The 144179-nt window shown below is 43.7% G+C and overlaps 2 protein-coding genes across 7 annotated transcripts; both read left to right on the top strand.

Moving 5' to 3' along the window:
• The first annotated feature begins 15166 nt into the window (after positions 1-15166).
• Positions 15167-34899, top strand: LOC311150842 (transferrin receptor protein 1-like). Of its 6 annotated transcripts, none has more exons than XM_084188393.1 (19): positions 15213-15302; positions 19662-19704; positions 21770-21819; positions 22061-22295; positions 23282-23465; positions 23746-23971; positions 24310-24432; positions 24700-24798; positions 25215-25354; positions 25533-25678; positions 26046-26165; positions 28065-28150; positions 28231-28294; positions 28558-28625; positions 28731-28795; positions 28977-29064; positions 30510-30737; positions 31050-31208; positions 31534-34899. In XM_084188393.1, the coding sequence occupies exons 3-19, from the start codon at positions 21787-21789 to the stop codon at positions 31774-31776; spliced, it is 2307 nt and encodes a 768-aa protein (XP_084044519.1). In that variant the 5' UTR covers positions 15213-15302; positions 19662-19704; positions 21770-21786; the 3' UTR covers positions 31777-34899. The 6 variants fall into 6 exon arrangements, with proteins under 6 accessions (XP_084044516.1, XP_084044520.1, XP_084044521.1 ...); XM_084188391.1 differs by having other exon boundaries at positions 21763-21819; XM_084188390.1 differs by lacking the exon at positions 19662-19704 and having other exon boundaries at positions 15167-15302; positions 21763-21819.
• Positions 34900-57303: 22404 nt separating this feature from the next.
• Positions 57304-140829, top strand: LOC311150840 (activated CDC42 kinase 1-like). Its single transcript, XM_084188388.1, has 15 exons — positions 57304-59180; positions 107835-108012; positions 116330-116400; positions 120704-120952; positions 122036-122188; positions 122987-123270; positions 123681-123807; positions 123949-124095; positions 124678-124772; positions 125615-125809; positions 126560-126651; positions 129317-130833; positions 136827-136922; positions 137441-137568; positions 138151-140829. Exons 1-15 carry the CDS (start codon positions 58992-58994, stop codon positions 138155-138157), a joined length of 3528 nt encoding a protein of 1175 aa, XP_084044514.1. The 5' UTR covers positions 57304-58991; the 3' UTR covers positions 138158-140829.
• The last annotated feature ends 3350 nt before the right edge of the window (positions 140830-144179 follow it).

Raw genomic sequence — 144179 nt, 5'->3', positions numbered from 1 at the left:
TTCTTTTGTGAGTTGATTTCACCAAAATATTGTATTGTTCAGCATTTCGTGTAGTTTACAGATATTGGGAGAGTTAGTTGTGTAAGTGCGCCCTCTAGAGTGTTGGTTTGGTTATATGCGGAGGGGTCTCATGCTTTTCTCAGTCTGCATTGTACTCGACTGAGAGAGGTATGTGTTCACTTCGGCGTGATATAAACTTGATATACCTGTTAAAACTAAAACGTTTCAGTGCACATAGTAACTTGTATGTATATTATATGATGAGTGTACGTACATTTAATCAAGCTGTGTCGTGAATTTAGCTGTTTTTGAGAGTTTGAGAAATTGCTAACTTAGCTAACCTCGTGTTTTGTTTAGCTGTAAGTTAGCAATCGTCATTCTATCCTCTTGTGTTGAAGCCCACGTTGTTCTTTTTATGTTAGGCGGATTCTGGTCGAGGGTAGAGTTTTGAACATTTTCTCTCCTTGATGTTGAACAGGTATGTATTCCCTATATCAGGTAAAAAATATGTGTTCATTTAAAATGTTTTCATGTATTGATTAGTGTTTAATGGCACTGAAAAGCTCAAATGTGAAGGATTACATGTTGCTTCGTGCATATTACTGTATGTATTACCTATTTGAAAGATGGTTTATGTCATGTTGCACAGTATTAATGTAAAGGCTAAAAGCTCAGAGTTTTTGGCAGAGATAACATGCAATATGACACATACATAAGATATACACCAGATGCGATGTTTATTTTCCAATTATGTTGTATTTTATTCCTTGGATTTTTGAATGTGATTATATGCAGTCTGCATTGTACTCGACTGAGAGAGGCGGATTCTGGTCGAGGGTAGAGTTTTGAACATTTTCTCTCCTTGATGTTGAACAGATTGAGAGAGTTGTACACAATAAAGTGCCTTCAAGTACGCCAGTGTCTTGTCTTCAGTGCACCGGAACACAACGCAGTAGTCGGCAACGAGCAGACCGCGCCGGCTACACAAACATCTGCTCCTCACCTGATTGGTTAGCGGTGGACGGATGAAATGTACATAAAGAAGAGCAGAAAGTTCTATATCGTGGAGCTCCGCCCCATAGGGGAGCTCTGCTCCTAGTGGTTTACCCTCTGCCCTAAGGCAGAACAGCCTGAAGCAAATTTATGCACACACCTGCAGCCAATGGGAGCACAGGTGCCCCTATAAAAGGGGACACATCCCCTCACTCAGCCTCCCTTTTATCTTCAGCGACTGGACGACTAGACTGAAGAAGCCAAGAAGAGAAGAAGACTCAGGAAGAAATCGCCGTCGATGATCCAGCCATCGACGTCTTCTAAAATGAGCACACCAGGAGATTTTCCACCCCCAAAAGCCCTTTTTAGGGCTCAGTGCCGATGCACCGCCATGACACCTGCGGACCCCCACGACCTTTGTTTCGTGTATTTGGGGCCGCAGCATGCCAAGGAAGGAGCCGGCAATCCCCCGAATTGCGCCTCCTGCGCCCTCCTTCCTATGAAGGAGAGGAAGCAGCGTTGGGCGTTTTTTAGGGAGGATATCCCCCTAGAGGACGTATTGTCTCTTCTCGCCTCTGCTTCAGAGGCGTCGTCGGACAGTGCTGGCTCAGGGGATGATAAGGAGGGAGACGCAGAGATGGATGTTCCAATGGAACAATCCGACCCTCTAGCGCCAACCTTCAAGGCCCCCTTCCCTATGGGGAGTACGAGGTCTGAAGGCTCCTTATGCGAGGACGACACGGCTTCTGTTACGTCAGCAGCCCTGTCCTTCGCAGCGGCCTCTCTGCGTTCGGATTTTCCCGAACTCATTGAGAGAGCCGCCAATCGACTCGACATAGCGCTGCCCCCTGCTCCCCCCCCTGTGGAGGTTGACTTGATGGAGGGCGGTCCCTACTCCAAACCAAGGAAGGCAGCTGAGCCGATGGCTCCGGCTATGCCTTCCCTTGGGAAATATGTCGAGGGCTCGTGGGACACACCCCTGGCGGCGCGTTCGCCGGCCAAGGTGTACATCCCATTCACGAGAGTGGCTGGACGTGAGTGGGCGGCTAAGGGAATCCCTAAGCTCGAGAGCGCCATGGCGGCGTATCTAGTGCCGGGTTCGAGTCCCTGGGCGGCCTCCAAGAAAGCCATCTTACCAGCACAAAAAGACAGATTCACAGCACAGCTGGCTGAAAAGTCTTTCACGCTGGGAGCCCAAACTGTGTCAGCGACTAACAACATCGCTCTCCTCGCGGCCTCCCTATCCCGCCTAACAACGGGTAGGTCAGAGTTGACCAGCGACGAGATTGAAGAGGCGTCCAGGATTTCTGGCGCTATTCTTCACTTGACACAGGCGTCAGCGATATGCGCAGGCCGGTCCATGGCCACCTCGGTGGTCATGGAACGTCACCTCTGGCTGTCAATGACAGCCATGAAGGAGACGGACAGGGCCTCGCTACTGAACGCTCCCGTCTCTAGCGATGGCCTCTTTGGGGTCGCCGTTAAAGAGGCAACGGAACGTTTCGGTAAGCTGGACGAGGAGAAGAAGCACCTGGCTAAACACCTGCCATTGGCAGGCAAGTTTAGCAGGGCCTCAACCAAACCGTCAACCTCCAACGCCCCCAGTAGAACTACAGGGAGGCGACGGGCCAGGCGACAGGCGCCTACCACCGACAGCAGGCGAGCGGGCTCGGCCCCTCCAGCGACGACGGTGGTGGCGACGATCCCGCCGGCGAGAGAGGTCGTCACGAAACCGTCCTGGCAACACCTGAAGGTCAGCCAGAAAAGACGGCACCAATGACGAGACGAGGGGGAGAGGACGGATGACGGCTCGGCGCAAGACGCGACAGAGCCCACTGTTCCCCCCCACCCTACTGTTCAGGGCATGGAGGGAAATGTTTATTGTTGTTGTGTGAATAAAGAGCTGGCTCTCACTGACATTGTCACAAAAGGGCCTGTCTTCCATGACACATTGCAGAGTACTTCACGTCCTATGAATTTCTCTCACCATCCCGAGTGTAGCTCAACCCACCAAGGGTGCGTAGTTGAACACACTCAGGAGAGGAAAGAGAAAAAGGTAGCAAGGCGCAGCCTTAGCTCACCTAATAAAGATATTTTACTACAGACTCCTAGGAGCTCTGTAGTAAAGGTCTCACATAGCAGGCAGCCGTCTCAGTCTAAATATAACATGAAGACGCAGCCGCTAGCTGGGAATGACGCCTTGCTTCAGGCTAACGCCTCAGCCAGCGCAGTTCAGACCCGTGCGACGTTCACGGAGGGCGGGAATACTAGAGTTACAGGTGTAACCAATGCAGTGGCGGCTCCTGAAAAAATTCTCAGGGGGGGCAATTTTTCTGATGATTTAGGTGACCTACACACATTTAAAAAAAGATATGTCCAGCAACAACATGAAGACAGGGGCAGCATATAAGTCAATACCAGAAGCATTTATTGACTGATCTCAAAAGTGTTGGCTTACCAGGGTTGGTGGAGCCCTCAGTTTCATCTTTGCCTCGCAAAGCTAACTCAAACACTCCGTAAAACTTCACACACTGGATTAGCCGGCTGAGGATGTGGCGGTTCTTGCTAATGTCGTAGTAAATATATTTGTTATAGTGAATATGGAATATGATATGTTGAGTAAAATGTTGTGCTAAGATCTATTTAGGTCAGGAGCTGGTTATAAGTTCTGTTCCTATCCAATAACAATGGACAAAAGGGTCCTATCTTGTCAGCCTTGTCAGCAGGTGGCGAAGGACAACACCCACGCCATAGGCCTCTCAGTTCTTCCAACTCACGAGTTCTTGCTCTGAGGACACACACACACACACACACAAACACACACACACACACATCATCACTGTTAAACACACACACACACACACACACACACACACACACACACACACACACACACACACACATCATCACTGTTAAACACACACACACACACACACACACACACAAAAATCCCCTCTCTTAGGCTGAACATTTGAAGACAGAGAACCCGACTCAGAGCCAATGCAACAGTGACAGTAGCCTGGAGGGGACCTCGCCCAACTCATCAGGACCAATCAGAAGATCAGAACTACTAGATTCAACCTACTTCATTTATTGCATAAAATGTCTGCACACAATGTTTCGGGGCTCTCTTCAGATAATAATAATAATAATAATAATAATAATAATAATAATAATAATAATAATATGCCATTTAGCAGACGCTTTTATCCAAAGCGACTTACAGTCATGCGTGCATACATTTTTGTGTATGGGTGGTCCCGGGGATCGAACCCACTACCTTGGCGTTACAAGCGCAGTGCTCTACCAGCTGAGCTACAGAAAGTGGATACTCATGGATGCGCATCGCAATTGTAAAATGTCAACACAATTGGAGACACCACGTCATTTTTGGAGACATGTTATTGACAGTAAACTATTGTAGATGCGACTGCTAACTAAATAAAACATTTTAGCTGGCTAGCTAATCATCTTAGCTAAATGTGGGGCAAACAATTCAGTTATTTACCGTTAATTTGAGGGATTGGGGTGAAAGAAATCGAGTTACATAGTGATACTTTACGATATACTGTATTGACAATATCGCAATATTTTAGCGCTAGTTGGCTGTACCTGCACCAAAACACCATTATTGTTCCTTCATAGCTTGTTCTCAATCTTTTCACATTGGGAGCCAATTTGTTTTCAGCACTTTTATTTCCATGACTGATCAAAACTCGTTCTCATGGCTTTCTGATCCCTCTGCAACAGACATATGGTGCGCAATAAAATCACAGTATCGAATCGCAATACGTATAGAATCATGAGACTCGCAATGCATATATGTTATCGTGAGGTCCCTGGCAATTCCCAGCCCAAGTTCATTTGCCACAACAAATCTCTTCGCTAGCAAACGCGATGTCTTCTCCAAAACGGCAATGTGTCTCCAGCAATGTTTACTTTTTTGACGTTCTATGGCATCTCCACTTTCCAAGCATATATGACCACATGTAATATTTTGGTAAGTGATGCAAATAGTGAACTATGTAGGGCCAGGATGTAAAATATATGTAGCTGCAGCAATTTCTCTTATCTGATATGGTAAGTAATGGGGCTTAATGTATAGCTCCCTAAGAGTTTGACGAACGGGTCCGTGCACGCGATTCCAGATATCTTTACCTCTGAATAAACTGCCTTTATTATACCATATCCACCCTGTCCAAAGTCTCTACTTGGTCTCAGTTCTCCAGTAAACTTGTGATTATCAACACTAACCTCATCGTTGTGGCGGCGGACAGCTAGCCTGTATCCCTCATCCAGTTGAGTGGGAATGTTATTTTTTCGTTGGTACCAATTTTTGGAAAATCCTCGGGTGTAGGACTTTCCGCCTTTAGTAGAAACCTGTTGAATTATTAAATTTGGTCTGGGAGGTCCTAATTGTTTCGTTGCCAATTTATCTTCATTTGTTCGCCGACAAAAAGGAACTTCTTTCAAAGACACAATCCGCTCTTTTCTCAGTTACGTTCATGGTTACGTTACGTATGACGAAAGCGCGTAAGTGCAAGCCCTCAGACACCCATAGAGATTGTATTGACAGCTCTGATATTTGAAAAAAATAGATTTTACATGGGAGTCTATGACAGACTTCTGGGCGATTTTCAACCTGACTGAAATCGCCCCAAAAGGGGGGGGAGCCATTTGAAGCACGACTTTAGCCTGATTCGACATTTAGTGGCAGTGTGGCACTGTGGCAGATCAGACGTATAGATTACAACACTGATAACTACTGTTGCCGTGATATAATTTATTAGAAAAAAAATCCCTTCCTTTTCCCGTTTGGCAGTGCGTCGCCCATATCGCCCTATTGAACAGGCCGCCCCTGAACCAATGTATGGACGCCCCCGGCTAATTCAGAACGTAACAATGCCCATTACTCTGAGTGCAGCTCACCACACCCAGAGTGTGCTGTTGAGCAGCCTCATGAGACCAGTGAAAAAGAGGTATTGTGGCGCCACCTTGTGGTACCAGTTAGAGACCACACTTTCCAGACTCTATTGAGTACTGCAGTGGACGGATCTCATGACAAGCAGCAGTCTCAGTCAGACAATGACATGATGACGCAACTGCTATCCGGGGAGAGTGCTCTGTCTCAGGTTAATACCTCAGTCAGCGCAGCTCAAAACCGTGCTGCGTTCACGGAGGGCCGGAATACTAGAGCTACAGACGTAACTGACGTATCAAGGCCTCCGATTCTCTCAGAACGAGCTGATGTTTCCTCTCCCTTTCGAGGGGGGCCCGCCTTGGGCTATTCCACCAACCCAGTGCTGGGGAATAGCGGCGGCAAGGGCCATAGAGGAATACAGGTCCTTCCTACTGGATGCACCACAGCTTCGTGCGCGCCCGCTTTCTCTGCATTGCTGGCAGTGGCAACGAAGCTGTACCCTCTCACGCTGGCTAGAACAGACGTTGCAGAAGGGTTATGCCCTCCAATTCCATCGAACCCCACCCCCGTTCAGGGGAGTGGTGGAGACGGTGATGAAAACGCCGGACAAAGTAGCCGCTCTGATGTCAGAGATTACGGAACTTTTGGCGAAGGAGGCGGTCACAGTAGTTCCCTGGGAGCAAAGGAACAAAGGGCTGTATTCGCCTTATTTCCTAGTGCCCAAAAAGACGGGGGGAGTGAGGCCGATTTTGGATTTACGCACTCTCAACGAGAGCATAACCAAACGACCCTTCCGAATGCTGACGACAAAACGTCTACTGGAATGTGTCCAGAAAGGAGACTTTTGTACAAGCATAGACCTAAAGGACGCGTACTTCCATGTGCCGATACAATCGCGTCACAGGAAGTTTCTGCGGTTCGCCTTTCAAGGGGTGGCGTACGAGTTCACGAGGATGCCATTCGGGTACGCCCTGGCACCTCGAACATTTTCCAAATGTGTAGAGGCGGCATTGGAGCCGCTACGTCGTCAAGGGATAAGGCTATTAGCCTATCTAGACGACCTGCTGGTTCTCGCCCCGTCAGCAGAGCTGGCGATCACTCACACAACACAGACAGTGATTCACCTCACGCGTCTGGGGTTCGCTGTGAATTGGAAAAAGAGCACACCCTGGCCCAGTCATCAGATTGTCTACCTGGGGATACAGCTAGACACTGTAATGATGAGGGCTCGAATCTCGGACCCTCGAAGGGTAGCATTGTTGCTAGCCCTGAGGAAGTGCCGTCCGAATCACACAGTGACGGCGCTATCGATCATGTCACTTTTGGGTCTCATGTCGTCAGCCCACTCTGTGGTCCCGCTGGGACTTCTGCACATGCGCAGAATACAGCGATGGTTCGCCCAACTAAGACTAGACCCAGTGCGTCAACGTCATCGGTTGGTGGTGGTTCCTCTCTCGCTAAGAGCAGACCTGGACTATTGGAGGAACCCGAGCGTTCTCACGCACGGAGTCCCGATGGGCAAGGTGTCATCCTACATTCCAGTATTTACAGATGCCTCTCTGACTGGATGGGGAGGGACATGTCAGACTCAAGCGATAAGAGGTGTATGGCCTCAATCAGGTCGTCACATAAACCTCTTGGAGTTGGAAACGGTTCGACTGGTTTTGACCCACTTCGCGCCTACCCTTCGGGGTCGTGATGTGCTGGTCTGGTCAGACAACCGGACCACAGTGGCCCACATAAATCGCCAGGGAGGGGTCAGGTCTCCTGCCCTCCACCGGGCGGCAGAGGAATTGTGACTGTGGGCTCACAAGCACCTTCGCTCTTTGAGAGCAGCACACATTCCGGGCTACTTGAACGTAGGAGCAGACCTCATGTCAAGAGGGGGTCCTCGAGACGACGAGTGGTGTCTGCATCCGGACATCGTTCTCCGAATTTGGGAACAGTTCGGGAGAGCCGAGGTGGATCTGTTCGCGTCACGCGTGAACGCGCAGTGTCCCCTATGGTTCTCTCTGAGGGAACAGGACGAGCCACCATTGGGAAGAGACGCATTCGCGCACTACCCGTGGCCGAAAGTTCTCCTGTATGCATTCCCTCCGCTGTCTTGCATTCTCCCACTGCTAGCCAGGGTGAGGTCAGAGGAGCTGTCAGTGATACTGATAGCGCCCGATCGCCCGGGGGCTCCGTGGTTTGCGGAGATGAGTCAGATGTTGATTGCGCCACCTTGGCCAATTCCACATCGACGAGACGCGTTGACCCAGGCGGGAGGCTCAATAGGGCAGTGGCCCATAATCGGCCAACCACTAAAGGCTTGGCTCCTGAATGGGACAGGCTGAGGCGCCGTGGGTTATCTGATGCAGTGATCAGAACCATACAAGGTGCACGAGCCGGTTCCACTTCTAGGATGTATACCAGCAGATGGAACGTTTTCTCACGATGGTGTGACACACAGGGCGTAGACCCCATGAACTGTCAGGTGGAGAGTGTGCTCTCTTTTCTGCAGTTTATGTTTGATAAGCAGAAATCGCCCTCCACCATTCGGGTGTTTGCAGCGGCAATTTCAGCTGGTCATGAGGGGTTTGACGGAAAGAACGTGTTCAGTCACCCATTAGTGAAACGTTTCTTATTGGGAACGCGGCGGCTTAGGCCAATGCCTAGAGCCACGCTGCCCCAGTGGGATTTGGCCTTTCTTTGGTTCTCGAAGCGCTATGTAAGTCGCCGTTCGAGCCATTGAATCAAATACCCCTCAAGATGTTGTCTATCAAGACGGCACTGTTGCTCGCCTTGACTACCGCTAAGCGTGTCAGTGATTTGTGTGCCCTGTCGACGAGACCCGACTGCCTTGCCATTAATGGCGATCTGAGCAGAGCGGTGTTACGTCCTAACCCGGCGTTTGTGCCGAAGGTTATTAGCAGTGCATATAGATCACAGACTGTGGAGTTGTGGGCTTTTTCTCCCCCTCCTCATAGGGAGAGGAGTGAGGAAAAGCTTCATTGTCTGTGCCCAGTGCGCGCTTTGGCGTGTTACGTTGAGCGCACAGCAGCGGTTAGGTCATCGCCTCAGCTGTTTGTGTGTCACGGTGCGGCTGCATTAGGTAGACCACTTTCAAAACAGCGATTGTCTCATTGGCTTTGTGAAGGTATTGAGACAGCGTACGAGGCAGCGGGGCGACAACTGCCTCAGGGTATCAGAGCTCACTCCACTCGTGGAGTAGCAGCTTCTACTGCCCTCTTCAGAGGAACAGGGGTAGAGGATATTTGTAGAGCAGCGTCATGGTCGACGCCGTCTCCATTTATCCGTTTCTATCTATTAGATATGTCTTCTAACTCTTTGGCTCGATCTGTACTCAGCGTGGCTGAAGGAAGATCTTGAGTAAGATAGAGAGGGAAAAGCAAGACTGTGGACATGGGTGTCCATCAGGTTCGCTTTGGTTAAGAAGATATATTCTGTTCTATCTATTAGATATGTCTTCTAACTCTTTGGCTCGATCTGTACTCAGCGTGGCTGAAGGAAGATCTTGAGTAAGATAGAGAGGGAAAAGCAGGACTGTGGATATGTGTGTCCATCAGGTCCGCTTTGGTTAGGAAGATATATTCTGTTCTGTCTATTAGATATGTCTTCTAACTCTTTGGCTCGATCTGTGCTCAGCGTGGCTGAAAGGAGATCTTGAGCAAGAAAGAGAGGAAAAAAGCAGGACTGTGGACATGGGTGTTCATCGAGTCCGCTTTGGTTAGGAGGACATATTATGGACATATATGTTTTCTAGCTCTTTGGCTTGGTCTGTACTCAGCGAAGCTGAAAGGTGACTTTGAGCCAGGAAGAGAGGATAAAGCAGGACTATGGGCAGGTTCCAATCAGGTCCGCTTGGGTTAGGAAAACATGTTTGTTGATAGATAGGCTTTCTAGCTCTCTGGCTCGATTGTACTCAGCATAGCTGAAGGGGAATCTTGAGCTGGAGGAGAGAGAAGCAGGACGAGGGACACAGGTCTCTATCAGGTCCGCTTTAGATGGAAAGCATATCTTGTGGCATGTCTCTTGACTGATAAGGTCAGTATAGTAGAGATATGTGTGGAATTGACAGAATGTGAGGTCATCTATCTGATGTTTCAGTTTAGTATGACTTATATTTTGTTCCCGCCTACTAATCTCTGGGTTCCATTGAGTGAGTGAGGTGGTCTACTGGGCACGTAATGTAGAGTGACAATTGGTGTCATTCCATTAGTGGTCGGTAGTGTTTTTACAGGATATTGAGGCACATCTATCTGCTAGTACAGATTAGTGTAGCTTTTATTCTGATGATCTGCCCACTAGTCATTGGTATTGCCATTGAACTAGATGGGGCGGGTCTTTAACCGATGACGCGGTATATTGTGACGCCCGGAGGGGTTTTTAGTTGCAGTACTGCGGGAATTGGTTGCGGCCATTGCTAGGCTTGACCTTTTCATTTTTTAATGGGAAGTGTTAGGCTCGGCAGGGAGTACATTTTGGAGCGCTATAGAACGATTAGTTACCGGAGTGTAACTCCAGTTCTATGAGTGGAGCGGAGCCCCATAGGACTTAAGGCCCTGCCGACCCTCTCTAGTCTCGCTGAAGATAATGTCTCGGGAGGCTGAGTGAGGGGATGTGTCCCCTTTTATAGGGGCACCTGTGCTCCCATTGGCTGCAGGTGTGTGCATAAATTTGCTTCAGGCTGTTCTGCCTTAGGGCAGAGGGTAAACCACTAGGAGCAGAGCTCCCCTGTGGGGCTCCGCTCCACTCATAGAACTGGAGTTACACTCCGGTAACTAATCGTTTTATATCTCTCTGCTAGCAGGGTTCGCACCTCCCACCTTCCCACAATCCCCTGCGCATTTCTCCGCCTGCTCCCGTTGAAAATTAATGGGGGCGGACCTTCGTCTGGTGAATTCGGAGGTGGTGGAAACCCTATGTAACCAAGCAGCATGACAGTGATGCCTAGTCAGAGATATTAGAAAAGGAGGAGATAAGAATCCCAGCGGGAAATGAATAGAGAAACGTATAACGCTCCGCCCAGCAGACTGTCGACCAATCGCGTTCACGTTGTCATGCTGCATCACACGATTGCTAAGCAATCGTCACGCAATCTCTTCTAAAAGTCAGGGTATGAGTCAAGAAACATGCTTATTTTCCTCGAAAGTATGTAATGTCAAGATTTTAAAGCTAGACGATATTACAGAGGACAAGTTAGTTATCTAAAATCCTGGAAAAGATTTATAATGTTGAGCTTCTTGTTCACGTAATTTGTGCTCATGTTGGGTTTTTGTGCTAGCTCCCAATTGACTCCCATTGACTCTTTGAAGGAGAGATCTCCTTATCGGAGTTTACCTAGAATGCACGACCCATTGACAATGTACGGGCAAGGTACACAGTGGGCGTTAATATGATTCCAAGTTTCCCATCTCCTCAAAAGTATCTCTGGCCTAGTGACTCTGTTGCTCAGATCAAAGATGGGGTCTCTGTTGAGTAATGCTGCGTTCAAAACAACTGGGAACTCGGAAAAATACGATGTCATATCATGATGTCAGTGATCTTCAGGTTGGAAAGTCGGTGCTATAGAAAGAGGCCAGAGTTCCCGAGTTGGATGACTGTTCAATTTTCCCAGTCGGAGCTCGTTTTTCTTTAATGCACTGAGGTCAGAAGTCTGAGATTTCCGAGTTCCCAGTTGTTTTGAATGCGGCATAAGTTTGAGGGGTGAATGAAGCACATGAGGATGTGTGAAACGTACTCCTCAGCCTGAAGTGTCCCCACTTGCGCCAGTGAATAGCTAGCTTTTCGCATGGCGCCGACTAGTAAAGCTTCAGGAGGGTGGTCACGTATGCTAGCAAGGCAGAGGTCCCGAGTTCGCGTTAGGTATGTGCTCACTAAGCAAGCAGCGTGACCTCCTTTACACTAGCAATTTACAGTATGGCCATAGCTTTGAGGGTGCTTCTTTACCAGAATATTGTACTCCTCAACCCTACACCAACTCAACACATTTTCATAAATAAAAATATTCTGTATATTCTATGTTTGGTTATCTTTTTAACAAACCCATTTGTCAATGTTACTTGGATTTAGCAGTCTGGTGTTATAATGAATATTATTGATGGTTTCTTGTTTAATGTGCTCGGACTTAACAGACCCATGACAAGTAATTATAATACCTAGCAAGGTCAGACTTCTTAGGAACAATGTATTCCTTTCATTTGAGAAAAGAAAGCACATTTATGAATGACGGCTCTCACACTAACAAGGCTCAGGTAACTTATAAACATGACCCATGTCTTGAAAAAGGCCCTGTTTTGCTGCTGATAGCATATCAGTACACGGCGGCTGAGGGTGCTTAACCAACACTGGGTAAAACAAAAAAAGTGTAGCCCTCGACATGACTTTGCCTACCTGGCCCTAGATTGTATCATCTTTAAACCTCTTCTACACAACATTCACCAAGGCGTGTTTTGTGTCTGTCTTTTAAAACGAGACAGTCATAGATGCAAGACTAGTTTGTGTATCAACTTTTGTCTGATTAATTTGTTGATTGTCTTCCTTCTTCCTCTTTTTCCTCCTCACCTGCTTAGTTTGTGGCAATGCCTCTAAGAAAGGGAAATAACGTTTGTCAAAATGCCATTTTGTCTGACCATAGCACGTTAGCAGCCTTTTCTTCCTCAACGTATCACCTCAAACCACATCCCCTTTTGTGTTGTGGAGCCTATATGACCAAGTCACTAAGCCACTCAGAGAGAGTATTCACTGACGAAAGACCAGGACCTCAATTACATAAAGAAACATTTTGATGGTACTATTTGCTCAGTTCAGTGCTGTTTTGTATGAGAAAAATGGAGCCCATTTTGCACAACATCCCAACAACCAAATAATTGTTCAGTGGAATGCCAAATTGAATAATTGTCTCAAATGTCAGTGTAAAGAGAGGAAGTTTTAACTGTATAATTGTGGTTTGCTGGGTCTATCCTCAGCATATAGTGAGTGCAGTGAGTTTTGTCACAAGTGAACAGCCGATAGGAAACCGAATAGGTTCCCATTAAATTAATTTTCAATTGCATTTCATTTATTTTTATCAGAGGGACTGCAGATGAGAAAGGCATTGATCAATATACTGTGCCCATATTTGTTCTTCCTTCCTTCTCTCTCTCTCTTCCCCCTCTCACCAACCTATTCTTTCTCAGTCGTCTGTGACCCCTCTTTCACATTCTATTTTACACACACTTTCCTCGCAGTCTTGAAACAAGTGGTGACGAGTGAATGCTACTGCAGGTATGTATGAGTCTCCCCCCAGGCCTATGGGTTGGACTGTGATAAGGGAGTATTTTCTGGGAATTGACAGTTTCCTGTTGGTTAAACTGAAGGTGACTAAACTGATACCTTTCAGGGGAAAAAGGCGGGATACAAGTCTATGCGTGCATGTGCAAGGGAAGGAGAAAGTGAGGCGTTCTTATGAGAGAGGAACGGGGAGAATGTCAAGACGTGGGTGTTATAGATCGGGCAGCATTAGAGGCCTATGCAGGGGTCCTATGACTCCCATTGACTCCTTGAAGGAGAGATCTCCTTGTCAGAGTTTACCCAGAATACATGGCCCATTGACAATGTAAACAGTGTGCAATAATACGATTCCAATGGAGTTTCCCATCTCCTCAAAAGTATCGCTGGGGGAGTGACTCGGATCTACAGTTGCACTCAGCTCAACGCTGGGGTCGGTGTTGAGTACGTTTGAGGGGTGAATGTAGCACATGGGGATGTGTGAAGCTTACTCCTCAGCCTGAAGTGTTCCCACAGTTAATAGCTAGCTTTTCATGTGGCGCCAACTGGTAACGCTTCGGGAGAGCGGTCACCTGTGCTAGTAAGGCAGAGGTCCCGAGTTCGCGCCAGGTATGGACCGAATCGGGAGGAAGTGGTACTCGTCAAGCAAACAGCGTGACCTCCTTTACACTCTACAGTATGGCCATAGCTTTGAGGGTGCTTCTTTACCAGAATATTGTATTCATCAACCCTACACCAACTCAACACATTTTCATAAATTAAAAGATCCTGTATATTCATTTATGAATGACGGCTCTCACACTAACAAGGCTCATGTAACTTCCAAACATGACCCATGTCTTGAAAAAGGCCCTGTTCTGCTGCTGATAGCATATCAGTGCTCTACACGGTGGCTGAGGGTGCTTAACCCACCCTGAAAAAAATTAAAATAAATAAAGAAGTGTAGCCCTCGACATGACTTTGCCCTGGATTGCATAATCTTTAAACCTCCTCTACACAACGTTCACCAAGGCGTCTTTTGTGTCTGTCTTTTAAAACGAGACAGTCATAGATGCAAGACTAGTTTGTGTATCACCTTTTGTCTGATTAATTTGTTGATTGTCTTCCTTCTTCCTCCTCACCTGCTTAGTTTGTGGCAATGCCTCTAAGAAAGGGAAATAACATTTGCCAAAATGCCATTTTGTCTGCTCACTGTTGTGTTTATGCCAAATACCATAGCACATTAGCAGCCTTTTCTTCCTCAATGTATCACCGTAATCCACATCCCCTTTTATGTTGTGGAGCCTATATGGCCAAGTCACAAAGCCACTCAGAGAGAGTATTCACTGAAGAAAGACCAGGACCTCAATTACATAAATAAACATTTGTATGGTAATTTTTGCTCAGCCCATATTTGTTCTTCCTTGTCTATCTCTCGCTCTCATAAACTGCTTGGAGGAATTACTGTTCAATAAACCATTTTGAATACAGAGAGGTCCTTACACCTGACCAGTCGGATGAAGAAATGTGTTTTTACTTGACACCCTGCAAAATGTAATGGATATGGTTTTATCAGACAGCCAGTCATTCATTCATTGGCAAACTCATGTGCAAAGCGTGAACGTCTTCACACTCTGAAAGACAAGACACACTTGATTTAGTGCGCCGGTTAGGCAGTATTCCCTTTTGGAACCATCCACTTGTGCAAGTGAACTCCGCCGCGCGCGCCGGGTTACTCAAATCAAGTGAGCCCAAAGTGAGCTACGATTCGCGAGATTAGGACAAATGTAACCTCATGCATTCTACATCTGTGTACATTTCAACATATTTAAACATCACTAATGTTGTGAAAACACACCTTAGGTCGTGTTAACGTGTTAAGTGAAATGGTCAGAACCCATAGAAACCACTCCGACATTTATGTCAAGAGCGCATACTTTCTAGAACACATGGCAGGTCAGCAAGCCGGCTAGAGGAGACGTGCGACAGGAAGTGATGTTTGATCTTTTTTTACGACACTTTTTTTTGTATACATAAAGACCATGCTCAAGGTTGTTCTCCTCTTGAAGGAAAAATAGAGAACACGTTCAAAGAAACCTCGTGTGGAGGGGGCATATAAGACCACTATCGAAGAGCGGTAAGCGTGTCATTTGGATCAAATACGTAGTTTGTAAACGCCGAAGTAGTCTACCATGCCATGGCTTGATTAATGACTGGCCATGATTACAGTTGCGTTTACCTAAATCGTCATATTACGTGCGACCTCTTATTTTTAGATAAAATAATATGGATATATGCATCCAAATAATTTTTCCGTAAAAATATTGCGTTTTTTGTAAAGATTTTTCAACGTGATCAACTATGTTTGCCTATCGCTTTGTGTAGGCTAGTTAGCAGTTGTCCGGTTGATTGGATCATGATTGTAGCAACTTTCTTATTGTACAATGTAGCAAGCAAGGATATGTTGCAAATTAGTTCTCTATGAAAGGTTTGTCTTGGTCATGTTCACTTGAGTGACTCGGGTGCTCTGTACTCTCAGCACGTGGTTACTTAGTAGGCCATTTTCATGAGGTAGGCACACGCACAGTTGACCTTGACACCAAACGTTAGCGACCTAGATATATCGTAATATATGGAACATCGAGTAGGGCTGTAGAACGTGATTGAAGTTAGCAGTAACTTTTTATGTCGGAACGGACGCATTGCATGTGGAAACCTTCGCGCACCACACTAGTGATGCTTCGAACACACCGACCATTGTTTTTGGTACACCAGAAGTAAATTCATTTCGAATGGAACGCTGCGTTCTGTGCATAAGTTGAATTTATCGAACATATGCGTCAAACTGTATGGGTAAACGGGTTGACAGAAATGGTAGTAGAAGGTGAATGTTGAACTTTTGTTGCACACATGTCTAGATGATGCTGCATACTATTTTTGCGCAATTGACAAAGTCGGTGTGTTCAAAGCGTTAGTACGTTACATCCCCTCAACATGATTGTGTGAAACAGACTTTGCTTTATATAATCGACATCCTTCTGGTTGGTCATAGAAGCCGTTTTCCTAGTCAGATGGGCTGTCTAAACCAATAGTTTTTCAACACGAGTGTGCGTGTTGAAGTCCAAAAATATTCTTAATTATCTTAATGCAAATCAATTGCACGAGCGTGTCGAGCAATTGTTTTGCATTGAAATAATAGTCTATGAACTAACCTTGTTGTACAAATAAATAAACTGGGCCAATGTGTGCAGAACATTTGAGCGAGTGCCAAATTGCTATTTCAAACCTAGGCTACATTGAAGTTTACACAGCATCAGGTTAACTTTACAAGTTTCTGGCTCAAGTAGCCAACGGTCATGGGTCCTGCTCTTGAAAAGCCCCGTCTCTTCAGGGCGTCCCTCATCGTGGCCTTGGTGATTTCTTGAAAGTCTAAACAACTTTGTTGTTATTCACCTTTGACACACATATGGCTATGCACAACACACCATAATTGTGCTCTTTATGCTGGGTGTATATGTTTGTCATATTCTAGAACTCTCCAAATAATATCCTAATCCATCCAGGTAATTTATTGATTTTAGACGTAGTTTGTAAACGCCGAAGTAGGCTACCATGCCATGCTTGACTAATGACTGGCCATGATTACAGTCGCGTTGACCTAACTCGTCATATTATGGGCGACCTCTTGTTTTTAGAGAAAATAATATGGATATATGAACCTACATTTCGAAAACAAGGACATTTCTAAGTGACCCCAAACTTTTGAACGGGAGTGTATATGAAACATACAGCCAACATTCAAGGCAAAATCTGCTGCAAACAATTAGGCTTCACTATGGAAATTGAGTTGCTATCTTTTAATTCCTTGTGAGGTGTGCCTCTACCATGAGAAAGCATTTTAATTCCTGGTGTGTGTACGTCTCAGTGACTGTTTTGAAGTCACACTTTTAATCTCTAATCCGTCGTCTTCTCTATCTGAAAGACTTGCTAAACTTAAGGTTTTAAACCTACCAAGGATTGGTATGTTTGGCATGTAGGCTAAAATCTTTGAGGTAGCATACATCTCAGGTGTGATTTAATGATATAACCACTTAACCAACAGTCTCTCAAGATGTTAAGCTACAAGTCATCAAAGGTTAAGAGATTTGTTATAGCCTACATTTTGATATGTGGTTATGATGCTTGCTAGTTTACAAAAGCACTAGGGCTGACCCCATTTAGTCAACTGATCGATTGTTTGGTTGATAGGCTGTTGGTTGACCAAGATTTATTTTAGTCGATCAGTGGCAAATATATTTTAAAAAATTATGGCACACGAGACACCTGTCTGATTCACGCCTGTCTGAGTGGACTAATCCATTGTGGAGGCCGCAGGGATGGCACCAGTAGTACTTTTACCATTAAAGGGGGGAGAAAATGTCATAAAATAGGCCTACCTGATTAATTATTATCCCTTGTGCAAATAGCCTACAGCTGTGTCTGTCTGTCCGGATCTCACTGGCACAGGAAATTGAGGGCCCAGAATATTTTATACAATGGCTGGACCAAGTTAATAGGTGATTAAATGTTTCAAGTTCCTCGCAGACCGGCCATGCGTAGCCAATGTGATTTATAGGATATTTTTTTATCAGGATATTTTCTACCTGCATGCTGCAATGTTTTTATTTGTTGGCTTTATGTAGGCTATTTTATACATATTGGCAATGGTGAATGAAGTTACTTTTAGATTTGTATAATTTTCAATCAGATAGAATTTTGATTAACTGCATGACATTGATTTTGAGATATGAAGACTTTATTATAAATGAAATAAAACTGTTCCACACAAATTTGCATATGAAAATCATAACTTGGAAACGGCTGCCGACCGCTGGTGTAGCCTATTACCGGCAACTTCAGGAGCATAATGAAGGCCAGCAGCAGCGGGCAATGGGCAATGAGTGGAGGAGGGGCTGGAACAGGTTTTTTTCCTTCTGATTTGGATATATTGATCTCTGGATCCCTCTTTAGTAAAATGTGTCTTAATTTTTAATTGCAGCGCTTATAGCGTCAGACAAGCTCAGTAGCCTACATATAGTTGATTTATTATTCAAACTTAGGGTGTGTCTATATATGGAAAAATACACCTTTTAAAAATGTCAACCAATTGATTGGTCGAAAGAACAGATGACTATCGGTCGACCAAGATTTTGTTTTGTCGGGGACAGCCCTAAAAATGACATTTTAAGAAGCTTGACCTTCCTCTTTTTCTATTACCTTTACTGTAATCTTGCTAAGTCAGCATATTTTTTACTGGCGCTAGTCAAGGCTAAGGAAGACACGGCTAGGCCATACCAGACCAAGTTAGAGGCTGACTTTAATCAGGCTATCTGCTTACCTAAAGTAGGGTTATATTTCTGATTTAGCTAGGATAGCAGGTTGCTAAGTAGGGCAGGCTTGTCTCCTGGTATTTGCCCACAGTTCCTCTCTCACGCCATGTCCTCTCTGCAATCTCACTCCATTGGGGCTGACCATATCGCTAGAGGTCATTCAGGACTCCAGTATCGTTGTAGTTATTGGGTGTATTTATCCATTGATCCAAAGTGTAATTAATAACTTCACCATGCTCAAAGTGAAATTCAATGTCTGCTTTTTATAAACATTTTACCCATCTACCACTAGGTGCTCTTCTTTGCGAGGCCTTGGAAAACCTCCCTGGTCTTTGCGGTTGAATCTGTGTTTGAAATTCACTGCTCGACTGAGGGACCTTACAGATAATTGTATGTGTGGGGTACAGAGATGAGGTAGTCGTTCAGTAATCATGTTAAACACTATTATTGTACACAGAGAGTCCATGAACTGATTTAGGCTTGCCATAACAAAAGGGTGGAATACTTATTGACTCAAGAAATGTCAGCCTTTCATTTTTTTATTCAATTTCAACAACAACAAAAAACACATTGACATTGTGGGGTATTGTGTGTTGGCCAGTGACAGAAAAAATCAGGACCAACCGACCAGGACCAACCCTGCTTAGCTTCAGAGGCAAGCCAGCAGTGGCATACTTCCAGACTTTATTTAGATTTTATGCTACTCCTTTGGAAGGGACTAGATCCTAGAAGTGGGAATTGCCAGGGACCTCACGATACGATATTACAATACTTTGGTGCTGATACAAAGTGTATTGCGATTCCCACAATTCTATATGTATTGCGATTCGATACACATTTTATTGTGATTTGATGTTCCAAACATATTGCTCACCATATGTCTGCTGCAGGGGTACAACGCTTTTTGACCAATCATGGAAATAAGTGCTGAAACAAATTGGCTCCCTATTGAAAAAGATGGAGAACAAGTTATGAAGGAAAAATACTGGCGTTTTGGTGCAGGTACAGCCAACTAGTGCAAAAATAATATTGCACCAATTTGTGGATACGATACAGCTTCAAAAATAATATCCCAATATGTAACTATCTATTTTTTTTTTTTATTCATTTTTTCCTATCACTACTAGGTCCTCCCTTGTCAAGCCATGGACAGATACATCATTTTGACTGGTAAAGATATTTGTTGTGAATTACTGCATTACTTTCTTAGTAAAGGAGAAGTGCTACCAGTAACACTGTTTTTTGAGGAATTGCATTCATGACTGTGGTCACTGGTGAACCAACTGTTTTAGGAGGGTTCTCTAAACTTTGCTTCCTTATTGGTTATATTGGCAGGATCTTGCTATCAGTTTCCTAACTTGAGCACGAACTTATTTCGACTGCCCTATTGTCAAATCTAAATGAAGCGGTTTCCAACTAAATGAGTTGACAATCATGATGCATGATTTTTGACTGAACAATGAATGGCGTAGACCTATCTAGTGGTCTCGTGTTGATCGTCTCTCATAAAGTCATATGTATTTCCAACAGGATGACAGTGTAGCCTACATGAAGATTATTTTTTTAGCTCATTAGTACAGTGCACATTTTTTTAGGTGCGGGAGCGCAATAAAAAATGTAAATGATGTCATAATTCCTCCAAGTTTGCACCAGCAGATGTAGCGTATTGAATATCATTGTGGAGTAGGCCTATGCATAAAATGCATCCTCCAATTGCCTATGCCCAACACATTGTCTAAAAATAAATATTTTGAGGACCCTCAAACACAGTTAGGCATACCTAATTTCAAAATAGGCCTTCACTGTCAATTGTGAATGATAATTCTTCACGTTTTACAGTGAAACGACTAAACTTCATTTGCAGCATGCCAGTCATTTGATCTCAATCAGTTTCATGGGAATATGCATTTAGAATTTCTTGAATTACTGTTTCGTGAGCAGAAGGTGTTAACAAACAATAGCCTTCCTGTATTTTGTTTCAATCAAAGCACATTCTGTCTAGTGGTGCGCGCTGTTGTGTTTTAGCTGCATGAGAGATTTTTAAACTATTTAAACATCATAAGAAATGAGATGGTGTTTTTGGTGCAATTGTAACGTTATTAGTGGTGGGGGGGGTTGATAGTTACACATCGGGGTATTGTTTTTGACTATGTATCATTTTGACAATCGCAATATTATTTTTGCGCTAGTTGGCTGTAACTGCACCAAAACTCCAGTATTTTTCCTTAACAGCTTGTTCTTTTTAAATAGGAAGTTGTCAAAAAATATAAATAGTAAAGTATAGATACCCCAAAAAACGACGTAAGTATTTTTACATAAGTACTTTACACCACTGAATTTCTGATTTGCTAACTGGTTGAACGTGGCATGTGTATAACTACAACCAGTTAGCAAATCGGACATTTCAGAGTTTCGTAGTTCCGACTAGAACATGAACGCAGCTTAGCCCGAAAGGATTTGAGAAATGTGATTTGTTGACGATAGGCATATGACATTGGCCTACGTCTCTTGCGCTGCGTAGAATATCAGATCTCAACAACGATTGGAGAAGTGTTTAACATCACCAGTACCACATCCTTATGATATACAGTGCCTACAGAAAGTATTCCTACCCCTTGTCTTATTTCACGGTATGTTACAGCCTTAATCCAAAATGGAATAAAGATTTTTTTTCTCTCCCATCCACTCACAATACCCCATAATGACAAAGTGAAAACATGTTTTTAGAAATGTTAGCAAATTTATTGAAAATAGATATCTAATTTACATAAGCATTCACACCCGTTTGCTATGGCACAATACCGCATGCCTGGAGTTTGCAAAAAGGCATGTGAAGGACATTCACACCGAGAGATTGCTTTCTTTGGCGCATCCATAAAATCAAACCATGTGGGACGTTTTCGTAATCATATTATTTCCCCCCTAGACTTCACGCGGCGGCAGGGCGATTATGTTCACTTCCTCGACAGTGCAATCTTTTAGGGCAACACCGTAGGAAACATGGTGGATGTTTAGAGAGCGGGTGGGACCGTTTTTCTTGTGGTTTCTCCACACTAGCCATAAAGAAACTGTATATGAATGTACACAAATAAGAGTTGAAAACCTGGGGCTTTGAAAGGGGCGTGTATAATTGTTTTGCCACAAAACTGTCAGCTTTTCTGTTCAAGCATGGATCCAGTTCCATACTTGAATCACTGCTTTTCTTGAATTGTTTATTGTTCCCTCTAGAGTCTAGACTTCTGAGAAGATACCATGGACCAGTCAAGGTCGACGATATCTAAAATTGTAAGTACTATGCCTACTTTTTAAAGAAATGACCCTAGCATTTATTAAACAATTATGTCTGAAAATTGCCACAAAGCAAAAGCATTCCTCATTGAATGTCTTTTAAATGGTTGTTTTTAGTTTTAGTATAGTATATTAGTATAATTTGACATACTGCAGGTATATTTGGTACTGTACTATACATGGGTGGAAATTGACTTTAAAAAAAAAACCTGGCTATTCTCTCTGTGTCCCCACACAGTTCAATGGGGAGCCACGGTCGTACACACGCTTCAACCTGACCCAGAACATGGAAGGCGAGAATAGCCAGGTGGAGATGACGCTGTCGTCCGACATGGACGAGGAGATGGGAGGTAACGGCGTGGGAGAGCACCTCAGCAATGCCCGGGACCCCTACGTGGTACGCAAGGCCGCCTGGCGCACGCCCAAGAACATCTGCTTCATGGTGGCCGTTACACTCCTCATCTTCATCATCGGTAAGAATAGACATTTAAAAGGACCATTGACTACACAGACTATTTACATTGACCCCCTTTTATTACTTGTTTCTTTATTTGAATTGTGTTGCGTGACTCCCTTGCACTGACTCTATGCACACTCACTGGACTCTACCCACACACTCACACATACTACACTGACACTCCAACACATACACACTACGTACGCTCACACACATAGACACATTCTTCACAGCTGCTACTTTGTTTATTATATATCCTGATTGCCTAGTCACTTTCACCCCTACCCGCATGTACATACTGTATTACCTCAACTACCTCGTACCCCTGCACATTAATTTGGTACTGGTACTCCTTGTATATAGCCTCGTTAATGTTTTATTGCGTTACGATTTTCTTTTTTTATTTAGCATATATTTGTCTTACTTTTTAAACTCTGCATTGTTGGGAATGGGCTCGTCTACACCTGGTTGTATTTGGCGCATGTGACCAATAACATTTTATTTGAATTGCATTCTGGTGCCTCAGTCACTATTAGTCACGTACGGTTTGATTATTGGTCATATACTGTAAAAGTCACATGCTCAGCATTAAATTCGGATAAATTCATGGGCCAAGAGAAACTAATCCGTGTTTAGGTTGTCTTTTAAACAGCCGCAAAGAACTTCAGCTAACTTGAGCCACAGCTAGCTAATAATCAATGGAAGTGATAGGGGCAACCTGCACTGTCGTATGATTTATGGATTTTCCCAGACACCGATTTAAGTATAGTCATGGACTAAAAAACATTCTCTATTGAAAGCTGTTTTTGTCTGGGACTTAACTTAATCTGTGTCTGGGAATCCAGCCTGAAGAGTTTAGCCTTTGTTTAGTTTCTGGCAGGGATGGTGTTGTATAGCTGCTGCTGACTGTGGTTTTGGGAGTAATTGTGTCTTTAACTCATTAATTTGTCTCTCTTTCTGTTTCTCTCCCTCTCTTTTTCTCTTGGTTTCTGGCGCTCTCAGGCTATCTGATTGGCTACCTGGCCCACCGGAGGAAAGAGCTGGCTCCCAGCTGCTCTGTATCCACCCTCCCTTCCATTACCCAGGATTCGTTTGAGACTGAAGAGACCCCTCTCATGGATTGGAACGACGTAAAAGGTCTGCTGCGTCAGAAGCTGAGCACCTCCAGCTTCGAGATTGCGTTCAGGTGACTGCGCTAGCCTTGCCCAGTTGAGCTTGTCTGCTCTCATGTGTTTCAACTTTATATTGAAAATGAATGTAATACTACTAGCAATTTTACTATGTTGTGAAATAGTATGGCAGATGCGTATGAAACCTCACTAAATGTCTACATATAAACATGTTTGGTACATCAACGTTGGGATAAAGGTTTAAAAAGTATATTTAGCTTACCGACTGCTACTTTCTTCCTTCCACTATCCTTCTGTCTCTCTTCATAACCCTTTCTCTGTATTTCTCTCTCTCAGCGAGTTTGCTAGTGAAAGCCACCAGGCAGGCTCCTCTGGAGACGAGATGCTGGGCAACAAGGTGCTGCTGAGGTTCAAAGATTATGGCATGCACACGTGGCACGACGAGCACTACGTCAAGCTCACGGATCCCCCCGCCTCCGGCTCCAACAGGGTCACCTTCAACGGGTCCGACCTCGGAACACTGGGGGGCTATCTGGCCTACAGCAAAACTGGAATCGCACAGGTAATCATTAAATAATGTTTTCCCTTTTAGTTTTCTACATTGAAACAAACTAATTAGGAGCATTGCAGTTGATTACGAGTATGACAATAGCGCTGATACTCTAGCTGTAATAAAAGGCATTTACTGTAACCTTTATATACTGTAAAACACTACATAGCAGTTATGATGCATTAGTAGCGAATTAGTCATTGTTTATTTTCAAGCACCTGGCACAATTAAAATCCACTTTGCATACACCTTTTTAATTCTTCCATAATAGTCCCTCCATAATTATGAATGAATTGTTGCTGAATATTTGAAGCTCAGGACAGGTTTCAACTTTTATTTTGGTTTCAAAGGGCGCAGTCCTTCACGGCTACTACGGCCAAATGGACGACCTGAGGAAACTGCAGGATAAGAACATTACCTTGGATGGGAGGGTCCTTCTGGTCAGAACTGGCAAAATAAGTTTTGCTGAGAAGGTGAGGGAATTGAAAATGGCGTACTTCATAAAGATATTTCATAAGCTTTCAAAATCTTGTTTCATAAGCATATATTTTAATCATTTCAAGGTCATTGATCTCTCTTTATTTGGAGGTTTTAGTATAAGTATGATTAGTCTGGTTTGGATTGGCAAATCTAGTCAAGCCTATATTGATTTGATGTAATAACACAAGGTCATCACTATGTGTAAAAGTGTCCTGTTCCCATGCTTTTCTTCCCATTTTAATATCTCCTTCTTTTCATAGGTGGCTAACGCAGCCAAGCTGAATGCCTCTGCGGTTCTCATCTACCCAGACCCTGATGTCTACAGAGGGATCGGGGGGTCCACGCAGCTCTTTGGCCATGTGAGTGTGGTGGCCATTTTCTTTATGAATTTGCATGTAGGCAGACTTATTTGCATATGGTTTGCATTCCCAGCCATAACTGAAGTCGAGAGCACGCACAAAGTTACTGTTGGGTATAACAGCAATAGCTACTCTTTGAGACAGTTATTGAACAGTAGTGTATTGTGTACCATTATCTTTCTCTAGTGTTGCTTCATCTATTTGTTAATCTTATTCAGCTCCACTTTACACTCTGAAACCCTCACTATATTCTAGCCCAAGGGGGTGCACATTCTTGTTCTAGCCCTGCATCAACACACTTGATTTAACTAATCACGGGCTTGGCAATTAGTTGAATTGTCTGTTAGTTCAGGGCTAGAACAAACACAAAAGGTCAGGGTTCACCCTGTCGTTTGTCTCCGTCTCTCCGTATCCAGGTCCATCTTGGCTCAGGCGACCCTTACACCCCCGGGTTCCCCTCCTTCAACCACACCCAGTTTCCCCCCGTCCAGTCCTCAGGCCTCCCCAACATTCAGGCCCAGACCATCACCGCCGACATGGCCGCCACTATCATGAGGTAGGTTTCCATCAACTGATCCAAGCTCTACGTGTAGTAGAAGTTGGGCCTTAGACACAGATCTAGGATCTGCATACCATTCCTAACCATTTAAGGGTTAAAATGTGAAAACTGACCTTAGATCAGTGCCTAACATTTTTCCACAAAATCTTTGTCTCAACTTTGTCTCGAAACTCAGCGGGATGGGAGGGGAAAGCGCCCCTTGGGCAGGTGTAGGCAAAGTGGGAGACTATGACGATATGGCCACGGTGGAGGTCAACAACGTCCTGGCTGAGAAGAAAATCCACAATGTGTTTGGCGTCATTAAAGGCTTTGTGGACCCAGGTATGGTTGACCTATGACCCTGTGGGGGAAAACAAGTCCCCAGTATTTTATAGTATAGTTCTTTAGTAATTGGTGGCATGGTTGGGGTCAGTTCCATTTCAAATGCGGTCAAGTCGGTAGATAGTATTGGAATTCAGTGTGTGAATTGAAATAGTCCTAATCAGAAACAGTGGACTATATTTCATGAATGGAATTTCTATTAATTTCCCCCACATTAAGGTAAATAAAATGGGATTGACCCCAACTTTAGAGGCTAACTGCTATTGTTTAGCGTCACAAAGCCCATTGGCAAATACTATAATCATATCAAATGTCCTAATCATTTACACCCTTTACATGTGCTGTGTCTCTGCCTTCTTTGCTGTAGATCGTTATGTGGTGATCGGTGCCCAGAGGGATGCATGGGGCCCAGGCTTCGCCAGCTCCACTGTGGGCACCAGTGTGTTGGTGGAGGTGGCCCGCGCAATCTCAGACATGGTGAAAAATGGTGGGTGATGATGCCAGGCCGAACCATAGAAACCCCATAGAATGGACATAATGGATACGGGTCCCTCATGGCTCTAGTCGGCAGCCATTTAGTAGCATTTTGCGACCCTTTGACTTTGCTGTGCTAGTAAAAACATGTAATTGGTTGCACCGGTGCGAGCTGCAGATTCTACCTGGTCACCTCAATCAAAACGTCATATTTTTTGGGTGGATAAAACCATGATTTGGTCAAACAGTAAAGTGCATTAAAGCCACTCACTCAATACTTATTATTGAGCTCAAATCACACTGTTTTACAATCAAAATATCTGATATGGCTTTGAAATATGGAGCGCGTGAAATACACATCAGTGTATCAGGCCATCAGTGCACTTCTTCTCATTGGGTAGTATTGAACATGGTAGGAAATCAACTAAATCTATTGAGCTCATTAGACAATTAATTTGCCCAACTTTATAAAAAGATATGATTTGTATTTCCTGCAACCTTTTGAAGAGGCATCAACATGGAATGCCCCTGTCTCTGTGTGTGTACGGTACATGTGTTTGTCTACCGCTGTAGCTGTTAGCGCTGCTATCAGTCTTCTGGAATTTGGGGGAAAACTAAATGGAATTTGGCAAAAAATAAAGTTGATTTTGTGGAGCCCTAGAATTTCCACTTCCTCAGGTGGGGAATTAGCACCAATTTTGAATTAGGCCTGTGTAAGATTAGTGGACCTAAAGGTGAAGGCTAATTCATCTCTATTGAATAAAAAAAGTCTGGAGCCCCATTTTGACAGTGAAATATAACAATGGCCTAATTGTCATGAATTTGGGGTGGACAATCACTGGATTAGGTTGCATATCAAAATATCTTGAATTATGCGTTCCTGCTTGGACATGTTAGATGAAACAACTTATTTATTGAATACCATCTCAGTAGTCTATTACACTTCTTAATGAGTTAGGTCTTTATAATTACTTTATAAGATTATTAAAACGTATATTGTGTGATGTTAGTCTGGATCCCCGGTCTCTAATCTACTGTGCCACCTTGGGCTTTCATTCAATTATCTGAAATGTGTTTATGTAGTGTCTGGGGTTAATTCTAATGTATTCCATAAATCTCAAGGAGCGTGTTTGTCATTTGCGGTTGTGATGAGTTTCTCAGGTATCAAAAGAATCAAGGATGCAAGGATATACTTAGACAATTTGTGGAGATTTCATACCAAGTATTTATTGAATCACGAGCTCGTGGGTTCATCTAACAAACGGACATGGCTTTGCCCTTCGTCAGTTGAACTAACTTGAACAAAGAAAACACTACCTTATATACCCTTCTGTTACCATCTTCCTGACATACATCTGGCAAGTCTCCATGGGCACTCCCTGTCTTTGATGTTCATCACTCTTTACCCCAAGTCACTATCCTAAACATCACTAATCTACCTTGACATAATGGAATGTAGACTTCATGGCCCCAAACCACTAATCTCTTAACTCTTTCCCTGTCGTCACAATACTATGACATGACATCATTACAGCGGTCAATAAAGACTCATTTTAGGTGACCGTGGGATTTTGTTCACATTAACTGAGCACATTACAGGAGAAGTCTAAAGATTAAAAAAATGGCCTATAGATCACTTTTATCTGCCAAGTACATTTACATGTACCAGGAATTTGACCTGGTGTAGTGGTGCTGACATTGTCTTACAATTAACAATACACAGATAGAATATAGACAGAAGATTGTCCACATACTCTGCATACGGTATATACAGTACAGATATAGTAATACAAAAAAAGAACGGTTACACATTATAAATAACATATCCCCATAGCCTGTAAGGAGGCAACCAACTGTGAATGATGATAAAATGATGTTTGTCCTATGATTGCTGTCTGTTTTCTTCTGACAGATGGCTTCAAGCCCAGGAGGAGTATCGTGTTTGCCAGCTGGAGTGCTGGAGAGTATGGGAGTGTTGGCGCCACCGAGTGGTTGGAAGTAAGAACAGCACACTTGATATCAATGCAAACCTTTTGTACTTGGATATGCTGAATGTCTCAACTCGTTTCTGTTTTCAGGGTTATTTGTCTTCTCTGAACATGAAAGCCTTCTCTTACATCAACCTGGATGGAGTTGTAAAGGGTGAGTACGGTGTATTATCTTTCTATATACAGAATGCATTGTTTGGTTTGTGGTAATGACGTTTTACAGTTGCAAAGAAATTAAGTGGTCATACATTACATTTACATTTATGTCATTTAGCAGACGCTCTTATCCAGAGCGACTTACAAATTGGTGCATTCACCTTATAGCCAGGGAGATAACCACTTTACAAAATATATATATATATATTTTTTTTTTACATAAAAACTATAAGGTGAAATTGTTACATTTTCCTCTCCCAGGTTTCCAAACATTCAATGCCTCGGCCAGCCCTGTGATGTACACCCTCATCCAGAGCACGCTGAAGGAGGTGTGGCAGCGGATCATCTCGTTTGCCTTGACAGAATTTCCCTTATTTTTCATTATGAAGGTGTGTAATTGAGATGTGTTGAAACTGGGTTGTTCTTCTCCTCAGGTCAACACTGATTCCAAAATGGAACTCGGCGATTCAATCACCGGTGCCAATTGGACGGAAGCACTGTAAGTGAGACAGGACTTAGTGGTATTTTAGAAGATTGCAACAGTGTGGCTTGATGGGCCAAGTACATTTATTTATTTGAGTGCAGCTCCCAAATAAAGTTAATTGAATTGCTTGTAGAATTAATGGACATTTCACCATCTTTTCTTGTGTAGTCATGTTTTATTTTGTTGTATTTTGCAGCCTGGAGCCTCTGAGGCTAAACGATCCCGCCTACCCCTTCGTCACCTTCTCCGGCATCCCAGCTGTATCATTCAGCTTCACCACAGCGGTCAGTTTGTGAAAAGCGCCTTACAATGCCTAATGGTGTCAGCAGTACAACACCATACGCATATAAATAGACTCAAATAACTGTTATCGCTAAGACGATACCAACACACTATATCCCAACATGTTATTGCTACCTAATTGTTATTTTATGAACCCAGTTTTCCCCATATTTTGAAAGTATGGCCAGTTACAAATAGTTTAGCCTTCTTTGTGTGTGTGCACTGAGTGTACAAAACATTAAAAACACCTGCTCTTTCCATGACGTAGCTTTCACCTAGTTAGTCTATGATATTTTATTGGTCACTTGTTAAATCCACTTCAATCAGTGTAGATTAAGGGAAGGAGACAGGTTAAATACGTTTTTAAGACTTGCGATATGGATTGTGTATGTGTGCAATTCAGAGGGTGAATGGGCAAGACAAAATATTTTGGTGCCTTTGAACGGGTTATGGTAGTAGGTGCCAGGCGCACCAGTTTGTGTCATGCTGGGGTTTTTCAAGCGCAACAGTTTACCATGTGTATCAAGAATTGTGCATTATGCTGAAACATGAGATGATGGCGGCAGATGAATGGCACTACAATGGGCTTTCGTATCTCGTCACGGTATCTCTGTACATTAAAATTGTCATCGATAAGATGCAATTGTGTTCGTTGTTCATAGCCACCATGGAGCACTCTGTTCACAGCGTTTACATCCGCAAACCGCTTGCCCACACGACCCCATCTGCCATCTTCCCGGTACAGTTGAAACTGGGATTCATCTTTGAAGCGCACACTTCTCCAGTGTGCTAGTGGCCATCGAAGGTGAGCATTTGTCCACTGAAGTCGGTTACGACGCTGAACTGCAGTCAGGTCAACATCCTGGTGAGGACGATGAGCACGCAGATGAGCTTCCCTGAGACTGTTTCTGACGACATTTTGTGAAGAAATCCTTCGGTTGTGCAAACCCACAGTTTCATCAGCTGTCCGGGTGGCTGGTCTCAGACAATCCCACAGGTGAAGAAGCCGGATGTGGAGGTCCTGGAGTAGCGTGATTACACGTGGTCTGCAGCTGTGAGGCCTGTTGGATGTATTGGCAAATTCTCTAAAACAATGTTGGAGGTGGCTTATGGTAGAGAAATTAACATTCAATTCTCTGGCAACAGCTCTGGTGGACATTCCTGCAGTCAGTATGCCAATTGCAAGCTTCTTCAAAACTTGAGACATCTGTGGCATTGTGTTGTGACAAAACTGAACATTTTAGAGCTGCCTTTTATTGTCCCCAGCACAAGGTGCACCTGTGTAATGATCATGCTGTTTAGTCAGCGTCTTGATATGCCACACTTTTTGTGTTTGTGACATTTAGCAGACGCTTTTATCCAAAGCCACTTAGAGTCATGTATGCATACATTATTAAGTATGGCATTCTTTACCATAACCCTTAATCTTATCCACTGTGTGTCTCAGGGCAAGGAATACCCATACATCGGGACACTGCAGGATACACGCGAAAATCTGTACAATGCCACGTGCAACCAGCTGGCCAAGCTGGCGGTGTCTGCAGGGCAGATCGCTGGGCAAATGGCCCTGCGGCTGGTCCACGACCACCTGCTGCGCCTGGACGTGACGATGTACCACCGTCAGCTCCAAAACCACGTGGTCAACATTAACCGCAAGGTCAAAACCGTGATGAGTGTAAGTCGAGGCCTAAACACTTAATTTCAGCACAGAACACAGTCCAGGGTGGCATGGATGGTGGGAAAGGACATGTTCACTGTCTGGTAGCTAGATGTTAGGAAACTGTCCAGGTATAGAAATGTGAACTTGGTATGGGATAAAGTTTTGGTGAAGCCATTGGAGAATTAAAAATAAAATAATGTTTAGTCTGCCTGCCTGTGATTTTGTTTTATTCTGTATTGTTTATTTTCTTTACCTTTTTTTGTTTTGTCAGCATTTCTGTTGACGCCTCGGCTCAATTATTTTGATCTTGATTGTTGTTGACCCCAGTTGAGGCCCGAGTTGTTGCCCAAGGCCCTGACTGTCCAGTGGCTGATGTCCGCGTCTGGCTCCTACGGCCGAGCCTCCAACAGTCTGACCTCTGACATCCAGAACAGCGACCTGAAGGACGAGGCGATGTGCCGCAGCATCAACGACCGCATCATGAGGGTGAATGCCTGTCCTCTCATTCCTCTAAAACCTCAAGCGTTGTCTGGTCCTTTTGAGGATCGCTTTTGTTGGAATTCGACCATGTAAAGTCACATGATTTTGTGGAAGGCAAACTTTGCTGGGCTGCAGTGGCTGCAGGCCAAATGTATGAATTTCAAGTAATTATGAAACCAATAGGGAGATAGGCCACTTAATTTGAGAATTACCAAAATCCTACATTGCAGCCCGACAGTGCCTGTGCACATGGTTCATCGTGTAACCTTGGGTGGAGGACGATACTGAAACATTTACTTACTTGTTTTCTCTACCTCACTTCCTCCTTTAGGTGGAGAGGGACTTCCTGTCCCCATACGTGTCTCCCAGGGAGACCCCGTTCCGCCACATCCTGGTGGGCTCGGGCTCCCACACCCTGAAGGCTCTGGCGGACCACCTGGACGCCCTGCTGAGCAACCACTCAGAAGCCGACGCGGATCTGTTCCGGAATCAGTTTGCCTTGGCAACCTGGACCATCCAGGGCTGTGCCAACTCACTGGCGGGGAACATCTGGGCAATTGATAACGAGATCTAAGCCTGTCTTGACATTTAATGTCCCATTAAACTAAACACCCAAGTTAGTAATATAGCCATAGGTCAAGGCACCATCAGAAAGGTTCACCCATTCAGGAAAATTAAATAGAGGTGTTCCGTATTGAAATCAATAACACAAAACCTCCCCTTTTTTCATACGCGTTGCAACACTCATCAAGCACAATATGCTGTATTTTACCTCCCGCACAAGGCCTAAAAAGTAACACTGAAATTCAACTGCCTAAATTTCATTTGTGTTTGAGAAATATAAGTGAAAGGCCATTATTACTCTTGCGAAAACAAAAATGCATTTCCTGAAATGCATTCACAATGACGTGGGATTAATGCCACATTTGAAGTACATTGGTGCTTAATACAATTGACAAATGACCTACTTATGTTTAAATTACTTACTTAGCATGGTAATATAGAACATCTTGAATGTAGTCAAATTGATGATGCAGTTTTACCCCAATATATCTAAGATCACAAACAAGTTGTGTGTGTAAGCTCAGAGGCACTTAGTGATTACAACAAAAATATCATTATTGTATTACTTACCATGAACTAAATTAGTCAGAGACTGCTGTTATTTCTACACTGTTGTTACTTTACATTTGATTCAAACCTGGGCTGTTGTAGAGAGATCTCATATTGGCTGAAAACTGTGTAGAACAAGACCAAGGCTGAGAGATGTTGCCAAAGGGGCTAAAACTTACATTCAGTTCAGAAGGTAAGACAGAATTGAACCACATACAGTGCGACAATCTAACCTAGTCACTGATGTTCAGTTGTCCTTAGACCAAGGGCTATAGCCCTTGTTTTATAATCTTCAAGCAACATCCTCACACCACGTTTGTGAGTGCTCAAAATGGCCTCCTGCTGACATAGATACAATAGTTTAAACCTGGGGGAGAGAAATGGTCTTCACCACATGGCACTGAAAATGTATATTTCCTTTCTTTATCAGTGACAGGGTTCACTATAAATAGTTTTTAATGCCTTTTTTTAGTTTTATTATCGGGAGCAGTGCCTTCCATAATTATGACAGTTATACTGTCGAAATGACAAAGCAGCATCTGCTATGGCAGTGTACATGTCAGACCGACCAATCCATACTAGAGACCAGCCCATACCTCAATCCATTCACCCAATTATCACAACCGACTGCAGGTCCTGCGAAGTAGCCGTTATTCTTTTTAGTTACGACCTTGTCTCATCGCTGCGGTCTCGGGAGAGGCGGAGTTCGAGACATGACCCGTCAAGATGCGCTGCTTCTTAACACACTTCTCACTTAACCCGGAAGTCAGCTGTACCAATGTGTCGGAGGGAACACTGTTTGACTGACGACCAAAGTCAGCTTGCAGGCTCCCGGCCCGCCACAAGGAGCACTGTGATGCAGAGCCTTACACCGCTGCGCCACTCAGGAGGCCGCCAGCCATTAATTTATTCTGATCGACACCTCAAACTGATGTTCAAAAAAGACGTTTGTTGTGTAATTGCCTTTAGGTGAACACTCAAGGCGGTCTCTAGTACGGGTCTCTGGGTGCATGTACACTTACTAATCCTGAAACATTATCTGGAGCAGTGTCTTCCATAATGTGAAGAAGAAGGTAGTTTTTGTCTACCAGCGTGTCCATATCGGAGGCAGTGACCTCCATATTTCACTGTAGAGTGGATGTGATTTTTATCGGGAACAGTGTTTCCCATAATGTTGTATATAATGTTGTCTGCATCTACAAACCGCTTGCGGCGCTTGACGTTCCCTATCATGTCATCGCAACCCTATAACCGTGACACTGTAGTGAGCTAGCATCTGATTTCTACCAAGTGCTGTTGTTCTCTTGTCGATTTAGCTTCATAAGGAACTGATTTAGTAGTGCAAATGTTACAAAGCCGAGACTGTTTGTAATCGATGTGGTCAAAGCAGTTTGTTTCCACAAAAGATTTAAGACCTGAATGTGGGTCTTATTTCCTGTATGATTCCGTTCGTATGAAATGATCAGTTACACTTTAAAGTAAAGCCTGCAGGTATAATGCTTTATTAGTTGTTTAAAAGCATGTATGAGCCATTGTCTTAAGGCTAATAATGTTACATTTCTATGTAAGTAATGTTTAACTGACAAAGTGACTGTTTATTTAGTCCAGATCATTGAGATAAGACATATTAAATGCTTATGACAGGTCTTACAATGCATTATAACTGCATAATAATGCATTATACCTGCAGGATTTGGGTAAAGTGTAAGCAAGTTACCCTTTTTTCTTCTCTCTTTTTCGGTTGCGGTACATTCTGTTTTCTGGGGCTTAGGCAATCTGTGCCTTGTTATTTTGTGAATGGTAATGTAGAGAAATCCAGTTTTCTGTGGCGTATTTAGTTTTTGCTTTATCGACACTTCTTTGCAGTCATTGTAGTTCTTGATTTTTAAGACGTTTTGAGTATAATTTGGATGTGTTTGAGAGCCTGTCATTTGTTAGCGTAAGCCCAAAGACATTGTTTTTGAGAAGTGTACCCTATACAATTATGCTCAAAGAAAAAGCACGAGGTTATGAATTTAGAGCATAGTATTATTGATGGAAAATAACATGAAGGATCTATAGAGCAACTTCCTAACTTGCACAGTCACTAAAATTATTTTTCTTAAAACGTTTTGTTTATGGGATGTCAGTCAAAATTTCAACCAAATTGTCAGGGATTACTACTCTGTGAAATTTCCATTTTCCTGCATTAGTTAGACTTGGCATTTTACATCAAGCTATTTAACCACTCTACACTGAAAATGTAACTCTGATTATTCAGTATGTTAATGAAATCTGAAGTATTGGAAAAACAGTGACCCACAAGGGTATAAATGGTGTATTGATTGATTGTTACAATGGAGTTGTGGTACAAATGGGCTCTCACAAAATGTTATGTTTTTTTAGAGCTGGATAACATGGCTTTCAAATGCCTTGGTATATTCCATTTCGGGGAACTTAAATTCTATTTTTTTGACAGACTGAATAACTATGGGTAGCATATTTTGAAAAGACCACTTATCGGATGTTAAAATGTTTTTGTTTAGGACTGCATGCAAAATTGTTTGTCTTCTGTGTTTGCTGCAATAAATCATTACACAGCTGTTAATAATGGTGTTTCTTTTGTCAAATGTCAAGAATGTACCGGTAATATGTCTGAAAGGGAATATGTGTAGACTATTGCTGGAGTAGTAAAATACATTTTAGGGTGGGGTAGACATTTTCAGTTCAATGTTCCTTTTCACCTTGGTGTGTAATGGAAGATTTTTGCCCATATACATTGAACAAAAATATAAATGCAGATTTTACGGAGTTACAGTTCAACTGATATTCACGTCAATGCTATGTATGGAGAAAACAGGTACACTGGGTGCTCTACAGGTAGACCTAAAGATGATCACTAATCCAGTCCATGTGGGACAGAACCTGGACCGCCCTATAACAAAGGTTATCGTAAATCTACACACACAACCCCTGTCTCCACCAAAATCCACAGGTTTTAGAACCCATTCTATTCCATTGCCTGATGAGATTGAGCAACTGGAGGCCATTCCGGGGTTGTTGGAGTTGGTTGTAGAGATGCGCTTCCTCTATGCCTATGAGTCGTAGTGCTCACACTACACAGTTGGTAGGTATACGTTTGATAATACGTTTCTTATTATATGAATATATAAATCAAATTAAATAAATGTGTGATTGAGTGATGAACGCATTCAGCGATTGACGCATGAACGCACACACAGGTGTTAGCTGGGCAGGAGCAAAAGCCTGTGCACACTGCGACCCTCGAAGACATGAGATGCCCATCCCTGTAGTTTGAAGTTTTATATTCAGATAGCCTGGCCCTGTAGTTTCATCATATCAACACTTGATGGCGACAGAGGACAATGATTACAACCTATCAGGGAAATTTTCTACATGCAGAAATTCATGTATATACACAAGATGACTCAGAGGGTGCTGTTTTCAAGAACCGTGCCTCCATCTTGGCATTCCCCTCCATGGTAAAACATATTTTGGAAGCGATAGAAATGCATTTACTAATGTGTACATACCTCATGAAGCTGGTTGAGAGAATGCCAAGAGTGTGCAAAGCTGTCAAGGCAAAGGGTGGCTATTTGAAGAATCTCAAATATAAAGTATATTTTGATTTAACACTTTTTTGGTTACTACATGATTCCATTTGTGTTATTTCATATTGTTGATGTCTTCACTATTATTCTACAATGTAGAACATAGTAAAAATAAAGAAAAACCCTTGAATGAGTAGGTGTTTTAAAACTTTTGACCGGTAGTGTACATCATTGCATACACTACAGTCAATGGAGATACAGTATATCTTCAAAATATGAGTGCCATATGAAATGAATGGGGCAGTACAACCAACACATGCTCTTCCTACACGTTTTATTTACAGTATTACAATTGTGTGAAACCACTTACAGCTTGAGATTAAGTCTATATGAATATAAACAAACACTGGCTGTGCATGACAGCAAAGTCAGTCAGCAAAGAAACATTGAATTATTGCATTCACCATTAATCGCAGTCAAGTGTATTTTAAATAGTGTAAGTGTACGCATAGGCACTACTACTAAAGTTCAGAAAATACTGTATTTTATGAGTAGTCAAAAATTTTGTAAAAATAGGGACAAGTGCCTTTAAGGGTGGGCTGACAGCGTCGAGCGTGTACAAAGAAAGCAAAGAATTGGGCGAGTTCTTTTTGCATTTCCCGGTGCCCTGGGTTGCGGAGTTGGAACATTTTACACCATTCCATTGGTCCTTAAGAGAAATCTCCACTGAATCGGGGCACTAGGCCGTGCAAAACGAACTGGCCCATTGAGTAATGACGCCAGCAACGCAATACCCAATTTGTCTCGAGCCGATGCAAGCAAGAATAAAATACGGCCAATTAAGAATAGAAGAGTTGAAGTAAGTTATGCATGTTTAAGTTTTCAAAAGGAACTGGAGAGTTTCAAAGATGTCAAGTCATGTCTTGAAGTAATTTATTTGTTTGTTAGAGAAACAGGCAGCCAAACAAGCCTCGCGAGGGAGCAACGCCGCAAGAGAAAGGAGCAGAGATTGGCAGGTAGGCTGTGACAGTGGGCTCACAACAAAAATGCCTTTAAGAAAAAAACTTGCTGAGTTTATTTTCTGCAATTAAATTAATTGTAGCTACACTTTGTCAGTCTATATCAACTTTGAACAATTGACACCTTGTCCACTTCATAATTGTGAACGTATAGCTAAGGCAGAAAGATAATATATAACTAGTTAGCCCAATAATGGACTAAAGTAGCCTAACGTTAGTAGTCCAAGGAACTTGACTATGTTCTTCTTAAAGCCGAATTGGTTCTGGAAGCCAAAACAGCCAAATACTCCATCTAAACGTGAATCAATTCTCAATTGTGGGACGGGTCTAGAAACATAAATACCTTTACTTCCATAACACATCAAAATAATTTCACAAATGCAAAATACACAGTTAATAATGTGCACAGTTTTAACACAGTTGCAGCCAACAGTATTTTTCAGTGACACCACGTTTGTGGCGTCGGTCTTCTGTCTACACACAGGTGTTCGGAGACACAGATAGCTAATAGCACAGGTAGTCCAAACTATCTTCCCTTTTCCGTAAACACGCGCTGCAACATGGAAACATAGCCATGTGGGAACCCTAACCCTATAAAGGTGTATCAATTTAATATTTTATTTTCTGAAAATGATTTCTTGCTGATATGAAAGATAAGGTCCTTGTCAAGCTTCCAAAACCGCCGTACTGGTTTAGACAGAGATTTGGGGCTCTTAACAAAACTCCCCTGTACAGAAGACGCCATTGTCCAATAACTTCTGTGTAAGTAACTTAATGGTACTGAGTCATGATCAAGGGCTAGTTAGTCAAAACAACACCACAATTCATGGAGCAGAATACCCAGAAACATGGTAGTTTGTTCACTGTTCTCGGTGCAGGTCTTTCTATAATAAGAATATGTGCTGCCTGGTTAAAGAACAGATACCTAGGCTACGACGTGTGACAACTTTGTGAATTTGGGTATGCTATATTGACAGTGCATAGGTGTGGCATGGCAAGGGGCCATTTGTCAACTGCAAGTCAAGTTCACTAACCATGTACAGTCCCTTCAATTTGGAGCTCTGGCAATGCCTGTCTAGCATGTGCAGAGAAGTTAAAGCCTTTTAATTAATGATGTATTTTTATATTACATTTTGCAAGTAAGTGTCATATCCTGAGTGGAACAATGATTCATGGTGTCATTGAGGCTTACCCCACTGGCACTAGTCTGATTAATCCGGCTGTAATACACAATTAATTGGTATATACAGCCTGAGACATTTGTGTGCAAAATCGTGTAAATGTTCCTTACAAGCCAGAATGTTGAATAAAATTACATTTGAACTTAGGCTACTCTACTGCTTGTCTGTGCGGTTTGTCCTACAGCTTCTCGAAATTTTAGAGAAAAAAAACAGAACTTAGATATTAAATCCATATTTGGTATCGAGTGAGAAATGCCTCTTGCATGTGTGTAGATCTTTGTTTTGATTGCACTGCGAGACATGCTTTCATCTACTTCGACGCGTGGCCGAAGCGACTAGTTCCTGCAAAGGAGCTGGAAAATGCTAGATGTGCGGCAGCTAAGATGGCGAGGAACCTCCTTGCACGGTACAAAACATAGATTTAAAATCTTTTTGAATTCTCTGTTTTTTGTAGAACCACCTGCAACTGGACACTGACATTTTTAAGATGCCTTTTTCCCCGAATTGAGAACTAGCTGGTTGAAAAATCTATGGCGGCATTTCGTAAAAGCTAGCTTGTAACGCCCAGTAATGTAAACATAGTTATCGCATATCTGGCGTACAAACTGTAGCTACTTAGGCTTCATTCATTAGATGGATGCTAGGGCTTGAACGTCAGCAAGCCAGCCATGGCCAGTGGAGCTAACTCTTGAGTTCACTGACAGGGCCCATAGGGCGATTCCATGCCAGCATGGCCCAAAAATACTTTTGGCATCTCAGATTGTTCTGGCAATTCTCACATAGAAACTTCATTGGGAACACAAACCATTTTTGAGAAAATCCTGATGAGTGGCCATTTTTAGACCTATACACGCCCCCTTTAACCCAATCAGTCCCGAGACCCCAGCAAAAATCGTCTTTTCATTTATCTGACTTTCATTTATCTCCATGTCCAGCCCATATATTTAGCCTCACAATGAAGTGTTTTACCATTTTATTTTCATGACAACCAGGGCTACAAGTAGAACACAATTTGACAGTTGCATTCATTCGTTTTTTTTATTGACAAATGTTAATTTTAAAAGTCAGCCAGAGCAAAAACCTGATTTAAAAATGAATTTATATGAATGCTGTAAGTAAAATTAAATTGTTTGCACACTGGGAAATGAATATCCAACTAGTCAATGACAACTGTGTGGAGTTCGGAGTTTGTGACAGCAGCTATGTGAGCTTATTACAGTATTATAGACACTATGTCCTGGAATTTCCTATGATCTTCTATGTAGAAGAACCCCTTAACTTCTAACTACTCTTGTGTAGCTTATGAGCGACATAGAGCAAAACATGTTACATGTGCGTGTTCTTTTCATAGATAGCTTTTAATAGTTTGTAGCTCAAACCATTCGGACTCTACAGATGTTTTTGTAATAAAGACCCAATGATCCGTGAACCGTACATGATACAGACAACCAGAGTCATATATAGCCTGTAGAGCAGGGGTCTCCAACATTTTCTAGCATGAGAGCTACTTAAAAAAAAATTTAATGTGTCGCAAGCTACTCCTTTTTTTTTTTTTCTAGCTTTCAAATGGGCACGTTAATAATAATAATAATACAAATAATAATATGCCATTTAGCAGACACTTTTATCCAAAGCGACTTACAGTCATGCGTGCATACATTTATGTGTATGGGTGGTCCCGGGGATCGAACCCACTACCTTGGCGTTACAAGCGCCGTGCTCTACCAGCTGAGCTACAGAGGACCAATCTCTTCTCCTCTACTCTGCAACTCTTCCCTGGGTCCTTGGTGTACAAGATATGTGTTTTCTGTTAATATACCTAATAAAAGAATGGTTAATAAACAACTCTAAGGAACCCCATTAAAATTATATTTAGTATTTTCCAGAATTCGGTTGATTGTTTTATTTTCCTTTTTTTCAAATTTTTTTACTCTCACTATTACAATTATTAATAGAGAAACATCGAAAATGAGTCCATGTCAATGCTTAAATCACATCAGAAGACCAGTTTTGAGGTCTGGAAAAAAAGGAAGAAATTTTGATTTGAGTGTCATTCCCCTTTTTAATTGTGCATTTAGAAAATGAGGAATGTGTCGGTTTAGCGATATTTCTGTTAGGCTACTGCTGCAGCATGTCAAAGCAATGACTACCCAATTGATTCAAATAATCATGATCTCTTTCTTTCAGGTAAGCCTACTTTGCAGTTAACATTTTAATTGGGCCCCGTGTAGCTCAGTTGGTAGAGCACGGCGCTTGCAACGCCAGGGTTGTGGGTTCGTTTCCCACGGGGGGCCAGTATGAAAAAAACAAAAACAACAACAACTCACTAACTGTAAGTCGCTCTGGATAAGAGCGTCTGCTAAATGACTAAAATGTAAAATGAGAAGGTTTTTTGGGGAAGTCTACCCACAAGACCATTATCATTACTAGCATCGCTAACTGGATACATAACGAGTGATCGACAAATGCGTGCACCAAACAGACAGACGGGAAATATTGCTGGAAATTAATTGACAGATAGCTATTGTGTTTGGCTTTTTAAGCCAATAGTGGCTAACCAGGAGTGGGATAATGTAAATGTGTCTTTGATTGGATAGTAGCTGGGAGATTTATGTTTCTAACAGTTTGCGATGGAACACATTAAAAAAAAAAAATGCATGTACGTGTTTGGCGAGCTACTCATGGGTCTACCTGTTGGAGACCCTGGCTATAGAGAGTTGGGCCAATGCGGTTTCTGTCAGAACGTTCCAAGAGCGCCACCTTCTCCCCCATAGCCGTTGCTAAGTGATAATTGACGCTTTATTTCTGATAGTTTTCAAAACCAATATAAGATGTCCAGTGAAGGCAGATGTATGCAATCTGTTGACACAACACAGTACAGACTTGGGTACACATTATCCCGAATGCTAATCAATAAAAATGTCAAATTTGCTGCTCTGTTTTGCTTGTTTATGGCGGGTCATTTCATAGGGAATTGTCGGAAGCGCTTTCAAGAATAAAGGCATTAACATTGCGGCCGTTCTAAAACATGGCCGAACTCTCTTAATACATGGCTCTGCAGACAACACCTAGGTGGCATTATACTTCTAATAGTGTGCTCTAAAACAGGGTTTCCCAAACTCTGTCCTGGGACCCTCCCACGTTTTGTTTTTTGCTCTAGGGCTACACAGCTGATTTCAAATAACCAACTCACCATCAAGCTTACACATGAATTTATTCAACATTAAAACTATTCATATCTAAAGTACACTTTTTGAATTTGTTAATTTTTAGACATTGTTTTAAACAATATACTCTACAAGTACATCACATTTCCAGAGTGGGCTCTCTGATACATTTTATGAGCACCACCAACACAGTGAATGGGGAAAATGGTTTAAAAGGGAGCTCCCTCTGCTGGTGATTTACTGAATGTGCAATCCTACAGGAGGGCTGTGATTGGTTAGTGTCCTATAATGTACATTTCTATGTACAAAATGAATAATTTATTTGAATGCAACAGAGAGCCCACTCTGGAAATGTGATGTGTTTGAAGAGTATATTGTTCCAAACAATATGTCTAAAAATAAGGTACATCAAAAAGGATACTTTTGAGATATGAATAATGTTGAATAAATTGATGTGAACAATTGTAGAATATAGACATACTCCATATTTTATTTAGAGCACACTATTAGGAGTATAATGACACCAATATATTATCTGTATCATGTACAGTTCACATATAGGTCTAAACGGCGTAAAATGGCCACTTTCATCATGATTTTCTCCAAAATGTAAATGTAAAATGCATGGTAAATATCTTTCCTCCCAATGAAGTTTTTGTGGGAATTGCCTGAAAAATCGGAGATACCCCAAATATTTTTGGCCCATGCTGGCGTGTTGTTTCTCGACTACAGAACGAACATGCAACGTTGGTCAGGAAGTGGTGCATTGTTGGGTATTGATTTATATTCTAACTGAGAAAGCAAGTTACAATGTTATTCTCGTGTAACATTTGCTGCCAATTTTAGTATACAGTGCATTCGGAAAGTATTCAGACCCCTTCCCCTTTTCCATATTTTTGTGACGTTACAGCCTTATTCTACAATGGATTAAATAAATTTTTACCTCAATCTACACACAATACCCCATGACGACAAAGCGAATACAGTTTTTTAGAAACAGTAAAAACAGAATTACCTTATTTAAATAAGTATTCAGACCATTTGCTATGAGACTTGAAATTGAGCTCAGGTGCATCCTGTTTCCATTGATCATCTTTGAGATGTTTATACAACTTGATTGGAGTCCACCTGTGGTAAATTCAATTGATTGGACATGATTTGGAAAGGCACACAACTGTCTATATAAGGTCCCACAGTTGAAGGAATTATCCGTAGAACTCCGAGACAAGATTGTGTCGAGGCACAAGGGAAGGGTACCAAAAAATGTCTGCAGCATTGAAGGTCCCCAAGAACACAATGGCCTCCATCATTCTTAAATGGAAGAAGTTTGGAATCACCAAGACTCTTCCTAGAGCTGTCCGCCAGGCCAAACTGAGCAATCGAGGGAGAAAAGTCTTGGTCAGGGAGGTGACCAAGAAGCTGATGGTCACTCTGACAGAGCTCCAGAGTTCCTCTGTGGAGATGGGAGAACCTTCCAGAAGGACATCCATCTCTGCAGCACTCAACCAAATCAGGCCTTTGTTTTGTGGCCAGACAGAAGCCACTCCTCAGTAAAAGGCACGTGACAGCCCGCTTGGAGTTTGCCAAAGGGCACCTAAAGGACTGCGACCATGAGAAAATAGATTCTCTGGCCTGATGAAACCAAGATTGAACTCTTTGGCCTGAATGCCAAGGATCACGTCTGGAGGAAACCTTGCACTATCCCTACGGTGAAGCATGGTGGTGGCAGCATCATGCTGTGGGGACGCTTTTCAGCGGCAGGGACTGGGAGACTAGTCAAGATCGAGGGAAAGATGAACAGAGCAAAGTACAGAGAGATCCTTGATGAAAACCTGCTCCAGATCGCTCTGGACCTCAGACTGGGCCAAATGTTCGCCTTCCAACAGGACAACGACCCTAAGCACACAGCCAAGACAACGCAGGAGTGGCTTCGGGACAAGTCTCTGAATGTCCTTGAGTGGCCCAGCCAGAGCCCGGACTTGAACCCGATCGAACATCTCTGGAGACACCTGAAAATAGCTGTGCGGCAACGCTCCCCATCCAACGAGCCAGTTCTTGAGAGGATCTGCAGAGAAGAATGGGAGAAACTCCCCAAATACAGGTGTGGCAAGCATGTACCGTCATACCCAAGAAGACTCGAGGCTGTAATCACTGCCAAAGGTGCTTCAACAAAGTACTGAGTAAAGGGTCTGAATTCTTATGTAAATGTGATATTTCAGTTTCTTATTTTTAACACATTTGCAAAACAAATTAAAAACCTGTTTTTGCTTTGTCATTATGAGGTATTGTGTGTGTGCATGTGTGTGTAGATTGAAGGAAAAAAACTATTTAATACATTTTTGAATAAGGCTGTAATGTAACAAAATGTGGAAAAGTAAAGGGGTCTGAATACTTTCAGAATGCACTGTAGTCACTGATTTGTAAAATCATTCTCACAGACCATACCACTGCCGAGAAGAGATTAATAAGATTTGACCGACTGGATTAAAAAACAATGGCTGACGTGAGAAAATCTAAATACATTTTCAATTATTTGTGTCTGCTGTACTTTGCGTCACATCACATTCAGACATCACTAGCAATACGAAGCAACTTAAACAGCATTAGAAAACCGCCAGAAAATAAGGTAGGTGAACCTGCAGGAGAAAAGGAGAGTAAATGTGTAGCTCCACTCTATAGGGGCCCTGCCTGCCTTCACACGCAGTGTCTTATCATACACCTGGTGTCAGATACGGGGCCTGAGGACAGCATTTAGGCCTACTGACTGAGCACTGCTCTCTACCTCCTATGCATTGTGCCCTGCCTCACCCCAGCCCAGCACAGCCAAACCACAAATGCACAGAGACTGTCAAAGAACTCCCATACAGAAACCAGAAGGTACAGATTCACAGGGAGTATACTAATAATGACAATCCTACCACTGACAATGGTAATGCTGTTGACACAGTGGTAATAGCTTACAAGTATGAATAGAAAAAGTCAGAATGAGTGATTTCATTGATTGGACTGTTTTTAGTCAAATTATGTTATTGTATGTAAATGTAAATCATATAAGTGGGAGAATCTCAGTGCCTTAACCAGGCAGGGATCATCCAAAGGATCTGACTACCTGTATGATGCAAAAATAATATACTGCTAATGGAACTATTTACATGTACCCAAATTTGATAATGTATTTAGTAGACACCCCTGCTTGCTGACATGCACATTAGCCTACTCATTAGCATAGACCGGTGCCATTATATGGGGATCTGATAGCAACGGTGGTTATGGTTTTATACCTGTAATTACATAACCAATTTACACATAACTAGAGCAATTAAGGTTAATGGCTCTTCGCTAAAAGGAGAACCGCAATCCCTGATTGTGACCCACTCCTTCCACAGGACAAAGTCCCATGTGTGTTTTTCCCCCTTTTATTTGGCTGTAGTTTGAATAGATTATTTAGGCTACTCCCTGACCACCACATGAGTCTTATTCACTAGGCACCAAACTTTCACTCACACGAAATGGCAAGCTTCTCCCCACAGTGTTGTTTCAAATGTAGATAGTTAATCACTCAATAAACCTCACAGGTAATGGCGAGTAGGAGTCTAAAGCGTTGCCAGAATGAGCTCACTGATGTTTGGACACAAACTACTCTAATTAGGACGTTTATTTGATATTTTGACTGCCACTCTTTTTTTTTTTTTGTCATGGTACACACAATACTTATGTCTGATATTCAGTGGAAAGTGGAGTTGTTAAAGTAAGTGCAGTAATCTCTTCACAGAGGCTGAACGACTGGCTCACCCATGCCTCAGTGAGTCCTGAGTGCATTTTGGACTCAGTCAATATCTGACCACTTAGGGTGCTGATAGCTCATTGACTGCCTGAGAGGATCAATGCCTTTTCTGGTGCTAACAAATGCTCGTGATCAAAACAATAGCATGTTATGCCATGAGTAATGCCTAATTGCCTATATGGAACCATCGAAGGCCACACATTTGAGAGCAAAAATATGTTTTATAATCTCACCTAATGAGCACCTATTTGATGTTTGCTAATCAAACAGGATATGACTAGTCTTTTACAGACCCAACGTATAGGCTAAATTATTTTCTTCAATTAATTTTTCACCTTTTTGTCAACTAGTCTACTTTCTTTTTTTGTCATGATGACAATAAGTGCCAAAGGATCTATGTGACAATATATTTGTCAATCTCCTTTAATTAATCGCCTCACCAAACAGCTATGCTGCATTTTCTTCACCAACTCCTTTTGATGCCAGCTGGAGCTCCCTTCAGAATCCAGTAGCTGTAATGATGGGATGACAATTGGATGATTACTTCCAAATAACTAAACAATTAGCACAATTATTAAGGCCAGATCAATTAAAGATGCACTATGCAGAAATTGCTCCGCCATTTCCTGGTTGCAAAAATTCTAATAGTTCGCTTAATTTCAGTTTGTGACAAAACAAGCAAGTATATTTTAGAGAATCATTGTACCATCTAAACCGCTGTGAAATATATTTTCCATAACCAAAAATATTGTATTTTCAGCTGTTTGAAGCTGGTGTACAAAACCGAAAGTAAAAGATGCAAAAACTAAACTTAAGCAAAGGAAGCATAGAAATAGTGCACGTAGAACCCATCTACTGCTTCTTCGACTTGCGTTCAATGAGCGACAGCTCTATAACTCACATTTTTATGTGAATTTGGTCGGGTCGCCAAAAAGTTACATATTGCAGTTTTTAACCTCAAACCAACTATACAGTGGCTTGCAAAAGTATTCACCCCCCTTGGCATTTTTCCTATTTTGTTGCCTTACAACCTGGAATTAAAATGGATTTTTTGGGGGGGTTTGTATCATTTGATTTACACAACATGCCTATCCATTTGAAGATGCAAAATATTGTTTATTTTGAAACAAACAAGAAATAAGACAAAAAAACAGAACTTGATCGTGCATAGCTATTCACCCCCCCCCCCCCCCCCCCCCCAAAGTCAATACTTTGTAGAGCCACCTTTTGCAGCAATTACAGCTGCAAGTCTCTTGGGGTATGTCTCTATATTCTTGGCACTGGGATTTTTGCCCATTCTTCAAGGCAAAACTGCTCCAGCTCCTTCAGTTGGATGGGTCCCGCTGGTGTACAGCAATCTTTAAGTCATACTACAGATTCTCAATTGGATTGAGGTCTGGGCATTGACTAGGCCATTCCAAGACATTTAAATGTTTCCCCTTAAACCACTCAAGTGTTGCTTTAGTAGTATGCTTAGGGTCATTGTCCTGCTGGAAGGTGAACCTCCGTCCCAGTCTCAAATCTCTGGAAGACTGAAACCGGTTTCCCTCAAGAATTTCCCTGTATTTAGCGCCATCCATCATTCCTTCAATTCTGACCAGTTTCCCAGCATGATGCTGCCACCGTCATGCTTCACTGTGGGGATGGTGTTCTTGGGGTGATGAGAGGTGTTGGGTTTGCGCCAGACATAGCGTTTACCTTGATGGCCAAAAAGTTCAATTTTAGTCTCATCTCACCAGAATACCTTCTTCCATATGTTTGGGGAGTCTCCCACATGCCTTTTGGCGAACACCAAACGTGTTTGCTTATTTTTTCCTTAAGCAATGGCTTTTTTCTGGCCGCTCTTCCGTAAAGCCCAGCTCTGTGGAGTGTACGACTTAAAGTGGTCCTATGGACAGACACTCCAATCTACGCTGTGGAGCTTTGCAGCTCCTTCAGGGTTATCTTTGGTCTCTTTGTTGCCTCTCTGATTAATGCCCTCCTTGACTGGTCCGTGAGTTTTGGTGGGCGGCCCTCTCTGAGCAGGTTTGTTGTGGTGCCATATTCTTTCCATTTTTTAATAATGGATTTAATGGTGCTCCGTGGGATGTTTCGGATTTTTTTTTTATAACCCAACCCTGATCTGTACTTCTCCACAACTTTGTCCCTGACCTGTTTGGAGAGCTCCTTGGTCTTCATGGTAATGCTTGCTTGGTGGTGCCCTTTGCTTAGTGGTGTTGCAGACTCTGGAGCCTTTCAGAACAGGTGTGTGTATATATACGGAGATCATGTGACACTTAGATTGCACACAGGTGGACTTTATTTAACTAATTATGTGACTTCTGAAGGTAATTGGTTGCGCCAGATCTTATTTAGGGGCTTCATAGCAAAGGGGGTGAATACATACAGTGGGGAGAACAAGTATTTGATACACTGCCGATTTTGCAGGTTTTCCTACTTACAAAGCATGTAGAGGTCTGTAATTTTTATCATAGGTACACGTCAACTGTGAGAGACAGAATCTAAAACAAAAATCCAGAAAATCACATTGTATGATTTTTAAGTAATTAATTTTCATTTTATTGCATTTATTGCATTCTATATTCTTTACAGTGTCTTCTATTGAAACACAGCATGTGGTGTGGATGAAAGTAGGTTCTCAATTGCGTACAAACCTTCAGTTTTTACTACAAGTTAATGTTAGTGGTACAAAGAAGACTGTGTGAATGTTCAATCAGTAGGATCTAATTAGGCCTATATTCTATACTACACGCAGGGCCTTTAAAAAAATATATTTGGCGAGTAGGCTAATTACAAGATTCAAATAATGGGAGATCAAGACAAACAGCATTCATTGCATGTTACAAGACTTAAAGCAAAGCCTTAGTCAGTACCAATGGTACTGCCCTTAAACGTCACCTTAGAGTGGGTTTTGTCCGGACACGAGGAACAATTGCGCAAAGAAACAATGCCTGTTGTCTGTGTTCAAGTGCTCATGATTAATAAAGATTGCCCATTCAATCGCCCTTGTTTTTCTAACAGTGGCGTGATGACTTCATTATGACCACATCAATGAAAGGCCTCGCTGTACTGTTGGCGCATGAATCAGCAATTACTTGACTGGGTGAACTTGACCACTTCCATTTTCTTTGGAGTTTTTGTGATTCAGAAAAGTTCAACCAATTAACGGATCACAGTCATATCACAGCCATGGTGCAATTCTGACTCAATGTTGTAACATGGAAAATTGCCTGTTTTTAATTACAATTCAGATACGGTAATGAACCTTATAACATTAGGCCTAGGTGAAAGGACTGGTCTATATTGATGACTCTCCTCCCTGTGGGGGGGGGGGGGGGGTGATAAAATATAAAATAAATGTAAGCTAGTGTGTTGTATGGCTTTTGGGCTGTGTATAGTAGCATATGTGTATCCCAGGAAGTCTGTAGTGTGTATTTTCTAAGGACAAAGGAATAATTTGTGAGGACGTGGGGAAAATAGAGTGGTGTTTCTCTCCGGTCCTAACCCTACCCTAGGTGGGTGTACAGTCAGTCCTGTGTCTGTGAATTGGTGTGATTCATTGAGCCCCCTGGGTGCCCCTTGGGCATTCCTCAACATCCAAAATATGTATTTATTATATATTTTTTTTGTAACTCACTTGGGGTCTCAACTTTATGACGACCCAAAAAATATATACATTTCGATAATGCAAAATGTCGATATGCAAGTCAAAATTTAGATACTATATCGACATTTTGAGATTTAGTCAAAATGACTAAGACTAGACACATTATTATTTTTTTAAGTGCCAAAATTAACACTGAACAACTGGAGTGTTTTCCTGGGGCCCAGAGTTTTTCCTGATCTGGTAGGCTAATCTAACCAGGTCACTCTGGACCCTAGTTGTAAAATGGTTTTATATGGGCTATGACGGGACCAGATTTCTTTCAAATGTTTAGTTTAAAAAAACTAGACAACTGCAATTGTATAATAGAACTAACAGGGCTGAGCTTTTTTTATGCAGGGTTGCATCGTGTAGGCCTTTGCATCTGTAATTAAAAAGTTACTCACACAGTATGTCATCACTATTGTCTTGACTGATTTTTTTATTCCAGTCAATCATTTTGGATTGATAAGGTCTAGGTAGCCTATCCACCTTAAGTTGGGAGTATAAACTAAATTTGATCACATTAATATTTTCTCTTAACACAAATAAATAATCATATAAAATTGTATTTGACACATGCTTTGAAAACAACAGGTGTAGACTAATAGTGAAATGCTTACTTACGGTGTCCTTTTCTAACAATGCAGAGATTATTTTTTTATATATACACTACCGGTCAAAGGTTTTAGAACACCTACTCATTCAAGGGTTTTTCTTTATGTGACTATTTTCTACATTGTAGAATAATAGTGAAGACATCAAAACTATGAAATAACACATGAAATCATGTAGTAACCAGAAAAGTGTTAAACAAATCAAAATATATTTGCGATTCTTCAAATAGCCACCCTTTGCCTTGATGACAGCTTTGCACACTCTTGGCATTCTCTCAACCAGCTTCATGAGGTAGTCACCTGTAATGCATTTCAATTAACAGGTGTGCCTTCTTAAAAGTTCATTTGTGGAATTTCTTTCCTTCTTTAATGCGTTTGAGCCAATCAGTTCAAGGTAGGCGGGGTATACAAAAGATAGCCCTATTTGGTAAAACACCATGTCCATATTATGGCAAGAACAGCTCAAATAAGCAAAGAGAAACGACAGTCTATCATTACTTTAAGACATGAAGGTCCGTCAATACGGAACATTTCAAGAACTTTGAAAGTTTCTTCAAGTGCAATCGCAAAACCCATTAAGCGCTTTGATGAAACTGGCTCTCATGATGACCGCCACAGGAATGGAAGACCCAGAGTTACCTCTGCTGCAGAGGATAAGTTCATTAGAGTTACCAGCCTCAGAAATTGCTGGCCAAATAAATGCTTCACAGAGTTCAAGTAACAGCCACATCTCAACATCAACTGTTCAGAGGAGACTGTGAATCAGGCCTTCATGGTCGAATTGCTGTAAAGAAACCACTACTAAAGGACACCAATAAGAATAGACTTGCTTGGGCCAAGAAACACGAGCAATGGACATTTGACCGGTGGAAATCTGTCCACTGGTCTAGAGTCCAAATTGGAGATTTTAGGTTCCGACCGCTGTGTCTTTGTGAGATTTACATTTTACATTTTAGTCATTTAGCAGACACTCTTATCCAGAGCGACTTACAATTAGTGATGTTTATTTTATTTTTTTATATTTTTTTTCATACTGGAATCGAACCCACAACCCTGGCGTTGCAAATGCCATGCTCTACCAACTGAGCTACATCCCTGCCGGCCATTCCCTCCCTTACCCTGGACGACGCTGGGCCAATTGTGCGCCGCCCCATGGGTCTCCCGGTCGCGGCCGGCTACGACAGAGCCTGGATTCGAACCAGGATCTCTAGTGGCACAGCTAGCACTGCGATGCAGTGCCTTAGACCACTGCGCCACTCGAGAGAGATGCGGTGTGGGTGAACGGATGATCTCCGAATGTGTATTTCCCACCTGGAAGCATGGAGGAGGAGGTGTTATGGTTTGGGGGTGCTTTGCTGGTGACACTGTCTGTGATTTATTTAGAATTCAAGGCACACTTAACCAGCATGGCTACCACAGCATTCTGCAGCGATACGCCATCCCTTCTGGATTGGGCTTAGTGGGACTATCATTTGTTTTTCAACAGGACAATGACCCAACACTCCTCCAGACTGTTTAAGGGCTATTTGACCAAGAAGGAGAGTGATGGAGTGCTGCATCAGATGACCTGGCCTCCATAATCCCCCGACCTCAACCCAATTGAGATGGTTTGTGATGAGTTGGACCGCAGAGTGAAGGAAAAGCAGCCAACAAGTGCTCAGCATATGTGGGAACTCCTTCAAGACTGTTGGAAAAGCATTCCAAGTGAAGCTGGTTGAGAGAATGCCAAGAGTGTGCAAAGCTGTCAAGGCAAAGGGTGGCTATTTTTAGAATCTCAAATATGATTAACCATTTTTTTTGGTTACTACATGATTCCATTTGTGTTATTTCATAGTTTTGATGTCTTCACTATTATTCTACAATGTAAATGATTTGCCTTCATCCATAGACATGTCCCATGTACTCTTTCCTTTATCTGTGCGCATTAGCGACAGTACAATCTCTGATGCGCTGCAACATCTGCATGTCACATAAACAAAGAAAACTGTTGAGAGCACTGGCAATTTGTCTCTTTGCGTGAGGTGTAGGGCCTGCTCTCTCTGTGAGAATATTCTGGGAAGGCCGCCTTCTTGTTGCGCTCTCGTCACACCTTTCTACCCAAACCATGCCATCTCTCCCATACTCCTGTCTCACCGTGGCAGTTGGGATCGCCGTCTCAGTTGGCTCTGTTCATTTTATTTTCTGCGGCGAGGCTCAGGCATCGGAGGCGGAGGCTCAAAGTCAACATCCGAATCAGATGAAGACTTCATCAAGAACGTCGATTTCAACCTCAATGTCCGATCCTCCATCCGACTCTGATTTGCAATGCTGTAAGTGCGTCCATTTGTTTTGTTAGGCTTGCCATTTGTGAATTACACGTTGTATTTTGTACTCAGTGTCTGATTTGACTCTGAGGGTATATACCATTTCCAGCCTTTCATAATAAAATAATTGGACTGCCCACAATTCTATATTACACTATTGTTCTAAATTGAATCATCCTCTTCACCCTCCTCATCATTCAGTTCATTGAAGTCACATGCACCATTATCAGTTTCTATCTGGTTTTTATCGCCCATTCAGCCATTGATGACAGAATAGCATATTTACGTTTTATGTTTCGAGTCATGTGCTGAATGGATGGACAGCACGGATATTCTTTGAAAAAGTGAAATTTGGAAATAGATCTGCACCTCTTGAATTTTGAGTTATTTGACAAAGGCAAGTGTCATAGAAATAGCAGAATATGCTCTGTCTGTTACTATATAGAAACCACAACGTTTTGCCTGCATTTGGCTCTGAAGGAGGATTTGATAAAGTGATGCTCCTTTCCCTGCATCTGTCAATTACAAGATGCGCCCATCTCTTCAAGTACAATTTGACAACTGATAATATTGTCACACATCAGATTATTGTAAATTGAATCTTGTCTATAGGCTATAGTTTATAGCCGGTATAGTTTAGGCTATGCAAGCTGACTGCCATTGTTTGTTTCCCGCTCATCAGCTTGGATAGAGTCAAGGGTATGTTTTGCATTATTCTAAAGGCCTATTGCAACACGTAGCATGTTTTAGTTTCCCTTACAATACATTTGATTAGTAATAGTTATAGTAAATAAAATAGTCCCATAACAGATTATTTTTATAAAGTAAAAGAGAATGGTATCACCCGTAAGGATGCCTGGTCAAATGATTTGCTGCTGATAAATAGGCATAACACAAACTCATCGTTACACTATTGTTTAAAAATAATTAAATCAACCACTTCACCCTCATCATTCAGTTAGGCCTAATTTTAAATTAAATTATCGCCCATTCATTCAGTGAGGAGAGAGAGAGACATTAGCGTCTGGCTGGGTACCAACGTCCTACTGTGCATTGTCTTGGTGGGTTAACTTGGGAACAGGTGTGGGAAAAAACGGTAAGGCTCTAAATACTTTTCTGTTTGATTTCAAAGTTCTGACAAATGAGCAATGTAAAATAAAAACATTTAGGATAAGTCAGGGGAGGAGCAGGACATTGCTTTTTATTTTATTTACAGTTCTAGTGTTAAATGTCTTACTCACATCGGCTACGGAGAGCAAGATCACACAGTCGTCCGGCACTGCTGGTGCTCTCATGCATGGTTTGGTGTTGCTTACCCTTTGTAATCCGTGATAGTTTGCAAGCCCTGCCACATTCGTCATAGCCGGCGTAGTAGGATTCGATCTTAGTCCTGTATTGATGCTTTGCCTGTTTGATGGCTCATTGGAGGTCGTAGCGGGATTTCTTATAAGCGTCCGGATTAGTTTCCCGCTGCTTAAATCTGTATGTTGCCTGTAATCTATGGTTTATGGTTGGGGTATGTACAGTGCCTTCAGAAAGTATTCACACCCCTTGACTTTTTCCACATTTTGTTGTTACAGCCTGAATTGAAAATGGATTATATTGAGATTTTGTGTCACTGGCCTACACACAATACCCCCATAATGTCGAAGTGGAATTATGTTTTTAGTAATTTAGTAAACCCCTTTGTTTTAGCAAGTAAAAATGTGCTTAACAAGTCACGTAATAAGTTGCATGGACTCACTCTACTGTTTGTGTAATAATAGTGTTTAACATTATTTTATAACGACTACCTCCTCTCTGTACCCCAAATAAAATTATCTGTAAGGTCGAGCAGTGAACACAGATTTAACAACAAAGACCAGGGAGGTTTTCCAACGCCTCACAAAGAAGGGCACCTATTGGTAGATGGGTAAAAAAAGAAGAAGCTGACATTGAATATCCCTTTGCGCATGGTGAAGTTATTAATTACACTTTGGATGGTGTATCAATACACCCAGTCACTACAAAGATACAGGCTAACTCAGTTGCCGGAAAGGAAGGAAACCGCTCAGGGATTTCACCATGAGGCCAATGGTGACTTTAAAACGGTTAGAGTTTAATGGTTGTGATAGGAGAAAACTGAGGATGGATCAACAACATTGTAGTTACTCCACAATACTAACCTAAATGACCGAGTGAAAAGAAGGATGCCTGTACAGAATACAAATATTCCAAAACATGCATCTTGTTTTGCAATAAGGCACTAAAGTAAAACAGGCAAAATCCTAGAGGAAAACCTGGTTCAGTCTGCTGTCCAACAGACACTGGGAGACAATTTCACCTTTCAGCAGTACAATAACCTAAAACACAAAGCCAAATATACTCTGGAATTGCTTACCAAGACAACATTGAATTTTCCTGAGTGGCCTTTTTACAGTTTTGACTTAAATCTGCATGATAATCTATGGCAAGACTTGAAAATGGCTGTCTAGCAATGATCAGCAACCAACTTGACAGAACTTGTAGAATTGTAAAAAGTATTGTAAATTCCAGGAATCCAGGCGTGGAAATGTCTTAGACTTACCCAGAAAGACTCACAGCTGTAATTGCTGCCAAAGGTGAACACTTATGTAAATGAGATATTTCTATATTTCATTTTCAATACATTAGCAAAGATTTCCAAAAACATGTTTTCACATTGTCATTATGGGGTGTTTTTTAAAATCCATTTTGAGTTCAGGCTGTAACAAAACAAAATGTGGAATAAGTCAAGGTGTATGAATACTTTCTCAAAGCACGTACGGTCACTGTAAAACGACATCCCTACAGGTTTCATTTCATTAGTGTTCATTTCCCCCGCAGGTTGTAGAATTGTCTGATTATCTGTGCAGGTGGCTGTGGCACTTGACTTTATAGACACACTGACTGGTGGACTGCACTTGAGGACATTCTTAAGTCCACCAACTACCACAAATTCCTACTAACATTCAAAAGCACTGTCTCTGAAGATGTCTTCAACACTTCCTTTCTCACAAAGGCTATCATATTTCTAGCTACTCTGGACCTCATGCAGAGATAAAGTAACATCAGAGACCAAGTTCCACCCCCCCTTGTGTTACCTCATTAGATATTAATGCTTGTTGTAGATAAGGGCCCTGACCCCATCACTCATCAGGGTGTCATGATCACTGTGGTTGTATGTGTGCCAAGAACAGAGGGTTATGTAGATGTTGTGTCAGGGACCCACGCTACCAACTTTGATAGTAGGCCAAAGTAGGCCTAATATAGTACATTTACATTTACATTTTAGTCATTTAGCAGACGCTCTTATCCAGAGCGACTTACAGGAGCAATTAGGGTTAAGTGCCTTGCTCAAGGGCACATTTACGTCATTTAGCAGACGCTCTTATCCAGAGCGACTACAAATTGGTGCATTCACCCTATAGCCAGTGGGATAACCACTTTACAATTATACTTTTTTTTTTTGGGGGGGGGGGGGGGGGGGTAGAAGGATTACTTTATCCTATCCCAGGTGTTCCTTAAAGAGGTGGGGTTTCAAATGTCTCCGGAAGGTGGTGAGTGACTCCGCTGACCTGGCGTCGTGAGGGAGCTTGTTCCACCATTGGGGTGCCAGAGCAGCGAACAGCTTTGACTGGGCTGAGCGGGAACTATGCTTCCGCAGAGGAAGGGGAGCCAGTATCGATGTTGTACAGTATTCTTCGTCAAGTACAACTTCCAGTAAATATGACCGTATGTTGACATTTAATTGTTGTGCAATGGTATTGAAGTGATTCTGAGGGTGTGCTTTTTTTTCTTTCAGGCAGTTTCCTGAAATAGACTCCCTGTGTGTGTGTGTGTGGTTTCCCATGGACGGGGATGTGCGAGACCATGTGACCCGCTGACCTCTCCGCACAATCCCACAGCGACATAATGGACTCTTAGCCAGGGCTGCACCTCGCCACGGACCGGGGCCTGCCGCCAACCAGTCCGTGGGTGACCTCTGACCTTCCTACCCCCCTCCCCGTACACCCTACTGTCCCTGAGGGTAGGCTCATCCCCAGAGAGAGATAGAGGGTCTACAGACAGACGGAGGGACAACTTCTACTCTCGGTCTTCAGCATCCAAACACCTAGCAGGTAAGACTTTGGATGTGTGTACAGTAAGAACGCTTGGTGCAAATGTTTGTTAGTTAGGGTGTGTGTGTCAAATGTAGTCATAATCTAGAGTCTGGGCTAAGGTTTCTTGGCCTGCAAATTCAGATAAAGTAAAGGGAACGAGGCAAAGTTTCCCATTGAGATTCACCCTCGCTGTCAAAGCCGCGTTCGTCCCATTTCCAGTCCAAATGCTTATTATGTCCAAGGCATCTCAACAATGCAGACAGGAAATGAAATCAGGCTTGCTTGGTGGAGGGAATGTGCAAGCGAGATCCTGAGTCACGGTGCTGTTTTGAATGGAGGGTATTTATTCACTTTAACAGGGTTAGCTAAGGAGGACATTTTCGCATTCTGTCATTCGGGGTCACACAGGTTGTCCAGTGTTCTACGACTGAGACAGACTGGAGCTATTTTTTTTTTTTACATGTTGGTGGTGTTTTGGCTTTTTTGGATTCGTAGCAGTAAGACCAAAACAAAGTTGCGCGCACACACATTGCACTTTGTACTGTGTGTACACAACCACCCAACCACATACTCCTACACACGCTCACAGACAGAGCGATGTTGATTGGTTGGCCATTTCCTGCGAAAACAGGCATGTGCCCACGCAAAAGCGAAAGCATATCTGAGAGCTGCATTTTTTTTCTCTCCGGCTGAAATGTTGAGTTGAATTGAGTTGATGAGGTAAGAGTCAGCCTGTCAGGCCCTGCTTGGCTACACAAGAGCTCCTCTGTTCCTTCCTCCCACGCAGACGAGATACAGGCCATGCACCCAAACAGGTGTCTGCTGCTCACTGTTGCTGTTTAAAGAGGACTGACTGAGCACCATAGGAGGTGTGTGCAGGAAATTAGTGAATGCTCCCTCAGCAGCTATTATAATTATAATAATAATAATAATATGCCATTTAGCAGACGCTTTTATCCAAAGCGACTTACAGTCATGCGTGTATACATTTTTATTTTTGTGTATGGGTAGTCCCGGGGATCGAACCCACTACCTTGGCGTTACAAGCGCCGTGCTCTACCAGCTGAGCTACAGAGGACTACTATTATCGCCTTTTCTCTGCTAGACCAACAGCCTTTGGGTAAATAGGTCTATAATGGGAGCATCGTAACAAAGAGAAGGGTAGAGCGAGTAATGTAGATACTGTGTGTCTGTACATACAGTATGTCATTGTAGCCCTTCACTCTCAATGGATACAGAATCACACTACATTGAGAGTACTATTGTGTGTGTGTGTGTGCTATAGAGACGTCTGTGGACGCATGGGTGTAGCCTACTCAAGATGACCAACTGCCCAGCCAGCAGAAGAGGCCAGTGCACTGAGGTGTACTGTGCCTTGAATGTGGCTGGGGACAGATGAGTCTCCATCACCACTGGGCCTATTTTTTTTTTTCCTCTAGAAAGAGGCCAGACGGAGAGAGTGAGAGGGACTGTATAGTGAGACTCTGGAGAGGTAATAGAGAGAAGGGGGGGGGGCTGAGGGGCCCTGACTGATGACAGAGAGGTAAAAAGGAAAGAGCCCTTGCGGGTGGTGTTATTTTAATCCTGCACTTACATCTGGGTGTGACGTGCAAGGCTCCGTGCTCTACCAACTCTCTGCTCTCTCTCCCACATAAGCACACACACAGGTATCACCTTACCACAGTGAAGGACATGCGGTGTGCCTATTCCGGATATATGTCAGGCGTGTCTTTAACGTGTCCGGCAACATGTTGAAATGGCCCTTTAACGGGGCAGGTCGTTACATTCTCCAGTTATAGGTGGTGGTGCTGTCTCATTTTCAATATTCCTCCTCCCCTATGGACTGTATGTGTTTGTCGTGCATTGGTTTCATTTTCAACTCAATGTTTTTTTGGAATAAAATACTGTTAAGGATAATAGCCCACTTGTTTTTCAGTACAGTGTGTGGGTCCCAGTGGAGTGGTGTTCTTAAAGGGACAACTTACACGTATTCAGATGTTTGTGTGCGTCAGTGCTATCGCACTGCTGTTACGAGCTCAGAGAATGCGCTCGTGAATCACGGCAATCGGAAACATATCAAGGACGTGCTGGAGATGGGGCGTCTGATAAGCGTACGTACGACTCACTCACTTAGCTTGTCTGTGTTACTAGGAGTCCTAGTAACACAGACAGACAGCCCTGTAGGAGGTGGGAGACGACTGCATTCATCTCAATCTCGTGTAATCTATTGTTTCTCTCCTCTCTAAGATGCCCCTTATTTCTCTCTTTCTATGATTCTCTTTCTCTTTCGCTCTCTCTCCATGTGTTGCCACATCTAGTGTCGTTTCATCTTTCCATCTCACAATCTCCCGGTCTTGGGTACATTTCTTGCTTTGGCGCACCTCTCTTTGAAAATTTCTATATTCATTATTTTCTTTCCCCCCAAATCACATCTGGTTATCTTCTCTTATCTCGTCCTTTTTATTCTTTCACTCAGGAAAACACCGGAAGATGTTACACATTGACCAGATTGGCAGCGTAGTCTAGACCACTCACAGCAGGCGTGATTCAATGCAATCTCTGACAGAGCACATCAAAAACACGCACACACATACGCCACACTTGCATGCTTACGCCTACGCGTGTCCACGTACCCAACACATAACCAACCTATCATGAAAAATAGTGTGCCACTGTGCCTGTTTTCAGTTCATCCCATATGAGCACTGTGCACATCAGGAGTATGTGGGTGGACAGCAGAGTTGAGAGATGGAAAATGGACACGCTAGTTTGCAGTCGAATGATGCCTCGATTCTCTTTAAATAGAACAAATGCCTCAGGAAAGGTCTACAGACAGGGAACTATTAACGTGCAAAGAACTTCAACGAGGCACTCGGGTAAATGTTTGTGCCTTTCTGGTGCTGGTTGTTGATAGTCCAAAATGGCTTCCTTTCCTAGTCTCCCGTCCTTCATCCAACTCAGCAGCACATATCTGAAATAGATCAACAAGTAAAAGAAGGCTATACAGTGCATTCGGAAAGTATTCAGACCCCTTGACTTTTTCCACATTTTGTTACGTTACAGCCTTATTCTAAAATGGATTAAATAGTTTTTCCCCCTCATCAATCTACACATAATACCCCATAATGACAAAGCAAAACCATAAAAAAAAAAAATGTTTTAGCAAATGTATCAAAAATGTAACTGTTCAGAGCCTTTACTCAGTACTTTGTTGAAGCACCATTGGCAGCGATTACAGCCTCGAGTCTTCTTGGGTATGACGCTACAAGCTTGGCACACCTCACACTTCTCTGCTGCGGTACGGTGGCAGCATGTCCCTCCAGAGTGCTATGTCGGTGCGTTTTAACAGCACAGGGACCCAGCTCCTAACCCTGCATCGCAGGCTACCCCCAGTCCTCTATGAGCTACACTCCCGCCTACCCAGCTTCCAGTTCGACAACCAGGGCTACTTCAACTCCTGTACCATGAAGAGCTGCTGCTTCGCTGGAGACAAGGACCAGGTGAGATAGACCCTGTTGTGCGTGAAAAGCCCAGGAGGGTGGCAGTTTCTGAGATTTGGCTTGGCACCTAAAACCCTCGCAGACTTTTGCAGGTGCACGGTTGGGAGCGTCCTGTCGGGCTGTATCACCGCCTGATACGGCAACTGCACCACCCTCTGGAGAGCCCTGTGGTTGCGGGCGGTGCAGTTGCCGTGTCGGGCGTTGATGCGGCCCGACGGGGTGCTCTCAGTTGTGCATCTGTAGAAGTTTGTGGGGGTTTTAGGTGCCAAGCCAAATTTCTTTAGCCTCCTGAGTATGAAAATGTATGCACTCACTAACTGTAAGTCGCTCTGGATAAGAGCGTCTGCTAAATGACTAAAATGTAAATGTATTTGGGGAGTTTCTCCCATTCTTCTCTGCAGATCGTCTCAAGCTATGTCAGGTTGGATGGGGAGTGTCGCTCAACAGCTATTTTCAGGTCTCTCCAGAGATGTTCGATCGGGTTCAAGTCCGGGCTCTAGCTGGGCCAATCAAGGACATTGAGACTTGTCCCGAAGCCACTCCTGCGTTGTCTTGGCTGTGTGCTTAGGGTCATTGTCCTGTTGGAAGGTGAACTTTGACCCAGTCTGAGGTCCTGAGCGCTCTGGAGCAGGTTTTCATTGAGGATCTCTCTGTACTTTGCTCCGTTCATCTTCCCCTCGATCCTAACTAATCTCCAACATCAAAAACATCCCCACAGCATGATGCTGCCACCACCATGCTTCACCTTAGGGATGGTGCCAGGTTTCCTCCAGACGTGACGCTTGGCATTCAGGCCAAGGAGTTCAATCTTGGTTTCATCAGACCAGAGAATCTTGTTTCTCATGGTCTGAGAGTCCTTTAGGTGCCTTTTGGCAAACTCCAAGCGGGCTATCATGTGCCTTTTACTGAGGAGTTGCTTCCGTCTGGCCACTCTACCATAAAGGCCTGATTGATGGAGTGCTGCAGAGATGGTTGTCCTTCTGGAAAGTTCTCCCATCTCCACAGAGGAACACTGGAGCTCTGTCAGAGTGACCATCTGGTTCTTGGTCACCTCCCTGACCAAGGCCCTTCTCCCCCAATTGCTCAGTTTGGACGGGCGGCCAGCTCTAGGAAGAGTCTTGGTAGTTCCAAACTTCTTCCATTTAAGAATGATGGAGGCCGCTGTGTTCTTGGGGACCTTCAATGCTGCAGACATTTTTTGGTACCCTTCCCCAGATCTGTGCCTCGACACAATCCTGTCTCGGAGCTCTACGGACAATTCCTTCGACCTCATGGCTTGGTTTTTGGTCTGACATGCACTGTCAACTGTGGGACCTTATATAGACAGTTGTGTGCCTTTCCAAATAATGTCTAATCAATTTAATTTACCACAGGTTGAATCCAAGTTGTACAGACATCTTAAGGATGGTCAATGGAAACAGGATGCAGCTGAGCTCAATTTAGAGTCTCATAGCAAAGGGTCTGAATACTTATGTAAATAAGGTGTATATATACTACCATTCAAAAGTTTGGGGTCACTTAGAAATGTCCTTGTTTTCCATGAAAACATACATGAAATTAGTTTGAATAGGAAATATAGCAAAATGCATAGGAAATGTAGTCATTGACAAGGTTAGAAATAATGTTTTTTAAAATATAAATAATAATTGTGTCCTTCAAACTTTGCTTTCGTCAAATAATCCTCCATTTGCAGCAATTACAGCATTGCAGACCTTTGGCATTCTAGTTGTCAATTTGTTGAGGTAATCTGAAGAGATTTCACCCCATGCTTCTTGAAGCACCTCCCCACAAGTTGGATTGGCTTGATGGGCACTTCTTACCATACGGTCAAGCTCAATAGGGTTGAGATCCGGTGACTGTGCTGGCCACGCCATTATAGACAGAATACCAGCTGACTGCTTCTTCCCTAAATAGTTATTGCATAGTTTGGAGCTGTGCTTTGGGTCTTTGTCCTGTTGTAGGAGGAAATTGGCTCCAATCAAGCGCCGTCCACAGGGTATGGCATGGCGTTGCAAAATGGAGTGATAGCCTTCCATCTTCAAGATCCCTTTTACCCTATACAAATCTCCCACTGTACCACCACCAAAGCACCCCCAGACCATCACATTGCCTCCACCATGCTTGACAGATGGCATCAAGCACTCCTCCTGCATCTTTTCATTTGGTCTATGTCTCACAAATGTTTTTCTTTGTGATCCGAACACCTCAAACTTCGAGTTGTCTGTCCCTAACACTTTTTTCCAATCTTCCTCTGTCCAGTGTCTTTTGCCCATCTTAATATTTTTTCTTTTTATTGGCCAGTCTGAGAGATGGCTCTTTGCAACTCTGCCTAGAAGGTCAGCATCCCGGAGTCGCCTCTTCACTGTTGACGTTGATGCTGGTGTTTGGCTGGTACTATTTAATGAAGCTGCCAGTTGAGGACCTGTGAGGTGTCTGTTTCTCAAACTAGATACTCTAATGTATTTGTCCTCTTGCTCAGATGTGCACCGGGGCCTCCCACTCCTTTTTCTATTCTGGTTAGAGCCAGTTTGCACTGTTCTGTGAAGGGAGTAGTACACAGCGTTGTACGAGATCTTCAGTTTCTTGACAATTTCTCGCATGGAATAGCCTTAATTTCTCAGAACAAGAATATACTGACGAGTTTCAGAAGAAAGTTATTTGTTTCTGGCCATTTTGATCCTGTAATCGAACCCACAATTGATGATGCTCCAGATACTCAACTAGTCTCAAGAAGGCCAGTTTTATTGCTTCTTTAATCAGCACAACAGTTTTCAGCTATGCTAACATAATTGCAAAAGGGTTTTCTAATGATTAATTAGCCTTTTAAAATGATAAACTTGGTTTAGCAAACACAACGTGCCATTGGAACACAGGACTGATGGTGGCTGATAATGGGCCTCTGTACACCTATGTAGATATTCCATTAAAAATCAGCCGTTTCCAGCTACAATGGCCATTTAGAACATTAACAATGTCTACACTGTGTTTCTGATCAATTTGATGTTATTTAAATGGACAAAACAATTTTTTCTAAGTGACCTCAAACTTTTGAACGGTAGTGTGTATATGTATGTATGTATGTATGTATGTATGTATGTATGTATGTATGTATGTATGTATGTATGTATGTAATTTTATTTTATTTTTTATATAAAATGTGCAAAGATTTCTCAACCTGTTTTCGCTTTGTTATTATGGGTGTGTAGATTGAGGGAAAAAAATTATGTAATCAATTTTAGAATAAGGCTGTAATGTAACAAAGTGGAAAAAGTCATGGGGTCTGAATACTTTCTGAATGCACTGTATATACTGTACTGCTTAGTGCCTACACCCACTAACTGCCTCATTTTACCTACTGCAGTGGAGAGTGAACACCTACAAGCCGTATAGTCACTTGTGTAGACCTGAAAGGTTTCCATAGGTGTAAGCAGAAAAATGGCGAAATTGTCACCTAGCCTTTCTGAGGGCAAGGTGGAGCCATTGCCATATTGCTTATCCTTTTAGATCTACATGACGTGACAAGGAGTAATTGCCAGGGGTCGATGTCATTTTTGCATTACTGGTTTGACCCATTTGACTTGGTGAGGTGACTAATTGAAGATGTGCAGATGTTTAGGCCAACTATCCAGTTGAGAGCCATGACGATCAATGGTTTTCCTTTGCTGCTGCAAGGTCGTACTCCGGCCATACCCACACCCCACAGTACACCTGAGCCTAGAGCACTTTGGGGCTGCTTTTACAGTGGGGTTAATGCGTACACGACACCCCTCCATCAGGATGGACACGCCAATGCCAAGGGCACCAGAACAGTAAGCACTCAAACGGTAGCCCTTTTGCTAAACTGATGAAGATGGCAATGGAAGATAGTCTCTTATTCTCTAGGTTGATTAAGGTAGCGTAGCGATGATATGCATTGTTTATATAAACTTTTTATTTGACCAGGAAGTTCTGAGATAATCATCTGTTTCGCAAATGTTGTGATGCCATTCTCTCAAACCTACACTCTTGGGTTGCGTTTCTGACGGTGCAACGCATAGAACGTTGCAGACAGAAATGCCATGAATAGAGCTGACATGATTCCTTACTCTACGTGTCAGTGAGGACTGTTTTCTACATAATATCTATATATCTGAAAACTCCACAACGTCGTACTCTACTGAACGTTGCCCTCTTTCAAACCATGTTCTAATTAGAAGAGGTGGTAATGCTTTAACGTACTGTGAATCTAGAGCATTATTACTCACTTACCTCCATCAGCCTCAGGTCATAGAGTGCATGAGTCTGAGAGAATACAGCCCTAATCCACATCAACATTTACATTTAAGTCATTTAGCAGACGCTCTTATCCAGAGCGACTTACAAATTGGTGCATTCAACTTAGGATAGCCAGTGGGACAACCACCGAGGGGGGAGGGGGGAGGGGGGGGGGTGTAGAAGGATTACTGTTATACTATTCCAGATATTCCTTAAAGAGGTAGGGTTTCAAGTGTCTCCGGAAGGTGGTCAGTGACTCCGCTGTCCTGGCGTCGTGGGGGAGCTTGTTCCACCATTGGGGTGCCAGAGCAGCGAATAGCTTTGACTGGGCTGAGCGGGAACTGTGCTTCCGTAGAGGTAGGGGGGCTAGCAGGCCAGAGGTGGATGAACGTAGTGCCCTCGTTTGGGTGTAGGGTCTGATCAGAGCCTGAAGGTAAGGAGGTGCCGTTCCCCTTACAGCTCCGTAGGCAAGCACCATGGTTTTGTAGTAGATGCAAGTTTCAACTAGAAGGCAGTGGAGTGTGCCGAGGAGCGGGGTGACATGAGAGAACTTGGGGAGGTTGAACACCAGACGGGCTGCAGCGTTCTGGATAAGTTGTAGGGGTTTAATGGCACAGGCAGGGAGCCCAGCCAACAGCGAGTTGCAATAATCCAGACGGGAGATGACAAGTGCCTGGATTAGGACCTGTGCCGCTTTCTGTGTAAGGTAGGGTCGTACTCTGCGAATGTTGTAGAGCATGAACCTGCAGGATCGGGTCACCGCTTTGATGTTAGTGGAGAACGACAGGGTGTTGTCCAGGGTCACGCCAAGGTTCTTTGCATTCTGGGAGGAGGACACAATGGAGTTGTCAACCGTGATGGCGAGATCATGGAGCGGGCAGTCCTTCCCCGGGAGGAAGAGCAGCTCCGTCTTGCCGAGGTTCAGCTTGAGGTGGTGATCCGACATCCACACTGATATGTCTGCCAGACATGCAGAGATGCGATTCGGCACCTGCTTATCAGAAGGGGGAAAGGAGAAAATTAATTGTGTGTTGTCTGCGTAGCAATGATAGGAGAGACCATGTGAGGATATGACAGAGCCAAGTGACTTGGTGTATAGAGAGAATAGGAGAGGGCCTAGAACTGAGCCCTGGGGGACACCAGTGGTGAGAGCACGTGGTGCGGAGACAGATTCTCGCCACGCCACCTGGTAAGAGCGACCTGTCAGGTAGGACACAATCCAAGAGTGAGCAGCACCGGAGATGCCCAACTCGGAGAGGGTGGAGAGGAGGATCTGATGGTTCACAGTATCAAAGGCAGCAGATAGGTCTAGAAGGATAAGAGCAGAGGAGAGAGAGTTAGCTTTAGCAGTGCGGAGAGCCTCCGTGACACAGAGAAGAGCAGTCTCAGTTGAATGACCAGTCTTGAAACCTGACTGGTTTGGATCAAGAAGGTCATTCTGAGAGAGATAGCAGGAGAGTTGGCTAGAGACGCCACGCTCAAGAGTTTTGGAGAGAAAATAATGAAGGGATACTGGTCTGTAGTTGTTGACATCGGAGGGATCGAGTGTAGGTTTTTTGAGGAGGGGTGTAACTCTCGCTCTCTTGAAGACAGAAGGGACATAGCCAGCGGTCAAGGATGAGTTGATGAGCGAGGTGAGGTAAGGGAGAAGGTCTCCGGAAATGGTCTGGAGAAGAGAGGAGGGGATAGGGTCAAGCGGGCAGGTTGTTGGGCGGCCGGCCATCACAAGTCGCAAGATTTCATCTGGAGAGAGGGGAGAAAGAAGTCAGCATAGGGTAGGGCAGCGTGAGCAGGACCAGCGGTGTCATTTGACTTAATAAATGAGGATCGGATGTCGTCAACCTTCTTTTCAAAATGGTTGACAAAGTCATCTACAGAGAGGGAGGGGGAGGAGGAGGATTCAGCAGGGAGGAGAAGGTGGCAAAGAGCTTCCTAGGGTTAGAGGCAGAGGCTTGACATTTAGAGTGGTAGAAAGTGGCTTTAGCAGCAGAAACAGAGGAAGAAAATGTAGAGAGGAGGGAGTGAAAAGATGAGAGGTCCGCAGGGAGTCTAGTTTTCCTCCATTTCCGCTCGGCTGCCCGGAGCCCTGTTCTGTGAGCTCGCAATGAGTCGTCAAGCCACGGAGCAGGAGGCGAGGACCGAGCCGGCCGGGAGGATAGGGGACATAGAGAGTCAAAAGATGCAGACAGGAAGGAGAGGAGGGTTGAGGAGGCAGAATCAGGAGATCGGAGGGAGAAGGATTTAGCAGAGGGAAGAGATGATAGGATGGAAGAGGAGAGAGTAGCGGGAGAGGGAGAGCGAAGGTTGCGACGGCACATTACCATCTGAGTAGGGGCAGAGTGAGTAGTGTTGGAGGAGAGCGAGAGAGAAAAGGATTCAAAGTAGTGGTCGGAGACTTGGAGGGGTTGCAGTGAGGCATCAAGCTCATTGATGAACTCTCCAAGGGAACCTGTTAAGCTTGAATGGGCTAGTGACTGTGACAGCATGGAATTCAAATGAGGACATATACTGATGGGTCAGGGGGAAAAGAGAGAATATCCACTTGGGAGAGATGAGGATTCCTGTGCCACCGCTGCGCTGACCAGATGCTCTCGGGGTATGCGAGAACACATGATCAGACGAGGAAAGAGCAGTAGGAGTAGCAGTGTTTTCTGTGGTAATCCATGTTTCCGTCAGTGCCAAGAAGTCGAGGGACTGGAGGGTAGCATAGGCTGAGATGAACTCTGCCTTGTTGGCCGCAGAACGGCAGTTCCAGAGGCTGCCGGAGACCTGGAACTCCACGTGGGTCGTGCGCGCAGGGACCACCAGAATAGAGTGGCAGTAGCCACTTGGTGTGAAGTGTTTGTATGGCCTGTGCAGAGAGGAGAGAACAGGGATAGACAGACACATAGTTGACAGGCTACAGAAAAGGCTACAATAATGCAAAAGAGATCGGAATAAAATGAACTAAACATCTGGGGAAGCGAGAGAGCGGGGCCTCCCTCACTTACCTTTCACTGAAACACTCAAATATAACTCTCCCAACTTCCACTTTAGAAATTATAATTGTTGTAAACTACAGCGGTTCAATGTTTTCTAGGAATAGACTAACTAACAGTATTCTTCCGTGAAAACCGCCCAGGGCACCGTATCCTATGACTCCATAGCTAACTAGCATGCTAGCATCCAATAACACACGGTTTATCACCAATACTTGGTTACAACAAAGTACCAAGTGTGTGTTAACACACTAAACAGATCATTCGTGTCCGTGTCTAGTTCCTTTCATAACGCATAAATAATTAAACGTTGGCTAGCTAGCACAAAGTCAGTCATGCTAGCTACACAAGTGGACTACACATCTCGAATCCACCACCTCCACCTGCATACATGTCTAAAAGGAAAAAGCAATTTTTTCCCCCTCTAGCATTATTGTTATTCAATGTTTAAAATAGACAAGTCTCACGTGACTGTGTGTCCTACTGAATTCATGCCATAGTCTGGGATGGCCTCCCCTTGCCACACTCTACCCTCTTGTGGCAAGTAGCGGAAGTGGCTGCCCATATTGACGTTAACGTAGGTTATTTGTTGTTGACGTGACAGTGACAGTGATGGTATGATAAGGGGTGGGAGGGAGGAGATGAGCTGGAGGGACAGTGGTGGCAGCAGAATAAGCCACACAAATGGGTCAGGTTGAAGCTCAAGCTGTGCGTGATGTTGTGTGTGCACGTGCAGCAGTTTTCAGCTGCTGGAGAAACTGAATCCATGATATTTGCTCAGGTAATCATGCCAATCTCTGGGGGATTTTTGGGCCTCTATCTTTGTCATTTTCATGTAATAGCCTATGGAACAAAACAAGTCCCAACTCAGTCAAAGCTATTTTTAGTGTAATTCCTTCTGCGGAAAGTGTTACTGCTCAACAAGTGAATGAAATAGAATTTGCCTCACTTTTATATAAAAGTTAAAAGCCCCCTCCCAGCGCCACTATTTCGACGTAATTTACTGTCCTAGAGATGAAATGCACGTTTAGGTTCCACGGTCAAAGAATGACGAAGGCTACTTAAACATATTAATTAATTGGGTAAGTGGGCTTTCCACATGGAGTTGATGAACATCAACAAATAGTGCACTGACCGCTGTCAGTGTAGCTAGCTATCTTGCTAACCTTCTCTTTTGAATACAGTGTAGTTAAAAAATAAAATTAAAACTACACCGTATTCAATAGATTAGCCAGCTGGCTCTATGGCTGTTTCTGGAGCTGGATTTGTCATAAGCATTGATTTAGGGAAACTTCGCCACAGATGAAACCACTGGCCTATCTTTGACTTCGCCATCTATTGTTATCTCAAGTTTTTGCATTTTCCATAAATTGCAGATGCGAATCTGCTATCGTAATGGTTAGAAAAAATAAGAGGAAGCCCCGGTAATATGGATAACTATTTGGCTGCGGTCAGCCCGTGCTCATGGTTCTCACAGGAGAAGTTAAATTATAGGCTATAATGACTTTGTTCATGATCATGCATGGTGCAAATGACATGTAACCATACGTTTCTTGAATTTTCTTGTTGACTCCAATGCTTCCCACAGTTGTGTCAAGTTGCCTGGATGTCCTTTGGGTGGTGGACCATTCTTAATAAACACGTGAAACTGTTGAGCGTGAACAACCCAGGAGCGTTGCAGTTCTTGACAGAAACCGGTGCGCCTGGCACCTACTACCATACCCCTTTCAAAGGCACTTAAATATTTTTGTCTTGCTCATTTAACCCTCTGAATAGCACACATGCACAATCCATGTCTCAATTGTGTCGAGGCTTAAGAATCCTTTAACCTGTCTCCTCCCCTTCATCTACACTGATTTGAAGTGGATTTATAAAGTGACATCAATAAGGGATCATAGCTTTCACCTGGATTCCCATAGTCAGACTATGTCATGGAAAGAGCAGGTGTCCTTAATGTTTTGTACACTCAGTGTATATATTTTTAATACAGACTAGCTAAAAAATAAGTGAACATTTACAAATTACCCCCAAAAAATAGAAAGTGGAAGTGCAAAAACATATGTTTGCACTCCCTATTTTAATTTGCTCCATTGCTCAGGGGGCCAAGTGGACATAAGGCAGTTTGGCTCATCTCAGTCACGAAGAGTAATGACGGCTGTTTCTGATTTAATAAACAAAGCCATGCTGGTGGGTTGTAACATTCAAATAAAACCCTGAAACTAAACTAAAATAATTTGGATGTCATATCATAGGAAAAGACTGCATTCACACGAATTTACATGAAGTGGGCAATTCGGATTTGTCACTTCAAGCCCAAATATATCATACTTTGACTAAAATAATAACTTATTTACTTAAATCGCTGAGCAACATCATGGGTGAGCTCTGGCCATCGTCTTTCAGCTCGAAAAACTGGATTTCTACTGGTGTGGCCGTTAAAAGAAACTCAATGCAGCTGTGTCTGTCAACATTCTATTTCGTTTCATACAAACAGGCCTACTAGCCTATTAACATTTTAGTTATTTTTGATAATATTGTTTAAATGCTGCATGGGATGTCGATGACAGACCAGAGAACTGAGGCAATGATTATTTGGAAGCAACAGTTTTTGGGGTTGGGGTTATGACCTGACTCTGAACCCTTCCTTCTTTCCCGCCTCACTAAGCTCCTTGCTCTGTACAGGGATAGGCCACACAGCTGGCTGGCAGCTTGTAGTGGCTTTTGTCATGACTGGGCCATACCTCAGAATGTGACCTTGAGTCCCACCTGGGCCCTGGCCTCCCGCCCTCTCCTGTCCCCCTAATCCTCTCACTGCTCCCCTCACATCCACCCAGAGCCCTGGAAAGCCCTCTAAACACCACTTGTCGCCCCACTTTCCTAGAAAGGTTCTATTGAGCGAGGATTAGGCCTATATGGTACGGCGTTGCCGGTTGCTCGCATATCACACATGCACACACTGACTCTCATAAACATGCATTTGTATCTCCTGAGGATTTTCTCACCGTCATCATGCCCAAGCCCATCCTCCTTTTGTTGCAAAGCAGAAAAGCTTTTCTAGGAAAAGGAATGATGAAAGGGCTTTGTGTTCCTGTGTGGATCTGGATCTGGTGACTCCCCCGCCCTGTCCAGCCAAGTGCTGCGTTCAGTATGACACAGGCAGCTCTCGATGAAACCCAGTAGCCCTCAGAGGGGAAATGAGGGAGGAACCACAGCTCACAGAACTCTTCTGCACTGATGACTGGGCCAGGTTGTTTGTACCATCACTGCACTGCGGGTATTTTTCCCCTATGACCTCTGCTGGTTGCACTTACCTGTAGGTTTCTAACCTAACCTCTGCTTTGTGTTTTAACAAGTTCTGGTTAGGGCCTTAGAATGCTACAATAATAGAAGCACACTGATAACATTGAACAATTACTTGAAAGCTAGTAGAAAGAAAAGGGAAGTGCTTCTAGGATACAAAATCGTAACTCTTTGTAGCAAAATTCTTGCAATTTTGTATACTTTTTTTGGTCAGGGTTTTAATTTAACCAGGGAATGCTTTGAAATAGTCGATCTGCTCAGTACAGTTACAACAGTGGTCACTAACCTTTTCTGAGTCAAGATTACTTTCTGAGTCAAAATGCAAGCCGAGATCTAACGCTCAGATAAAAAAAAAAAAAAAACATTACTTAAAAAACGAAAGCCTATGCAACATTAACCAATTAAAAACAGTTCTGTAGCAATGAGGTTTTTGGAGTAGGCTATAGGCCCAGTACATTATCACTGCATATTGGCTATGCTTGAATTGCCCTGCCAAGGTTATTCTTCTCAGACCATTTGGAAATTATATAACAAATATTGTAGGTATATGATCACACTGGTAATAGATAATTTGTTGCATTACTTGTGAGGCACAGCTAAGTGAGCATAATAATTAGCTTTTTTGATGGCCTGCATCTGATGGTCAGTCTCTGAGGGGAGGGAGGGAGCAGCGGTGAGGCTGCCTCTGACCGTCCCTCCGCCCTCCTTCCCTCCGCTGAGAAAAGGGGAAACTCAAGTCGCACTGAATTATTTCTGCCTCATGCACCAATTCATGTTACTCCTATGACCATAAAAAGTGAAATATTCCTCGATTTATAAAAAAAAAGACAAAGCCGCTAATAATAACAACGCAAGCTTATCGGAACACTTTCCTATACTCCTTCATTGCAGCTGCAGTGCTGGTTGCAACGTGTGGAAGTAGGAAGAACATGTATTTTATGGCTTATAAAGGTGTTGAACAAAGTGTTGACAGTGCTGAATAACAACTTAAAAATGAACTTCCACATAAACAGCAGCTCTTTGCTGTATTCGTTGAGTCTCTCTCTAGTCATGGTTTTAAACGTTTTGAAATCTCACAGTAACAACTTTGCTGTGGCTCGAAGGAAACTGCAGACACGGTGATCTGAGCTATCTGATTGGCCAGCGGTAGGCCTATAGGTGCACTTGATTTGCTCTCTGGGCCTGCTGGGTAGGCGGAGTTCTACCTTCAGACGCATGAAATAGTTCAAAATGGGAACACTTTGCCTTCCTGGCGCTAGAGCTGCTGAATCAAGTGCACCTACCGCCAACAGCGCAAAACACATTTTTTTACAGAAATGTTTGGTGATCAATTAGGAATGCCTTGGAGATCAACCGGTTGGTGACCACTGAGTTACCGCATAGGCCGGATATGAGAATGGATCCTTGTCATACAGAACTAGGACCTAGATGGTTTGCTGTGTAGCTTCTACTGACACACTATTTCCTCAAAATAAGTTAAGGCACCAATGACATTTTGAGTTGTTGCAAAGCTTCTACATCCCCCCTGTTCTTAATCCTACAGAGAAACAAGTCAAATATCAAGAGTATTTATCTTGTCTTTCGGTCTCTCCCGGTTTGCGACATATGGTGGGGACTGGGGATTTAAGAGGAGAAAAGGAAATTCGTTTTCAGATATGACCACTAGCACATGTCCTGGGAGTGACCTGCCACTGGCAAGCTATAGCTTTTAGCTTAAAGCAGTAATCAAATGGAAAAGCTACCTAGCTAAACAATATCTGCAGTAGAAGTCAACCATCTTTACCCCAAGCTCACAATATCAGCTGTCATATGAAATGACCAGTGACATTTTGTTGTGATAAAGAAGTATAATTTTGCTGCAGAAATATTAGGCCTACATCCTTGGGTGTTATGTCATCATAATCTATATAGTTTATAATTCAAGGCCGTCTTACTGTAGCCATATTTTTGCCTCAATCAAAAGGACTTGGGGCTACCGCCATATTGTTATCCAGTGGGTCACAAATATATGACAGCTTGACAGTATCATTTTTGAAGTTCAATTTCTCTCATCAGGAAATCTAACATTAGTAGGCCAGTATTGCAATCATTACTACCTCCTCTCTAAATGTGATTCATACAGTAGCATGTCTGGAGGTTTCACCCTCAAGGATGAAGTCATCCACTAAGTCAACAGCAGTTGATCTTCCACTGGAAAAGGTGACACACACACACACACACACACACAGACTGAATTTGCAGTTAACCAGTATTCCTGGTGTGTGCTAGCGTGATAATACTGCTGGTCTGCATTAACATGCTTGGCTAGATGTTAGTTCCGAGGGAAATTGGATAGTGGAGCCATCTTTAAGATCTGGGTCACGGTTTCCCGAACTCGCAAAGTTCCCCAGATGCCTGCGGGTGATCATCTCAGATTCCGCTGTTCATCTCATGGCGACCAGCCTATTGGTCGTCTTCCTGACCAATGAGATGCCACACAGCCACTAACTGTGCTTGACAGATTCTACCGCTTGACTTAATGAAGCTCAGGTGTCTGGTCTATTAATGCTGGGATGAGTCCTATGGTTCCAAATAGTTGTTTTACCTTATACACCCAACTGTGATCTCTCTGGCTATTTCATTGTTAAGAGATGATGTAGGCAAATTTTCATAGCAGAGTTGTGAGTGCACATGGGTGCATATGAATTGAATTGGTCTGGACAGAGCTGATACGATCTCCAAAGGATAATAGGACTTTTAATTATTCTTGGGGCGCCTCAGGAACTTCCCTCACACCCTAATCGTGTTTCCATAAATTAATCTCAAACTGCCAAATATAACGATGCACCATCTGCTAGCATCAAGTATGTATGTAAAAAAAAATCTGGCAGTAACATACTTTCCTGCATGCGAAACAGTCGGCCTACTGCAGCATACTCAGTCAAGGCCCTGATTTTAGATTTCCACTATATGAGCCCTAAGCTTTGAGAGTAGACCACGGGGATATCATGCACTGCTGCTTTAAAGCTTACCTCTCTCAGGAGCGCCTGCGGTCTACCCACTAACTGTCGTAAAGAGACTGGTGGGACTGGGAGCCATGGCTTCATAAAGGGTGGCTCCCGCCTAAATGGGCTGTGATGTCGGAGTTCGGAATGCTACAGTCGGTAGTGTACACCCCCAGCCTGTCTGCGGCAATTTACTGCACCTTCCATCACAGGGAAATAAAAGGCGTTAGCTTACATGTTTAACAGGCCCCGGCGAAATGTCTCCCTTGAGACAAAATGGCGGGCAAATGGAACCAGAAAGTACAGTTACAGTTCAAAAATGGGTTGGTGAGTGGTCAAACAGTTTTCAAGAGGGTTTAAGTTTTACAATAGAACTCTTGGTTATTAACTAAGATTTTTGGGGGGCCTTGTCAATCACCTTGAAGTGTTTTTTGAATGTGTTTAGCAATGTTGCCGGTCTTTTATTTTCTCCTACTTTACAAACAAATGCTAAAAGGGGAGGTTCCCCCCCCCCATCCTAAACCTGATTTGGCCATTAATGGAGCGTGTTAACTTAATCAGTGAGGCAGTGACCCAGCACGGCTCAGCTCAGCCTGGTCCGGCCTGGCCCACGCATGCCTCCACACTTCCTTTTGCTGTCTCCCACTCTCTCTTCGTCTCACACACCACCATGTTTCTGTCTCAGTAAGGTCCTGTATTTTATGCTTCTGATTTGGAAATTGGGGAATACTTATCCCTGTGAGTATTGTGGGTGGTGTGGGGTGGGGGGGTTTGGGGGGAGAATGAGGGTGAAGAGATCCGGACGGGGGAGACGTGTTTAATGACATTGCTGTTGATTATGCAGCCATCTGGTTTGTGTGTGTGTGTGTGTGTGTTTACGTGTTTTGTTTGTGAGAGACTGAGTGAAAAAATGTATGGAATGGGAAGTGAGAGAGAAAGCGGTAACAGATTGAATGTGAGTTGAGGAAAACAAATGGAGTGAGATTTGTTTCTTTATTCTGTATGTCTACCACGATCTGTGTGTATATTCGACATAACTCACAAATACAACTATGATCTGTGAATATATAAAAATATTTTGTAAATAAAACCATAATCCGTAAAAAATATTTCACTAATATTCACCATAAATCACAAATTCATGATCTGTAAATATATTCAACATAGCTCACAAATAAAACTACAATTTTAACAAATGTAAAATGATTTGTGAGCAAATGTTTACAAATGTCTAACATTTCAAACTGTGGAGTGTGCGCATTCAAAAAGTGCATGTGGATCTGTATTCTGAGTTTTTTTTACTAAATGTTTTACTATATATTTATAGATCATAGTTTTATTTGTGTTATGTTGAATATACACACAGAGCGTGTTACACATAATTACAGAATAAAGTAACAAATATCACTCCATAGAAACGCATCAGCATGGGATATCCACCTAAATAAAAAGGACTATATGAGGATAGACTGAAAGAGGTGGAGAGGGACAGCAGCTGATCAATGAATTACAGCGCTATGGAGAGGCCACTGCTGCAATAGAGGAAGAATGAGGGAGGATGGAGAGAGGGATTGAACGACAAAACGTTCTGTGAGAGTGGAAGTGAGGATGAGATAAAAGTGAAGCAAGGCTGGGAGGTTTAAGCCCACGGATTTGACCAATAAAAATGTGTGATTACGGATTGAGCTGCGAGACTGGGTGGGCGAGCCCACAGCAGCACACTGCGAGGACAGGACAACAAAGCCTCGTTCAGAAAAGGGGACGAGAAGGAGTGGAGTGAGAAAGCAAGGGTGAAGGGTCGGCAGGTTGACGTCCTTATCTGTGTGTTTTGGGCCTTCATTCTGGAACTGGTTGGACCTTCTGTCTTTACCTTGCCAAACAACTTGTAGAAGAAAGTCTTGTTTGTTATTTAAAGAAATTGTAATACATTCTTAATCGACCCCCGGACCCAATCCAAACCTACATGAAGAGGATAGGGATTGAATGGGGCATTCCTCTATTCCCAAGTCTGTAAAACTGTGTGTAGTGTGAGTCGTTTGCAATCGTTTCCCCTAAATATTTTCAAAGCTTCAAGCACCATGAAATGGGAGGGAAGTCAATGCCTTGATTAATTGCAGCAGCAATGAATAAGTCAGAGGCCAGAAAAGTCACAGGAGCAGAGGACACAACTATGTAGGTGACGATGCCTGTACAGTTTGTTTATGTCTACCTCCGTGTGTGTATGTGCCTGCTGTGCAGGACCAGGAGGGAACAGATTTAGCAGCGGAGCTGGATAGGGGATGAGAGCGTTAAGCCTACTCAGCAGGCTGCGGATAACAGGCCCCAGGACAGGAACAGGACAGGACTGAACTGGACCGGCCAAACATAGAGAGGGGGGAGAGAGAAAGTCAACAACCGCAGTGCTAATGCCTTGGTCAGTGCCATCGAGACAATGACTCTACCGTCAGGGTTAGATTGCGGAGAGAGAATCGGTAGGCACGCAGATAAACTGTTTCTGCCTCTTGTTCTCTCGTTTTTTTCGTTCGTTCTCTCTCTACTCCCCCCTTCATCCAGATGTCCGCTCCGCTAGCCTCCAGATGCCCCCCCCCCCCCCCCCTCCCATAGCGGAGAGGTGCTTTCTACGCACATGCATGCACACACACACACACACACACCCACACACACACACACCGTCCATCGTGGCTGTGTTTTTCACCATCTCCGGGGAGGATTAGTGCTCCTCATTAGTGCCTGTCTCCGCCTCCTGCCACCTCATTGGCTGCTCCTCTCAGGACCACCGCTGACTGGAGATCACCGTGACTACGACGACCAGGCAGGGGGGGTTCTGCTATCGCCGTGGCGGTGGGGAGGCGACCACTCACCAAATCACCGACCAGCTGGGACCCCAAAACATGGGGAGGAAAAAAAAGGATTGGGAAGGAAATTGAAAAAACTATAATAACAAGGGATTAACTGTCGGCTTCAACGGAGCAATCAGGGAGTTCGTTGAAAACGGCACCAAAAAACACACCCAGATTCTCTCTCTGTCTCTCTCGGTGCTAAGCTGCTGGTCGGAGTGGACAGCTGTTCAAAAACAAGGGGAGGAGGAGGATGGAGAAACGAGTGAAATGAATAACAGCCCTTGGGTAAAAGACTCATTCTACATCCTCTTGTTTTCCAAAGCCACCTTCCTCCAACGATTTTGTTTTGGATGTATTTTGGGGAAATAAGGTAACAAGGTAAGCCAGACATAGGGATGCTGTGGAAATATAATGACAGAGAGAGAGGGAAAGGTGCATCGCAGAACAAGTGCAGCATGCATCAGCACTGAGGCAGGACGAAGGAACGAGCGGCGCGCAAGCCTGTGATGGAGGGATGAGGGAGGAGGAGTGCAAGGGAGAGGGAGCGAGAGAGCAGGACTGGAAGGTCATTACCACTAGACGAGACGGAAATAAACAGGGATCCGTCACCCTTTGACACCTACTCTCTAAAAGGCTACCTTCAACGCAAATCAACAAAGGAGCTGAATCCTGCTGCGTTCGCATATAGGAAACCCCTCCACAGAACCTGACTCAACCTGCCAACCAGTCAATACATTCCCAGAGGAATGGCCCTTGTCCATTGTGAAGAGGACACTCCTAACTTGTTCCTATCCTTCTAAATGTACCTAACCAAAGAACTTGGTCACTCGTTATGACTCTGAACACAACATCCCCTTTTGACTGCGACCCACCCAAACCAGGAATTGGCCTCTGTCTACAGAAAGGAAGAAGGGAATATCTTTGACCATCCGCTGCTAAGAGGAATAGCTTTCACGAGAACACACACTGGATTGGTGAATGTGTCTCAACCCAAGGCGGAACCAGGTCTATAGCTAACTAAAGAGACATCCCTATTCACTAGGGTCCCTACACTGCTACTGTACTACAAACAGGAATATCTGTATCGGTTGAAGTAAACACATACTGGAGGGGTGGACTGAGGCTGAGGCAATTGGAGACCTGGCAAACATACTGACCGTCAGACAGGCGGCGTTTGACCTCAACATGGGAGAGACGGCCGAGTACCAGCGACTGTCCAGCGATGACGAGGAGGTAGCTCCCTTCACACCCACACCTGTCATGGAATGATGGTCACTTGTTTTCTGACAGCACTGCTGTCTAGCTATTTAGCGGTAGAGAATATGTAGCCTGCATTATGACATGCCAGGAAGTGCCTGTCTTTCAGGTCCTGTTCTTGCGGGTGTACCTGAAAGGAGTCAGTGTATTATTTATTAGTCATTATTTTGATTGTGGGCGAGGTATTTCAAGTCGACTGATTTTAACAAATGACTGTCTTTTCACATCTCTCCATGAGACAGTACCTTTTGTTTAGGCTAAGTCTAGTGCTTTGTATTTAAGTCTGAATGTAAAGCACACCACCAGGCTAATGTGCCCTCTGTGTCTATACTCAATTTATGCTGTGTGTGTGTTCCAGGTATCCATCTGGTAGAATAGTCGTAGCTATCCCTTTTCTCTCATTGATTGAACAAATGCAGTGTTTACGGATAAGCTAGCTATATTGTTTGTGTCTCTATCTGTAATGGTCTGTGTGTCTGCTATGACCTAGTCACTCACTCACGCATATACACACACACTCACACTCACCCAGCCTACGTTATTGAATGCAGAACCATGAGGTCATTGATGAAGAGCTGCTGAATGGGTTTTGTGATAGGACTCACCCACACCCTCCTCTGTCCTCCATCCTTCTCTCTCATTTTCTTTCCTTCTCATTAGTGTGATATGCAGTCATTAGAGAGCTGTCTGTCTTTGCACTGACAGAGTAGCCTGTTCTGTTAGGTCGGGGGAGGAGGGATATGGTTGCCAAAGAGGAGCTAGCTATGCCAGGGAGTGCCTTCTGAGGAGAAAAGTGTGTGTTTTGCATTTGTTACATTAGGTTTTTCATAACCTGTACATTACCCAATTAGTTTCTCTTTTTTTGGTGGGCATGTAAAGTACATATTGACCTTGCAAAGAAGTCAGGTGTGCATTGTCTCTGACCAGAATGTTGGTGCTCTGGTGTGTACGTAGATGTTGGTTGACTGTGGGCTCTATTTTTGGCTGGCGTTAGTGTCAAACGCATGTTAGTTTGATATTTCGTCATGTAAAAACTCCCGCACTGGCATTTTCCAGCCCTAACGCCAGGTTCGGCAATTTACCTGTCTTCTATTAGCTTGCGCTAAGATGGGCGGGGTGGAAATGTTTGAGGTGTGTCCTTAAAAACATGATCCAAAGTGCTAATTTCAGGCAGCGCTGATAGGGATATTTAAGACCAACCAAAAGCTGGTTTTAGCGGTAACGCAGTTGGTTATGGCATGAATTTTGACAGCTGAAACGCAGCCTGTCCAGCCGTGACTCACAGTGCCCTTATGTGACCCACCACCTGGATTCGGTCCTATGTAGCAACATTTGAAATTGTGTTTTTTACATTGGATAAAAGTAGAGATTCGGAGCTCGAAAATTGTATATCATACACTACAGTTGAGAAACAATGGGAAAGTAATTCTGCTTTGAAAGTTGATAAACTTGTAACCCCACTTTTGAGAAAATGGCCCGTGAATGTTTTGGTACCTACTGGAGAGCTCTTCTTTATCTACACCCATTCAGCATCGTTCACACCCTCTTAAGCCTTAGCCCCATCCATCTGATTTTTGTATATAGCGCTATTAACTTAAGGGCAGCAATGTTGAGAGAAGTAGCAAAACGTTCTCAGTTCATGATATCTTAAAAAAAAAGCTGTAGTAGAAAGGATTATCCACACATATTGAGCAGCTCATGTTATAGACCGAAGCATGCTACATGGCAGACCAATCCGAACTCATCTCTCGCCATGTCCAGCCCATCCATTATCTCAGCCAATCATGGCTAGCGGGAAGGTTCCTTTATTTTTCCGTGGCTAAACCAACTAGGTTCGTAATTTAACGATTTCATTCATATTTACAGATGGCATACAATTTTGTTATTAAGGCACATAGAAGTTCACATGTTCCAGAAGGCATTTCTGCGAAAAAATGCATCTTGATAAAAAAACGACAAACAAACATTAAAATGCTTCTCCTTTGAAGTAGTGACATGCGACACACACCTAGCTTCTTGAAACGGGTCACATATGCGCATGGAACAAGAGTAGCCTAATGTGCTTTGGGTGCCTTTATACTTTGTATTTAGAAACATAAACTGTTTATTTCCCATTTTATTTGATTAAAAACCAAGCATAGCCTCCCCTCCTCGCAATTAAGGCTTTTTTTTTGTCTGCCCAATGCAATTGGGATGTAGTCAAGACTTTCGATAAAGGGTTTGGTTCCTGAAACTGCTTGGAAATAAATGTTAATCACCAAAGCTTTATTAAAATATAAAGTTTGAGAGGAGTAAAACAGTGAGCTGACATTCCCTTTTTATCTATGCCCACATTATTGTAGCCATGCAGGTCCTGTTTTGGACGTGCATAAAACCCCCTCTATGATGTGGAATCCAAGTCCTCCCTACTATATCGAAGGCTGGTTCAACAGCAAAACATATCTTTTTTTCTCCTGCTACTTTTATAATATCATTACATTTTACATGAAAAATGTATGCACTCACTAACTGTAAGTCACTCTGGATAAGAGCGTCTGCTAAATGACTAAAATGTAAAATGTAAAAGTGTACATGTATTTATTGTTGTTTAAAAAAAAAAACCTGGATTGCTTGTTTTTCGTTTTAATTTTATTACAACCAAACGTATTAAAATGATTTACCTTCCCGATTTTGGATGTGCGTAAAACCCTCCATAACCTGTGTTTTAATATTATATGCCCACCAAATGATGGTGCCTGTAAGTGTGATATATATATATATATATATATATATATATATATATATATATATATATATATATACACAGTGCATTCGGAAAGTATTCAGACCCCTTGACCGTTTTCACATTTTGTTACGTTACAGCCTTATTCTAAAATTGATTAAATTGTAGTTTTATTCTCTTCAATCTACACACAATACCCCATAATGACAACATAAACAGGTTTTTAGACATTTTTGTATATAACAAAAACATAAGTGTAAGTATTATACTTTATTATTATATAAGTATTCAGCCTTTTACTCAGTACTTTGTTGAAGCACGTTTGGCAGCGATTACAGCCTTGAGTCTTGGGTATGACGCTACAAGCTTGGCACACCTGTATTTGGGGAGTTTCTCCCATTCCTCTCTGCAGATCCTCTCAAGCTCTGTCAGGTTGGATGGGGAGCGTTGCTGCACAGCTATTTTCAGGGCTCTCCAGAGATGTTCGATCGGGTTCAAGTCCGGGCTCTGGCTGGGCCACTCAAGGACATTCAGAGACTTGTCCCGAAGCCACTTCTGCATTGTCTTTGCTGTGTGCTTAGGGTCATTGTCCTGTTGGAAGGTGAACCTTAGCCCCAGTCTGAGGTCCTGAGCGCTCTGGAGCAGGTTTTCATCCAGGATCTCTCTGTACTTAGCTCCATTCATCTTTCCCTCAATCCTGACTAGTCTCCCAGTACCTGCCGCTGAAAAACATCCACACAGCATGATGCTGCCACAACCATGCTTCACCGTAGGGATAGTGCCAGGTTTTCTCCAGACTTGATGCTTGGCATTTAGGCCAAGGAGTTCAATTTGGTTTCATCAGACCAGAGAATCTATTTTCTCATGGTCTGAGAGTACTTTAGGTGCCGTTTGGCAATCTCCAAGCGGGCTGTCATGTGCCTTTTACTGAGGAGTGGCTTCCGTTTTGCCGCTCTACCATAAAGGCCTGATTGGCGGAATGCTGCAGAGATGGTTGTCCTTCTGGAAGGTTCTCCCATCTCCACAGAGGAACTCTGGATCTCTGTCAGATTCACCATTGGGTTCTTGGTCACCTCCCTGAACAAGGCCCTTCTCCCCCGATTGCTCAGTTTGGCCGGGCGGTCAGCTCTAGGAAGAGTCTTGGAGGTTCCAAACTTCTTCCATTTAAGAATGATGGAGGCCACTGTGTTCTTGGGGACCTTCAATGCTGCAGACATTTGTTGGTACCCTTCCCCAGATCTGTGCCTCGACAAAATCCTGTCTCAGAGCTCTACGGAAAAATGTGGCTTAGTTTTTACTCAGACATGCACTGTCAACTGTGGGACTTTATATAGACAGGTATGTGCCTTTCCAAATCATGTCCAATCAATTGAATTTACCACAGGTGGACTCCAATCAAGTTGTAGAAACATCTCATGGATGATCAATGGAAACAGGATGCACCTGAGCTCAATTTTGAGTCTCATAGCAAAGAGTCTGAATACTTATGTAAATATAAATAAGTTATTTCAGTTGTTTTTATTTTTGATAAATTTGCAAACATTTCTAAAAACTTGTTTTCACTTCGTCATTATGGGGTATTGTGTGTGTAGATTGAGGGGACTTTTATTTATTTAATCCATTTTAGAATAAGGCTATAATGTAACAAAATGTGGAAAAAGGGAAGTGGTCTGAATGCTTTCCAAATGCACTGTATTTGCACATTAGTCTTTTTAAAATTCTTCAAGCTCAGTCGGGTTGGTTGTTGATCATTGCCAGACAGTCTATTTTCAAGTCTTGCCATAGATTTTCAAGCCAATTTAAGTCAAAACTGTAACTAGAACTTTCAATGCCGTCTTGGTAAGCAACTCCAGTGTATATTTGGCCTTGTGTTTTAGGTTATTGTCTTACTGAATAGTGAATTTGTCTCGCAGTGTCTGGTGGAAAGCAGACTGAACCAAGCGCAGGATTTTGCCTGTGCTTAGGTCTATTCTGGTTATTCCCCTACAAACACTCCCTAGTCCTTGCCAATGACAAGCATACCCATAACATGATGAAGCTACCACCATGCTTGAAAATATGAAGAGTGATGTGTTGTGTTAGATTTGACCCAAACATAATGCTTTTGTATTCAGGACATAAAGTTCATTTCTTTGCCACATTTTTTGCAGTTTTACTTTAGTGCCTTATTGCAAACAGGATGCATGTTTTGGAATATTTGTATTCTGTCAATTCACTCTGTCAATTAGGTTAGTATTGTGGAGTAACTACAATGTTGTTGATCCATCCTCAGTTTTCTCTTATGACAGCCATTACACTCCATAACAAATTTAAAACACATTTAAAATCACTATTGGCCTCATGATGAAATTCCTGAGCGGTTTCCTTCATCTCCAGCAACTGACTTAGGAAGGGCGGCTGTATCTTTTTAGTGACTGGGTGTATTGATACACCATCCAAAGTCTAATTAATAACTTCACCATGCTCAAAGGGATATTCAGTGTCATTTTTTTTTTTTTTACCCCATATAGCAATAGGTGCCGCCCTTTGCGAGTCATTGAAAACCTCCCTGGTCTTTGTGGTTGAATCTGTGTTTTGAAATTCACTGCTTGAATGAGGGACCTTACAGATAATTGTATGTGTGGGGTAAAGAGATCCGGTCATCATTCAAAAATCATGCCATAACGAAGGGGGTGAATACTTATTGACTCAAAACATTTCAGCTTTTGATTTTTGATTAATTTGTAAACATTTCTAAAAACATAATTCCACTTTGACATTATGGGGTATTGTGTGTAGGCCAGTGACACAAAATCTCAATTTAATCAATTTTAAATTCAGGCTGTGACACAACAAAATGTGGAAAAAGACAAGAGCTGTGAATACTTTCTGAAGGCACTGTATGCCACGAGACCCTAAACCGCTTTGGTGCTCTCTGCCAGCTGTTTGCAAACTGTGCTAAGCTGAATTATGCAAACCCTGCTGAAAAATAACATTACTAACAATTTTGTAATGGTGCCTAGTGTCTATTGATTGAGTAGCATTTTGAAAACTGGTCAGTAGTTGTCTCAGATTTCAACCAAAAAACAGATAAGACTTATTTTTTATGAAGTCAAAAAAGACGTCATGAAGAAGACGTCGTGATCTGGTAAAAAGACGTCCCGACCAGATTTCAACCAGAAATATCACGTTGTATACCCACTGGGTGTAATGCACCCATCCTCTGGCTGTGGTTCAATGTGGAGTCGTACTGAAGCAGGACTTTCATTCCATAGCAGTTTGACATGTAACAGTCGCATTTCCTTCACTCACTCATTACCAGTGGGAGCATTGTAGCTAGAACAATTAAAAACCACTGTTCTGAACTAATATTTATACCAAATGTTTTAGGGTCCATACACAGATCGGCTACATAGCTACACATTCATAGCATACAGGTCATTTTATCCTCCGCTACACAATAAGCAAGAAAAGTGAGTTAACTACTGCTACGTTACCTGTATTGGTAAATATCTTCAATCTCCCAGTTAATCCACTGGGTTTCACAAGATGACATCCTGGTTTGCTCATGAGTCCCTAAAACATTAAACAACACAAATTACAATTCATACAAAAGTCAAACGCCCATATAGCAAGCTAAATGTATAGCTAGTTGGCTAATGGTAGCTAGTCAGCTAGTTTGTTAAATAGCGATTTTTTAAAAATTAACTTTGACCCAAAAATATGCATAATCGTTTCTCTACATGAATTAACATATTCCTTTTAACTGTACATTTTATGCAGGATTTGTTATAATTACTTAAATTTGTTTCCATCCTAGTATTGTTGTCAGCCATCTTCCTGAAGCAACTTTAGAGCCTTGGGTCACAGGGCTTTATGGGAGTTTTGTATAACCACTCGACAGGACATATGGTTTACATCATTTTCATACTCCTCAAACTCCCCCCCAAAAAAATCTTTAAAAAAACAAACATTCCGTGACCCTGTGGATAGGGGCATTGTCATCCTATGGGGCATTGCCTTGGTAGCCAAAATAATGGCCTGCCCAGCATTTTTATACATGACCCTAAGCATGATGGGATGTTAATTGCTTAATCAACTTAGGAATCACACCTGTGTGGAAACATCTGCTTTCAATATACTTTGAATCCCTAATTTACTCAAGTGTTTCTATTATTTTGACAGTTACCTGCATGTTAAACATGGTAGAATGACTGTACACCCCGATGACACCCTGATCACAGCATGTTTGGTGCCACCCTGTGGCTGAATGCTGGAGCTGCAGGTGGGCTGGCTTGGCATAGGCTGGCATCATTATTCCTTTGAACCTCCTCAAAAGTTGTGTGCAAGGCGTAGCATTGTGTTCAGGGTTTGTGTATTATTGTATGTATGACAGTATGCAGTACTGTATGTGTATATTATAGGTCTTTAAAAATATATATATTCTGCCCAAACTGGTCCAGTCAGCAATTCTTTACCCAAATGTCATTCATGCAACCTCTCAGTATCTGTCAAGCTTTATTTCTGGAAAGTTGATCCCAGCATGGGTCTGTTTTCAAAGATGTAGTCCTACATTAATCATATAACCATTAATCTCAATGGCCAGCTGGAGTGCTCCTGTATCATTAGGAGCAGATACTCACTCACTCAGCTTGGCTGGCTCTATCGCTGTCAATTGAGTTTGCGTATGACCTCTGAGTCAGCATATATAATGGAGTATAGTTTAGGCCTGAACAGACAGACGAATACATGGACAGGCCTATTGCTGCAAAAGCCTCTATCTATCTCTGTCTATATCTATAACTGTCTCTGTCTGTGTCTCTGTCTGTGTCTATCTGTGTCTCTGTCTGTGTCTATATGTGTCTCTGTCTGTGTCTCTCTCTGTCTCTCTCTGTCTCTGTCCGTCTGTCTCTCTCTCTCTGTCTCAAATTCAGTTGCTTTATTGGCATGAAATACAATTTGTAGATATTGCCAAAGCAGTATAGTGGCACAGCATTTCAGTAAATACAGTACAATGCAAACAGGATAATGAAATAGTTAATTTCAGTAGTGATGATAATACTAATACATATAATAATGCATACAGGTACAACACTACTGCTGTTGTATTGTGTAATCTTCGGTCAATACATCTTTATCATTGATTGAGATGTTTTCTTGAAAAAATATGATCTTATTTGGGAGTATTTCTCACAGTAGAGGAAAAAGTGCATCTCTGTCTCTACCTCTCCTGTTGTGCAGTGACCACATAGACACTCCTGTTGGTCTGTTTGTTTGGTCTTTTGGTGAAGAAGTCTTTAAAAAAATACAATCTGGCAGTGGTCAGACAATGGTGTCTGTGGTCTGACAGTGAATGCGCTAATCGAGGAGGGGTCCAAGTCTGAGATTGCATAGTCAACAACACCTTCTCAAAGAGTCCCCTCTAATCCTGCCATTTTAAGAAAATACAGGCCTAAGGCTCGACAGAGATGCACTAACTCTTTTCCATTTTTGTTCACTACCTGGTAAGGGCTATTTCTATTACTAGCAGGGATTGGATCCAAAATTATTTTCCAATCGTTTTCATTCTGAACAGAACCATTTTTGTTTGTTTAGTTCCACTTTTCCGACCAGCAAAATACATTTCTGAACCGGTTCAAACCCCAAAAAAGTACAGGTTTAGATTGTTCCTTTCCATTCCTTTGCAGAGGCGCTTTGTTGCGTTTTGCTGTGGGAATAGAAAAAAATGCCTGGAACGTAAAATAAAATGAGGCCTTTATATTAGGCATTTTGACTGTTTTATTAGTGAATTCCACTCTGTATGTAGGCTTGTTATAGCCATTTGCGTTGCACAACCCCATCACGCAGAGGCTATATCCATTTCAATAAATGAGACGAAACAAAATATTGATTGAGTCTTAACCTGTCCTGAGCAAAATAGCCAAGGGGTCCCAAATGGTCAAGACTATCTATAGCCTATTCTTATTGCCAGATCTGTTTTCCCTATCAGCCACTTCATGTGCTTCTTCAACTATTTTGTTTAACATTTATTTAGAGGCCTGTGAGCTGGGGTCTTTTTTAAAGGGGAGCTTATAATAAAAACAGTTATTAAACACAAATAGAGTTCTAAAATTATTCCACAAGACACCAGTACCCAAAATGATAGCCTTTTATTTGGATAGGCCTAAATTAAACATTGGATTATTTAAGTGATAGGCTAAAGAACTTTGGAGAATTTGAGAATTTTGAATACACATGAATTTCAATAAACAAATGGATAAGACTGTTCTATTCTCTTTGATTTAGTTCCTATTGCAACTCAGACAAATGACTGAATGGATGAGATACGGAATGAAGGATGAATTAAATGTTCAAATATGTTGGAATGACGAGTTGCACGCATCATGCATGCTCTGCACTTTATTTGGCTAGTAGGCAAATAGGCCTACATTAGGGTATAATGACTCCAGAAGGGCATCTTCTGAGGCTCAGGGGTGCTTTTCCGAAGGCGCGTGGTGCTGTGGTGCTGCATGGAGATCACAAGCTCTTCAACTGGGCAGCAGTGTCGCGATGGAGGGAATAGACTATACGGAGACTACCTAAGACCACTGCAACAGAGTTATTGTAAAGTTTGGGAATAAGCTTATGCCAGACTTAACCTACGTTTAACCTCTCCCTTGTTCATTTCAAAGTCCATATGATCATGACCCGATTCATATAAATCATGTCAAATTTTTTGAAATTCATATTAACCCCTCCTACAGAATATGCTTTGGCAAGATTTTGAGTGATTCAATAAATATGAAATAAGACTCCAGTGGTCATACATAATTCATAGATTCACCGAACATCTATTATTATTCTATGTTTCATTATTCCTGGTATATGTTACTGTTTATGATTGCAGACAGAGCCCAGAGAATGGGATGGTGCAATATTGAATTAGTCATATTTTGATAAGGTGCATGCACAGGGATGTCCACGTAGAGATACACCTAGCGGACTGAAACTTCACTGTTGTACATTAGCTACCTAAATGTAAAGTAATAGAGAATGGAGACTTTTACCTTGAAAACGTGCCGGATACCTCTTTCCGGTTTCCCTGACTTCCGTTTTTTCTTATACTGTGTTATGCTTGTTCGAGTAGCACTCCTCACAGGCCGTTTTTTTTTAGTTGGTGAGATGAAACTGCCAAAACTCTGAAAGGTATTATTGTACGTCAGAATTGCAACACAAGATTTGTTCAAGCCTAAAATGTTAGTCTGTAATCGTAACATGGTGTTTGCTCACTCGCGCTCGCTCTCTCGCTTTCTCGCTCGCTCTCTCGCGCTCTCTTAGGATTCAAAGAAAATCCATACGTAAATTGTTAGGATCTTAAGAAAAGCCATGCATGAAACGTAACCGTTAAATTAGATCTATAAACGTAAAAACCCAATGTTACGACTATGATTTAACATTTACACGTTCAATTCTTACTTTGTGTCTCCCTTTACTCGGTTACAGATGTTTTTTATACGTACAAACTTTTGTTAGGAATGTGGCATCTGCAAAGGACATGAATCGAACGTAGCTAGTTGAAGTTAGCTAGTCAATCAAGCAACTCCAGCCCAGACGTTAGAGTTGCTTTGCAGCTTCCGGTTTCATTTCCAAAATAAAAGTCTATAGCTTGTTTTAGAACTGCTTTCGATAACGACGTTATACCAGTAGATGGCGTAGTATAGGCTTGGGCCTTCAGCAAATGACTTGTGTGAGAATTTTACTATAAAGACACAGAAGAGCCTTGTCTAGAATAACTGCCTGAGCTATTGAATCGCACTTTTTCCAGTATTTGGGAGCACAGACTGTAGGCCTTATATTAGGCATTTTGACTGTTGTATTTGCGAATTCCACTCTGTATGTAGGCTTGTTATAGCCATTTGTGTTGCACAACCCCATCACGCAGAGGCTATATCCATGTCAATAAATGAGACAAAACAAAATATTGATTAAGTCTTGGCTATAACCTGTCCTGAGCGAAATAGCCAAGGGGTCCCAAATGGTCAAGACTATCTATAGCCTATTCATAATGCGTGCATACATTTTATGTATGGGTGGCCCTGGGAATATAACCATAATCTTGCCGTTGCAAATGCCATTCTTTCCTTCTTAATGCGTTTGAGCCAATCAGTTGTGTTGTGACAAGGTAGGGGGGGGGGTATACAGAAGATAGCCCTATTTGGTAAAAGATCAAGTCCATATTATGGCAAGAACAGCTCAAAAAGAGAAACGACAGTCCATCATTACTTTAAGACATGAAGGTCAGTCAATACGGAACATTTGAAGAACTTTGAAAGTTTCTTCAAGTGCAGTCGCTAAAACCATCAAGCGCTCTCATGAGGACCACCACAGGAATGGAAGACCCAGATGTACCTCTGCTGCAGAGGATAAGTTAATTAGAGTTACCAACCTCAGAAATTACAGCCCAAATGAATGCTTCACAGAGTTCAAGTAACAGACACATCTCAACATCAACTGTTCAGAGGGGACTGTGTGAATCAGGCCTTCATGGTCGAATTGCTGCAAAGAAACCACTACTAAAGAACACCAATAAGAAGAAGAGACCTGCTTGGGCCAAGAAACACAAGCAATGGACATTAGACCGGTGGAAATTTGTCCTTTTGGTCTGGAGTCCAAATTGGAGATTTTTGGTTCCAACCGCCGTGTCTTTGTGAGACGCAATGTGGGTGAAAGGATGATCTCCTCTGCATGTGTAGTTCCCTCCGTAAAGCATGGAGGAGGAGGTGTTATGGTGTGGGGGTGCTTTGCTGGTGACACGGTCTGTGATTTATTTAGAATTCAAGGCACACTTAACCAGCATGGCTACCACAGCATTCTGCAGTGATACGCCATCCCATCTGGTTTGGGCTTAGTGGGACTATCATTTGTTTTTCAACAGGACAATGACCCAACACACCTCCAGGCTGTGTAAGGGCTATTTTACCAAGAAGTAGAGTGATGGAGTGCTGCATCAGATGACTGGCCTCCTCAATCCCCGGTTTGGGATGAGTCGTACCGCAGAGTGAAGGAAAAGCAGCCAAAAAGTGCTCAGCATATGTGGGAACTCCTTCAAGACTGTTGGAAAAGCATTCCAGGTGAAGCTGGTTGAGAGAATGCCAAGCGTGTGCAAAGCTGTCATCAAGGCAAAGGGTGGCTACTTTTAACAATCTCAAATATAAAATATATTTTGATTTTGTTTAACACTTTTTTGGTTACTACATGATTCCATATGTGTCATTTCATAGTTTTGATGTCTTCACTATTATTCTACAATGTAAAAAATAGTTAAAATAAAGAAAAACCCTTGAATGAGTAGGTGTGTCCAAACTTTTGACTGGTAGTGTATATATTACCTTCTTTTGGCCAAAGCAGAAATTCTGTTATGGTGCAAAAACGTTTTATTTGTATGACAGCAGTTTAAGTTATTGTGGTTGCCCCTTGAGAAATGCTGAGCCGCACTGCATTCTGAGGTAGATGTGACCACTAACCAATAAGACCTGCTCACTTGGTGGAAAGGTCTCTCTTAAAGCGTCTCTGTCTCTAACCACACTGTACTGTGGGGAGTTTATTTCCAGACTGTATCCCTGTTCAGTGGGCGTTGGGGAAGGAGAGCTCTCTTTTGTCATATCCTGTGGTGATGGTCAGGAGCCAGATGCATGACTTCACCTCACTCTCTTACCAGCTGTGAGCGCACAAAGAATTTCATCCATTTACTGAACACAACAGGGTCACCATGTCACCTTTGGTGTGAGTACCCATTTGGAATGAAAACAACTAGAAGTATAGGGCTGCTTGCTCGTGTTAGCCGTATCGCCAAGCAGCACTGGCTGGATCCTCCTCGGACATTCCTCCTTTAATTAGAGGCAGACAGTTTGACGACGGGATCCCAGTTTGTTGTCGTTCACTTCTCTCTCTCCCGGCCTTCCTTCCCTCCCACCCTCTCTACTGTCTGCTAGCCTTCCCATTATTTTCCTCTCATAAAGAAAGAGCTCCCTAATTAATACCTTTGGCTGCTATGACTGTGTGCTCAGAGTGAAGCCTTCTGCTGAAGCCTGAAAGAAGTGTGAGAGTGAAAAAGGAGAGGAAAGAAAAGCAAGGATAGACAAAAAAAGTGTAATAGCTCTGACTCATGGGCAGTGACGGACCAAAAGAAAACAGCCTGCCATTGAGGGGGAGAAAAACAGCTGGTATGGGTTTGTTTATAGTCTGCACAGATAACATTTTTGCAGGGTTAGCAGGCAGGAAATAAAGACCGCACCAAATAAAGAAGAAAATGCTGTCGGCCCGTCAGTCCCGCGGGAATGGAGAGACTGTAGGGAGGAATGAATGAGAGAAGCAAAGGGAGAGTGGCAGAAGAATAGAGAGGGAGGTGTGTGGGGGTTAACCAGACAGGGAATAGAGGGTGAAATGGTGAGGGAGGGTGGGAGAGCTGGGGGATAGAGTGAGAGAGGCAAGAGAAGGGCTGACTGGGTCAGAGGGAGAGGGAAGGAGAGAGTCAGTGAGAGAGCAGTGGGGAGGAGTGTGTGTGGTGGTGGTGGGGAGGGGGCTTGTTAAGATCCTAACATAAGTAGAGGGCGCACAGGAAACGAGCTCTCCATCCTGCAGTTAAATCTGACCTTTTGGCTTCGGATCAAATGCTCCTCCAGCCGAATACCATGGAGCCTCTGTCCTCGACACGGGGCACTTCCCTGGCCGTCTGAGAGCGGGAGGGAGTCAGTGGAGGGAGAGAACATGGGGTAGGGGTACACTTTAAACCCCAATGTGCTGTCATTACTCAAAACTTTTGAGGAAGCCCGTTGCACTTAATATATCTGAGTACAGTTACTTAGTGATTTTGTAGTCATTACTCAAACTGAAAGTCACTGTGACCAATGCTCCCTCTAATTCTTTCAGTCACTGAGCACATTTCTGGAGTGCAAACTTGAACGTTGTGAAAACGTTTACTGTGAACACTTTTTAAGTTCGTTTTCACAGTGGTCCAGCAGGCTACTGTGGTTATTTGATCATAATGTAGGCCTACCACAGTGGCCTACCATCAAAAACAATGGAGAAAATGGATCCCATAACATTTTAACATGGAAATAGCTGTTCTGTCTTTCAGCCTACAGTAGCAGCCAATGTGTGGTGTTCAATGTAGGCCTACATTCCATAAGATTTGTAAAAGAAAACATGCAGGTCTTGACATTAACCTGTTTATCCACTTGTCCTTCAGACAAGGAGGTGACTGAACATGTTGTTGTTTGATGCAAGAAACCACTTTACAAAATAAAATGCATAATTATTCCCATACCATTATTACAGACAATCAGACAAATTATGCTACACTCTGCCTATTGGCTACTTATTCAAGCCTGTCTCAAAATACAGCACTGCCCCATTAAGAAAATACAAAGCTCTTTACCTGACTCGCTTTTCAAAGATGTCTAGAAATGAACACGTTTTGTGCTCTTGTAGGAAGCATTCACTCCCCCATTGCTGACTACAAATGATCTATAACTGGGCTAATAACTCACTAACTAGCAAAGGATATGAACAAATGTACAAATGTGCACACGTCGCTACATGTAGCTCTCGCTTTGATCTCAAAACAAGCGCATCTACTCACGACCGCTCATGCTGTAAAAACAGTCCAGTTAAAAGTGAATGGCGTAGATCCTTATATGGCAATGGTCTATTTGCATATAGGCCTACTGCAGCTCTGATTGTTTATGGCGGACCGGTCTGTGTAGAGTACGGGCCTGAGTTGTGCCTGTCAATGCAACAGAATTATACTCTGATGCATTCAGCCTTCAACAAAATCTCTTGCATAGTTAGTTTTGCATACTAAGTCTTGGATAGTTCGTAAAGGGAAACGTTGATAGTGTTAACTAATGGGGAAAACTCTAGAAAGTTGAGAAGTTCAATCTCGTGCTTCTCTGCGCGGGCTGATATTTCTAATGTGCATCAGTCCAGGGGGAGCTGCACGCCTGCGCTCAGTTTAGAGGGAACATTGACTGTGACCCAGTAGGGGGTCCAGATTTGAGTTGTATCAGCTTGAAAATGTTCAGTAACGCACCCACTAAACCGCACCTCCGATATAATTTCCCAGTGTGCCTTGCCTTTTCGAGTGAATTGTGGAGTTACCACCCATGATTGTATTTGTTAGTGACCGAGACATAATTGTTGAATTCGTTCATTTTCAGTCCTGTGGCCTTCACTAGGCGAATATTCCTAGGCAAATATCATCATTATAATTAAACTCTTTATGACAATACATTACATATCGCATAAGGCCTTATTTTGAGGCTTAGCTTTACCCTAATACAGTGGCCTGAAACTCATGGTTTACAGGCCACATCAGGCCTGCAACTCATGGTTTACAGGCAACATCAGGCCTGCAAGTAGGGTAATTCTGGTAACTTTCCCAAAATTACCAGATAAAAAACAAAGAACTGGTTGGAGGATTTCTAGCAATCTTTCAACCGGGATTTCTGGAAAACCTGGAAAATGTATCCTAATTTTGCAACGCTAATTTATGCTGACTTGCAAAGTGATATGTAATTCCTATGAATCCAGACAGAGTTAGGATATCCAACAGTTGGAATTTTTCTTCAACCGCATAATAACTGAAAGGGTTAGGAACAGTGTAGCCTCGTCGAGAACCAGGCTTCCCTAGAACAGGAAGCCTGGGGAAGTTCATGACAGAAAAATAGCTAAATAGTGGTGTAGACCCGGTGTAAATCAGTGACGCCTCGCAACACGTCAAACCAATCAAATGCCTTGCTTAGACGGAACTCCAATAGTGCTCACTAGATTGTAAGTACAACAGTGCCTGAGGATGGCCGGTAAATCGCCGATTTGAAAATCCCATCAAAATATGTTGACGTACGCCGATTGTGTGTATAGAGCACACTTCTGGGAAAACAGAATTCAGCTTTTCCTCCAGGTTTTCTGCAATGTTGCAAACTCTCATACAGAACAACTCTCTGCAAAATGTGTCTGTCCTTCCCGGTCTGAAAACGGTGACGAACATAACACGTAGCACCGACAGGCACGTGGGGGGAGAGTTCTTGAAATGTTATCATCCAATCCAAATCTCGGACCAGCGGACCATTCAAACAGTTTAAGCAGTACAAAATTCTCCAGACCACCAAGGGAGGTGTGACAGCGACATGATTGGAGGTGTGGCTACGCGAGACTTGGAACAGTGTGAGAAGACTACCTAAGCCATTTAAACTGGAACAACCATTTCAGTAACGGGTGCAAAAAATTTAACTAAATGATTGGCTCAGTTTAGACATTTATTTATCTTTGTGTAGCATAAGATTAATCAATCAATTACTCAATGTACATGCAAAACATGTTTTTAGGATGTTCTTGGGACAATGTGTCATGGTCCCCTGGAGGTTTTGTCTAGTTCCCAGTTTGTCCCAGGGAAGTTTTTAGTACGTAAGATCAGCATACCCCAAATCCAGATGATGTGAGTTTAAATCCCAGGTGGGGTCATATTGAAAATTCAGGAAGTGGTCATGCCAAATGTAATCATGTTGCCATTGATTTAAGAGCTATACACTATTTTAGCTGAACAGCGTACCACTTACCTTAAAACCCCCAAACCATTGAATTACTTTACTTTATAATGGTTTGGCACACCTGGGACCATCAAGGGACAAAAACCTCCGGGGACCATGACACAACATCCCAAGAACGTCCTAAAAATGTATTTGGGTTTGTCCCCGGGACAAACCGGGAACTAGACAAAACATTCGGAGGACCATGACACAAGGTCCTGACCACTTTAGGGGAACATTTCGTGACGTTCCTGGGATGTCCTAACAACAAATGTTTGTTTGAAGAGACATTCCCTTGGGACCATCACGCAACGTCCTAATGACCAATAAAATGAATGTTCTGAGAACGTTCTACAAAGGTCCGGACATAGTCCTCAGTGACGTCCTGGTAACTTACAGGGAACTAGACAAAGGTCCCTCAGAGAACGTTCCCTTGGGACAATCATGCAACGTCTTCTTGACCATCATGAAACGTTCATTGAGTGTCCCTTGGATAATGTCCTATGAGAACCAAATATAACATTTTCATAACATTCCCTAATGGACATCAAAATACCTTATTATAACATTATACTCCGACCAAACAGGGACCTGTACTGAACGTCCTCTTATGGTCCTGAGGTTAACGTCATGTTTTAATGTTCCTAGAGTTGGATAACGTCTCGCTGAAACCCTTAAAGGGACGTAATGGGAACGTCACCGAATGTCCTTAGGACATCCCCTGTTTGCTGTGAACCCAGTTTTTGACTGAACTGAACCATACCAGAGAGAGGGAGGCAACGCGAGAGTCATATCTCTGCCCTAAATCTGTCCACGTTAAGCATAGCCTTAATTATTAAGCAGGTGAGGTGTTTTTGTATGGGGGGCAATGAATGTCGAATTTAGTCAAGATAACCATGAATTGCTATTTTGATACGTGAGGCTTAATGGATCTAATAGAAGTTTTGTAATGCTTAGGTTGTTACGAGTGTAGTAATATGGTCCTCTGTGGTAACTGTGGTCCCCTGTAGCTCAGCTGGTAGAGCACGGCGCTTGTAACGCCAGGGTAGTGGGTTCGATCCCCGGGACCACCAATACACAAAAATGTATGCACACTTTGGATAAAAGCGTCTGCTAAATGGCTTATTATTATTATTATTATTATTATTATTATTATTATTATTATTATATATGTGTAAGGCATGTGACATACCGGCAACTTTAAGAAAAAACACTATTGGAGTTGTCCCTGTTGAAATTCAAGAAGGGCTATGCACATTCATGACGTCGATGAATTTTAAAATGCCTTCGCCACATAATTAATTTATATCGGAGTTGTGCCTGTTGTTCACACGCCTATCTGCCCTCTCATTGTGGGAGGGGGATGTTGACATGAGTCTGGTTCCATTTCCACTCTGTAAGGCAAAGTGGCCTGGTCAAGCCTGGGATAAGGAGGAGTGATATTTTTGTGATTATTAGAATTTGCCTACTCACATGATTGCAATGTGTGTCTTCAAATTGAGGAGTGTTATTTTTATTTAGTTTTGTCGACACGATGTTTGCAAGGTCAGATTGGAAGCGCAATAGTACCCCCTCTCTGTCACGTCTACTCCAGTTGCTCCCCTCGGGCGCTCTGATTCGCCGGTCTACTGAGCCACCGGTCTGAGCGCACCACCTCGGCAACACCGGAATGGAAACCCAACGCACCCTAATCACCTCCAGCTCACCTGCACCTCATAATCTCATCACCATCCCTATATAGCCCTGGACTGTTCAGTGTTGTGTTGTGTGTGATTGTTAGTGTCTTGTCGTGTACTCGCTCTTTGTTGTTCTCTTGCTCAGTGTAAAGTAAACCTTAACATTGTTGATGTCTGCGTCCTGCCTCTTCGTATCCTCAGTACTCGTCACACTCTCCCCCCTTCACCTTGCAATTCTGCGGTGGATGTAAAGTGTTCCTCAAGTGTGTGACACTTAATAGGCCATTAAAGAAAGAGTGATTTTAGTTATTACATTATTGGTTGAAGTTATTACACTATTGTTTTGTTTTTTTACCACTTTATAATGTAATAATCAACACATAATGTAATAATCATTATTACATGATTACATTATACGCAAAAACGTTATTGCGTTATGCGTTCAGTATATTTATTACTTTATCAGCATTTATTACATTAAATGCAGAGGTTATTACATTATTGGCAGTTATTACATTATCAGTTGCTACGGGATTTACAGTGTAAAGGGAGGAGAAGGCAGGGGAGGTAGCGGAAAGGGGGTAGAGGAAAAGGAGATGGGCAGAGATTGAAAGGGAAAGAGAGCGAGGGAAGGAAGGAGAGAAAAGCAGGGAGAGCGGGAAGACCAGGAATTACCAAACTGTCAGCACCAGCCATCCAGCTAGAGAAAGAGAGGAGATAGTGAGGAGAGAGCCAGAGCGACACAGAAGGAACAGCTCATTCTTCCAGTGCACACACACACTAACGTGCATACATACATACATACAGACAAACACATTCATGTGCACCACAAACAAATAAATACACAAATTCACTCACTAAAATAACTTACCTCACATACACACACTCTGAGTCAAACGCTCCACTGCTCCCCACTTTCCTTTTCTCTCTTCTGGAGCTGGCTGCTCTGAATGAACTGAGGCGAAAACCAAGTCGCTACTATTTTTAGCCCCACGATGGAGGGGATGGATAAACGAATGGACAGGAGCTGGCCACACTAAGGAGGGTGGAGAAGAGGGGGAGGAATAGAGGAGTGAGGTGGAGGGGGACTTGTTTTCGAAGTTCTGCTATAGGGACCCTGCTGCTTTGCATGGAAGACTGTCAGAGGACTCTTACAAACTCGACGCAAGCTGACATACTTTGGCTACTGAAGACTGGGCAGCATTGGGATATATCTCAGCCAACCTCGGAAAGCTGCCAGACAAACTAATAGTCCCTCAAAGCGCTTTCCTCTGGATTTATCCCTCTCATTCGACCATTGCTTAGGTTTCTTTAGATTTTTTTCCTGTGTTGTGTCGAGGAACTAAAGGAGCTTATGTGGATTGCCCTGCGATGGAATGTAGCCTGGCTACAAAAGCTCCCAAAGTTTTGCTTTTCCTTTCCCGGGATTGGGATTCGGATCGGTGGACGCACAGCGTTCCCTCTCCGGGGGTAGACCTGGGAATCCTGCTGCTCTGATACTGTCAGGTCACAGGAGAACGGCGCCTCTGAGGATTTTAAAACAGACACTCATACACAGAATTTGGGATGCGGCGTTTCGACAAGCTCAAAAAGTCGTTCCCTTTCCTGGCACACTTCCATGTGTACAGAGTAAGTCTACTTGTTTCCTCTCATTGACAAGTTGTTTTGATATTGGTGATATGGCCATGAAGTGAATGGGTATAGTTGTGGCTGTTCTGGTAATAGTATTGTGAGTGTATCCAAGGCATTTCTATCAAGGTGGAGGAAGTTAGGTTCCTCAAATGAAAGACTTGTGGGTCGTGTATGCTTGTATGGGTCTATCCTATGTCAAAATGTACGCACCTGACACAAACACACGTGTTCAGTGGCGTGTCACAACATTGATGTGTACAGTGGTAGGCTGAACCTGTCCACATCCAATGTATTTTTGATATGTAAGATCACTTAACATTACTAAGCCTGGTTTCAGTTGCAATCATGTTTTAGTTAGAAGCCAGACAACCCTTGGTTTCCTCTTGGAATTACTAGACCTTCTGAATGTAGGCTAGTCTCACTGTAGTTCTAGTGGTCTAAAAATCATATCTCACATTTTTTCAAACTTATGGGCAATTTCACAATGTACACTGAGTATACAAAACATTAAGGACACCTGCTCTTTCCATGACAGAGACTGATCAGGTGAATCCAGGTGAAAGCTATGATCCCTTATTGATGTCACTTGTTAAATCCACTTCAGTCAGTGTAGATGAAGGGGAGGAGACACCTTAAATAAGGATTTTTAAGGCTTGTGACAATTGAGACATGGATTGTGTATGTATGCCATTCAGATGTTGAATGGGCAAGACAAAATATTTAAGGGCCTTTGTAACTGGGTATGATAGTAGGTGCCAGGTGCACCAGTTTGTGTCAAGAACTACAACGCTGCTGGGTTTTTCATACTCAACAGTTTCCCGTGTGTATCAAGAATGGTCCTCCACCCAAAGGACATCCAGCCAACTTGACACAACTGTGGGAAGCATTGGAGTCAACATTACATTTACATTTTACATTTTAGTCATTTAGCAGACGCTCTTATCCAGAGCGACTTACAGGAGCAATTAGGGTTAAGTGCCTTGCTTAAGGGCACATCGACAGATTTTTCACCTAGTCGGCTCGGGGATTAGAACCAGTGACCTTTCGGTTACTGGAACAACACTCTTACCCACTAAGCTACCTGCCGCCATGGGCCAGCATCCCTGTGGAACGCTTTTGACACCTTGTAGAGTCCATGCCCTGACGAATTGAGGCTGTTCTGAGGGCAAAAGGGGGTGGTGCAACTCAATATTAGGAATGTGTTCCTAATGTTTGGTACACTCCGTGTGTATCTCGATTAAAAACAAATGAAAAAAAGTTTTCTCTAAATAGGCTTTGTTGTATTTGATCAAAATAGTTTAACCTGCTTTTTTGCAATAATCACTGATTTGGCTTTTGAATTTAACCACAACCATGCATATTGCACATTCACTAACAATGACCAACTTCTTGTAGCAGGCATTATAGAAAATTAACACAGGTCTCATAAACTATATCTCAAGCACAAGACCACTTGCTAGTGAGTAGCCAGCTAATCTTTATATTTCAAGTTTAGCCAACCTGGATCTATTTGCTATCTAACAAGGTAGAACAGTTGAATTGTTATGAACAATGTTCCCTCACATTTTTTCCGGCACTGAGTAAAATTTCAGGTCTGCTGAGTGCAAACTCTGTGCAACTTCCAGCGCACGTTTACTGTGAACACTGAGCCTGTACCCACTTTAAGTTACAGTTTTAACAGTGGTCAAGTAGGCTACTGTGGCTATTTGATCATAATGTAGGGTTACCAGAGTGGCTTACCATCAAAAACAATGGAGAAATGCATAACATTTTAACATGGAAATACAGTGAGGGGAAAAAGTATTTGATCCCCTGCTGATTTTGCACTTTTGCCCACTGACAAAGACATGATCAGTCTATAACTTTAATGGTAGGTTTATTTGAACAGTGAGAGACAGAATAACAACCAAAAGATCCAGAAAAACGCATGTCAAAAATGTTATAAATTGACAGTATTTGACCCCTCTGCAAAACATGACTTAGTACTTGGTGGTAAAACCCTTGTTGGCAATCACAGAGGTCAGATGTTTCTTGTAGTTGGCCACCAGGTTTGCACACATCTCAGGAGGGATTTTGTTCCACTCCTCTTTGCAGATCTTCTCCAAGTCATTAAGGTTTCGAGGCTGACGTTTTTTGCAACTCGAACCTTCAGCTCCCTCCACAGATTTTCTATGGGATTAAGGTCTGGAGACTGGCTAGGACACTCCAGGACCTTAATGTGCTTTTTCTTGAGCCACTCCTTTGTTGCCTTGGCCGTGTGTTTTGGGTCATTGTCATGCTGGAATACCCATTTTCAATGCCCTGGCTGAGGGAAGGAGGTTCTCACCCAAGATTTGACGGTACATCGCCCCATCCTGTCCCCTTAGCAGAAAAACACCCCCAAATCATAATGTTTCCCCCTCCATGTTTGACGGTGGGGATGGTGTTCTTGGGGTCATAGGCAGCATTCCTCCTCCTCCAAACACGGCGAGTTGAGTTGATGCCAAAGAGCTCGATTTTGGTCTCTTCTGATCACAACACTTTCACCCAGTTCTCCTCTGAATCATTCAGATGTTCATTGGCAAACTTCAGACGGGCCTGTATATGTGCTTTCTTGAGCAGGGGGACCTTGCGGGCGCTGCAGGATTTCAGTCCTTCACGGCGTAGTGTGTTACCAATTGTTTTATTGGTGACTATGGTCCCAGTTGCCTTGAGATCATTGACAAGATTCTCCCGTGTAGTTCTGGGCTGATTCCTCACCGTTCTCATGATCATTGCAACTCTACGAGGTGAGATCTTGCATGGAGCCCCAGGCCGGGGGAGATTGACAGTTATTTTGTGTTTCTTCCATTTGCGAATAATCGCACCAACTGTTGTCACCTTCTCACCAAGCTGCTTGGCGATGGTCTTGTAGCCCATTCCAGCCTTGTGTAGGTCTACAATCTTGTCCCTGACATCCTTGGAGAGCTCTTTGGTCTTGGCCATGGTGGAGAGTTTGGAATCTGATTGATTGATTGCTTCTGTGGACAGGTGTCTTTTATACAGGTAACAAGCTGAGATTAGGAGCACTCCCTTTAAGAGTGTGCTCCTAATCTCAGCTCGTTACCTGTATAAAAGACACCTGGGAGCCAGAAATCTTTCTGATTGAGAGGGGGTCAAATACTTATTTCCCTCATTTAAAATGCAAATCAATTTATAACATTTTTGACGTGTTTTTCTAGATTTTGTTGTTGTTATTCTGTCTCTCACTGTTCAAATAAACTACCATTAAAATGATAGACTGATCATTTCTTTGTCAGTGGGAAAACATACAAAATCAGCAGGGGATCAAATACTTTTTTCCCTCACTGTAGCTGTTCTATCGTTCAGCCTACAGTAGCAGCCAATGTGTGGTGTTCAATGTAGGCCTACATTCTATGAGACTTTTGAAAAAACATGCAGGGCTTGACATTAACCTATTTATCCACTTGTCCTTCAGACAAGGAGGTGACTGAACATGTTGTTGTTTGATGCAAGAAACCACTTTACAAAATAAAATGCCTTATTCCCATACCATTATTACAGAGAATTAGACAAATTATGCTACCCTCTGCCTATTGGCTACTTAGCTTATTCAAGATTGTCTCAAAATACAGCACTGCCCCTTTAAGACAAAAAAAGCTCTATACCTGACTCATTTCAAAGATGTCTGGAAATGTACACGTTTTGTGCTCTCGTAGGAAGCAATCACTCCGCCATTGCTGACTACAAATGATCTATAACTGGGCTAATAACTCACTAACTAGCAAAGGATATGAACAAATGTGCACGTGGCTACATGCAGCTCTCGCTTTGATCTCTAAACAAGCGCATCTACTCACGATCGCTCATGCTGTAAACACAGTCCAGTTCAAAGTGAATGATGCACATCCATATATGGTCTATTTGCATATAGGTCTACTGCAGCTCTGATTGGTTATCAGTCTGTGTAGAGTACGGGCTGAGTTGTGCATGTCAATGCATTATAATCGTACTCCGATGCATACTGCCTACAAAAAAATAAATATGTATTGCATAATTACTTTTGCATACTAAGTCTTACATAGTTCATTTTGTTTAGGTATGTTGCATTGAAAGTGGCTAATATTGCGTTGATTCGATCCCAATTCCCACAGTAAAGGGAAACGTTGATAGTGTTAACTAACGGTGAAAACTCTAGAAAGTTGAGATGTTCAATCTCGTGCTTCTCTGCATTGCCTGATTTATTCTGCGTGGCAGTATCGGGGAGTTGCATAGAGGGAACATTGGTTATGAACACACCCAACTGTTTGAACAGCATGATAGCTTGTCCACTTTGTGAAGCTGTTGAAATCAAGTGGCCTAACTAATTTCATAGAATGAGAACGAGTTGCCAATTCCTTATATAATCATTTTCTATGCTCATTGCTCTTTTATAAAATGGCAAAAATGCTGCTAGCAGTATGTGGTACCGCAATGCCACGCGCAACAGAAACGTAGCATTCATTTTCCAGAATCAGTCTTCACTCTTACTCCCATTTTAGTAGGCTCTGCTCTTCACACAATTTGAGAAGTTGAAACATAAAAAGGGTATTGTTAGAAAGGTTAACTTCTCCATTACAGTAAAATAATGTCTCAATGTGTTTGGGTGTCCATATGACGGATTCTGTTGGACCAAAGCTCAAATGCAAATAGCGAGTTGAAACTGTTTGTTGTCAGAGAGGAAGAAGTGATCTTTCACCTTTTGTTGCTCTGAGTTTCAGGGGGAGGGCTTGGTGTCTGTGTGCAAGTGGGAAGATGCACAGAAAAGGAGGAGTGAAGGAGACGAGACCAAAAAGACAACATGAGAACAAGCGGACATAAAAGCTCATAAAAACTAAAAATAACAAAAACCTTGATTCTTGCGATACAGGCATGTGGAATATCGCGCAAAAACATATTTTTGAATTAATTTGATATACCGCCCCGGGCCTAAATGTAGTTTAGCTGGGATTGCATAAATCCCTGACCCAAAGATGGTCACACATCTGGATTTGTTTATTCCCAATGAAAACTCAAGCAACTTCTGCAGCTGGGTGTTTTTGAAGCAACAGAGACACTGGGCCGGACAACAGGTCATGATGTTCATTGCTTCACTTTGCTAAATGCCGAAGCCCTGCCACATGAAGGTCATTGTTTCACATTGCGAGGCCACTGCTACATGCCTTCACCCAGTTATGAACTGCAATGATGAGGCCCATTTGGCCCATTTCGAAAATACTTGCTTAATCATTTTCTCTGGCTTGACAAAACCTCACCACAACAGCTGTACTTGCTCTTCTTGAGCTTAGGACGACATACTAACACAGTCTACCCACTAAATGTATTCTACTAAACACACTAATAAATACACTATATATACAAATGTATGTGGACACCCCTTCAAATTAGTGGATTCGGCTATTTCAGCCACACCCGTTGCTTCACAATCTGGCAGTCCGAAGGACGAATCTGGGTTTGGCGGATCCCAGGAGAACGCTACCTGCCCGACTGCATAGTTCTGTAAAGTTTGGTGGAGGAGGAATAATGGTCTGGGGCTGTTTTTCATGGTTCAGGCTCCTTAGTTCCAGTGAAGGGACATCTTAACACTACAGCATACAATGACATTCTAGACGATTATGTGCTTCCAACTTTGTGTCAACAGTTTGGGGAAGGCCCTTTCCTGTTTCAGCATGACAATGCCCCCGTGCACAAAGCGAGGTCCATTCAGAAATTATTTGTTGAGATTGGTGTGGAAGAACTTGACTGGCCTGCACAGAGCCCTAACCTCAACCCCATTGAACACCTTTGGGATGAATTGTAATGCCAACTGCCAGCCAGGCCTAATCGCCCAACATTACAACATCTAGTGGAAAGCCTTCCCGGAAGAGTGGAGGCTGTTATAGCAGCAAAGGGGGGACCAACTCCATATTAATGCCAATGATTTTGGAATGAGATGTTTTGAAGAGCAGGTGTCCATATACTTTTGGTCATGTAGTGTACAAGTCTAGACACCCTAAAACAGTCTGTCTCGACGATTCATTCTTGAAACACTTTGACTTTAAGGCTAACAGTTATACAAGTGGTCGCAGTAGGCTTCCACGGATCCAGTTGAGGAAAGCACTGCTTGCTTTTGCCTGGCTTTGTCTATTTTTGATTTTGACTCAGGAACTCTGTGAGACAAATACCTTCGGGCTTACTTGTAGAGACTACAGGGAGGGTATTTGCGCAGCATGTCTTGAGAGCAGTCCAGGACCTTTTGCATTTCTTCATTCCGCCAAGGGGAATGAGTTCAGGCCAGAAGCATTTTTCACCAGGGACTTCTTGTAGCTCTTCCCACCCCATTCCATTACTACAAACCCTCCCTCCAGTTCTCCCTCCACTTGGAGGTGAAAGTTAGTGAGCTCAATCCTCAAGGAAAAGACAGCATTTTGAAAACTTGTGGTGGATTCTTCATTTTACTGCCCTTCCATTCCAATTGTTTCAGACCAGACAGTGCAGATGAAAGAAAGGTAACAGAGACACCTGACCAGTTTTTTCAGACCAGACACTGCAGGTCAAGGGAAGGAGACGAGCAGAGAAAGACTCTTTAGACCATTGAGATGCAGCCTTTTCTGTTGGCCAGCATTCCCCACCGCCCCGTGACAAGTGACACCTAGCAGCAGAACACCGCATCCAGCTTCCGCCCCTCGCGCCTCCCAAGCACCAAATCCGTGTACACAACGTCAATATTTATCTTTCTACCGCCAACTGCCTTGCTCCAAAAAGGTTAGTGGAAACTTACTACCAGGGCTCAAGACTGAGACCATTTAGTGGCATTTTGCGACCCTTTGACTTGGCTGTGCGACTGACATTTTTTATTGGTCGCATTGGTGTGATCTGCACATTCTACATAGTCACCTCACTCAAAACGTCCTATTTTTAGGAGGCTAATAACATGATTTGGTCAAACAGTAAAGTGCATTATCCTCATGGTTCCTGGAATGAACACTTCTGCCCTGAGTCTGATGCTCTGCCTGTTTCGCTGGGGCCTGCTGCTATGATGAGCGAGCCGCTCTCACTGCCTCCCACTGCGCTCTGGGAGAAAAAATAAGTGTCCTGATTGTATAACATTTCAAAATCCAATTGTGGGAAAACACTGATATATTTGATATGGCTTTGAGATACGGAGCATGTGAAATGCACGTTGGCCATTGCGAGTGGATGGGCCTCATTGGGTAGTATGCTAGATTGCAAAGTTTTTTTTAGGACATTACATTTACTGTTAGATTAATACATAGCTTATACCAGTGGGTATTCTATTTAGTTAGCAATCCAGCTAATGTGTTTTGAATTTGAGATATAACAAAAGCCTAATTGCCAACCCAAAGTTCATGACAAAAACTGGATTAGGTTGTACATCAAACTATCTTGAATCATGCATTCCTGCTTAAACTTGTTAGATGAAAATGTATTTCTTGAATACCATCTCAGTAGTCTATTACACTTTTTAATGAAGCACTGTGAATGACAGAAAATGATTAGGCCTACTAATTCTTTCTATTGCCTGGCGCCGTGAAAAAACTGAAAAGGTTAGTGGTACCAGGGGAAAATGTTAGTCTGGAGCCCCAACAGCCCCCCTGCCCCCCCAACCCCCCCCCCCCCCCCCCCCCCTCTGAATTTTCTTTTTTTTGTGGACTCCTGCTTGTTCTCATGTTGGCTAAAGGGTAGACTGGACAGATGCTAAGATTGTTTGAAGGTTTCAACGCCGACATTTAACCTCTTTAGGTATCAGCTCTGACAAGCCTGTGATGTGAAGTGATGTCGACTCACGTCTTAGGCACCGCCACGAGAGGCGACAGTTTGGTGTCAACAGCTAAGCAGGGAAGTTTCAGCATCGCCACCCAAATGAAGATTTAACAGAAGTTAATGCAGGGATAAAGTACCTTGTAGAGCAATTCTCAACCATTGCTTTTTCCGTTTTCCAAGATACAGCTTAGCATAGTGGCTTTTCTTCAAACACCTGATTCAGCGAATGAAGGTATCAAATCAGCTCTGCGCTGAGCTGGAACAAAAGCTTGCACACCCTGTAGCTCTCTAGAGCTCCACTGTTTTGCACTATTGCTGCAATGCTAATTCAGTAGACGACTGACCTTAACCTACTGTCTGAGGTCATTTTTTTAATGAGTGGAATTAAGCCAAAAATAAATTTGAGGTTGTGGTCATTTGCTTCACGAATTCGCTAGATTTTATGTTGAGTGTTTCCCCTTAAATGAGACGGATAACCTTTAGACTGAGCATGGGTGAGTCAGTTGAGCCCACTGCTTTCTACTTGGGGGTTGTAGAAGTAGACGAAGCCCAGTTGCCAGACCACTAAGAGCTGTGAAATTCCAAAGTGCTGCTTGGAATATTGAGACAGGAATATTACGGCATGTGACCTAGTTGTAGTGGATTCGTATCAGGATGCAAACATCTGCCGTAACCATTTTGAATCTGAACTTGTGTCACGTTTGAATCAAAATAGAAGTCATCTCTTCTCATGTCACTCATTTGAGTGATAGGCGATGGGTCTATGTCTTGCTAGTTAGTGAAAGGTTTTTGGACTTAAAGATCTATGTGTGCACATTTGTGGGTGCACTATCACGTGTGTGTCTGCAAAAATTATGAATTGAGATTGTACTTTATTGTCTGCTTGACTGACTAATCGTAGACTAATTTGAACTATGAAACTAAAGGAAGCGACACTCCAGTCTCAAACCCAAACCCATTAACAGTTGAACTGGGTAAGAGGAAGCCATGACAACCTTGGCTCCTTAATAACCTATGAGCCTGCCTTGGTCCATACAGGAATCCCATCAGTCACAAAAGACTGGTTTTGAGTCCTCTTACCTAAATGACAGAGAACTTAAAAACCTGGGTCACATCATACAAGACTGCACCATTTTGCAATGTCTAATTTTTTTGGTTCGTTTTGGAGATCTTAACTGCAAAGCTAGGGAAGTTGGATTCATATATGCTCGTGAGATTAGCAATTTCTTTTATCAGTTTTTGGGAAACCAATCAGATGCTAACAATGCATGTGACATCATGGAGTTGTGAACTTGTCTTTCAGGAAACTTCCAGCCTTTTCACATAGCATTAGGCAGCATTAGAAGTTTAAACAGCATAGCACAGGATCTACTGTAGCATGATGTCAGTTTTTCTGCATTAGACTGTCTTGCGTGACAGACTACACACACACACACACACACACACACACACACACACACACACACACACACACCACACCACACCACACTTATGAGGCGCTCACTGAGGCACTTAAAGACTTCCTGACACTCAGGTGACCCCTTGTTTGTCTTCTTATGGGGTCATGTCTAGATGGGATACAGCTTTTGTCAAAAGCAGATATATTTTTTCTCAATTTTAGCTAACCCTTTTCCTAACCTTAACCTAATTCTCCTAACCTTAACCTAATTCTCCTAACCTTAACTTACACAGTAGTTTAGGAGAATTAGGTTATCTTAAACCTCCTGCAAAAAGTCAATTTTGACAAAAGGAGTATCCCTTCTAGACAAAACCCTCTTACAGGGGCCCCTCTTTCGTATCTGAGGTACTAGTAGTTGCTGCTCTTCCATCAATAGAAAAATTCAGCAGCCAATCACATAAAACATCTCCCTCTCTCTCTCTCTTTCCCCCTCACTATCGTCTCAGTTTGAGGCTCTGTCTGTGTACTTCAGTCCTTTTCTTCTCTCCCCCTCTGATCTCTATCAGGACTAGATAGGTGGATAATTGAAAGCACCTGGTATCCGACAAACGCTCCAAGTCAGTTAGAGAGGAGAGCATCCGGACATGTTTGACAGAAGTCAAAAGAACTCTTGGCATCCTGATGACATTTGTTTGTCAGTTTCATTTGACCGCTTTCGCCACATAAACAACTCAGCACAGAAGTCGATGTGTAGGCTATCAACCAAGATCATACAGCTCTTCATACAGCTCTTCATACAGCTCTTCATTCAGCTTGTCATACAGCTCGTCATACAGCTCTTCATACAGCACTTCATACAGCTCTTCATTCAGCTCGTCATACAGCTCTTCATACAGCTCTTCATACAGCTCTTCATTCAGCTCGTCATACAGCTCTTCATACAGCACTTCATACAGCTCTTCATACAGCGCTTCATTCAGCTCTTCATACAGCGCTTCATACAGCTCTTCATACAGCTCTTCATTCAGCTCTTCATACAGCGCTTCATACAGCTCTTCATTCAGCTCGTCATACAGCTCTTCATACAGCGCTTCATACAGCTCTTCATACAGCTCTTCATTCAGCTCTTCATACAGCTCTTCATTCAGCTCTTCATACAGCGCTTCATACAGCTCTTCATTCAGCTCGTCATACAGCTCTTCATACAGCTCTTCATACAGCACTTCTATGCAAGGTATGTTTGAGAATGAGGAAAAGGGCATCAATTGATATGTGGATAGATTGTCTGTTTGGATAGATTGTCTGTTTGGATAGATTGTCTGTTTGGATAGATTGTATATGTGGATAGATTGGACATGTGGATAGATTGGCTATGTGGATAGATTGGCTATGTGGATAGATTGGCTATGTGGATAGATTGTCTGTGTGGATAGATTGGCTATGTGGATAGATTGTCTGTGTGGATAGATTGGCTATGTGGATAGATTGGCTATGTGGATAGATTGTCTGTTTGGATAGATTGGCTATGTGGATAGATTGTCTGTTTGGATAGATTGGATATGTGGATAGATTGGCTATGTGGATAGATTGGCTATGTGGATAGATTGTCTGTTTGGATAGATTGGATATGTGGATAGATTGTCTGTTTGGATAGATTGGATATGTGGATAGATTGGACATGTGGATAGATTGTCTGTTTGGATAGATTGGATATGTGGATAGATTGTCTGTTTGGATAGATTGGATATGTGGATAGATTGGACATGTGGATAGATTGGATATGTGGATAGATTGGATATTTGGATAGATTGGAATGTGGATAGATTGGATATGTGGATAGATTGGAATGTGGATAGATTGGATATGTGGATAGATTGGATATGCGGATAGATTGTCTGTTTGGAAAGATTGACTGGGCCTTTTGAGGGATGTAATGTCCTACATTCCAATGTGGTCCGATCTGATGAGCAGTGCACAGTAGATGGAGCCTGTTGTGTATCAACTGGACACCAGATATGCTTTGCACGGTCTCTTCTCCTGTGTCTGTGTACTGATGTCTGCCTACCGATCTATGACAGTGCTAGTGTATTCTTGGGGGGGGGGGGACGACTGGTGTGCTAAATTGCTTTATCTGTGTCTATGACTGTGAAGAGGTTGTGTAGTCTTCAGTTTTTCCGTTAGGTTTTAGTGTTTTTTTTTTACAGATAATGTGTGCGTGCGAGGAGGGCACAGAATGGCTCAATGTTTAAACCCAGTTTCTCCTCTATTTTTCTGTGTGTTATCCAGAAGCTGGGCAGTAATATGCAGTCGGAGGAGGGCACAGAATGGCTCCTGGAGCTGCTGATGGAGGTGCAGCTGCAGCAGTACTTCCTCCGTATCCGCGACGACCTCAACGTGACGCGACTCTCCCACTTCGACTACGTCAAGAACGAGGACCTGGAGAAGATCGGAATGGGGCGACCCGGTGAGTTTTTATAGTGGGGATGGAGTGTGTGTGTGTGGGGTGGTGTGTGCGGTGTGCGTTCATGCTGTGCATCTTTGTCCAAGTGCATTCTTGCACTATTTGTGTGTGTGGACAGTGCTATGAAAAAGTATTTGCCCCCTTTCTCATTTTCTCTACTTTTGCATATTCGTGATACTGAATGTTATCAGATCTTCAACCAAAACCTAATATTAGATAAAGTGAACAAATAACACAAAAATTACATATTTATTTGATTTATTTCATAAACAAAGTTATGCAACACCCAATTCCCCTGTGTGAAAAAGAAATTGCCCCCTTACACTCAATAACTGGTTGTGCCACCTTTAGCTGCAATGACTCCAACCAAATGCTTCCTGTAGTTGTTGATCAGTCTCTCACGTCGCTGTGGAGGAATTTTGGCCCACTCTTCCATGCAGAACTGCTTTAACTCAGTGATGTGTGGGTTTTCAAGCATGAACTGCTCGTTTCAAGTCCTGCCACAACATCTCAATTGGGATTAGGTCTGGACTTTGACTAGGCCATTCCAAAACTTTAGCAATTTTCATTTAGACTTGATTGTGTGTTTTGGATCATTGTCTTGCTGCATGACCCAGCTGCGCTTCAGCTTCAGCTCACAGACGGATGGTCTGACATTCTCCTGTAGAATTATCTGATACAGAGCAGAATTCATGGTTCCTTCTATTAAGGCAAGTCGTCCAGGTCCTGAGGCAGCAAAGCATCCCCAAACCATCACACCACCACCACCATGCTTGACCTTTGGTATGATGATCTTACTGTGGAATGCAGAGTTTGGCTTTTGCCAGGCATAATAGGACCCATCTCGTCCAAAAAGTTGACTCAAGTTTGCCAAAAAGCACCTGGATGATCATCAAGACTCTTGGAAGAACGTTCTTTGGACAGATTATTCAAAAGTATAACCTTTTGGACGACATGGTTCCAGTAATGCCTGGCGAAAGCCAAACTACTGAGTTTCAAACTCTGGAAGCAACGTCAGCACAAGAACTGTTCGTCGGTCGCAATGCCAAGCGTTGGCTGGAGTGGTGTAAAGCTTGCCGCCATTGGACTCTGGAGCAGTGTAAATGCGTTCTCTGGAGTGATGAATCACGCTTCACCATCTGGCAGTCCGACGGACGAATCTGGGTTTGGCGGATGCCAGGAGAACGCTACTTGCCCCACTGCATAGTGCCAACTGTAAAGTTTGGTGGAGGAGGAATTAATGGTCTGGGGTGTTTTTCCATGGTTCGGGCTAGGCCCTTTAGTTCCAGTGAAGGGAAATCTTAACGCTACAGCATACAATGACATTCTAGACGATTCTGTGCTTCCAACTTGGTGGCAACAGTTTGGGGAAGGCCCTTTCCTGTTTCAGCCTGACAATGCCCCCGTGCACAAAGCTAGGTCCATAAAGATATGGTTTGTCGACATTGGTGTGAAAGAACTTGACTGGCCTGCTCAGAGCCCTGACCTCAACCCCATCAAACACCTTTGGGATGAATTGGAACGTCGACTGCGAGCCAGGCCTAATCGCCCAATATCAGTGCCCGACCTCACTAATGTTCTTGTGGCTGAATGGAAGCAAGTCCCCGCAGCAATGTTCCAACATCTAGTGGAAAGCCTTACCAGAAGAGTGGAGGCTGTTATAGCAGCAAAGTGGGGATCAACTCCATATCAATGCCCATGATTTTGGAATGAGATGCTCGACAAGTAGGTGTCCACATACTTTTGGTCATGTAGTATACATATAGGTAGGGATAGAGTGACTAGGCAACAGGCTAGATAATAAACAGTAACGGCAGCGTATCTGAAGAGTCAAAAGAGTTAGTGCCAAAACGTTCGATGCAGATGGTCCGGGTAGCTATTGGTTAACTATTTAGCAGTCTTATGGCTTGGGGGTAGAAGCTGTTCAGGGTCCTGTTGGTTCCAGACTTAATGCATCGGTACCGCTTGCCGTGCGGTAGGAGAGAGGAACAATCAATGACTTGGGTGGCTGGAGTCTTTAACCATTTTTAGGGCCTTCCTCTGACACCGCCTGGTATAGAGGTCCTGGATGGCAGGGAGCTCGGCCCCATTGATGTACTGGGCCATACGCACTACCCTCTGTAGCGCCTTGCAGTCGAATGCCAAGCATTCGCCAAGCAGCAGTGATGCAGCCAGTCAAGATGCTCTCAGTGGTGCAGCTGTAGAACTGTTTGAGGATCTGAAGACCATGCCGAATATTTTCAGGCTCCTTCACGTCTGTTGGTGTGTGTGGACCATGATAATTCCTTAGTGATGTGGACACCAAGGAAATTGAAGCTCTCGACCTGCTCCACTACAGCCCTGTGGATGGGGGGTGTGCTCGGCCCTCTGTTTCCTGTTTCTTGCTGACGTTGAGGTTGTTATCCAGGCACAACACTGCCAGGTCTCTGACCTCCCTATAGGCTGTCTCATCAGTCAGTGATCAGGCCTACCACCGTCGTGTCGTCTGCAAACTTAATGATTGTGTTGCAGTCATGGGTGAACAGGGAGTAGAGGGGACTACGCACGCACCCCTGAGGGACTCCTGTGTTGAGGGTCAGCGTGGCGGATGTGTTGTTGCCTACCCTCACCACAGGGGGGCGACCCACCGGGAAGTCCAGAATCCAGTTGCAGTAGGAGGTGTTTAATCCTATGGTCCTTAGCTTAGCGATGAGCTTGGAGGGCACTATTGTGTTGAACGCTGAGCTGTAGTCAATGAACAGCCTTCTTTCATAGGTGTTCGTTTTGTCCAGGTGGGAAAGGGCAGTGTGGAGTGCAATAGAGATTGCGTCATCTGTGGATCTGTTGGGGCGGTATGCAAATTGGAGTGAGTCCATGGTATCTGTGATGATTGTGTTGATGTGCGCCATGACCAGCCTTTCAAAACATTTCATGGCTACAGATCAAATCAAATCAAATCACATTTTATTGGTCACATGCGCCGAATACAACAGGTGCAGACATTACAGTGAAATGCTTACTTACAGCCCTTAACCAACAGTGCATTTATTTTAAACAAAAAAGTAAAAATAAAACAACAACAACAAAAAAAGTGTTGAGAAAAAAAGAGCAGAAGTAAAATAAAGTGACAGTAGGGAGGCTATATATACAGGGGGGTACCGTTGCAGAGTCAATGTGCGGGGGCACCGGCTAGTTGAGGTAGTTGAGGTAATATGTACATGTGGGTAGAGTTAAAGTGACTATGCATAAATACTTAACAGAGTAGCAGCAGCGTAAAAAGGATGGGGTGGGGGGGCAGTGCAAATAGTCTGGGTAGCCATGATTAGCTGTTCAGGAGTCTTATGGCTTGGGGGTAGAAGCTGTTGAGAAGTCTTTTGGACCTAGACTTGGCACTCCGGTACCGCTTGCCGTGCGGTAGCAGAGAGAACAGTCTATGACTAGGGTGGCTGGAGTCTTTGACAATTTTGAGGGCCTTCCTCTGACACCGCCTGGTATAGAGGTCCTGGATGGCAGGAAGCTTTGCCCCAGTGATGTACTGGGCGTACGCACTACCCTCTGTAGTGCCTTGCGGTCGGAGGCCAAGCAGTTGCCATACCAGGCGGTGATGCAAAGAGTCAGGATGCTCTCGATGGTGCAGCTGTATAATTCTTTGAGGATCTGAGGACCCATGCCAAATCTTTTTAGTCTCCTGAGGGGGAATAGGCTTTGTCGTGCCCTCTTCACGACTGTCTTAGTGTGTTTGGACCATGATAGTTCGTTGGTGATGTGGACACCAAGGAACTTGAAGCTCTCAACCTGTTCCACTACAGCCCCGTCGATGAGAATGGGGGCGTGCTCAGTCCTCTTTTTTTTCCTGTAGTCCACAATCATCTCCTTTGTCTTGGTCACGTTGAGGGAGAGGTTGTTGTCCTGGCACCACACGGCCAGATCTCTGACCTCCTCCCTATAGGCTGTCTCATCGTTGTCGGTGATCAGGCCTACCACTGTTGTGTCGTCGGCAAACTTAATGATGGTGTTGGAGTCGTGCCTGGCCATGCAGTCATGGGTGAACAGAGAGTACAGGAGGGGACTGAGCACGCACCCCTGAGGGGCCCCCGTGTTGAGGATCAGTGTGGCAGATGTGTTGTTACCTACCCTTACTACCTGGGGGCAGCCCGTCAGGAAGTCCAGGATCCAGTTGCAGAGGGAGGTGTTTAGTCCCAGGATCCTTAGCTTAGTGATGAGCTTAGAGGGCACTATGGTGTTGAATGCTGAGCTGTAGTCAATGAATAGCATTCTCACGTAGGTGTTCCTTTTGTCCAGGTGGGAAAGGGCAGTGTGGAGTGCAATAGAGATTGCATCATCTGTGGATCTGTTGGGGCGGTATGCAAATTGGAGTGGGTCTAGGGTTTCTGGAATAATGCTGTTGATGTGAGCCATGACCAGCCTTTCAAAGCACTTCATGGCTACAGACGTCAGTGCTATGGGTCGGTAGTCATTTAGGCAGGTTATCTTAGAGTCCTTGGGCACGGGGACTGTGGTGGTCTGCTTGAAACATGTTGGTATTACAGACTCAGTCAGGGACATGTTGAAAATGTCAGTGAAGACACTTGCCAGTTGGTCAGCACATGCTCGGAGTACACGTCCTGGTAATCCGTCTGGCCCCCCACGTACGGTCACTGTGAATGTTAACCAGATGTGAGTGCTACGGGGCAATAGTCATTTATACTGATTACCTTGGCGTTCTTGGGCACAGGGACTATGGTGGCCTGCTTGAAACATGTAGGTATTAGAGACTGGGTCAGGTAGAGGTTGAAAATGTCAGTGAGGACACTTGCCAGCTGGTCAGCGCATGCTCTGAGTACGCGTCCTGGTAATCCGTCCGGCCTTGTGAATGTTAACCTGTTTAAAGGTGTTACTCACATTGGCTACAAAGAGCGTCCGGAACAGCTGGTGGTTCATGGTTCAGTGTTGCTAGCCCCTTAGCTCGTCTGGTAGGCTTGTGTCACTGGACAGCTCGTGGCTGGGTTTCCCTTTGTAATCCATAATAGTTTGCAAGCCCTGCCACGTCCGACGAGCGTCAGAGCCGGTGTAGTAGGATTCGATCTAGGTCCTGTATTGAAGCTTTGTCTGTTTAATGGTTCGTCGGAGGGCAGAGCGGGATTTCTTATAAGCATCCGGATTAGTGTCTTGCTCCTTGAAAGTGGCAGCTCTAGCCTTTAGCTCAGTGCGGATGTTGCCTGTAATCCATGGCTTCTGGTTGGGATGTGTACGTACGGTCACTGTGAGGACGACGTCGTCGATGCACTTATTAATGAAGCTGGTGACTGATGTGGTAAACTCCTCATTGCCATTGGGTGAATCCCGGTACATATTCCATTCTGTGGTAGCGAAACAGTCCTGCAGCTTAGCATCTGCTTCATCGGACCACTTCCGTATTGGTACTTCCTGTTTGAGTTTTTGCTTCTAAACAGGAATCAGGAGGATAGAGTTATGATCAGATTTGCCAAATGGAGGGCAAGGGAGAGCTTTGTATGTGTCTCCGTTTGTGGAGTGCAGGTGATCTAGAGTTTCTTCGCCTATAATTGCATAGGTAACATGCTGGTAGAAATTAGAACATTGATTTAAGTTTGGCTATTCACAAGCCTGGAGAAACACCTGCTTTTCTCTCCCTCACTCCTTGTCTCTCTGTGGAGCAATGATAAACAGGATGTATTTCCCTTATGTCGGCTCCCACCACATCCTTTCTTAATTTACCCCTGATTTCCAGCACATCCACTAAGCTCACTGTAGTTATACTAACTGTATTCTGTTAGGCTAGATTCCACTCTCTTTTGTCCTGGAGTTACGCAAACTTGGAAGTGAAACAGAATATCAATAAAGTATTTTCTTTCCAACACGAATGCCCCTAATATCTTTTCATATTTCACATTTAACCGGTAATTATAAAAAATATAAAGCGTAAACCTTGCAAATGTAATTTCCAAAAATGTATACACTGAGTATACAAAACATCACCTACTACAGCGAGTGAAATCACTGCAACACTTAACAAAGAGCTGCAGTTAGTTTCAGAATGGGTGGTAAGGAATAAGTTAGACCTAAATATTTCAAAAACTAAAAGTATTGAATTTGGGACAAATTATTCACTAAACCCTAAACCTCAACTAAATCTTGTAATAAATAATGTGGAAATTGAGCAAATTGAGGTGACTAAACTGCTTGGAGTAACCCTGGATTGGAAACTGTCATGGTCAAAACATGTTGATACAACAGTAGCTTATTGTTGTCACTTGTTAAATTGTTGTCAGGTTAAATAAAGATTTTTAAGCCTTGAGGCAATTGAGACATGGATTGTGTATGTGTGCCATTCAGAGGGTGAAGGGGTGAGACAAAATATTTAAGTGCCTTTGAACGGGGTATGGTAGTAGGTGCCAGGCGCACTGGTTTGTGTCAAGAACTGCAAAGCTGCTGGGTTTTTCACACTCAACAGTTTCCCATGTGTATCAAGAATGGTCCACCACTTAAAGGACATACAGCCAACTTGACCGTGGGAAGCATTGGAGTCAAGGGTGGGTGGGTGGTGCGCAACTCAATATTAGGAAGGTGTTCCTAATATTTGGTACACACAGTGTACGTTGGCTACATTCCAATATCCATACTAGGATACCACTTAGAAATACATACCCAATCAATCAAATATATTTTATAATATTACCGAATAAAACTGTGATCACTGCACTACAAACATTTTAACCAATCACAGCATTTTTACTGCATAAAATTATTAAATCAAGCCACACGTCAACAAAACCTTTCCCCCGTCAGCACATTTTTTTAAATAACTTGAACAAAATCATCTCAAATTGCAATGCAAAATGTCAGAAGTGCTGCATCTAAATCAAGCAGTTTTGCCCGCTACTATCACAGAAAAACGCTGTGGAATCCTGGAGGGACTGAACAGTACAGAACAGTGCAGTCCCAGAGCATGCTTTTCTTACGTATCAAGTACAGCAGTGGTGCCCAACTATCCTCTGAGAGGGCTACCCCTTCTGGAAGCTTTTGCAACAACCCTAATCTAGCCTGATTCTACTAATTAGCTGCTCACCAGGACCTTGATTAGCTGAATCAAAGGAGTTACAGCACAACAGGGTTGAAGCAAAAGCTTGCATTGCCAGTAGCTTTCCAGGAAGAGGGTTTGCCGACTCTGAAGTATACAGAACAAAAATAAAAAACGCAACATGCAACAATTTCAATTATTTTACAGAGTTAGTTCATATAGGGAAATCAATCAATTGAAATAAATTCATTAGACCCTAATCTGTGCATTTCACATGACTGGGCAGGGGCGCAGTCATAGGTCCACCCACTTGGGAGCAAGGCCCACCCACTGGGGAGCCAGGCCCAGCCAATCTGAATGAGTTTTTCCCCACAAAAGGGTTTTATTACAGACAGAAATACTCCTCAGTTTCATCAGCTGTCCGGTTGGCTGGTCTCAGACGATCCCCGCAGGTGAAGAAGCCGGATGTGGAGGTCCTGGGCAACGTGGTCTGCGGTTGTGAGGCCGATTGGACATACTGCCAAAATCTCTAAAACGATTTTGGAGGTGGCTTATGGTAGAGAAATGAACATTACATTATCTGGCAACAGCTCTGGTGGACATTCCTGCAGTCAGTATGCCAATTGCACGCTCCCTCAAAACTTGAGACATCTGTGGCATTGTGTTTTGACAAAACTGCACATTTTAGAGTGGCCTTTTATTGTCCCCAGCACAAGGTGCACCTGTGTAATGATCATGCTGTTTAATCAGCTTCTTGATATGCCACGCCTGTCAGGTAGATGGATTATCTTGGCAAAGGAGAAATGCTCACTAACAGGGATGTAAACAAATTTGTGCCCAAATATGAGAGAAATAAGATTTTTGTGCCTATGGAACATTTCTGGGATCTTTTATTTCAGCTCATGAAACATGGGACCAACACTTTACATGTTGCGTTAATATTTTTGTTCAACATAGAATAGGATATTCGCATATGAACAGGTCCAGAGCGTTAAGCATTAGCATAACACTGATTGTTAAGTGAGCGACTCAATGTTTGGTTTACAACCCTCTGCGCCCATACATTAATGAATGAATGAATGAATGATGTTGAATTGAATATGACTATCACTATCACATAGCATAGTGATATTACTGTAGTTTTTGGAAGAAGGAGTTTCTGATTCTTGGTCTACATAGTCAGTGACATTCTCCTCTCTCTCTCTCTTTCTCCCTCTCTCTCTCTGTCTCTCTCTCTCTTCTCTCTTTCTCCCACTCTCTCTCTGTCTCTCTTCTCTCTGTTTTTCGCGGGTGTCGCTACAGGGCAGAGACGGCTGTGGGAGGCGGTCAAGAGGAGGAAAGCCATGTGCAAGCGGAAGTCCTGGATGAGCAAGGTACGGTACACAAATGCATACATACAGATACCCTACATACAAATATAATACATACAGTACACTCACTCTACAGTACAAACGATCTGTCTCGTACAGTGTCTTGATCCATCCTGTCGCACATTGTCAATCTCTGTTCCCTGTGGACATTAGGTCGTGTTATCTTTGGTCTGAATTCACTGTCCCCATAGCTTGGTTTTACAGACTGAGTTCAATTGAGCTGAGCAGTTGTGTATACAATGGAGGTGTATAGAGAGGTTAGATGTCAGGTTCATTTGTGTGAGCGCGCACATGTACAGGCAATTGCCAAAATAAAGGAAACACCAACAAAGTGTCTTAATAGGACGTTGGGCCACCACGCGCCACCAGAAACACTTCAAAGCACCTTGGCGTAGATTCTACAAGTGTCTGGAACTCTATTGGAGGGATGCGACACCATTTTCCCACAAGTAATTACATTATTTGGTGTTTTGTTGATGGTGGTGGAAAGTGCTGTCTCAGGTGCCACTCCAGAATCTCCCATAAGTGTTCAAGTGGGTTGAAATCTGGTAATTTTTGCCCTCAGAACATCCTCAATTCGTCGGGGCATGGACTCTACAAGGTGTCAAGCATTCCACAGGGATGCTGGCTCATGTTGACTCCAATGCTTCCCACAGTTGTGTCAAGTTGGATGGATGTCCTTTGGGTGGTGGACCATTCTTGATACACACGGGAAACTGTTGAGCATGAAAACTCAGCAGCGTTGCAACCGCTGTGCCTGGCACCTACTACCATACCACGTTCAAAGGCACTTAAATAGTTTGTCTTGCCCATTCACCCTCTGAAGGCCACACATACACAATCATGTCTCAATTGTCTCAAGGCTTAAAAATCCTTTAACTTGTCTCCTCCCCTTCAAGTGACATCAATAAGGGATCATAGCTTTCTCCTGGATTCACCTGGTCATTCTCTGTCATGGAAAGAGCAGGTGATCTTAATGTGTTGTACACTCAGTGTACACAGAATGCATAGAGACAGACAGATTCTAGTATGCTCACAAACATACAGTGCACTCCCGCACACACACCACACACACACACACACAGAGCTTGGCTGGCTCTATCGCTGTCAATTGAGTTTGCATATGACCCCTGAGTGGGCATGTATAACGGAGTACAACTCTGAACTGTACCACTAATTGTCTGCTGAATAACCACATTACACACACACTTACTCACTGCCATGTCACCCTCTGAGGTTTAGTATTTGGGAGCTGCAGGCCTCTAGGATGCAGACTGCAGTGTTGGCCGCTCCAGCCAGAATGCAGCCAGGCTGAGGAGATGATAGCTTTCTAAAATTACACGTGTTTGTTTTCCGCTTCTGGCACCAACCACCGGTCCAAGTAATCTGCCTCCTCAGCCACTGACTGTGCTTGTGTGTTTGTGTGGGGGAGCTCAGGGTGTTAGTGTGTGTGTGTGTGCGTGCGCGTGTGTGTGTGCGCGTATGGTTATTCAGCAGACAGTTTGGGGTACAGTTTAGGGTTGTGTGCTGGTCTACCATCTTCACTATTTAAAAAAAACGTCCCTTCCCCTATTTAGAACACCAGACTCAACACAGATACAGACATACAGACTGCAGAACAGACTTATTGATATACACACCACACCACAGACGTGGAGCTGTAAAAATCCCCTCAGCCAGTAATGTCCAACTCCGTCTGCACTCAGATCACCTTTTGCCTTGATCAACAGTATGTCTTGCCCCTCTAAACAAAGCAACCTAACATACTGTTTACATTGAAGTCCCATGTACAGTATGGGTTCATATTGAGGTCAATAAGTAGTTGTAATAGCCTTACTCAAGGTTACTCCATTAGTATACCCCAGGGCCTGTATTCATAGGAGTGCTGATCTAGGAACAGTTTTACCTTTAAGCTGATAATAAATAAGAGGGGGGACCTGATCCTAGATCAGCACTCCTGCTCTGAGATGCTTTACGGGCTGAGACATCTTTTTTTCTTCCAAAGACCAACTTAAATATCTGTGTTAACAGTTTTTCTGCCTTAAAAGAAAAATCCACAAAAGAAAAGTCCACCGTTAATACAGTCAGCAGTCAAGTTTTCAAGATCTAGAATTTCAAGAAGAAAAGTGTCTTGCCACATCATCATAATGGTGCGTTTAGAAAAAAAATACCCCAAAACTTAACACAGATATAGGCTAGAGAAAGCAACAGGAAAAACTGGAATAAGCCAAAGAGGCATTGTAAAAAGCTTGAGGAGCATGGAGAAAAGCTTTAGACACTGAGGGAAGGGGCTTGATTTTAGTTCCTACTCACTGACACAAGTTTAATTTCCCTTCTTCCTCTCATAAAGATAACGGAATATCCTGGAGTTCTTGCGGAATACGGAAGGGAGGATTTGGTGTGTGTGTGCGTGTGTGTCTGTTAATTCTGTGTTAACTAATGTTTGTCTGTGTTTGAGTTTATCCATGCGTCTTGCTTGCACGCTCGTGTTTTTATGTTAATGCATGTTTGTGTGTAGTATTTGTCTGTTTGTGCATGTTTGTGGCAGTATTGTTTGAGAGGATGTGTGTGTGTGTGTGTGTGTGTGTGTGTGTGTGCATATGCGTACCCCCCTCTGCCTCCACCCCTCCCGCCCTCACCAATCCCCATATCAAGATAACAGGCTAGGGATCACTCTGCACCCTCCCTGCTGTGGCACCCCTGGCCAAGTGAGCCGACCGTGGGGCGCTGGACATAATTGAGCCCTGGCTCTCCTCAACACACACCTCCTACAGCTACAGCACACACTCAATGGCTGGGAGGGAGGGAGGGAGGGAGGAAGAGGGGGGAGGAGAATAACCCTTCACACTGGGGCTGGGGAGAGGGAGAAACGAGAGAGAGAGAGAGAGAGACGGGTGGGATGGGGGGATCGAGATAGAGATACAGAAAGAGGGGAAAGAGGGAAGATAATATCAGGCCCACTTCCCCCTCTACACAGCACAAGCCAGTGTCTCCCCTTTACAAAGTGCCTCAGCAGATAGCTTAATGACCGTTAGAGTTGAAAGACATGCTATCTCAACTCAACTAGGTGCTGTGGTCCTACCACCCTGCCTCCACACAGACAACCAATGTTGCTCTCCTTCTTTGAATACTGTACAACTAAGGTCAAAGTGCAGGGCTGCTTTGAAAAAAATAAGTTGTTCTCAATGGGACTCCATGCTTTAATAATACAATTTTTAAAAAGTAATACCTTGGCTGGCCACTTCAGTTAAACTTGCTCTTTATCTTTTGCAACTGTTCCATGTGGATATACAATTTTTTTTAGTTACATCTAGTACCGGGTCGGACACCCCTTTGCCTCCAGAACTGCCTGAATTCTTCAGGGAATTCTACAATGTGTCGGAAAAGTTCCACAGGGATGTTGGTCCATGCCGACTCGATGGCCTCAGCTAATTGCTGCAGATTGGACAGCGGTACATTTATGCTGCGAACAGCCCGTTCCATCTCATCCAATAGATGCTCTATTGAGTTGAGGTCTGGGGACTGCGCAGGCCACTCAAGTAAACTGAACTCGCTATCATGTTCCAGGCTATGTTTTTCCACTCCTCAATTGTCCAGTGTTGGTGATCGCGTGCCCACTGGAGCTGCTTCTTCTTGTTTTTAGCTGATAGGAGTGGAACCCGGTGTGATCGTCTGCTGCAATAGCCCATCTGTGACAAGGATCGACAAGTTGTGCGTTCCGAGATGCCCATTCTGTACACCACTGTTGTACTGCGGCCCACCTGTTAGCTTGCACGATTCTTGCCATTCTCCTTCGACCTCTCTCATCAACGAGCTGTTTTCACCCACAGGACTGCCGCTGATGTTTTCTGTTTGTCGCACCAATCTCTGTAAACCCTAGACACTGATGCGTGTGAAAAGCCCAGCCGTTTCTGACATACTGGATCCGGTGCTCCTGGCACCGACGATCATACCACGCTCAAAGTCTCTTAGGTCACTCATTTTGCCCAATCTAACGTTCAATCGACCAGTAACTGAATGCCTGCTTTATATAGCAAGCCACGGCCACGTGACTCACTGTCTGTAGGCGCAATCAATTTTCGTGAACTGTGTGGTGTACCTAATAAACTGGCCGGTGAGTGTATATCTTAATGGTGAACAACTTATTCTCACTGCTAAGTACTGGCTGTCTTTTTTACAGCAGTCAGATAACTCCTGGGCTACAGCACCCAAAGACTCATTTACAGAACTTAGTAAAAGTAGAGAACATATTTTGTTCATTTTGTATTAACACCATCTCCCCTCATTCCCTCTCTTCTTTCTCCAGGTGTTCAGTGGGAAGCGTCCGGACGGCGGGGACATCCAGCAGGCGGCGCCCACCTCCTCCTTCCGCAAGCTATCCCCAACGCCGCCCCCGGGGGTTGAGGGGAATCCTCTATCCCTGTCCCAGCCCCCCCAGCAGCAGGCCCTCACCTGTCTGATCAGCGAGAAGGACCTGGCTCTCTTTGAGAAGCTGGGTGACGGCTCCTTCGGGGTGGTCAAGAGGGGCGAGTGGTTCACGCCCGCCGGGAAAGTGGTGAGAGGGACTGGGGAGTGTAGTGTGTGGGTACGGTACTGTTTGTGGGAAAGGCTGGTAGTGGGAGAGGTATTGGTCTGCATCTTACCCCCTATAGGCCCCCCTTTAGAAAACAGGGTCCCATCTAGACACATCTAATAACACACATGCTTCTGGAACACTTCTGGAACGCTTGATGTATACAGTAGTTTCACAGTACGGGATCAGGATAAAAAGACAGAGGAAGAGAGGGAAGAGGATATACAAGTCCCTCATGACCCTGGGAAACAAAGTATCAGTGGGTTCAAAGTTCAAACCATGACAACATGGGTAAAATGACCAAAAACACCTTCCTTCCAACATCTGTTCTGGTCAAACCCTTGACCACTAGCCCCTATAGATTTGACCTTGAGGGAGGGAAGGAGCGAGGGCGTGATGAAGAGAGAATCTTGTCCAAACACTCTCCAGCAGTGACCGCAACATGGCCAGATGGGAACAGTAAAGCCAGGTGCAGAGTCACAACAGATCAGTATCCAAGGGAATAGTTTACAAAACATTTCACAGAGCCCATAGAACAGGGGTATTCAAAGCTTACCCTCTGAGGTCCGGAGCCTGCTTGTTTTCTGTTCTATCTGATAATTAATTGCACCCACCTGGTGTCCCAGATCTAAATCACTCCCTGATTAGAGGGGAAGAATGAAAATAAGCTGTGGAACTGGCTTTGAGGTCCAGATGAACATCTAGACCAGTGGCTGGGAATAAGGTCAGCTGATCTCCTACGTTATGCTGTAGTAGGACCTCCGTTCCCGTCGGGTTCTTATCCTACAGCATAATTGACCTGATATTTTACCTGATGATTTCAGCACCTTGCCACTGTCCTTAACAGCATTTAGATTAGCATGTAGGTCAGGCCAACTTGAACAACAAACAATAAAGTAAAAAAGAATCTTGTTCAGGAAGTGCAACCTGGTGCTCTATTGTCTCCTGGTTTAAGACTGTTCTGCGGCCGCCAGGCTGTTAGTAAGTGCAACTGGCTATCAATCACTTTCACTATGGATTTTGATTTAGCATTTTGCTAACATGGTCCCCAATCTTTCTCTCCAGTTGACCGTAGCGGTCAAGTGTCTGAAGACGGACATGCTGAGCCAGCCGGATGCGTTGGAAGACTTCATCTGCGAGGTCAACGCCATGCACTCCCTGGACCACCAGAACCTCATCAGGCTGTACGGGGTGGTGCTCACACAACCCATGAAGATGGTACGGACGGACACACACAACACATGTTCAATACGTCATTTGAGTCCACAAATCAGATTACATTTGCAATATGATCATCGATACAAAATACACCTTCTTCGCCCATGACAGCTGACACAGAGCCGTATCTTTCCAGCTGCTTTGCTTTTCTCTTTGTACATGCTTGTGTACATGCCTAAATAGCAGCACCACCAGCTTACACTCAAAACCTATACTGTTCCTAAGCGCAGACAGTGTCAAGTTTACAAACTGCTTCCTGTCCATGTGGCCCCTTTAAGTAATATCAATGGCAGAAGTGATTGAGACCGAGGACTGAAATAAGGATTGACGTTTCCGCTCTGTTCTTTTCATCTCTGCGTCATTACATTTACATTTGAGTCATTTAGCAGACGCTCTTATCCAGAGCGACTTACCTCCCCTGTACTTCCTCAGTATTATTTTGGATTGATGTGGAGTACATTGTGTTTGGAGTCAACCAATAATGTTACATTGTTGTCACCTCCTTCCCCTCCCCTGGCACTCCCCGCAGCACCACTCCCTTTAAAGCAGGGTTTCCCAAACCTCTCTGAAAGTACCACCAGCTGGTCCACTTATTTTATGTATTGCCGTACTGGCAGCAGATTCATTTAGTCACCAAGCCTTTCATTAGTTGAATTTGGTGTGGTAGCTCTGGAATACATCAAATACCTGGAGGTACTCGAGAAGAGGTTTGGGAAACACTGCTCTAAACTCTTGGGAGCTCACAGCCGTTACATTTTTGTTCCAGCCCAGCACTAACAACACACCCTCCTTCTCCAGGTGACTGAACTAGCCCCGCTTGGCTCCCTCCTGGAGCGCCTGCGCTGCGTCCGCCCACAGGGCCCCGTCCTCATCCACACGCTGTGCCAGTACGCCGTGCAGGTGGCGTGCGGCATGGCCTACCTGGAGCAGCGGCGCTTCATCCACCGCGACCTGGCCGCCCGCAACATCCTGCTGGCGTCGGCCCAGAGGGTGAAGATCGGCGACTTCGGGCTGATGCGGGCGCTGCCCAACAACCACGAGCACTACGTCATGCAGGAGCACCGCAAGGTGCCGTTCGCGTGGTGAGTGGGACGGGGAAAGGGGATGGTGGTTGGGTGAGAGGGACGGTGCAGTGGGAAAGGGAGTGTGTGTGTTGCCACCGGGGGAGGAAAGGTTGGTGTGTATTTGTGTGTCGGTGTGATCAGGGCCACAATCAGTAGGCAAACGTTGTCTGACGTTGCAGATAGAAATGCCATGAATAGAGCTTACATGATTCTGTTATTCTACATGCTTGAGACATGTTTGTTCTAAGTAACATATTTTTATCTGAACATTCTACAACTTTGTGCCCTGGGGAATGAGCCCCTGATGTGGCTATGCATGGATGCCATAGTGTGTGTTTTTTTCCACTTTCTCGTCACCTTTTTGATCCATGGTCTTAACGTGTGTGTGTGTGTGTGTGTGTGTGTGTGTGTGTGTCTTCCCCCTCCAGGTGTGCCCCGGAGAGCCTGAAGACGCGGACGTTCTCCCACGCCACAGACACCTGGATGTTCGGGGTGACGCTGTGGGAGATGTATACCCACGGACAGGAGCCCTGGCTGGGCCTCAACGGTAGCCAGGTACACACAGACACAGAGCAAACACAGACACTCAATCACTCTCACACACACACAAAATAGAAATACAAATATTTTGGGGTTTTACGTCAAGGTTTCATTGTGGGTTCAATTTAAGTATTAAAGTCTGTGTATGTGTTTCAGATCTTACACAAGATAGACAAGGAGGGTGAGCGTCTGCCCAAGCCAGAGGACTGTCCCCAGGACATCTACAACGTCATGCTGCAGTGCTGGGCCCAGAAACCTGACGACAGGCCCACCTTCGTCGCCCTCAGGGAGTTCCTGCTCGAGGTACGCACACCTCTGTGTGTGTGTGTGGGGGGGTGGTTTACATCAGTGTTACATCAGTGTTAGTCTTCTTCGTGCATGTTTTCATGGGTGTATTTGGCCCGAGTCTATTTTGAATGTGTACGTTTGAGGTTGAATACACAACCTTCATAAGCGACAATTGTGCGTTCTAACGTCAAGTCTAGTTTATCAATCTGCTTACAACCTGAGATGTCAGTGCTAGCGCAAATACTTAACCTTTTTGTAGAAAATGTCATTTAATTTACATTATTTATTTGTATTACTTAATGACAACATGAAGTTGGATTTTTGGAGCCCTTAATGTGTTAAATGGACATATAGCCCCACCTAGTGAATCTTCTACTGTACTGCATGGGCCTTACCAACTGAAGAATCTTAACTTGTGTTCTTGCTTAACTGATGTCAATGGAAGATTTGTGGAGGAAAAACTCAAAACTGATTTCAATGTAGATTTTGGGCCCAAATGACTTCGTTCTGATGCCTTGTGCCACACTGTTGGGGTGCAGTGTTAGTTAAATGTACTCAAACTTGGTGTTTGTGTCCGTATGTGTGTGTCCATACCAGACCATGCCAACAGACATGTGCGCGCTGCAGGACTTTGAAGAGGCCGACAAGCTTCAGATTCAGGTCAACGACGTGATCACCATCATCGAGGGCAGGTGTGTGTGATCAACTAATGAACTATAAATCAATATTCTGTCATTGTGTTTTTCTTTGCATGTTTGTGTATGTGCATGTGTCTGCATCTTCTTGCATGCCTGTGTGCGTGAGTATCTGCCCCTGTGTGTGTACCTGCCTGTGTGAATAGTATTTTATTAGGATCCCATTAGCTGTTGCTGAAGTGCCAGCTGCTTTTCCTGGGGTCCACACAAAGCATAACACATGACCTAACACAGAACATTAAAGCAGCTTATTAGCAGTTGCTACATCAAGTGTTTGAATGTATAAATTAATGATATGTGCCCATTTGATTCTTGAAGAATTTAACTTATAAATGCCTCATCAGCTTAGATCAACTGTCGTACCCCACCAGAACCCAAAATATAACCTTGTTTTACGCCAATGTTTGTAAAAAAAGTAAATGTAAACAAACACTACATAGCCTCAAAACATGGTTAAAACTATCATTTTGATATCATGGATGGTCAGTCCTTGTATCTATAGCTCTTTCTATTAATCTGAGGGTGGTTACGTTTCTCCAGCCCCATCCCTCAGCTTTTTACCGAAACAAGGGCACTTTGTTATTGTTTCTACTGCTGATTACCGCTTCAATATACAAGAGCAGCTCAAGGACATAACTACATAATGCGTATGTCTCTTAACGTGTGTGTGTGTGTGTCTGCCCGTATTTATGCCTATATGTTTACATGCCTGTTTGCGGTGGATGCGTGCGTGCCACACGTATGTATCTGCACACACCCACCTGTGTGTCTGTCTGTCTGTACCTGAATGTTTACTCACATTCACCAGTACGTCGACCTACACCCCCTCTCTTTCTCAGAGCGGAGCACTACTGGTGGCGGGGCCAAAACCAGCGCACGCTGAAGTTGGGCCAGTTCCCCAGGAACGTGGTGACCTCGGTGGCGGGCCTGTCGGCCCACGACATCAGTAGACCCCTCAAACACAGCTTCATCCACACGGGCCACGGAGACACAGACCCACACCGCTGCTGGGGCTTCGCGGACCGCATCGACGAGTAAGACGTATCCTCAGAACTTATGGTTCTATCTACTTGTAGTGATATGTGCCGCTTACAGTGCGTACATTTTTTTTGTATTCGATTATGCTTGCGGGGGACCCACAACCTTGGCATTGCAAAAAAAGTTGATTCAGGTGTTTTTTTACCACTAGAGGACAGTAGAGTATTGTTCATATTACTGTCTAGTCAGCTGAAGCGCAGCTGAAATGACAATAGCAGGCAGACCTGGGGCGCCTTCAGTAGGACGCAACGTTTTAAAACGTTCAGATAGAAATATGCTATGTAGAACATGCCTCTGACATGTAGGATAAGGAATCACTTCGGCTCTATTCATGGCATTTCTACAACGTTCCACAACGTTTGGGTCTGAACATGGCCCAGGGTTGGATAAGCAGATGTGAAACCTGGTGCGAGCCACCTGATTTATGGCTAGCCCCGGGTAGAGAACCTCTTGGTATGGTAAGTCAATAAATGGCCCCTCTCTCTCTGACTCGCTTGCTGTATCTCTGTCTTTCCTCTCTACCCCTCTATCTTTCTCTCATCCGCTATCTCTCTCTCTCTCTCTCTCTCTCTCTCTCTCTCTCTCTCTCTCTCTCTCTCTCTGTCTCTCTCTCTCTCTGTCTCTCTGTCTCTGTCTCTCTCTCTCTCTCTCTCTCTCTCTCTCTCTCTCTCTCTCTCTCTCTCTCTCTCTCTCTCTCTCTCTCTCTCTCTCTCTCTCTCTCTCTCTCTCTCTCTCTCTCTCTCTAGTCTGTACCTAGGGAACCCCATGGACCCACCAGATGTCTTGGGGTTGGACCTCAACGCTGCCCGGCCCACTCAGCTACCAGGACGAACAAAAAGTGAGTGGCCTATTCCCAAACAACCTACTAGGCTGAAGTATTGTCAGTGACTCAAGGAATTATCGTCACAGTGGCATGTTTTTCTTCGTGGTTTATCTTTTTCCTTTTTGTGGTTGATCTTTTTTGGTTGAGCTCCCTCTTATTCTGGCTTTTCTGAACCTGACTGTTTACACAGGGAGTCCAATCTGACTTGTAATCGTCCCTTTTTGCTTTTTATTTGTTTGTCCGTCTCCGTGGTTGTACTTTCTTTCTTTCTTTCATTCTCTCGCTCTCTCTTTTTCTCTTTCACACACTTTTGTGCTCTCCCTCTCTCTCTCACTCCTCTAACCCCTATCTCTCCTTCTCTCTCTGGTGGTGGCATTTTCAGAGGAGGCACCTCCCCGTCCCCCCCAGCCAGTGGTGCTTGTCAAGAGTAAGTGTGGCCTCTCGCACCAGTTCACCCATTTCTCCTGCCCTCTCTGTTCTCTCTTAGCTCCACTCCTCAAAGGTACACGGTGTGCAATCTCTCCTCTCCTCTCTCTCTCTCTCCCTCTTCTCCCTTGTTTCTCTTTCCTTCTCTTCCCAGTTACTCCATTTCTCTTCTTCCTCCCTAACCTTGTTGTTTCTCCACTTCTCATCTTCCTCTCCCACTAACAGTTGTGCAGTTTGGGTTTCTGTGCATTGAGTGGTTAACGCCTAACCAGAGAGTTGAGAGTTGAAGCATGTGTGGACCAACTTGTGTATTGCAGCCTGGCTTAAAAGAGACGTTTTGGTCGTTTGTAATGTTTGTGTATGCCCCAAAGAATCTTCGAATGTTCTCTGTAGGATTTTGTTAGTTTCCATTCATGTACAGTCATGGTCAAAAGTTTTGAGAATGACACAAATATTAATTTTCACAAAGTCTGCTGCCTCAGTTTTTATGATGGCAATTTGCATATACTCTAGAATGTTATGAAGAATGATCAGATGAATTGCAATTAATTGCAAAGTCCCTCTTTGCCATGAAAATGAACTTAATCTCCAAAAAACATTATCAATGCATTTCAGCCCTGCCACAAAAGGACCAGCTGACATCATGTCAGTGATTCTCTCGTTAACACACGTGAGAGTGTTGACGAGGACAAGGCTGGAGATCACTCTGTCATGCTGATTAAGTTAGAATAACAGACTGGAAGCTTTAAAAGGAGGGCGGTGCTTGAAATCATTGTTCTTCCTCTGTTAACCATGGTTACCTGCAAGGAAACACGTGCTGTCATCATTGCTTTGCACAAAAAGGGCTTCACAGGCAAGGATATTGCTGTTAGTAAGATTGCACCTAAATCAACCATTTATCGGATCATCAAGAACTTCAAGGAGAGAGGTTGAATTGTTGTGAAGAAGGCTTCAGGGCGCCCAAGAAAGTCCAGCAAGTGCCAGGACCGTCTCCTATAGTTGATTCAGTTGCGGGATCGGGGCACCACCAGTGCAGAGCTTGCTCAGGAATGGCAGGAGGCAGGTGTGAGTGCATCTGCACGCACAGTGAGGCGAAGGCTTTTGGAGGATGGCCTGGTGTCAAGAAGGGCAGCGAGGAAGCCACTTCTCTCCAGGAAAAACATCAGGGACAGACTGATATTCTGCAAAAGGTAAAGGGATTGGACTGCTGAGGACTGGGGTAAAGTCATTTTCTCTGATGAATCCCCTTTCTGATTGTTTGGGGCATCCGGAAAAAAGCTTGTCCTGAGAAGACAAAGTGAGCGCTACCATCAGTCCTGTGTCATGCTTCTCAGCCAGGGGAGTGGGCTCACTGACAATTTTGCCTAAGAACACAGTCATGAATAAAGAATGGTACCAACACATCCTCCGAGAGCAACTTCTCCCAACCATCCAAGAACAGTTTGGTGACGAACAATGCCTTTTCCAGCATGATGGAGCACCTTGCCATAAGGCAAAGTGATAACTAAGTGGCTCAGGGAGCAAAACATTGAAATTTTTGGTCCATGGCCAGGAAACTCCCCAGACCTTAATCCCATTTAGAACTTGTGGTCAATCCTCAAGAGGCGGGTGGACAAACAAAAACCCACAAATTCTGACAAACTCCAAGCATTGATTATGCAAGAATGTGCTTCCATCAGTCAGGATGTGGCCCAGAAATTAATTGACAGCATGCCAGGGCGGATTGCAGAGGTCTTGAAAAAGAAGGGTCAACACTGCAAATATTGACTCTTTGCTTAATGTAATTGTCAATAAAAGCCTTTGACACTTATGGAATGCTTGTAATTATACTTCAGTATACCACAGTAACATCTGACAAAAATATCTAAAAACACTGAAGCAGCAAACTTTGTGAAGACCAATACTTGTGTCATTCTCAAAACTTTTGACCACGACTGTACAATGTATGAAATGGAAACAATTTATTTATATCCACACATTACAGATGGACACACTGACGATTACAACTTTTTCATTTCAGGGACAACTACAGAGTCATTCATTATGTACATAAATAAACCTTGCATCAAAGGCAGCACTCAAGGTTGATCACTCAAGGTAGACCGTTGGGGCCTTGTGGATGGACTACAGTGCTACATGAGTAATGAGCGGTTACGGCGTAGAAGTATTGTAAAGTTGCCACAGTCATTAGATGCCAACGTCATTAGTCGCCAAAGTTGTTAAGTTGCGTTTGTTTGTCTGTTTGTTTTTCCAGAGCCGTGCTACGACTCGGTGACTGAGGATGAGGAGCTGACCGCCTCAGGCCTCAAGAGGCTGTCACTACGGAAAGCGGGCTCCATCAAAGGCCTCAAGCTCAAACCCGCCACCTGGGTCTCCGCCTCCAAACAGGGGGGCCAGACTATGGGCTCAGGCCACACCCCCAGTGAGGTGTCACTCATCGACTTTGGGGAGGAGTTTCCCCCGACCACATCCTCCCCCTCCCCGGTGGTGGAGCTCCAGGTGCCCTCATTGGCCAAACTGGCCCTGGAGGCGGATTTTATTCTGGACCGTACTCCTACCCAGAGCCCATGGCGCTCGCTGCCCCGCCCCTTACACCCCACCCCAGTGGTGGACTGGGACGCCCGGCCCTTACCTCCACCTCCTGCGTACGATGATGTGGCACAGGACGAGGAGGACATGGAGGTGAGCTCCATCAACAGCCTGGATCAGCAGCAGCAGCAGGGGGGGGTGGGTGAGAGCCACAGCCCCACAGAGGCCATGCCGGCTGGTGAGGAGGCCATGGCCGGTGCGGCCGACAAACCCCTGGAGGACAACCTCTTCCTGCCCTCTAGGCAGGGCCAGGCCTCCACATCCTTCTCCCAGTCAGCTGAGATCTTTCAGGAGCTCCAGCAGGAATGCATGAGGAGGCTCAATGTGCCCACTGGAGGAGGTCCCCAGCCCCCCTCACTGTCCCCGAGCTCAGGCCTCCAGTCCATGGACGTCCACCGCCAGATTGTCTTGTTCTTCTCTGAGGACAAGCCCCAGATCCCTCCACGCGTTCCCATCCCGCCGCGCCCTGTCAAACGGGGGGACTACGCCCGCTGGTCCGGTGACCTCTCCCTGTCCCCGACTCCAGCTTCTGAGGAAGTCCAGGACCGGCCCCCTCAGATCCCCCCGCGGGACCCCCTGTCCCAGCCGGGCTCGCGCACCCCCAGTCCCATGGGCCTCCAGGTGGGCTCCCCCCAGCAAAGGACAATGGTTTTCCCCAGTGCCCCTCCTCCGCCCACATATGGATCCTACCTCTCCACGTCCCCGGGGAAGCTCATGCCCACCACACATAGCTTTGCCTCGGACCCCAAATACGCCGCACCCAAGGTCATCCAAGCACAAACCCAGGGTAAGGACCTGGCCAAGGGGCCCTGCATCCTGCCCATTGTCCGCGACGGCCGCAAAGTCAGCAACACGCACTACTACCTCCTGCCTGAGAGGCCACCTTACCTGGACCGCTACGACCGCTTCTTCAGGGAAGCGGAAAACGTGCCGACCGGTGGCAGCGGTGGGATCTGCGAGGAGAGGCGGCAGGCCAACACAGCCACAGTCAGGCCCATGGTGGTGAACCAGCAGCAGCAGAACCAGGGGGGGGGAGACCTCAAGGCCAACTTCTCCTCCAACAACAACAGCAGCCTGGGCTTCCGGCTGGCCATGAAGGCCTCCCTCAGCCTGCCCAGGGTCAGCTCTGACGGGTCAGCCGGCAGGGCGGCGGGAGGAACCACAGCAGACGAGGTCAAGATGGTGAGTAGTGCCAAAGGCTCCGGCCTCCGATTTTTATTTTTATCAGTAATCAGTCGATTTGATTTTCAATAAGAAACGAACACAGGAAAGAACATGGCCTACTACACAAAAACACATAGGCATAACAAAATGAAAAAACTAAGGGGGGAGGCAACCACTACTGTTATATTACAAGCAAAATAGAACTAGAAAAGGGATACAAAAGAGGATGACTAAATAAGAACTGGAGGATACAGCCAACAATGTATTTTTTTTTTACAGTATTTGTTTGTGCTGCGTTTGTCATTTTGCTCTGTGATGCCAAATCAAAGGCTTGGCTATAGGGACTTGGGACTTTTATGATGTACATGAACCACAGCAGGGCACTGTATTAAAGTACTGAGATGTGGTCCACAGACACACACACAAGCCTAAACTTTTTGCAACAATTCGCAAAACTATCTAAACTATTGATCTAAATCAACACTCTCAACCAATCAAGTATCCATCAGAAATGATTTAATAGATTACACTCTGGAATGACATTGGGCTTATATTATTAATATTTTTTATTATTTTTTATTTATTCTTTATTTATTCAGAAATATCCATTGAGACCAGGGTTTAATTCACAAGGGTGCCCTGATCACAGTAAGACAACAATCAAATACAATATGAAACAAAAAGTGATCAATATAATGTAAATTTAAAATAACAAATATAGAACAATGTAAGAAAAACATAACTCAGCTACTAGGTCCTCAATCAATACTTTAAATTGCCCGATCGGCACTAATACAGTACATCTTTGCCCCCAACCCATGGCACAGACTTAACATAAGCTCTAGTATGTATATACACATTTTTACCATAGGCTCTAGTCAAAAGTAGGGCACTATATAGGGAAGAGGGTCAAAAGTGGTGCACTACTTAGGTAACAGGGTGCCATTCCAGACGCAGCCATACTTTCATCAATTGCTCAAGGGCACAACAATTTCATGTTCAATCTAGGTGTTTATTGCAATTTATCCCATTTCGGACACAGCCATAATCTGCCTTCAAAGTGCCTTCAGAAAGTATTCAAACCCCATTGACTTTTTCCACATGTTGTTGTCAGAGCCTGAATTAAAAATGTATTAAATGTATTTATTTGTTTGCCACTGGCCTACACACAATAACCCATAATGTCAAAGTGGAATGGTGTTTTTCTAATTTTTTACAAATGTATTCATAATGAAAAGCGGAAATGTCTTGAGTCAATAAGTATTCAACCCCTTTGTCATGGCAAGCCTTAATAAGTTCAGGAGTAAAAATGTGCTTAATAAGTCACATAACAAGCTGCATGGACTCAAGATCACAGAACGGGACCGCCAAATAAATTGTCTGTGCTCAGTTGAAACGCTCACTACCAAGTTCCAAACTGCCTCTGGAAGCAACGTCAGCAGAAGAACTGTTCGTCGGGAGTGTCGTGAAATGGGTTTACATGGCTGAGCAGCCGCACACAAGCCTAAGATCACCATGCGCAATGCCAAGCGTCGGCTCCATTGGTCTCTGGAGCAGTGGAAACGCATTCCCTGAAGTGATGAATCACGCTTCATCATCTGGCAGTCCGAGGGAGATTATCTGGGTTTTGGCGGTTCCGTGTAGCTCAGTTGGTAGAGCATGGCGTTTGCAACGCCAGGGTTGTGGGTTTGATTCCCACGGGGGGCCAGTATGAAAATGTATGCACTCACTAACTGTAAGTCGCTCTGGATAAGAGCGTCTGCTAAATTACTTAAATGTAAATCTTAAATGTAACGCTACCTGCCCGAATGCTTAGTGCCAACTGTAAAATTGAGGAATAATGGTCTGGGGCTGTTTTTCATGGTTCGGCCTAGGCCCCTTAGTTCCAGTGAAGGGAAATCTTAACGCTACAGCATACAATGTCATTCTAGATGATTCTGTGCTTCCAACTTTGTGGCAACAGTTTGAGGAAGGCCCTTTCTTGTTTCAGCGTGACAATGCCCCTGTGCACAAAGCGAGGACAATATAGAAATGGTTTGTCGAGGTCTGTGTGGAAGAACTTGACTGGTATGCACAAAGCCCTGACCTCAACCCCATTGAACACCTTTGGTATGATTTGGAATGCCGACTGCGAGCCAGCCCTAATCGCCCAACATCTGTGCCCGACCTCACTAATGCGCTTGTGGCTGAATGGAAGTAAGGCCCCACAGCAATGTTCCAACATCTAGGGGAAAGCCTTCCCAGAAGAGTGGAGGCTGTTAAAGCAGCAAAGGGGTGACCTACTACATATTAATGCCCATGATTTTGGAATGAGATGTTCGACGAGCTGGTGTCCACATACTTTTGGTCATGTAGTGTTCCTCATCTCTGTACCCGATACATACAATTATCTGTAAGGTCCCTCAGTCGAGCAGTACATTTCAAACCAAAGACCAGAGAGGTTTTCCAATGCCTCGCAAAGAAGGGCACCTATTGATAAAAAAAAGCTGACAGTTGAATATCCCTTTGAGCATGGTGAAGTTATTAATTACACTTTGGATGGTGTATCAATACACCCAGTCAATACAAAGATACACGCGTCCTTCCTAACTCAGTTGCCGAAAAGCAAGGAAACCGCTCAGGGATTTCACCATGAGGCCAATGCTGACTTTAAAACAGTTACATAGTTTAATGGCTGTGATAGGAGAAAACTGAGGCTGGATCAACAACATTGTAGTTACTCCACAATACTAAGGGACGGATAGACATTTACAGAATGATTACCTGGAGGAAAATGGGGGAGGGTTTAGAATTTAAATCTAGTCCAGGGGAGGGTCATGTGTAGTTGGTAGAGCATGGCGTTTGTAACGCCATGGTTGTGGGTTCGATTCCCACGGGGGGCCAGTATGAAAAATGTATGCACTCACTAACTGTAAGTCGCTCTGGATAAGAGCGTCTGCTAAATGACTAAAATGTAAAAAAGAAATGTAATTTGTAATTGATTACATTTCAGTGTTTTAGTATGAGTTGCTTATTAGGCTATATATCGATGTGTGCCCTATGCCGCCCCTCATCTCTGATTCTCCGCTATATCAATATCAAGTGCGCCTCTAGGCTATTTAGTGTGGTCTCAATCAAATGATCCATAGGCTATAGGCTACGAAGTGCATGCTCGGAGAAGCACAGAGCAAAGTTATATTTCTAAGATAGCTGCTGGGAAGGTGTAAATAAAACTAGGTTGCATTACACACTGCAATGGATATTCCAGCCTTGAGCCCCCGGTCTGCTCAGCTCTTGCTGATCAAAACTAATGGCTGTGCTGTGTAGGGCTACGGTGGCAGTTCATGGTCAAAGGTTTCTTCTGATTATTATTATTTTTATTAGGCCTAGTACAAAGAATGCACCATCTTGCGCACTGACTAGCCAATGTTCAGTTTGAGAAGGAGTGTGTGAAGATGAGGTCAACTTTGATAGTTGCCTACTATTATAATTGAATTTATTAAAAACAATATGTTTCTTGCCCATTATGTATTTATCAGAGTTATTGACCTCACAATAAGCCAGATTCGAGTAACTTGACAGTTTATGGTGCTGAAAGTAGGCAAATTCAGGTAGGCATAATTCATTTAAACAGTCTTCATTTTAATGTGACTTTACTAACAACAAGAGGGCTTTGTGTTGGAGCATTTTTCCTTCTATTTAAGAAATAAGAGGTAGGCCTACCAGTTTGACAGACAAAATTAGGCTATAGACTGCTATATCCATAGATTTGTCGGTCAATTCCTCCACCAACCATGCACTCTTTGAATAGGCTACCTCCGTGTCATTGAAGGGCTGTTAAGTTAAAACCAAGACTCAAATTGAACGGGGTATGAGAGGATATGCTATAGGGAATTTGCCAGTACGTCCAACCGGCCTCACAACCGCAGACCACGTGTAACCACACCAGCCCAGGACTTCCACATCTGGCTTCTTCACCTGCAGGATCGTCTGAGACTATCCTGAGGTCAATTTAGTAGGTCCATTTAGTAGGCAGCTGGCTTCTCTCTGAAACCACAAATCCATCTGTAGGTGATGCTTTATCCTTTGGAACCACACAATTACCAGGTGGACAATAGGCCTCTTCAAGCGATAGAGGAAATCAACAAGATCCACAAGTGCTGCACTGTCCCACTCTATGGTGGATAACACCCACTCTTCGTTTATGTAATGGGCTGTAAGGCACAAGTATCCTATTTTTCGAAAGTCGTCGGTCCACATTTCAAGTGTAATTGCGCCATTGTATTTACCCAAGTTCTCTCTCAACTCCGGGACCACCCGTCAGCTGATTTTTTGTTTTGTTTTGTTGCCCGATGCAGGACTCTAGTGCGAGAGGAGAGAGATTCTCGGACTGAAACATTCACACCTCCATTAATTTACGAAAGGATAGTCTAATAGCTCGGCTAGGGGTGAAAAATCCCCCAATTTGTGCCACAGTTTAGACTACCAATAGATGCTGTGGTCAGTCAGAGTTGAGTCATTTGTCAAGTGTAGCTTAATGGCCAAAAAGGGCAAACTTGCAATGTATTCGAGGCTTAAGTCGTCTAAAGTTTTACATTTCTAACTCAATATAACAGACCTGATTTGCCCTAACGAAAAAGCATCAACCCCTACAAATATATACATGTATTATAATCCACATAATAATTCAAACGAAATTAGCTGTAGCAAGAGGAGAGAGACTGCATATGCTAAAGACAATCAGAAAGAATGTGTCTTTAACCCTGCATTATAATATAACTTATTTTGAACGAAGAACAGGAATGAGTGAGTCACTCAGCCCTATGCTTCTGTTCCTGTTTCTGTTGCCTAGTTGATTGTTTGTTTAAAATCCTAGTGATTCTGTGATCACCAAGCCTCATGCAACCGCAAAATGTCGGATAAAGCAATTTCACAAATCCGGCTCTTCCAAAGAGTATGCAAAGCTGTCATCAAGGCAAAGGGTAGCTACTTTGAAGAATCTCAAATATAAACTGTATTTTGATTTGTTCAACCCTTTTTTGGTTACTACATGATTCCATATGTGTTATTTCATAGTTTTGATGTCTTCATTATTATTCTACGATTTAGAAAATAGTAAACAAAATGTGGCTTAAGTCCAGGGGTATGAATACTTTCTGAAGGCACTGTATATTATAGGGAATAGGGTGCCATTTCAGATGCAGACGTTGTTTTGGTGTTAATTGTGCCATCATTTATCAGGAGGGGGCAACAGAAGGCAATTATTGATCAGTCTTTACATAACACTAACTCCTGCTTAGGCACTGTTTGTGTGCTTACTGGTTTGTCTGCTTGCTTACTTACATCTACTCCTTACTGGTGGATTGATTACTTCTTCACTAAACTGAAATTCAATATTACAAACTGTAACCAAATTGCAATTGATGTATAAAAACCAAATCTATCATTTGTGCACTGAGACCACTTGGGCGATGGATGTGTACTGTGCAAAAGGAAATTATCAATAGGGAGTCTGCATTAAAGCAATCAGTCACTCACTCTCTCTCTCATTGAAGTACTCACTCACTCACTCATTAAAGCACTCACTCACTCATTATAGCACTTTCTCACTCACTGCAATCTGATTCTCTACCCTTCTTCAAAAGTGTGCACTCATTCACTCCCTCATGCATTTAAAATAATTGGATTGGTGCAAGCATGGCTGCAGACACTTTCCACCATATTCCTCACAGTCCATTCCTTTTAGATCCATGAGGGGGAGTGTATGAGTGCACACTTTGGGAGAAGGGTAGAGAATCGGAATGTAGCCACTCACTCACTCAAAAAGACTGACAGACACTCAAAACCTCGTATTTTCCACAATATATTAAAGCTCTGGCTAGAAATAAAGCATTAGTGTCTGAGCATAATTGAATTACTCTTTTGAAAAGGGTTTGTTTATGTGGTTTTGATTGACAGCAGAGGACTGCTGAGCTGATTGGTCAGTGTAGCAGCAACATTGACCTAATTGGTTGTTTGTGTGGCATCCACAGGTGCAGGAGGCGGTCCATGGCGTGACTATAGAGGATTGTCAGACAGCCCTCCAGAACCACAACTGGGACGTGCAGAAAGCTGTGCACTACCTCAAGGTAGGGTCCCTTGGCAGTAGTGCACTATTACCTTGCCACACTATTGAGAGGTACTACATTGGCCTGGTTACACATCCACCTTAATTGCTGAAACCGTGCTGGAAAGGATCATGCGAATCCAAAAAATCTGATCACAGCACAGTTTGAGTGTAAAAAGGGTCTATTATACCAGTGACCACCACAGCCCTCAAACCTGCTGCAAGTCGAGAGTAAATAATTAGATCTAGGCCTGAGGAAGTTGTGTGTAAAAAGCCAAAATGGTTGGAGAGTTGCTGACTGACAGAATAGTAAAAACATCAGAAAAAAAATTCACACGCAATATAAACTCTAAATTATTTATAAACAGGCAGTTTATGTAGTGTGACTTTTTTTTAGGACGTTGTGGAAATAGAACAGCACTACCTTACAAACGGGATTGAAATATCTGATGACAAATACATGAATAATACAATGTTTTCAGAGATGATGACGAGTCATGAGTACTGATGGTGCGTTGTAACTGATCCTGTTGCTCTCAGGTTGAGCAGCTGTTCTGTCTTGGCCTGAAGACCAGGACGGAGTGTCTCAAGGTGCTGGAGATGCACGACTGGAACCTGGAGGTGGCCAGCACTCAGCTCCTGGACTCCTACGGCTCCGTCTGGCAAAGGTAACATAGGGACCCATGGAACTTAGAACATTTAGGAGAACCTATGGCGTTCTAACCCTGCTGGTGCTGGTGCAGGCTTTTGCTCTAGACAAGCAGGCATACAACTGGGACACTCACTGTTACAAAATGTTTTTTAACAAAAAATGTAAATTCACTTTTCTTATTGGACACATCAAGGTAGTCCCCGTTTCAGTTAGTTAGTTAGTAAGTTTTCACTGATTCTACATTTTACATTTTACATTTTAGTCATTTAGCAGACGCTCTTATCCAGAGCGACTTACAGTTAGTGAGTGCATACATTTTCATACTGGCCCCCCGTGGGAAACGAACCCACAACCCTGGCGTTACAAGCGCCATGCTCTACCAACTGAGCTACAGGGGACTACTAATCAAGAATCAGTTAGTTATGTGTTGCTGCTTAGTCCAGCCCTATAACCTCTGATATACTCTGTCTATCCACAACTTCAACTGTATTGACTCACGTTAATCTAGCACCCAATAAACTAGATGGAATTGTGAATGTACTTTGATTTGTTTTCGAAAATAATGAAACGTCAAAATTAACCTCTCATCCGATTGCAGGCGGTGACTGATGTCACAAGGATCAACAGCTGAGTCCGTTCAGAACTATTTTCATTCATCAGCGGTCTTTGAAGGGGCGGAGTCTGCTCCCGTCTCTCCTTTATGATTTGCCAGATGCATCCAATAAGAAGACTGGGATTTGAGTGTGGACTTAGGGTACATTTGACTGCGTCACTATCCATGGCTGCAGTCTTGCCCACACTGAGGACCTGGAGGCTAACCCGTGCTACCACCGAATAGGCGCGGAAGTCTGCTTAGAATGCAGGTAGTGGGAACCTACTCTTGAAGGGACCATGTTGTCTGCTGGTCCCTTACCTATAGCTCAGCACTGAAGGAAAAATGTCCTCTATTTCGGTGCTGGTCTACCCGATTCAGTTATAACACATTTGACCAACTAGGCTGAGATTACCCCTTTGTGTTATTACTAATTTATATGAATCAGGGGCATGTTGCATCCCTTTGAAAACCAACAGAAACTGCAGTACCATAGAAAAAGAATATACCTCTCCTCTTCCAAAGCACTCCCCTACACTCCTACTGTATGTGTTCTGTGCTAGGCTCCTCGGTTTGGATAGGGACTTGTTTTAGGGTTGTCAGCATCTTTCTGCTGCAATGCCTGCCTTCCCAGCCTCCCCAAGGTGCTCTACTGCGTTTCAGCAGAGGTCAAAGTTCAAAAAGCCCACCTGGAAGGAGAGAACGAACATTAAAGAGAACGAAACAAAATGCAGCTGGTCCACGTTTAAGTCGACTCCTTCTTTTATGTTCTGTTCTACAGGGTTCTATTTCATTTATAGTAAGGAGAGGAATTACGTTTTTTGTTATGCACACATACAGTATATTATATATAAGAAGAGTTCAGATGTTTTGAGTTTATATATTTGCAGCAAATATGTGCTGAAAATTCATGTTTTTAGTTTTTTGGTTTTGAACCGATCGTTTGAAAAGGGGGACATATTGAAAACGTTAAACTCTCTTGAGGTGTTTTATTTGAATCAGTTAAGCCGTTTATGTTAGAATGTGCTCCCCCTGAAAAACTCCAAACGTCCATTTAATCGTACACTACTGGTGTACAGAACTATTTGACACCTGACTATTTTTTGTGCTCCCTCACTATCTACTCTTAGCACTTAGCACAAAACTACTGTTGAAAATGACCCACTGGCTTGCTTATTTAACCATGTGTTCAAAGCACATTGATACTTAAAGTATTAATTAAGAACATTGCCAGTGCTCTAGGACAAAGATTCCCCCGAGCAGACACAATACCCCTAGTAATTAGTCTTTACCTCAACTATTAGGAGCTAAAACCTTTAGTCCGCACCCATAGGTTGCAGAGAATTTTGAGAGGAAAAAATGTCAGCCCTGGCCCTAGTTGGTTACTCACATCAAGCACATGCAAGATCCAAAATGTCACAATACTGGATTAGTCTCGGCCAATAAAGTATGTAGACGTCTCAAAACCTAGAGCAAACTGTATTATAATATGTGAGTGTCTGTCTTCAATGTATTTTCTATAATGTGCTGTCCTCTGTATTCACCATAGACCAGTGGAGCAGAGATTCTGGAGTGGTTCGCACGCAACCTGCTGGTTTTCCGTGTGATATGATTGAAATTATGTTTTTGAACATTTACTTTTTATAGTTGATTCCAATATGTAAATAAATCTTACCTGAGGTCGTCTGTAACTGACCTCAAATCAGTTAAAATTCCAGCACAGACCAACACGGTTAAATTAGCAGACCCACTGTATCAATTTGGATGTGTGACTGTGTTTGTGCATCTCTGTGTGAAACAGACTGTCTAGACATTCTCCAGAGAGAATGTTATGCCAAGTAGTTGATTAGAACACTTGCCACCATGTCTGTTTGTGAATGCGGTGTACCGTCCCATAAACAGTTTGCTCATGTTCCAAACTCAAACTTTGTCTCCTTGCCCTGTTCTCTCAGTCGTTCGCCGTCGCAGATAAGGAATGGATGCGTTAAACCAATTTGACGGTACATAGCCTATTGCAGGGTTTAATAGAGTGGAGCTATCGGTCTTACCTATCCTCCCCTTAAGATTCATGCAGTCCTCAAAGGGTACCAGTTTTTGGTTTGGAACACAGCCTTAGTTGAACTTTTCCTGTACGCAATAATAATAATCCATCCAGCCATGACAAAAAGGGAATGCTTCCATTGCTGTGAACTCCTTGATATACATAAAAATCTATGTTGTAGTTTAGTGTTTAGTGGCACCATCTGATGTCACCATAAGGCAACCCTGTCCCCATGTCTTACACCGTTTATATATTTGATACCAAGCTGCTGTAGTTGTAGAAGGACTGAAGCGACCTTGTGGGTTTATTACCCAAATCAATATTCTCCTGTTCATGTGTTTTTTTTTTTTTTATGGTTGTATTACCTTTTTGTTGGTTTGTTAGTGCAATCCGACGTACCTGTTACCGATGTACTTTCCCAGAAAGTGTTTTATTTTCACATGGTTGTACAATAGATTTTCCCCCTTTCCCCTGGGTGTTTGGAATTGTGCAAGAGGACAAATGCAAGTTAATGCTGCCGATCTCAAATGTATAAATGTATTTTTTATTAAATAATTAACCTTTTTTTTTTTTTTACCTTGCTCTCATTACGTCTGATTCTTTCTCTTGGAACGTCTTGATGACCATTGATTGACTCTTATTTTGAAGTCAGAAGAGCAACATTTTGAAGAATGGGCAGCTAATTACTCACCTAGGACTAATTAGCAATAAAGGGCTAAAGGGGGTTAAGCCCAGCAGCTCCGTGTTGTCTTAATTTAGCTGAAAGAGAATCTGAAACTACATATTCTTGATTAAGCCTCAAATGAAAAGCACTTAGCTGGCTTTGGGCATTTTACTCAAGTTCGATATGACATGTGCTTCGTTTGTTTGCACCTGAAGGACCGACAAACCTTTAACAAATGGCCAAATCAATGTTTACGGTTTAATTTCAGTCTGTGTGAATGAAATGTGTGTACAGTAAAGTCCACCTTCTGTGTGTCTTGTGTATGTGCGTGTATCCACCTTTCAATGGCCTTGGTTTGTGAGTGATCAATCTGTATCAATTAGGTTGATTGACTCAACCTCTTGACAGATGGCTTTGCTCTCTACAAGGACCCAGACCTTGAGTATATTGATCCTAGTTTTCCCGTTTATAAATTAGTATTTTCCTAATTTATAAAAAAACATTTACCACTTGTGTTTCAGAGTACCTGAAGTCCTTTCTTCCTTTATACAACTTATATGAAAACGTCCCATTTGTGTTTTATGATACAGTGGGATTCCTAATGATGATATAAAATGACTCGCAGTCGATAAAAAGGAAAATGTTACTTTATTACGCAATAAATATGTAAAAGTGATGTAGCTATGGAGTCGCTTGTTATAAATATAGGAGGTTGGCATTTCCAAGATAGAGGGCCTGAATATACTTGTTCACTTACTCACATACACCGCTACTCTGTTTGGGCTGCAGAAATGTTGCTTACGAATGAAAAGTGCGGGTCCTCCATTCGTCTTTGTGATGTGTCTGCACAGTATGGTTGCCGTTCCCAGGCCAAGTTATTCATATCTGTCGTCCCTATCATTATGGGCTAGAGAAAGCATCGGCGTCAGAAGATTCCCCCGAGAAATTATTTTGTTTCTCGCAAATAAAAAGGGAGCAAGGGAAAGGATGGAGAGAAAATATTTGTAGAAATAAATTGAATCAAGTAGACTAAAAGTGAAAAACTTCCCAACAATGCAGAGAAAAAAAGAGAAATAATAGAAAAATAATAACACGAGGAATAAATACACAATGAGTAAAGATAACTTGGCTATATACATGGGCTACCAGTATACAGTTGAAGTCGGAAGTTTACATACACCTTAGCCAAATACATTTTAAACTCAGTTTCTCACAATTCCTGACATTTAATCCTAGTACAAATTCCCTGTTTTAGGTCAGTTAGGATCACCACTTTATTGTAAGAATGTGAAATGGCAGAATAATAGTAGAGTGATTTATTTAAGCTTTTATTTCTTTCATCACATTCCCAGTGGGTCAGAGGTTTACATACACTCAATTAGTATTTGGTAGCGTTGCCTTTAAATTGTTTAACTTGGGTCAAACGTTTCGGGTAGCCTTCCACAAGCTTCCCACAATAAGTTGGGTGAATTTTGGGCCATTCCTGTCACACTCTGGCTCCGGGACTGTGTGTTAGAGCCAGGGTGTATTTCATTTGGTGGTGTTGGGTATGGGTGAGTTTCATTTGTTTGTGTTTGTGGTGATTGGTTAATGACTCCCAATCAGAGGTAACGAGTGTCAGCTGTCGGCTCGTTATCTCTGATTGGGAGCCATATATATTCTGTGTGTTTTTCTCCTTGGGTTTGTGGGTTTTTGTTTCCTTGTGCTATGTGCAGTCGGTGTCATAGAGAACTTCACGTATCGTCTTTTGTTGTTTTTTCGTGGTTGCTTTAATAATAAAGTCATCATGTTCACTCACAACGCTGCGCATTGGTCCGCTCCTTTTGACGATCGTGACAGAAAAACCCACCATCAAAGGACCAAGCAGCGTGTCCAGGAGCCGAGGGTCTGGACATGGGAAGAGCTTTTGGACGGTAAAGGGTCCTGGACGTGGGAAGAAATCCTGGATGGCATGGATCGCCGTCCATGGAGCGAGACAGAGGAGAGGCGACGGAGAGAGGAGCAACGGCGTCGGCAGAGCCAACGTCGGAAGGACGAGAGGCAACCCCAAGAAATTTTTGGGGGGGGGCACATGGCTTGGGCGACTGAGCAGCAGGAGGCTGCCACAAGGCAGAGTCAGAAGGCTGCCAGGTTAAGGGGGCTGACGGAGGCAGAGAAGGGACGGATTCAGGAGGCTACCAGGTCAAGGGGGCTATTGGCGAGTAGAAGGAGGGAAGTGTGTGTGGCACGGCGTGAAGGACTGATGTGTGTTGCCAGTCCGGTCCGGCCCGTTCCTGATCCTCGGTTGAAGCCAGTAGTGTGTGTTCCCCGTACGGTACGGCCTGTTCCGGCCCCTCGCACTAAGTGTACGGTGCGCGTCGCCAGCCCGGTTCGGCCTGATCCTGCCACCCGCACCAAGTGTACGGTGCGCGTCGCCAGCCCAGCCCGGCCTGTTCCGGTCCCTCGCACTAAGTGTACGGTGCGCGTCGCCAGCCCAGCCCGGCCTGTTCCTACTCCACGCACCAGGGATACGGTGCGCTTCGCCAGCCCGGCCCGGCCTGTTCCGGCCACTCGCACCAGGGATACGGTGCGCGTCGCCAGCCCAGCCCGGCCTGTTCCTGCTCTTCGCACTAGGCGTGAGGTGAGTCCCCAGGGTCCAGCATGCCCTGTTCCGGCTCCCCGCACTAGGCGTTATGGGAGTCCCCAGGGTCCGGCATGCCCTGTTCCGACTCCCCGCACTAGACCTGAGATGCGTGTCCTCAGCCCGGTACCTCCAGTTCCGGCACCACGCATCAGGCCTACGGTGCATCCCCAGGGTCCAGCATGCCCTGTTGCTGCTTCCCGCACTAGCCCTGAGATGCGTGTCCTCAGCCCGGTACCTCCAGTTCCGGCACCACGCATCAGGCCTACGGTGCGTCCCCAGGGTCCAGCATGCCCTGTTGCTTCTCCCCGCACTAGCCCTGAGATGCGTGTCCTCAGCCCGGTACCTCCTGTTCCGGCACCACGCACCAGGCCTACGATGCGCCTCAGACGGCCAGAGTCTGCCGTCTGCCCAACGGGGCCTGAACTGCCCGTCTGCCCGAAGCCTGCAAAGCCGCCCGTCTGCCATGAGCCATCAGAGCCGTCCGCCAGACCGGAGCCGCTAGAGCCTTCCGCCAGACAGGATCAGCCAGAGCCTTCCGCCAGACAGGATCAGCCAGAGCCTTCCGCCAGACAGGATCAGCCAGAGCCTTCTGCCAGACAGGATCAGCCAGAGCCTTCTGCCAGACAGGATCAGCCAGAGCCTTCCGCCAGACAGGATCAGCCAGATCCGTCAGTCGGCCATGAGCAGCCAGATCCGTCAGCCAGCCA

Source organism: Coregonus lavaretus (assembly GCF_964263955.1).
Source record: "Coregonus lavaretus genome assembly, chromosome: 23".
NCBI classification, from domain to species: Eukaryota; Metazoa; Chordata; class Actinopteri; order Salmoniformes; family Salmonidae; genus Coregonus; species Coregonus lavaretus.
The sequence above is the reverse complement of the archived record's forward strand: the minus strand, read 5'-3'. Positions and strand labels throughout refer to the sequence as shown.

Coding starts and splice junctions, on each gene's coding strand:
- LOC311150842 (XM_084188390.1), top strand. CDS start 21,787: ATGGACCAGTCAAGGTCGACGATATCTAAAATT. Junction 28,295..28,557: donor CCTGGATGGAGTTGTAAAGG/GTGAGTACGGTG, acceptor TTCCTCTCCCAG/GTTTCCAAACATTCAATGCC. Junction 28,796..28,976: donor GCCAATTGGACGGAAGCACT/GTAAGTGAGACA, acceptor TGTATTTTGCAG/CCTGGAGCCTCTGAGGCTAA.
- LOC311150840 (XM_084188388.1), top strand. CDS start 58,992: ATGTCCCTCCAGAGTGCTATGTCGGTGCGTTTTAACAGCACAGGGACC. Junction 108,013..116,329: donor GATCGGAATGGGGCGACCCG/GTGAGTTTTTAT, acceptor GTGTCGCTACAG/GGCAGAGACGGCTGTGGGAG. Junction 123,808..123,948: donor TGGGCCTCAACGGTAGCCAG/GTACACACAGAC, acceptor TATGTGTTTCAG/ATCTTACACAAGATAGACAA.